This window comes from Homarus americanus, unplaced genomic scaffold (assembly GCF_018991925.1).
Source record: "Homarus americanus isolate GMGI-L3 unplaced genomic scaffold, GMGI_Hamer_2.0 scaffold8995, whole genome shotgun sequence".
Classification (NCBI taxonomy): Eukaryota; Metazoa; Arthropoda; class Malacostraca; order Decapoda; family Nephropidae; genus Homarus; species Homarus americanus.
In genome coordinates this window covers 58812-202990 of record NW_024736506.1, presented here as the reverse complement: position 1 = coordinate 202990, position 144179 = coordinate 58812, and the positions used below count along the sequence as shown (strand labels likewise).

The window sequence follows — 144179 nt, the reverse complement described above, 5'->3', positions numbered from 1 at the left end:
ACCACCACCACTGTTGACATTACTCTCCAGACTTCACGCCACTGCAGTTTTTTAATTTAATCGTATTCAAATTGAGTTCATTTTCAATTGGATCATTTTCAGTCCACTAACTCCCAAAATGTTTCTAATTTGGCCACTTCATATCTCCTTCCCCTCCCTCCCTCCCTCCTCCTCCCTCCCTCTTTCCTTCCCCTCCCTCCCTCCTTTCCTCCCTTTCTCCTTTCCTCCCTCCATCCCTCTTCCATTCTCACAAAATCGTATATTAATTACTCTTTCTCCCTTAATTTGAGTCTAAGCACAACTTTGACGCCATTTGTGTTCCTGTGGTTGTGACGTGGTCCTGTTAGAGAGGTTCAGAGGTATTAAGGTGAGGTAAATATTCTCTATATATTAAAACTTTTACCATCCGGGTTAATATGTGTAATGGTAAAGCTTGAGAAACAATAATAATAAAAATGATAATAATAATAATAATAATAATAATAATAATAATAATAATAATAATAATAATAATAATAATAATAATAATAATAATAATAATAATAATAATAATAATAATAATAATAATAATAATAATAATAATAATGTAAATAATAATAATAACAACAACAACAATGATAATAATAAATAACGATTTAGTTCCTTACAGTTTATAAAATCGTTGAATATAACAAATAAATACAATTACTAATTATATCAACATTATAACCTGAATATAACATTTATGTGAAACACTCCAATGTAATTCTCGACAATAATGACGGAGTATAATAACTGGAGTATAATAGTACAAGTGCGTAATAATTGAGTATAATAGTCGACAATAAGAGTCGGCTATAATAGTTGAGTATAATAGGAGGTATAATTGATGGGGATAATAGCGAGGAGCTGAGGCGTTCTCGACGTGTAGTGTTGTGCTGGGTAGATCAAAGCTCACGATCGATCAGATAATTGCTGGCGTCCACTTTTAGCTATTTATCTCAACACTTAGCATAATAGAGCCTTATTAGAGACCACTTTTAGCTCTCTCTCTCTCTCTCTCTCTCTGGAAAGCTAGAAGGGCACGGAATTTCATAAACGGTTAATGTAATGATGTGAATGCTAGTGAACTCCAACTTAGGGCAAAAGAGAATAACATGTAATAGTACCTGTAGTAGTATAATAGAGCAGAATGCAGCAAGTCAGGTGGATACCAACGAATTAAACAAGATTCGACGGTCCATTAAGACAGAGCGGCAGCACACCCTAAGTGATAAACTGCAACAACTGTTGCAACAAGTGCCAGAGAACGTGAAAAGAAAAGTAGCTATAGCACAAGAGGTGGGCGCCTCAAACTGGTTAACAACATTACCGATTAGGGCAAAAGGCTTCATCCTTAATAAACAAGAATTCACAGGTGCCATTACTTTACGGTGCGGTTGGCCAGTAGAAGGTTTGCCCTCCCAATGCGTGTGTGGCTCTTCCTACAACATTGACCACGCCATGGTGTGTAAGAAAGGGGGCTTCGTATGCATGAGGCATGACGAAGTAAGGGATCTAACAGCAAATCTACTGAAGGAAATCTGCCACGACGTCAAGGTGGAGCCGCCCCTCCTTCCATTGGACGGTGAGAACCTCCGTCACAGGACTTCAAACACACCCAACGAAGCCCGTGTGGACGTCAGTGGTCGAGAATTCTGGACGCGGGGACAGCGAGCCTCTTTTGACATAAGGATTTTTGATCCCATGGCCGCATGTCACCGCAACCGAGCTCTCGATGCTGCACACAGGAGAAACAAGAACGACAAGATCAGGGCATATGGGGAGAGAATTCAGAACGTTGATCAAGGCAGCTTCACTCATCTGGTGTTCACAACCTCTGGTGGGATGGGATGAATGCAAGATGCTTCTACGCCAGACTCGCGGAGGTGTTATCTGAACTGAAGCAGCAGCCCAGAAGTTATGTTACAGTCTGGTTGAGATGTCGACTGTCCTTCTCTCTGCTTAGGTCTGCATTGCTTTGCCTCAGGGGAACGAGAGCATCTGCCCCAAAGCCGACAACAGTCGCAGATATCGACTTTGAGGCAACAGTCACTGAATGCCGCATAGATCTGCGGCTCAACGAACTCAACACAACCAGGGAAGCTACTTATGTATGAGGATAGTTAATTTTAAGGTAATAAATGGAGGCGAAGGTATGGCTATTGGGGGAGGCTAGAGGCAAAGGTTTAAAAAAGCAGTAGTAGTAGTAGTAGTAGTAGTAGTAGTAGTAGTAGTAGTAGTACAAGAGAGAAAGTGAACAGATAGATCGCCCGTCATGAAGGGGAAGTTACTGTAGGTTATGTTAGCTTAATTTATCTTAAGTTTGAATAATTTTGGTTTAGTTACGTTAGGTTTAGTTAAGTTGAATTCCCTAAGGTTAGGTTAGGTTAGGTTAGGTTAGGTTAAGAGTGACTGTTGAAATTTCGTAGTATGATGTTGTGTAGAAGGAGAGTGTAAACGAGATGCACTTGGTCATATTCTGAAAGTTACCTGGACTCTTTATGCTGCCTGGACCTGGACATGTTACCTGGACTTATCATATAACCTGGACTCTTTCTAGCTTGACATCATCACTTGAGCTGGACTTGACCATTTTAGCTGGACATCATCGCTTTATCTAAACTTCACCATGCATCTGTTTGTTTGTTTATCTTTTTTTCCGCCGTATATGAGAGGAAGGTTGGGGGAGGAGGGGCAGATAAAAGCGACCACGACACAGGAACGACAACAATAACAGCGGCAGCAATTAAACTCAGCACTACCGCCTCTGACAGTGTGAAAACGTTTGAGCTTCACACCCTCCCCCATATTGCATGCCGAAGCCTCCCTCCACCCCGCCACATATTGCAACGTAGGTGGTGGTAGGGGATCCGGCTTTTGCAACAGCGGTATGGAGGGAGTCGGCGTGGGGAATGTTAGAGGTTGAATATTGCAGACTGGGACTGTTTGCGGTAGGGAGGAGGGGAGGAGGAGTGAGAATGGGAAAATGAGGGGTATATTTTTTCATGGGTTATTGATTAAGTAAGGGGATATGCTTGAAAGAGAGATGATATTGCAGACTGGCTTGTGTTGAGGTTAGATATAGCAACAGAAAATATAAGGTGAGAGTGACTTAGATTACCAAATTTCTTGGTGTTTCATAAGTTGTGTTTCCTGCATGAGCGTCACCTTGTCTCCTCTACAGGTGACGGCAGGTGATTTCCATAGCCTGTCTGTAATGTTGCAGGTGTGTAGCCCCTAATACTGCAAATGGTAATGTTTACACCTTTACACTGTTTTTTAACTCCGAAGAATTCTGTCATAAACATTGAAAAATTATCTCATAAATATTGAAAAATTCTCTCATAATGCTGAATAATTATCATAAATACAGAAAAAATGCCGCAAACATTGGAGAATTTTGTCTTAAACTCCAAGGCACTTTGTCATAAACACTTTAAGCCGCTGAGCATCACAGGTGTGAGAAGAGGACGATCTAACCCTCTTTATGGTCGGATCTGAGGCGGTGAATCTCACACGTCTTGCGGCCGATCCTCCATTGTGTGGCTCCTAGCGTGAGGCCACCAGACGCCACAGGTAACCAGATCAATCAAGAACAATACCGAGGAAGGAGGTAGTGTTGACGGTGGTAGCGAGGTACCGTGGGTGATGGTGGTGGTACAAGTAGCGGTTCTGTGGTACGCGCGCCACCCCGCTGGTAGCCCGTTGTACCACACTACCCAGCACGGAGTTTATCAGTAGTAGGGGTGAAGAATGGTCGGTTGTGGTCAGGGATTGTGGCCGTGTTTGTGTGGGAGTCTCTGTGTTGTCTCTCGCCGTCGTTCGTTTTGTTTTTAAGGGGAATATGAGTCAGAGACCCTAAATTGAATCCTTCTTCGGAACACCTGAAAATTCGCCCCTAACCTAACCTAACGAAGCTAACCTAACCTAACCTGAAAATTAGCCCCTTAGCTTATTTCATCTGATGATTAAACAGCTTTACCTAACCTAACCTAATCTAAGTCTCCAGGTAGCTCAAGGGTGTTTAATCATCAGGTGAAATAAGCTGGGGTGTCTAATCTTCAGGTATTCCAAATAAACTAAGTAAATTTAATTTCTAAACAATTTTTAAACTTCCTAAAGAATTGCACATAAGCAAAGACTCAATGTCGTCCTCTAATTCACGTTTATATAATGTTCTTAAGATTTGGCCAGAATAAAACACCTAAGAGATACTTTGGCCTCTAAACCATTAAATAATATTGGGTTTCATTTTTGTTAATGTTGGTAGATTAGGTTGGGATAGGTTGGGTTGGTCTAGGTTTGGTTAGGTTTGGTTTAGTTTGTTTTGGTTTAGTTTGTTTTGGTTTGGTTTAGGTTAGGTGAAGTTAGGTTGGTCTAGGTTGGATTAAATTAGGTTGAATTGGTTTAGACTGAGTTAGATTAGGTTTTGGCTGATGGTTTGGGTTAACTCGCCTTTGGGATTGAGATTACGTCATCAGCCAATAATAGACATCCAATACGTTTAAATGTCATTAATTTTATATTCAGTATTAACTTACTAGTAAAGAACAAGATGAGGAGTTGGTATCTATTATAGTTGATGTTATGTATGTAGAGTACCTATAGCACAGGGGGTGGTGAGTGGGCGGGGACGGGGTAACCATCAACACGGGGGGACGGAGAGAGTGGCAGCCTACAGCCTCCTTCACCCACTACCACAACCCTCGGCCTCCACTCTTAAACATACACAGCATATCTATTCTCTCTCTCTCTCTCTCTCTCTCTCTCTCTCTCTCTCTCTCTCTCTCTCTCTGGAGGTGTGAGAATATGGTGACTGCATCTCTTAAATTGTGACGATAAGTTGGTGGGCAAAATGGTTCGTTTAAAGTGTACTGAAATTCACCCTGAGAGGTACTGGGCCGTTTAAGGGATATGCCTGGACCTTCGAAATGTTAAAACTCTGGTCCTGTTTTGCCACTTACATGAGAACTATTGTACCGTAAATGCTGATAATCTATTTTTGTTTCTTAGGATCACTTGAAGATTAGTACCTACAGCTTATTTCACCTGATGATTAAACACCTTAGCGCTACCTGGGTGAATTAATTAGATTGGGTTAAGTAATATTAGGTTAGATTAGGTTAGGTTAGGTTAGAGTGTTTGGTCATCAATTGATATAAACTTGGGTGTCTAATCTTCACATGATCCAGAAAAAATGATCAGGTTAATCTGAGTGAGAAACACACGAGAGCCGCCATTGTGTGTGTGATCGAGCAGCCATGTTTACCTCTGCGATAGTACACCATACACTACTGACAAAAGATCGACAAACAGATGGTCCTCAGACACCAACCAGGCTGCTGTGGGCATCAAGGTCACAACCGACCCCAGAATACAATAGAGGCAGAGATCCCGACACTTAGCGAGGCCGTAAAGTAAACACAGTGAGAGGAAGGTGTGACATCCAACACCAGTGAGGACACAATCGGATTCCCCATTTGAAGGATTAACCCTTTTACCCCAATGGCCTGCTTCCTGTTGCCGCCACCACCGTGCTGCCACCTAGTGTTCCTGACCAGATACTGTACGTTTGTCCTGCTGCTACTACTCGATCATTTATTGAAAGTCAACAAGAATTTGATAATCTAAGGTATACCTCATCTTCAGGTGATCTTGAAAATGATATATCGTTCTTAAGTTATCCAAATGTTCTTAGCCAATTCACCATCTTTTATCTAACCTTTTGAGTCGTGATGCTCAAGTGACGTTTAAGTTGATAAGTGACACGTAACTCCCACGTTTCAGAAGGTGAGTTAAGAAATATTTCGTGAGAGAATTGCTCACTCCTGTAGCTCTTGCGGGAAACACTGGCGTTAAAACAAGACGTCGTCTCTCTCTCTCTCTCTCTCTCTCTCTCTCTCTCTCTCTCTCTCCTTCTCTCTCCTGACACGGGATGACCTAAAAGACATCACCAGACATAACCCTTAATTCCCCCGACTTGCATGAATTGAGTTTAATCTGCTAGAGACATTACGGTGAATCTCAACAGCTAAGCTACCAGGCATTTGACACTAAACTTTTCTTCCCGGACTTTAAGATGTGAATGTAAATTTTCCCCGACAAGAACATAATTACTGTAATCTATTTGGACTCTTGAAAATTGTGAGTGGAATTCCCTGGCAAGTCGCGTGTCCTCCCATCTCGTGCGCTTTTTTTTTTGGGGCATACGTTATACCTTGTGTGTGTGTGTGTGTGTTTGTGTGTGTGTGTGTGTGTTTGTGTGTGTGTGTGTGTGTGTGTGTGTGTGTGTTTTGTGTGTGTGTGTGTGTGTGTGTGTGTGTGTGTGTGTGTGTGTGTATGTTCTGTACAACCCGTTCATTATCATATTATTTACCCATAAACTTATATAAAACTTTCGTCACACAACTCCCGTCCCTCTTCCGCCCGTCTCCACATATCCACCCCTCCCCCTTCCATCCTTTCTAGCCTTCCCTCTTCATCCCTCTCCATGTATCCATCCCTTCCGCTCCACCTCTCCCATGTATCCTTCCCCTCCACTCCTCTCCATGTATCCTTCCTCTCCACCCCTCTCCATGTATCTATTCCCCCTCCACCCTTATCCATATATCTCACCCCCTCCCTTCTCCACCTCTCTTTATGTATCCGATCTCTCCTCTCCTCAACATCCGCCCGCCCGCGCCCCTCACCCGTCTGTCTCCTTGTATCCGACCCTCCCCCCTCCGCCCCCCGCCGCGACACAAACCGACCCCTCCGCCATTATCAACATATCAAACGTTTTCCAAATATTTTGCTCGGTCTTTGAACCCATTGTTTCGTCTTCAATTGGCTTAGGATCCCAGTCTTTATCAGGCAGGCAATGTAAGGTAAGGGTTGGGGATGAGGATAGGTGTAGTGTTGCCAAGGTAGAGTGGAGACCAAGGCAGTTTATCCTCTGTGTGTGCATTATGTTTTAAGAATTTAGTATTTTTTATTTAAGTTTTCTATAAATACAACGACGGAATGTGTAACAATTCAACCATTCTGAATCCTGACTCAGAAAGGTTAGGTTGGGTTAGGTTAGGTTAGGGTGACAAACGCAAAGATATCATCATCAAAGTTTAACTGAGATTTTGCCTTAGCTTAGTACCAAGTTAAGGGACAAATTTAACGTCATTTAGCTGCACATGTGGGAATACATAGCTCTAGCTACAGTATGTACGGTAGTATTATGTAGTTGTAAACATTAAATTGAGATATGTCAACACCTGGACACAATGTTGGCAGTAAACATGTCACTTGTCGTAAAGTCTCACGCATTACAATAGTTCTGAACAGAGACAATAGTTAAATTTCAATTTTCGCAGTTTATTCCAAATTATAGGAAAATGGGTCTTAGTGTTGTCACTAGGTACCCCTGATAAGAGTCCCAAGTACATAAAAATTAAATAATATAAAAGTATTTACTAAAGCCTTAGGGAGGGAGGACATTCCTTCAAAATAACATCAATATTATTTATGAAATATCTGGACAGCATGCAGGTGATTAGCACCGTGCCTCCGTCAGGAGGTCGCTGAGTGATGATCCAGCAGGCGTCACGGAAGTGTTGTGTGTGGGGACATCTCAGGATGTAGTTAACTCTCTCCTCCTTCTTCTCCTCCCCTTACCTCTCCCTGCCCCCTCCTCCTCTTCCTTCTCCAGGTGTATAAGCAGGTGACGGGGTGAGACAGGTCTCCTCCAGGTGTCGAGTACAAATACTGTATATATGAAAATGATGTATCAAAATCTCCAAAACGGAAATAAGTTTTAATATATATGATGAACAAATGCTTTATATTATTCTCTTAGAAAAATAAACAAAAGAAACCATTACTGATTTAAATATTCCTTCGTCTTAAGCGCAGTTGCCTCACCCTATTGGACGGAACAGCTAACCAGTAGTTGTTGTCATGGTAATCCCTTGTTAAATTTTCAACAACACACTGCGACGCCAGAGTTACGACTACGAGGTTCGCCAGTCAGTGTTTATTTGTTTCTGTGAGTGGACGGAGGGTCGTGCGTGTTCCTCAAGACAGCTCGGTGATAGAATGAGTGAGTCACCTGTGTGTTGTGACCCCAAGTAGCCCAGACTTTACGGTATCATCCCACACCGACCATGTTCTTATCTGGACGATCATCTGCTTTATGCTATTTTTACCATCCCACTTGAGACGATTCCTGATAAGATGATTCTCATATAAACGATTATAAGTTAAAATTCGTCCGTATTCGATATTTTGAAATCTTGTTGTGTCGACAATAAAAATTTTATGTACTGACAATATGACTTGACAATATGTGAACAGTGAACTAGGTACTGCTGAGCTGCCTGGAACATCAACACTTTGCTAACATTGATGATTGGGAGGAATGGAATGACTCTCAGCACTGTGAATCAGTTTCTGCACAACATGTACAGTATATAATGAGCCACACAACACGTCATCGTCTCTTATAACACGGTAAGACTTCCTCCTCGCGTCTTTACTATCGTACTGGTGGTGATTCTTGTTTAAGACAGGATATGGAACCTAATTTGAGAAAATGAACGAATCACTTGGAGATTATCCCCTAAACTTATTTCACTTTACGATGAACCACTTTAACGCTATAACCTAACCTAATCAAACTTAACAACCTAATCAAATCTAGCCTCACCTAATCTAACGTAGCCTAACCTAACCTTACCTGTCCTAACCTAGTGTAACCTAATGTAACCTGGGTTAATTTATGATAGTAGCCAGGTTTCGTTGTTTCCATAAAAATACGTTTTTCCTGTGGTTCTTGTTGTAATTAGAACAACTCTGACCTTCCTTTCTGGTGCTAACTGCCCGTTTACGAGTTAAGCCCCCTTCCCCATGACAGGGATGAGGAAAGAACCTAACCTAAGCGAACCATACAAACCACGAAAAACCTGGCCTTGGGGCCCCCCCCCCTCAGTGTTGATCGCGTTCTTACCTTCGAGGCTGGCGTCCCTCTCGCCTTATTACCGAGAACAGAGCTCGGCAAAGTTTAAGTTTCGGCCAATATGCCCTCTTAGTTTAGAAATTAGTTTATCCTGTGTATGTTGGTGTGATTTATTCGAATTTGACCTTTGTTTCCAGGAGAAGTACCCATTTTAGATTTATCTCCCTAAAAAAGTAGGAAAAACTTTAAAATTCATTTCTCACGTGAATATTCTTTGCCCCTGGTTGAAATGAGGTTAGAAATACTTCAAATAGGGAGATCTAAAGGTTGGGGATAGTTAAAACAGTCGGCCGGGTATTGGCCGAAACTGTAATAATACCCATAGCTCTTCAAGGGGAAGTTGTGGTTTTTTTAGCTAGCTATATATCCGTTATTTCTCGTCAGCGCAGAAAGTGTCATAGAAGAAATTCGTCTTGTTTTTGTGAGGTAATGTGGTTGCAAACAATAAAATAACCGAATTCAAAACCTGGTTACTATTCTAAGTTAACCCTAACCTAACCTTGTCTAATATAACCGGTAAAATTATCGTTTCGGTCATCCACCCATTTGGAAGTTGAAATTGTTTTTATGGAGGTTTTTGGTGTGTTTTGAACGATTCTGACCTTCAATTCTACAGCAAATCACCAATCTTTCAGCTAGCCCCCCCCCCCATTACCCAACTTTTTAATGGGGGACCCCTAGTGGGAACTAAAGGTTTTAGGTTGGGGAAAATCACAAATAATTTGTGTTAGAAATGGTCAGAATCGTCCAAAACACATCAAAAACCACCAGAAAAATATAATTTCAACCCAACCTAACCCAACCCAACCTAGCCCAACCCAACCTAGCCCAACCCAACCTAGCCCAACCCAACCTAACCCAACCCAACCTAACCCCAACCCAACCCAACCCAACCTAACCCCAACCCAACCCAACCTAACCCAACCCAACCTAACCCAACCCAACCTAACCCAACCCAACCTAGCCTACAAACGAACACACAGTAGCTCTCTCGGAAGGTGGTAACTTAAAATCCTAAAATTCGCTGGATGACCGAAGCGATAATAATACCATCTAACCAAACCTAAGCCCTCAAAATGGTATTAGAAATTTGGGGGAAAATAAATATAAAGGTCTGAGCATGACATCATAAAAAAAAGGCTCACTGTGTGCAAGTTTTCCAATATTTTTATTTACTGGCAACTCCTCCATTCAACATCAGCAATACTGCGTGTTTATAAATGACAGAACTTTGGGACGCACTTATGAATATCTCTTGCCCTGCAATAATATGCTAATTTATTACACTGTTGTTATAGTATATCAACAGGTGTGGATACATTAGTTTCTCAATATTGATTAGACTTCCTTAATTTTAGATGTATAGTCAGGAATTACCTTTGAATAAACTCCAGTGCTGCTGTAGTTTCAATAGGATATTTGATGTTGAAGATGTAATATGCAGTAAACAGCATAGCTAAACCAGAATCAAAGGTGCTGGCGTGGTCGTTGACAATTATCCCGTCGATGGCAAGCACAAATCTGTAATCTATTGTAAGCTTTACCATTAATCTAGTTAAAATGCTAGGGCATATATCCTTAGAATATACTTCAGAGAAAAAACACTGACCTTAAGCTGCCTTCCGTTTCAACGGGCCATGCGATGATGTGGCGCTCTTTGAAATAATGTAAACAAACACTGACATGACTTACGACGAACAAGAAGCACAAGCAACCGCGAACCGCACATTCAGTAATTCCATAAAAGAATAACAGCATTAACATGCAATTTTAAATGTTCTTTGTGTCATGAAGTGTATATAGTATTTTAAAATGTCAGTTTATATTGATAATCTAGCAAATTAAAAGAGAGGAAGAGACAGTATGAAATAGTTTACAGAAAAATACTGTAATTTAAATTACTACGTTTTCCCTGTTGGCAAACACAGAATTTTCTAACACTGTAGGATACATTAGGTTAAATTACATTAAATTAGGTTAGGTGAACTTAGGTTACGTTAGATTAGCTTAGCTTAGGTTAGGTTAGGTTATTAAGCTATACTATGTAAACTCCAAGCTTGCAACTGGGCCAATTCAAAAGCTTCTTGTGATTGGTGGAGTCACGCCGGGTGAATATACTTGAGGTGGTGGGTACAGTAGCTGGGCGTCACTGATCATTCTTAGCTTTTTCTTCTTCACTTCAAGGTATCTACGTCATCAATATGTTTCTCAGGCTATATTTTGCTTCCTCGGCTTCAGGTAATCATTCTTGATCAATATTTATTTGCTAATATTACTTGTCCTTGTAGAATATAAATAAATTAAATTAAATAATGAAGAATTCTATAGTAACCTAACGTACCTTCTTCTGTCACCCAAATAGGTTAGGTTAGGTTAGGTTAGGTTGCTAAGTTAAATCTGAGAAGGGAAACTTATGAAAGTCATGGTGTTAAGGACCTATCAGAATATACCATGCCCCTGTATGCGCGGATTTCACTAATTGGCTTCCTGTCATTGTGTATAAAGACTTTCAACCCAACCTGGTCTCCTGGTTTCTTGTACAGCTCATAGACAACAGTTATTAACTAAGGGAATTACGGCCTCTCATTGGCTGATCCGCTGTTATATACAAAGACAACTGGTTATCCGATTAGCTGTTTCACGAACCAACGAGAGACGATTTATAATAAAAACTGCATCCTAACTAGACGTTTTGAGGTTAAATAACATAACGTATATTGTTTCTACCACAAATCATAATATATCCTCCCTCTCACTCTACAGTATATTCATTTCACATTGGTTAAGTGAAGCAGCTAATCTCAGCGAGATAGTAATGACTAGTAACTATGTTAGTAAATAAGTTGACAAAATAAAACCCAATAAGTCGCCAGGTCCTGACGAGATATTTGCCAGAGTATTAAAGAAATGTAAGGAAGAACTTAGTATGCCCTTAGCAAACTTGTTTAACATGTCATTAAAAACCGGTGTAGTACCAGAATCCTGGAGGATAGCAAATGTGATACCGATTTTCAAGAAGGGAGATAAGTCACTACTCTCTAAATACTGTTCAATTAGCTTAACATCAGTTGTCGATAAATTACAAGAAGCAATAATTTCTACATCAATTCGAAATCACCCCCAGAAACACAAATTGATCAATGTTCTCAGCGTGGCTTCACAAGTGGGCGTTCATGTCTGACAAATCTATTATCATTCTTTTCGAATAGGGGGATGACGGACACGATTATGATGTGGTTTACCTCGACTTTAGCAAAGCCTTCGGCAGGGTCCCCCACGAAAGGTGAATAGGTAAAGCAAAGGCACATGGAATTAGAGGAGATATTCTAAAATGGATTAGGGCGTGGTTACAGGAGAGGAAACAGCTATAGTAAGCATTAATGGCACTAAATCCGATTGGGGTGACGTTACTTGTGAATACCCCAAGGCTTAGTACTTGGACCATTACTATTTATTATATACTCTCGTGCACAAAAGTCGTGTCCACTACCCAGCCACAGTGAGGTTTCGAATAGCCTTGAGTCTGAAGTTTCGAAACAGCTGGGGGAAATGCTATGGTCGGCCAACAGATGTCGCCCACTGTAGTGTGTGGAGGGGAGGGGGTGGGGGGGGTGGGGGCTGGATGAGAGGCAGGTTTATTTATTATTTATACCACCATAATTTCAAGCTGCCTTTTTAACTACGTTTTGTCTTACAGTTGTTTCTTTATGGTTACGAATTCATGGAATAGGTGCAGTGCCCTGGGTGCTTATTGCCGCTCAGGTCACAATGATACTTTAAAGAATGGAATATATTAAGGATAAAAGTGAAATATGCAAGGATCAGGGTGAAGGGCCTTGGTCAGCTAGTTTTACTCAGCGACCACGTCACAATTTTGTTGTTATTCCGACAAAGAGATTATGGTAATATTTATTTATATTCCACCCATCCTTTGCTTAATAAATATTTGTGATAATATGCAATATTATATAATTATATACGTATGTTAAAAAGAGTGGAGTGAAAAAGTTATCAGTATTGTAAAATAGTATTCAGACTTAATCTAGGTGACTGCCCCAATTCTTCCAAGTTCCAGTGTTTAAACACCCCACCATAATATGCAAGCTTCATATATTTTGGAGTGTGCTCAGTTACCGTTAATATTGTGTGCTGAACATCATGAGCATTTCAATGATGGTAGCAATTGTAACTATATAATTATATTGTGTTATAAGACAACACATTCCACGACGTGTCATACAGATCATTGTATACCACACAATACATAATTTGTGGCTGTTAAGTTCCTTTGTTATGAATTTTCATACGATATAGTTTAAGACATCATTAAGGACATGGATTTAAGATAACACTGTTGGGGAGTTAATATATATTAATTGTATTTACAAACAATACTAAAATCCAACCAATACACACATCTTAGTATTTGGTCCAGCCACCCATTGCATTCCAGACTTCATCAAGGCGATTAGGGATGGAGTCGACCAGCTTCAGGCACACCCCTGGTTGTCGACGTATACTCTCCCACACGTCGTAAGCTTTGGCCTCTATTGCTGCACAGGTTCGCTGCTCCCCAATATCCCAATCGCGTTTCATCATGGCCCAAATATGTTCAATCGGATTAATATCACATCCTAGTGTTGGCCAGTCGATGACCTCATTTTCAGGGTGATCCTGGAGGTAGTCCTTCACTATGTTACTCGTATGAATGGGACTGTTGTCATGGACCAGCCTGATAGTGTGGGGGGCTGGAACTGCCATAGCCCGGACTGTAGGAATTAGCACTTGCTCCAGGATGTCTACATACTGCTCACCAGTGAAACGGCCATTGATCTTGACCAGTTCACCTGGCCCATGTGCTCACATCCACCCCCAGAATGACACTGACACCCTACCACTCATTGTGGATGTTGAATGTGTTTCTCATGGTAGTGTGTGTTGGGGGGCAGCCAGCACTGCCTTGCTTTGGCTCCCACTGACCTGAACACCGTTTCATCGGTAAATATAATGGTTCTCCAGTATTCTTCTCTATGTGGAAGGTGTTCCAATGTAAAGCCGAGTCGACACTCCTTGTGAGTAGGTGTTAGCCACCCTTTGTGAGCTGGAATATGGCAGTCGTTCCCGGCTTCATGAAGTGGGCGTCTCGTCGTCATGTGATGGCAGTTGATGTCCAGATTTCTTGTATGCTCCACTGATGTTCGCATTGGATATGCCGTTGCAGTTGCCATGATCATGGCGTCCATTCTTGCCGACGTTACTCGTGGCCTCCCACTTCGAGGTTTCGTCTCCACTGAGCCCTCTTCCTCCCACCGGCGGATCCACTTCCTAATCGTCTTGGTGCTCCTCCCCACTTCGAGAGCAATGTTCGGCACAGTTGCCCCGGCTCTCCACATCCCGATGATTTGGCCTCGCTCAGCAATCACTGCCGACGAATTTGCTCGTCCTGCAGGCATATCTGAAATGGCAGAGTAATATTGTGTTGTAACTGATGCAGGCTTTTATATACTAGAGTAAATTAATGGTAATAGTAACACCTAGGTTAAGTATTATTACTCTGACATAACGTTTTGGTAAATCTTTTTGGATCAACTGCCCAAGAAACCCTTCCTATTTCATGTATTCATAGTGAACTAGTGAACTGTAAGTGGATCCCCCCCCCCAAGCCTCCACCACCACCCCTGCGACTGTAGAGTGAACATTCGCCGATAATCATCATCATCAAGATTTAGTTTAACCAGACCACTGACACCCATTTGAGTCTCTCCTAGGGCTGGCAAGAGGGATTAGTTAACAAATATTTGTGTTTTATAATTTAGTGTTATATTGTTTGGAGGAGATTACAGTATTTCAAAAAGGTCAAAACTGAACTTAGGGAAAATTTTGGGGTCTCTGCTAAAATATCTTACATTGTAGGGTTAGTGAAGGACATTGTTCGATACCGATTACAAATAGGGCATTCAATGAGAATATGTTGGACTGTTATTTGTGTTCGGCAGTTGGAGCATATAGGTGGGGCTCTATTAGGGGAAGACATGAGTTGGCCATGAGTCAATCGCTATGCCCAATTCTTAGACGATTCAGAATAGTTTCGTGATGTCAAGAGGATTGTTTTGATGGTGACCAAGGATAAACTGATGATTTGATCATTTTTAGCTTATGACTTGTTGGTTCATTTTCCCAGGACTTTTACCAACCGAAAAAATGCTTATGTGTATAGAAGATTTCAACTCAATATCACATATTCTTTCACCTCTACAAATATCTGCTGTCACTCATGGGACACCCTGCAATAGTATAAGGACGACATGGGCTATGATGACAAATTAATGTGACTTACCTGTTGGTGACGACGATGGTAGGAATGAGACCTTGGCATGTTTCAGTGTTCGACATCACCTCCTTCCCCTGGTGTGGGTGACGCCAACCTTGGTAACAACTTATGTATTCTCCGTGACTACCATTACTGGTAGTCACGGAGAGTTACTTACTGGTGTGCCCATCATTCGCACCATCGTAGCCATGAACGGCAGAGATATGGTCGTTGTAGTGCTTTTATTTACCCGTTACACATCTCTCACCATGCTTAATAATATTAACTATCTTCATGACATTCTTATTGTTATCAGTGATTGCGGAATTCACGATGTTATGCTCCACCTACACACAGCCTGTTACTAGACTAAACCCCTACCTCCTCTATCCCCCCCCTGCACACACAACAGTGGGCGACATCTGTTGGCAGACCATAGCATTTCCCCCAGCTATTTCGAAACTTCAGACTCAAGGCTATTCGAAACCTCACTGTGGCTGGGTAGTGGACACGATTTTTGTGCACGATGGTACATAACCTACATAGATCTAGAAAAAAAATTTGCATGGTCTGAAAAATGGCAGACGAAATTTAATGTGGACAAATGTAAAGTACTTAGCCAGGGAGATGTAAACAGAGAAGCCAGATATCAGATGAACAAGGAGCGAACTCGTAGCAATGGTTTTAAATTAGACAAATTTAGATTTAGGCGCGAAATAGGTAAACATTGGTTTGGAAATAGAGTAGTGGATGAGTGGAACAAGTTACCAAACATCATCATAAACTCGAATACGCTGGATAACTTCAAACATAGGTTTGATGGAAATAAGAGCGATAGGGGTTAGGTGTAAACGGGACTGCCTAGTGCCCAGTATGGGCCAATGGGCCCGCTGCAGTTTCCTCCATTCTTATGTTCTTATGTCCGTCTCCCAATGAATACCTGTTATCTATGTACAGTACCAGACAACAGAGGTTCAGCTGAGCCCTAGTACCCCTCCCCTCAGCCCTTTCCCGTCCACCCTCCCCTCCTGACTGTAAACCTCACCTCACACTGTCATACCTAGGCTGAGCGTCAGTCGCACCTTCGGTCACCTCTTAGAAATCTTGGAGAAATTTTTGCTGAAAAATAAGAAAAATTATCGTAATATATGTTAAGAAATTTTTGTTTTAGAGGTATTTGCAAAGGACAAAATGGAATTACCTGAAAATTAGCCCTACTGTTTAATTCACCATAAAATTAGCTTAACTCTAACCTAACCGAACCTAAGGCTAACCTAACCTAACACCAACTTAAACCTAACCTAACGCAACCTAACCTGGTACTACTATAGTATGCGGTCTACCGAGTTGGAGTCGGTCTACCGGGATATTTACACTGTAACGTCTATTAACATAACCTAAGCTAACCTAATTAATCCATCTTAACCTAACATAACCTAACTTAACCTACCTAATCTACGTTAGGTTAGGTTCGTTTAGGTTAGGTTACTGGATGCTACAGTGTAAATATCCAGGTTTACACAACCTAACAGTAACCCCAGGTAACATTAGGGTGCTTAATCATCATATAATCTTCAGGTGATCCAGAAAAAATAAACTTACGATACTTTAAGAAGTTTACGCTTTAATGGTACACTTACAGTTGACCTCAAATCACCAATTGCTAAAAAAATTATCGTACAAATTTGCGAGAATTTTGTCCCCAGATGGTTAGTGTGTGTGTGTGTGTGTGTGTGTGTGTGTGTGTGTGTGTGTGTGTGTGTGTGTAGTCTTAATCTGTCGCTATAATTATCGGATTATTCTGTCTTATCGCATTTCTCTCTGCAAATTATTATCTTTTAATCTCCTCGACGTCTCCACCCCTCTATGGTGTGTGTGTGTGTGTGTGTGTGTGTGTGTGTGTGTGTGTGTGTGTGTAAAACAGTCTTTCTCACTGGCTGGATAATTTAACTGTATATTATCTTTATTGACTGTCATTGACTGTTTGTTAGTTACAATCTGAATGTCTGTTTTTTCGTCTGTCTACTCTGTTTATAGTCTGCTTTCCTGTCTGCCCGTCATTGTCTTCCTGTCTCTGTCTGTCTGTCTTCCACACTTCTTCCTCCTCCTCTTCCCCTTTCTTGCCCATTCTTACCTTTCCTTCTCTTCCTCCCCTTCCTTCTTCTCCTCCCCTTCCTTCATCTCATCTTCTTTCTTCTCTTTCTCCTCCCTTTTCTTCCTTCCACCCTTTCTTTCTTTTCTTTTTCTTCATCTTCTTCCCCTTCCTCCTCCTTCCCGTTCTCCTCCTCTTCATTTTCTATTTTTCCATTCCTCTTCCCTTTCCTTCTCTTTCTACTCCTCTTTTACCACCACTTTTACTTAAACCAACCACCACAATAATTACTTGACACACGTTATACAAACACTATTTGACAAATGTGTGTGTGTGTGTGTGTGTGTGTGTGTGTGTGTGTGTATGAGCGCCGCCCCTTGTACCGTCTGCCCACCCTCCCGCCCACTTTAACCAGATAATCCCACGTCAGGTCAGAGGGCAGGTGAGAGCCGTGGTAATTACAGGTAAAGATGATCAGGTGTTATTAGTGGCAAGTCCTCAGTTAGACTCAGTTTATCCCACCTGTTTTAAGACTGAGTGCGGCTGCTGCTGCTGCTGCTGCTGTTGCTGCTGCTGCTGCTGTTGCTGCTGCTGCTGCTGCTGCTGCTGTTGCTGTTGCTGCTGCTGCTGCTGCCATAATCCTCAGAGTCTGACAGGGTGGGAGGTGCTCATGTGTGTAATTACAGTGTGGGGGATTGTCAGCGTGTTTGAGAAATCTTTAATAAAATAATGAGTTGCCCCTCCCAGCCACCACTGACCGTGACACTGCCCTCCTGGGACTGACCTTTGACCTCTTCATGCACGCGCTGGAAAGAACACTTCCATTTACTGCTCAACCGAAACACCGATGTGGATGTCCTGAATACCCAGCAGGTCCCCCAGCATCCAGAGCTGGCCCACCTCAGCTATCTTCCATCCCTGTATGAGGTAGTTACTGCCATCAAACAGATGAAAAATAACAAAGCCACAGGGCCTGATGGAATCCCAGCCGAGGTGTATAAAACAGGAGGACCTCTGCTTACCAGCCGTTTCCATTCTCTCCTGGAGAATATATGGGAGAAGTAGGAAATATTTCTAAGATCAAGGGAGATTAGTCAGACTGTATCAACTACCGCGGGATCTCGCTGTTGTCCGTAGCTGGCAAAATTATCACACCAGAAAGATGCTCCCCCCTCCTCCACGCTGTACCCTCCACACGTGCAACATCTGTGGACGACCCTGTCGGTCCCGTATTCGTCTCTCTAGTCACCTCAGAGCTCACCAACGAAGTTGACATCAGTAATGACTCATACCATTCTGTCATCGCTGGATGATCGTCATACTCGATTCCGTATGACACTAAAGTTATAGTATGTGTGTGTCTGTGGGGGTGCGTGTTAGATTGACCCTCTAAATATACTTAGCACATTATCTCGCACGCATCATGAAGAATTTTATACTTATTTTAGTATATCTGTTCTGTGCAATAATTGGATCACCTAAATATTAGCCCCCATCTTATGCCACCTGATGATTAAACACACTAATGCTTCATGGGGTTAGGTTAGGTTAATCGTCTTCTGATATTTTAAAACTTTTCACTTTTGTTCTTGTTTATTCCCTTGAATAAATTTGCGTTCCAAACTTATTGCTTCTCTTAGTTACCGAAGTTCCTGGATATATTTTCCTTCCTTGTGAATTTAACTCGACTTCCTGCAGAATTCCTACACTTAACCCGCCTCATACACCCTCCAGCCAAGACCAGGCCGTGTTCCAGCCCATCACAGTGCGTTAATGTTTAAAATAAGGCAAACAGAGTATTAGGTTTTATATCTAGAAGTGTAAATAATAAGAGTGCGGAGGTCATATTGCGGTGGCCGGTAATAAAGTCACAGGAAAAAAAGTCACAGAAAAAAGTCACAATTTTGGCTAGGAAAAAAAGTCACAGGAAAAAAAGTCACAATTAATTTATGGTGGCCGGTAATAAAGGCACAAGAAAAAAGTCACAAAAAAAAGTCACAATTTTGGTTAAGAAAGAAAGTCAGGTAATATTTAAGCGAAACTCATTAATTTACCATCAGTTCTGCATATTCCTTTACTGAAACTGATTGACATATTAACCTTAAAAAATGTGAGAATTCGATAGTTAACTTTTCTTTTTTTCCTGTGACTTTTTTACCTGTTACTTTTTTACCTGGATTCCACATTGCAACTATATCTTGCGCTAGTCAGGCCGCACCTCGATTATGCTGTTCAGTTCTGGTGCCCTAATCATTGAATGGATATCAATTCACTGGAGTCGGTGCAGCGAAGAATGGCGAAAATTATTCCGGGACTTAGAAACCTTCCTTATCAAGATAGATTAAAGAAACTAAACTTGCATTCCCTGGAAAGATGAAGAGTGTGGGGAGATATGATAGAAGTATTTAAGTGGGTGAAAGGAATCAATAAAGGAGATATAGATAAAGTTCTTATAATATCCGAGCAGGATAGGACTCGTAGCAACGGATTTAAGTTGAATAAGTTTAGGTTTAGGAGGGAAATAGGAAGAAACTGGTTCACAAATAGGGTGGTAGACGAGTGGAACAAGCTTAACAACTTTGTAGTAAGTGCTGGAACGCTGGAAAGTTTTTAAGGGAGGCTAGAGAGATTCATGGACGATAGAGTGTGGTAGTAACTCTCGACAGGAGCTGCCATGCACAGGCCAACCGGTCTTTTACAGACTCCTTATTTTCTTATGTTCTTATCACTCAATCACCCGTGTCATCAGTCAAGGTTCACTCTGGTGGAGGGTCAGCTCAGGTCAGTAAGGTAGGGAGAGGTGATGACCCATATACCCTGAGGTCACACAATATATTACACCACCTTCACCTACATTGTCACCTTCACCTTGTTGGTCTGCTCACCCACTGTGTACCCTTGTGTAGAGCGGCATGAAGGTACACAAGTTACATGTTGCTCTACACTCGGGTACACCTGTATATTGATTGTGTATTTCAGTGTTATGGCTACACCTGGTTCAGCGCCTCATTAAGTACACCTGTGTATTATTGTGTGTTTTAGTGTCGTGGCGTATTGTCTGATGATTACCCCCTTAGCTTATTCTACCTGGTTATTACACATCCCAACACTACCTGGGAGATAATTATGTTTGATTAGGCTTTGTTTGCCTAGGTTGGGTTAGGGTGTTTAATTATCAGGTAAAATAAGACGAGGGGCTAAACCTTGAGGTGATCCGCTGTGGCTATTTCTAGTAGACCGAGATGAACGTCTTGTCTGAATGATGTTAGTAGGATCACTCCCTTTGTCCTTAACTCCTCACGAAATCCTTTAGGAGTTACACCACGACGTTAGTCTAGTCAGCCACGTCAGCCTCATCAAATTAGACTCGTCCGGCTCGTCAGTTTAGTCAGCCTAGTCAACTTAGTCAGGCTCGTCAGCCTCGTCAGCTCGGCATCGTATACCAGAAGGTTTACCAGTTACTTAAACCCTAATAAACCAGCGTTATGGCACCTGTTCATCGTTACACTTAACTAGACCAGTGTTGTGATAATACATTTCTTTGCCAAACTATAAACCACTTTGGTTTTAACTGGACTTGTCTAAATCTCCCCTGCAAACCAAAACACGGACATCCATACCCCTATAAACCAACAGTAGGACACCAATACCCTTATAAACCAGGCCTAAGGCCACCCTCCCCTCAAATAAACCACCTTTCTCTTTAATAATCTTCAATGCCCAATAAACTGCAGGGGTGGTCTGAAAAATGGCAAATGAAATTCAACACCAGCAAGTGCAGCGCACTTAATATTGGAAGAACAAATACTTATAATGTATACAGCCTTAACAACATCAACCTAGAGAAGTCGACTTGTGAAAGAAACCAAGGGGTACTTGTAAGCCCGGACCTACGGCCTAGAAAACAGTGCGTTAATGTTCGAAATAAGACAAACAGAGTATTAGGTTTTATATCTAGAAGTGCAGAAGTCTTATTGCAACTATATCTTGCGCTAGTCAGGCCGCACCTCGATTATGCGGTTCAGTTCTGGTGCCCTTATTATAGAATGGATATCAATTCACTGGAGTCGGTGCAGTGAAGAATGACGAAAATGATTCCGGGACTTAGAAACCTTCCTTATCAAGATAGATTAAAGAAACTAAACTTGCATTCCCTGGAAAGATGAAGAGTGTGGGGAGATATGATAGAAGTGTTTAAGTGGGTGAAAGGAATCAATAAAGGGGATATAGATAAAGTTCTTATAATATCCGAGCAGGATAGGACTCGGAGCAACGGATTTAAGTTGGATAAGTTTAGGTTTAGGAGGGAGATAGGAAGGAACTGGTTCACAAATAGGTTGGTGGACGAGTGGAACAAGCTTACTAACTTTGTAGCAAGTGCGGGAACTCTGGATGATAGAGAGTGGTAGTAACTCTCGGCAGGAGCTGTCATGCACAGGCCAACCGGCCTATTGCAGACTCCTTATTTTCTTATGTTCTTATGTTATGTTCTTAATTAGCTTCCTTTCTAAATGATAAACCTTCCTTTCCTCCCTCAAAATATTTCCCTTCCTCCCTCAAAATATCTCCCTTTCCACCCTCAATAAACCTCCTCCCTCAATATACTTCCCTCTCCTTCAATATAAGCCACGCAGGGAGGACCAACTTCTTCCCCCTCCCAAGGGCCTCCTAGGCGTGAATTTGTTTAAGGTGTAGAAGCTGTCACCAACACAACAACTACACCCTGAGTTAACGAGTTGCATGACCCAGTGTCAAGGAATAGTCCGAGAAGACCGGACAACTCGCCATCTGCATTGGCTAACCATTACCCCGGAACATGATCCGCAAATCGCTTAACATCCAGGTTCCCAATTACTGCTGGGTAGACGGAGGCAAATGGCGTAAATAAACTTGCCCATAGTTCCACCCTCCCCGGAGATCGAACCCGTGTCCGCTCTTTTGCGATAGGAGCATGCTGAAAATTACACCACAGGTCGTCGCCCCGACATAAACCACACAGGGGGACCAACTTCTCCCCCCTCCCCGACATAAACCACACAGGGGGACCAACTTCTCCCCCCTCCCCGACATAAACCACCCAGGGGGACCAACTTCTCCCCCCTCCCCGACATAAACCACCCAGGGGGACCAACTTCTCCCCTTCCCCGACATAAACCACCCTCTTCCCCCACCTATTAAAACAGTCAAAAACCTGCCCTGATCCCTGAACGGCCCACAATGGCTCCCCTACAACGCTGCAAACTGATTCGATTGTTGGTGGAGCCCAGAAACAAGACTATGGACGACTTTTTACCCTGTACAAGCGATCTGTTGGGGCTGACCTCAGTAATCCTGGCGAGAGGGAGTGAGTGAGAGAGGGAGAGAGAGGGAGGGGGAGTGGGAGGGAGAGGCAGAGTGAGGGGAGAGTGGAGATAAAGAGACTAGGAGAGAGTGAGGGGGAGAGGGAGTGGGAGGTAAAGAGACGGAGAGAGGGAGAAGATAACAAGCGATCTACTGGAGTTGGCGTCTGTAATTCTGGTAAGAGGGAGTGAAAAGGAGTGAGAGGGAGGGAGAGAGGGTGGGGTAGGATGAGAAGGAGAGAGAGAGAGAGAGGGGGGAAGGATAAGATAAAGAGAAGGAGAGGGAAGGATAGGAAGAGCTGAAGGGAAAGAGAAAGGAGGGTTGAAAGGATAGAATGAGGAAAGGCGAAAGGGAATTGGAAGGAAAAGGAGAGAGGAAGGGTGAAGGATGAGAGGGAGGGAGAAGGATGAGGAGAAGAGAATGGGGTGAAGCATGAAAGGGAGGGAGGGTAGGTGGAGCCAGGAAAGGGAGAAAGAGAGAGAGAGGGGATGCTAAGAATAGGGATATAAAGAAGATTGAGAGGAAGGAAAAGAGAGGGAAGAGTATGGGAAATGCATAGAAGGAAGAAATGAATGGGAAGGAGATATAATAGGAGAGAGGGGAAGATGGGAGAGAGAGAGAGAGAGAGCAACAAAGCACTTCACGTGAGGGTTATCACTTCGCCATTAAAGTATACAGAGCGGATGCTAGAAAGAGTGAAGGAGGGAGAGGAGGGAGGTAGGGAGAGGGAGGTGAGGGTAGGGAGGAGGGTGGGGAAGGAGGGTAGGAGGAGGTATGTGGGGGGTGGGGGAGGAGGGGAAGGAGGGTGGGGATGGTAGGGAGGAGGGGGAGGAGGAGGAGGAGTAGGGGGAGGAGGGAGGGAGGGAAGGAGGGGGGAGGGAGGAGGTGGGGGATGGTAGGGGAGGGGGAGGTAAGAGGAGGGAGGAGGGGGGAGGAGGAGGGAGGGGAAGGAGGGTAGGAGGAGGTGGGAGGGGGAGGAGGTAGGGAGGGATAGAGGGTAGGGAGGAGGGGGGAGGTAGGGGAGGAGGGTAGGAGGTAGGAGGAGGCAAGGGGAGGGAAGGGGGGAGGAGGGTGGGGGATGGTAGAAGGGAGGAGGTAGGATGGCAAGGAGGAAGGGAAGGAGGGTAGGGAGGAAGATGGGGATGAGGGGAGGGGGAGGGAGGAGGAAGGGATGGGAGGAGGAGGAGAGGAAGAGAGATGGAGAGAAACAGAAATGGAGAGAGGGAAGAATAGGAGGAAGAGAGGGAAGGGATTTAGGATGGAGGGAGGAAAGTTAGAGAAACAGAAAGAAAGGGGGGAGAAGAAGGGGGAGGGGGGGATTGTAGGAAGCATGGGTAGGTAGGGGAAGGGAGGGGAAGGAGGGAAGGAGGGAGGAGGGAGGGATGGAGAGAGAAGCATGTTGGGAGGGAAGAGGAGGGAGGCCACAGCAGGTTACGTTTGTTCATGAGGGTTAGTGTACAGTGGACCGTCGGCCAAGGATCATCGTCTTGTTTCCTTATTTTGTGGGAGGGGGAGAGGGTAGGGGGGGAGTGTCTAGGGCTGTGTGGGGGAGGGGTGTCTGGGAGGGCTGTGTGGGGGGAGAGGCTCAAGGCTGTGTGGGGGCGGGAGAGGTGTGAGGCTGTGTGGTGGGGGAGAAGGGGCAGGGGAGAGGTGTCTAGGGCTGTGTGGGGGGGAGAGGTGGGCTGTGTGGGGGAGGTGTCTAGGGCTGTGTGTGGGGGGAGAGGGGTGGGGAGAGGTGTCTAGGGGCTGTGTGGGGGAGGGGGAGGGGGGGCTGTGTAGGGGGGGGAGAGGGGGTGGGGGAGAGGTGTCTAGGGCTGTGTGGGAAGTGTGAGAGGTGTGTGTCTAGGGCTGTGTGGGGGAGGGGGGGGAGAGGTGGGGGGTGAGGGGGAGGGGGGGGGGAGAGGTGTCTGGGCTGTGTGGGGGGAGAGGGGGGCAAGAGGTGTCTGGGGCTGTGTGGGGGGGAGGTGTCTGGGGCTGTGTGGGGTAGGGGTGTCTGGGGCTGTGTGGGGGGGAGAGGGGTAGGGGTTTGGGTGTCTAGGGCTGTGTGGGGGGGAGATTGTGTCTAGAGGTGTGGGGGCTGGGAGGGGGTGTCCTAAGGGTGTGTGGGGGGCAGGGTGTCTTATTATTATTATTATTATTATTATTATTATTAGAATAGTTTGTTTGATTGTTTGTTTGTTTGTTTGTTTGTTTGTTTGTTTGTACTTCCTGTTTTGGACAAACAATAAACAGGGAAGCCAGATGAATAATGCCCTTACCACCGGGTCCAGCTTATGCTAATGTGGGTCACTTTCCGGAGGTCATACAAGGGTCACACTCTGGGGTCATTCACGGGGCCAGTCACTCTGGGATTTTATAGATCAGTCAGTCTAGGGTTCACAGGGGAGTCCAGGGGTCAGTCAGTCTGGGGTGACACACGGGGTCAGTCAGTCTGGGGTGACACACGGGGTCAGTCCAGTCTGGGGGTGACACGAGGGTCAGTCTGGGGTGACACGGGGTCAGCTACGCAGGGTCACATGGGGTCAGTCAGTCTGACACACGGGGTCAGTCACGGGGTCAGTCAGTCTGGGTGACACACAGGGGTCCTCACACAGTCAGTCAGTCTAGGGTTACACTCCAGTCAGTCTGGGGTGACACACGGGGTCAGTCAGCTCTGGGGTGGCCCAGGGCCAGTCACCCAGGGTCACACATGGGGTCAGTCAGTCTAGGGTTACACAGGGTCAGTCAGTCTGGGGGTGACACACGGGGTCAGTCAATCTGGGGGTGACACAGGGTCAGTCAGTCTAGGGTTACACGGGCCAGTCATCAGGGTCACACATGGGGGTCAGTCAGTCTAGGGTTACACACGGGGTCAGTCAGTCTGGGGTGACACACGGGGTCCAGTCAGTTTGGGGTGACACACGGGGTCAGTCAGTTTGGGGTGACACACTGGGTCAGTCAGTCTAGGGTTACACACGGGTCAGTCAGTCTGGGGTGACACCTGGGGTCAGTCAGTCCGGTTACACACGGGGTCAGTCAACAGGGTCAGTCAATCTGGGGTACACGCAGGTCAGTTTTGGGGGTCACATACAGGGTCAGTCACCAGGGGTCACCATACGGGTCCATGTAATATGTGGTCACACACGGGGTCAGTCAGTCATTCTGGGGTCCACATGGGGTCAGTCTGTCTGGGGTCACACACGGGTCATCAGTCTGGGGTTACACACGGGTCAGTCAGTCCTGGGTTACACAGGGGTCAGTCAATGGGGGGTCCATACAGGGTCAATCAATTGTGGTCACACGGAGTCCCAGTCAGTCTGGGGTCACATGCAGGGTCAATCAATATGTGGTCACACACGGGGTCCAGTCAATCTGGGGATGGGGTCATATACGGGGTCAATCAATATGTGGTCACACACGGGGTCAGTCAGGGCACAGGGTCAATCAATATGTGGTCACACACGGGGTCGTCTGGGGTCACATACGGGGTCAATCAATATGTGGTCACACACGGGCTATGGGGGTCACATACGGGGGTCAATATGTGGTCACACACGGGGTCAGTCAGTCTGGGGTCACATATGGGGTCAATCAATATGTGGTCACACACGGGGTCAGTCAGTCTGGGGTCACATGCGGAGTCAGTCATTTTGGGGTCATAAACAGGCTCTGTCAGACTAGGGTCACACACGGGGTCAGTCTGGGGTCAAATACGAGATTCATATCCCAGAAAAAAAAATCATTAACTTTCGCCAGCACAAGCAATCAATTAACCTCTTGTTTTGCTGACGAACGTTCGCCGCCGACCATCTGCCAGTCTGTATTTTTTTTTTTTTAATGTTTCCTGTATTTGTATTCCTTTTGTTTTGGTCAACCATTCTTTTTATCTTCCTATTCTTCTCTTTCCGTCTTTCTCTCTCCCCATTCATCCCCCCCACCCCCCTAATCGGTACTGCACTTCCCGATTCGATTCAGGGACACTTCTACACAGTCTATAATCGGCTAATCCTAATCTTTACTAATCCTAGACATACAATAATTATATTTAGTTTTTCCTTCATGTAAACAAAGTGGACGAAATTAAATCTCTCTGTGTGTGATAATTGCTGTGTGTGTCTGTGAATGTGTCTGTTTGTGTGTGTGATAATTGCTGTGTGTGTCTGTGAATGTGTCTGTTTGTGTGTGTGATAATTGTCTTCGTTCAATTATCTAACTTAATGATAATTCCCCGAGTGAGAGTTTCCTTTCACTACCAACGAGGCGATGAGCTAAATGACCCAGTCCTCCTCCTCCTACTTCTCCTCCTCCTTCTCCTACCTGTTCTTCCACTCCTACTCCCTCCTCCCCTCCCTCCTCCTCCTCCTCCTCCTCCTCCTCCCCTCCCCTCCCCTCCCCTCCTCCTCCCCTCCTCCCCTCCCCCCCCCTCCCCTCCTCCTCCTCCCCTCCTCCTCCTCCTCCCTCCTCACTCCTCCTCCCTCCCCTCCTCCTCCCCCCTCCTCCTCCTCCCTCCCTCCTCCCCCTCCTCCTCCCTACATCTGGTGGAAACGATAGCTGTTAGGGATTACATCACGCTCGTCTGTTACCTCGAGGTGGAGAGTCTTGTATCGACGTAGTAACAACACCTGTATGGTAATTATTCACTTACCTGTATAATGTATTGATGTTTCTTAATTAACTTCTTCAACTTTCAATGTTCACCTTGATTATTAGAAGCTGGGTTATAAAATTGTATCGGAAATCGGTCGTGTCTCTTGCCTGAAATCGGTCTTGTGTGTGAAAATCGGTCTTGTCTTGTCTATGGAAATCGATCTTGTCCCGTGTCTGAAATAGGTATTGTCTCTTGTCTGAAATCGGTCTTGTCTCTTGCCTGAAATCGGTCTTGTTTGTGAAAATCGGTCTTGCGTGTGTGTGTGTGTGTGTGTGTGTGTGTGTGTGTGTGTGTGTGTGTGTGTGTATGAGAATCGGTGTTGGCACAGTATGTTCCTATATAAGGTAATAGTGGGGCTGGCTGAAGATGGTATATGTCTGCTATGTGAAGATTACAAGGTGTCAGGGGCTGTAATGGTGGCCACATATTATGGCTGTGAGACTTCAATCTTACTGTGTCACTGAGGAGGAAGGGAGAGGGAGGGAGGGGAGGAGGAGGAGAGGGAAAGAGGAGGGGGAGAAAGGGAGAAGAGGAGTGGAGGGAGGGCGGGAGGGAGAAGAGGAGGGACGAGATGGGTGAAAAGGAAAGGTAAAGGAGAACAGTGGGGATGGAAGGGAGGAATGGAAAGGAGGGGGGAGAACAGGAGGGACGGAATGGGTAATAATGAGGGTGATGGAGAACAATGGAGATCGAAGAGAGGATTGGAAGGGGAGGGAGAACAAGGGAATGGGTGAAGGGAGAAGCGGAGGGATGGTGGATGAGTGGAGGGAGAAGAGGGGAGATGGAAAAGAGGAAGGGAAGGAGAGAGAGCGAGAGGGGAGAGAGAGGAAGGAACGGAAGGAAAAGGAAAGAGAGAGGGACGGGAACTGGGAGAGGAAGGAACGAGAGGGAGGGAGGAAGGGAAGGGTAGGGAGAAGAGAAGGGATAGTATGGATGGAAAGAGAGAAGGAGATGGAAGGGAGAAAGGGACGACGAGGGAAAGAAAGAGAAAGGGAATGGGAGGGAAAAAGTGAAGAGAGGGAGAGGGAGGTGACCAACCACTCATCTAAGCCAGCTACGAGATTAACACACTAACAGCCATTACTGTCATTACTGTGTCTCTTTACAATCGGGAGGCCATTGACACTCTTCTTCGGAGCTGAGAAAGGCAGACAGACAGACAGACAGACAGACAGACAGACACAGACAGACAGACAGACACAGACAGACAGACAGACAGATACAGACACAGACAGACACAGACAGACAGACACAGACAGCGACATAAATATCCTCTGATATAACGAGGAAAAGAATAAGAAAACAGAGATGAAGGAGAGGAAGAAGATGGAAGGAAGTCAATGGTTGACTCCCCTTAAGTGGAATCCCTGTTCATCTCCCGTCCTGCTAAACCTCTCTACTTCTCCTTTCCTTCCAGCATACACAAATACACTCAGACGACGGCAGAAAGAGGACAGGAGAGTTGTATCTCTCTCTCTCTCTCCTCTCTCTCTAGTCATCCCCCCTTCCTCTGGCTGGCAGACTTATGGTGGTGACATGGTAATACTTCCTTATGGGGGGGTTCAGCCGTCTGAATGACTTACCACCCCCTCTACACTCTCCCCCATCCCCCGCTGACTTATCGTTAACACCCTGAACCTTAGAAGAAGCCAATTGCGGTGGTGGTTGCTGCTGCGGCAGTTTGACCAGACGGTGGCTGTTCTGGTCAGTTTGCCGACCTGACGGTGGCTGTTCTTGGTTGTGTTAGCTGACGACGGTGGCTGTTCTGGTTGTGTTTATTGATTCTGACGGTGGTTGTTCTTGGTTGTGTTAGTCGACGGATGGTGGTTGTTCTGGTTGTGTTTATTGGACGGATGGTGGTTGTTCTTGCCGTGTTGGTTGACGGATGGTGGTTGTTCTTGGTTGTGTTAGTTGACGGATGGTGGTTGTTCTTGGTTGTGTTTATTGACGGATGGTGGTTGTTCTTGGTTGTGTTTATTGACGGATGGTGGTTGTTCTTGGTTGTGTTAGTTGACGGATGGTGGTTGTTCTTGGTTGTGTTTATTGACGGATGGTGGTTGTTCTTTTAGTTGTGGTGGTTGACAGATGGTGGTTGTTCTTGGTTGTGTTAGTTGACGGAAGGTGGTTATTTATAATAATAGTTGTGGTTTAAAAATAAATAATTAAAACCAGCGTGAAATAAAATCAAAGGAGGTTCTTGTTTAATTCGGCAAATAATATAAATTATATACATTTAACTTTCATAAACATTTATATATTTATCGAAGTCATTTGTTTAGTTTCAATCAAATCTTCGAACATTCACCAGAAAATATTTACATATAATTTAAACTGATCGAACCAATAACTCCTGAGGACTTTACGGGTTAGGTTAGGTTAGGTTAGGTTAGGTTAGGTGACATACACACCTGGGAACTTTCTTAATGGAAACAATTAAGAAAAATGAACCTGCCTCCTGTGTTTTATCATCCGGTAATGGCATACATTAAGACCAGTAAAACACCCAGCTCAAACACACGGTCACTTAGCCGGGAAAAATGGTGAGGGGTGTTACTTAAGATGGTGAGGGGGTGATACTTAAGATGGTGAGGGGGGTGAGTCACTTAAGGTGGTGAGGGGTGAGTCATTTAAGAGGTAAGAGGGTGAGTCACTTAAGGTGGGGGAGGTGTTACTTAAGATGGTGAGGGGGTGAGTCATTAAGAGGAGGGGTGAGTCACTTAAGGTGGGTGAGGGGTGTTACTTAAGATGTGCGAGGGGTGAGTCATTTAAGATGGTGAGGGGGGTGTTACTAAGATGGTGAGGGGAGTGAGTCACTTAAGATGGGTGGGAGAGGGGTGAGTCACTTAAGATGGTGAGGGGTGAGTCACTTAAGATGGTGAGGGGGTGTTACTTAAGATGGTGAGGGGTGAGTTACTTAAGGTGGTGAGGGGGTGTTACTTAAGATGGTGAGGGGGTGAGTCATTTAAGATGGTGAGGGGTGAGTCACTTAAGATGGTGAGGGGCGAGTCATTAGACGCCCCGAGCTTACAACATTTCACCTGACGATTAAACACCCTAACCTAACCTAACCTAACTTAAATCCCTCAATCAGTGTTAGGTTAAGTTAGGCTAGGTTAGGTTAGCGTTAAATTATGTAAGGTTAAGTTAGATTAAATTTGATTAGATAAGGGTTAAGTTAGGTTAGGTTAACTTTAGTGTAGTTAATCATCGAGTGAAATAAACTAGGAATGTCTAATCTTCAGGTGATCGCCATCTTTAAACCTCACACGACAATGCCTACACGAGTGAGGGGGGAGGGGAGGGAGGGGAGATGGGGGGGTGAGAAAGGGAGGGGGAGGGAGGGAGGGAGGGAGGGGGCGACCACATACTGCCTGGCCTGACGTGACTTGGTAAACACGAGGGTAAAAGTGTTGCTTATTGTGGCGTCTTGTTGTACGACCTGCCCTAAATTATATTGGATGACCTCTCTCTCCTCCTCCCCCTTCTTCTTCACCTCTTCCTCCTCCTCCACTACATCTTCATCCTTTTCTTTCTTTTTTTTAGCTTTTCCTCTTCCTCCTTATGTTTCTTCCTTCTCGTCATCTTTTCGTCCTCCTCCTCTTCCTCCTCCAACTCTATCCCCGCCATCTCCACTCTTCCTCCTTTCGTCTTCCTCCGTCATCTCTCTTATTCTTCCTCCTCCTCCTCTCTTCATTTTTTGTTTCCTTCCTCCTCCCCATCCTTTCTATCACCCCCCCTTCCTCATCTTGTTGTACGACATGTCTAAACTACAGTATATTGGTTGACCTCTCCTCCTCTTCCTCCACCTCTTCTTTCATCGCTAGTCTTCCTCCTCCTCCTCTTCCTCCTCCTCTTCTATCGTCTTTCTGTACCCTCTCTATTCCTCTTTCTTTCATCCCTTTCCCACCTTCTCTTCCCTCCCGCCTCCCCTACTCCCTCCTCCTCTTATCCTGCCTCCTCTCCCCCTCCCCCCCCACACCTCTCCTTCCTCTCTTCCTCCTCTCCTCCCCTCCCCCATCCACTCGACACCATAAAACTCAGCTCAACAATCTCCAGCTTTTTGTCACCGGAAATGTGATGGAGGTAAAATGCTGGGGTCGCTAATCGTGCGTCTGGCAGTGTGGCCCGATTGTCACCCTACTGCCACATCTCCCAGCCAGAGTATCACACTGGTGCCTCCTGGCCACAGTATCTTTTTGTCAAGTCTCCTGGCCACAGTGTTACCTTGGTATCATCGCTCCTGGCCACAGTGTTACCTTGGTACCATGGCCCCTGGCCTCAGTGTTACCTTGGTGTCATGCCTCCTGGCCAGGAAGAGGATGAGAGTGAGAGAATGAGAATTAGAGAGAGAATGAGAATTAGAGTGAGAGAATTAGAGTGAGAGATTGAGTGCGAGAATGAGAATTAGAGTAAGAGAATGAGAGTAGTTAAAGAAGAATGGACAATAACTTAAGAATATGAGAATACTAAGCTTAGGAATAATGATAATAACAACAATACTTTACAAATGGGAATAACAAAGATAACAACACTACCTAAAGGTGTCAATAACTTAAGAGTAATACTTTCTTATTGGTGGTAATATCTCGGGAGTAATAACTTTTAACGGATGAGAGTTCGGAATAATGTTAGCGTAAGACATGGGAATACTTGACGCTTTGGAACAATTGGAATGTTGCAGGGGCAGGAATAGGAATATCTTAGATGTATTAATGGCAATGTCTTAGTGTAGGAATGGCAATATATTGTGTGGGAATGGGAATACCTTGGTGTGGGAATGGGAATACCTTGGTGTGGGAATGGGAATACCTTAGTGGGGGAATGGGAATACCTTAATGTGGGAATGGGAATACCTTAGTGTGAGAATGGGAATACCTTAGTGTTGGAATGGGAATACCTTAGTGTGGGAATGGGAATACCTTAGTGTGGGAATGGGAATACCTTGGTGTGGGAATGGGAATACTTTAGTGTGGGAATGGGAATACCTTAGTGTGGGAATGGGAATACCTTAGTGTGGGAATGGGAATACCTTAGTGTGGGGTATCTTTAGTGTGGGAATGGGAATACCTTGTGGGAATGGAATACCTTGTGGGAATGGGGAATACCTTAGCGTGGAATGGGAATACTGTAATGGGAATGGGAATACCTTTAGTGTGGAAATGAATACTCTTGGTAGGAATGGGAATACCTTAGTGTGAACAAATACCTTAGTGTGGGAATGGGAATACCTTGGTGTGGAAACGAGAATACTTTTAGTGTGGAATGGGAATAATTTGGCAGTGTGGGAATGGGGAATAATTTTTAGCGTGGAATGGGAATACCTTAGTGTGGGAATGGGAATACCTTAGTGTGGGAATGGGAATACCTTGGTGTAGGAATGGGAATACCATAGTGTGGGAATGGGAATACCTTAGTGTGGGAATGGGAATACCTTAAATGTGTGTCAGAGAGAGAGATTATTTATGACGTCACCACCTCTCACTCCCCTTAGTTTATCTCCTCTCATCATTCTATTCCTCTCTCCTTTCTCACCCTTCCTCTCCTTCACCCACTCCCTACTCCTATTCGCTCATGCTTCCTTGTCCTCTCTCTCTCTCTCTCTCTCTCTCTATTTTTTCTCTCTGTTTGTCTTTTTCCTTCTCGCTCTATATCTGTGTTTCTCTCTCTCAACTCTCTCAATTCGAACGAATAAGTGCTCAAGGGAAGGAAGGGGGGGAGAGGGAAGGAGGGGAGAGAGGGAAGGAAGAGAGAGGAGGGGAGGGAAGGAAAATAGGAGGGGTGTAGAAGGCATGGAAGGAAGGAAGGGAAGTGAAGGGAGGTATAGGAGGAAACCAGATCGGTGGAGGAAGGTGGAGCGGAGGAGGTAAGAGGGGAAGGAGGAAGGAAGGAAGAAGGGGATCTAAGGGAGGAGGAGAGATGGAAGGGGGTAAGAAGGAGAGGGGAAGGGGGGGTATGGAGGAGAAGGAGAGGCAGGGAAGGGTGGAGATAAGAAGGAGTTGGAAGAATGGGGGACTAGGGAAGAGTAGTGGAAGGAAGAGGGGATAGAGGTAAGAAGGGGAGGGCAAGAGAAGGGAGGTGGGAAAGAAGGGAGGGAGTGAAGGGAGGTAAGGAGGTGGGGGAGAGAAGGACAAAAAGGGGGGAAGGGAGCAGGGGAGAAGGAGAATGAGCAGGGATGACGGGAGGGGGGAGGAGGTATAGGAGGGGGGGGGAAGAAGGACAAAGGAGGGGGAGGGGGAGAAGTGATGAAGATAGGGGAGGGGAAAGGGAACGAGGGGAGGGAGATAAGGAGGAAAGAGAAAGAGGGCGAAGAGACCAGAGGAGAGGGGAGGGAGGGGGGAGAAGAGGTGGAAGGGGAGAAGAAGGAGGGCTGAAGGAAGAGGGGAGGGGAGAAGGAGAGGAAGGGAGGAGGTGGGAGGGGGAGAAGAAGGAGGGCTGGAGGGGGGGACGGAGGGAGGGGAGAGGAGGAGGAGGGAGGGTAAAATCTGTGGCAGCTCAAAATTCATCATTCGCCATTTTCGCTGAGTTGTGATCGACAAATAACACTCAACAATCCTTTGCTCTTCACTTTATATCGTGATCACGTCTCTCAATAGAGCAGCACGTCGAGCCCTTAACAGCGGCCCTAACCCCTGGCAGCCCTGGCCCTCAACCGCCCTTACTGACGAGGGCTTCCAAGGGTCAGATTGTCTCCAGGCTGTGGGTGGCGGAATAGACCGGACTAGCACCCAAGCGGGAAACTTTATTAGCGCGGAATACACACAGACTTGACTCCCCTCCCCTCCCATCACCATCCCCCTCCTCCTCCTCCTCCTGAGCCAGAACTGGGACAGAAAAACATCGAGTACTCAATTTAAGGTCTTCTGACAACCTACCGGGTCTCTCCTATCACTGCTCTCTTCCTTGGCCGAGTCTCCAGTTATTAATAAATTCTTTCACAACATCCGTAATTTTTTTCTCTCTCTCTTTCGTTCTCTCACTTCTTCTCCAGGTCGTGCCATCTTCTTGTTTCACTGGTGTTCTTGTAGGTGGTTGGTATAGGTGGTGATTACTGTTGATTATGTATTAATTTAGGGTGAGGAGGCGGGTGCGGAGGGCCACAATGGGGAGAGATAGTCATTATTAGTGAGACAAGCATCCATTAGTGGCTGGGATTTGGCCAACCTTCCGTGTATTCTCCGCTAACCAATCAGAGTCCCCAGATTCTCTGCTCGGCCGCCCAGTGCTCAATTACTGATTTTTACTACAATTAAATCTAAAACTTACAAAGATATTACGTTAGTTTGATACTTGTATGTATCCTCCCGTAATCATACATGACACACGGCAAAGTTGAAATTGAGAAAAATACGAATTAACAACATGGTTACGTTTGACAACACTCGCGCATCTGCCACCCGTCGGGAGTCGCTATTATCCAACCGCGAATTATCCCAATACCACAGGCTGTCCTGCGCGCTGATTGGCCCGTGTCGCTTCGACCCGCTCTCTCATTGGTCAACACCACGGGGGGATTAGGTGTGTATGCATTGTTCGTGTAAATAGTGTTGAAATGATTAGGGGGTTCCCGGGTGGCGGTATAAACGAAATAAGCACATGAGCGGGCGGGCCAGTCACTGGACGTCACCCGTCGCTTGCGGAGGTGCGGCAGTGTAGTGTTGTTGTTGTTGTTGTTGTGGTGGTGTAGTGAGGCACCCCTCCTAGTGTACCCGCCAGCCGCCGCCGCCATGATGGAACGCTCTCTCAAGTCTGCCACGCCGCCGCCGTCACAGCCGCAGCTACCGCAGGAGCCGCAGCGCAGTATCTCTCCGCCGCCCTCCCTGCAGCAGATGGACACACAACTATCGCCGACGATGACGGGGCCGCCGCCGCCGTGCCGCGCCTCTCGTGTCTACACCATCGAGGACATCTTGGGGCGGCCGCAGTCGCAGGAGGTGTCGGTGCAGCAGGTCAACCCCTCGGATACCCATCCTGCAGGTGAGACCCGCACCCGCACCTTAATTTAGCAATCATTCTCTTCATGTGACAATTAACTTATTACTACAATGTTAATTTTAACTTATTATTATTTTGTTAAAGTATCATTTGTGTTAAAGTTCTATGTTAACCACCTGACCTCATTTGTTAGTTAACGACAGCGTGTGTTAACTATAACCAGTTTATTAATGTTAATCTTAACTACAGTATGGAAGGATTATGGGACAAAATCTCACTTAATCTCATCCAATTTAGTCTGATTAAGCTTAATCTGACCTAATTTGACCTAATTACCTAGGGTAACCTAACCTAATGTGACCTGACCTGACCTAATAATTACTCGGTCATTCTAATTTGACCTGGTCTGGTTTAACCCGACATTATCCTAATCTGGCTTCTAACATGACCAAAGTCTAGCATAAGAACACAAGAATGGAGGAAACTGCAGCGGGCCTATTGGCCCATACTGGGCAGTCCCATTTACACCCAACCCCTATTGCTCATATATCCATCCAACCAATGTTTGAAGCTATCCAGCGTATTCGAGTTAATGATGATATTTGGTAACTTATTCCAGTCATCCACTACTCTATTTCCAAACCAATGTTTACCTATTTCGCACCTAAATCTAAATTTGTCTAATTTAAAACCATTGTTACGAGTTCGCTCCTGGTTGGATAGTTTGAGTACCTTTGTGGTGTCCCCTTTGTTCAACTTTGACTTCCATTTATACACCTCGATCATGTCGCCCCTCACTCTACGTCTCTCGAGGGAGTGCAAATTAAGATGCTTTGACCTGTCTCTGTACTCTGTACTGTAACCTAACAGTAACTTAACTTGGTCTTGCTTAACCTAATATTTGCCTAATTGGGTTTAACTTAACCTAACCTGGTCTTATTTAACCTAGCATTAACCTAATTTATTCTTACTTAACCTAACATTAACTAACTCTAACATTAACCCAACCTGACATAACTTAATTTAACCTGGTCTAACTTAACCTATCCCGGTCTAACTTAATATAATTTGGTCTTAATAACCTAACATTAACCAGCTTCGGTTAACGGGATTTTGTCTCATTATTACCATGATGGCAAAGTTTTGTCCAGCTGATTTTGATGAAGCAGGCAAGTGAATAGTGCACACCCCACAAGCTGTCATCCTCACTGCTCTATGTATCATGGACACTGTCATATCCTGTCATGAATGCTACCATGGACACTGTCATATCCTGTCATGAATGCTACCATGGACACTGTCATATCCTGTCATGAATGCTACCATGGACACTGTCATATCCTGTCATGAATGCTACCATGGACACTGTCATATCCTGTCATGAATGCTACCATGGACACTGTCATATCCTGTCATGAATGCTACCATGGATACTGTCATATCTTGCCATGAACACTACCATAAACAGTACAGTACCATACACCCTGCCATAGACACTACCACACCGCCTCTACCATAACCATCTAGTTCTTTATGGTAGAATATAAATATTATCCCTGCACTGTGTCACATCCTCAGTGGGTTGGTGTACAGATCAATCTTCTTAAATCGTGTGTGTCTGTTTAATTCAACCAAATCCCTTCATCCAGGTGGTTAAAAGGCATCCATTAATTCATCCAAACTCATCCCCATCACTTCAGTTGGACAGTTCAAGGGGTCAAATTGGTACTATCTTTACTATTATTATGATTTCAGGAATTTGCGTCATACTGTTGCATACTTCAGACTCACCGATTCCCGATGTCTACTGTAATCGGAATTCTGGAAGGTTTTTTTCTCATGGGTGACATAGTGAGAGGGAGGAGGAGAGATGGGTTATTTGTAGAGGTGTGTGTGTGTGTGGGTGGGTGGGTGGGTGGGTGGGTGTGGGTGGGTGTGTGTGTGGGTGTCTCCTGGTTAATCTTTATCCATTGTATTCAGTCTATCCTTATCCGTACCTTTTATCCATTATTCTTACTCATCTGCCATGTGTTCTATTCTTTCCTCTTTTCCCGATACCCATTTCATTTGCTTATGCGTTATTCATATACGCATGCGTTGCCAATATGCGTCGTCTATTTACACACGCGATGTTAATATGCGTCATCCATGGGCTATACACATGCGTTGCCAATATGCGCCATCCATGCGCATGCGTTGCCAATATGCATCATCTATATGCGCACGCTTTGCCCATATGTGTCATCAATATACGCACGGCTTGCCCATATGCGTCATCCATATACACTTGCGTTGCCCATATGCGTCATCCTTTTACGCGTGCGTTGCCCATATGTGTCATCGGATTTTATTCTGTGCGTCATCTACAGGCTTTTTTCTCATGCCTTAGACTATGCGTTTGAGTAATGCGTTGATCGGCCTTCCATCCGTGCGTTCAGTTCCCTTGTTGACACTTGATAGCCCAGGCTAAAAGTGCTTTAATTAATGGATGGCTCACCAGCCTCTCTTTGTCATTGAATACTGGAGAGAGAGAGAGAGACTATTGTTAATTCTGCTGAGAGAAACATTTGAACATTAAGAGAGAGAGAATGGGAGAGAAGGAAAGAAAGAGAGACACTATTTGCTAGTTCTGCCCAGAGAAGCATTAGACATTAAAGAGAGAGAAAGAGAGAATATGATAGTCTATTTAAATTTCAGAGAGAGACAGACAGGTAGATAGAAAGATAAATAAATATTATTTTAGTGTTGGAAATGAGAGAGAGAGAGAGACATTTGGACAAGAGAGAGAGAACACAAAACACCTTTCCAGTGACTGTTTGGGCTGAGCTAAACTATTGAGATTTTTCATAATTTATCGAGAAAAAAATTAGTCAGTCCCATTTATCTGACGTAAGTTGAAGAGAATTGGTCGCCTCTTTTCCTGCGATTTTTTTTCTTTCGTTTAGTTGCGGTGAGAAAAAAATACATTTGTCATTTAACACTAATGAAAGAGGGAAATTTCCGTTCCAGCGGGGGAGAATTTCCGCTCAGGTAGGGAAGTTAGCGGTCAGATGGGGGGATTTTATCGTTCAAACAGGGAAATTATCGGACACACAAGGGATTCTATTGCTTTGTCAGGGAAATTAGCGGCCAGACTGAGAAATTATTGTTTTGTCTGGTAAATTCTGCTCTGACACGGAAATTTCTTATCCCTGACATGCTAATTTTGTGTTTAAACGGGGAAATTATCGATTGCGTATCGGAGATTCATCGTTCATATAGGGACATAATCTCTCATACGGGGGAAATATCCTCTCGGACAGGAGGATCATGGTACAGACAGATAAAATGCGCCCAGAAAATTGTATTTCCGTTCAGACAAGAAAAATAATGTTCATACAGGGAAATGTCTCCTTTACAGGGACACATTATCGACCACAAGAAAATTATCTATAAGATAAGGGAAAAATTATCGCTCAGATAGGGAAATTTTCCGACACAAGGGAAATAATATCGACCACACAGGGAAATTATTTCTCAGACGTGGTAAATAATATCGATCATAATTTCTCTCGATCAATGATTTGTGTGTACTAGGATACGAACGCACGGACTCTCGAAAACAATTACGTACGCACACCAGCCAACAAGTCGAGCAAATAGGGCCCGGCAGTGTCCGTATTAGCTCAGTGATGTTGGATAATTTTGGCATATCGGCTGTAGAAGGCACATCTGTTGCTTAATTAACTATCTATTATTGTTATTACTATACCTGTTGTTGTTGTTTATCATTAGTATTAGTTAACTCACTTTATCATCTTAATTAATTAACTTACCAGTAAACACTATATTAATGTTTAATATACAACGAGATAATCTATGCAGTAAATATTTTCTACTTCAAATTTGTTTTATAGAGAATATCTTCAACAGTTAAAGTATCGTCCTCAAAGGTTTAAAATATCATTAGGAAAGGGTTACGATATCGTCATCAAAGAATTAAGCTATCGTCATCAAAGGGTTAAATTATCGCCCTCAAAGGATTAAGCAATCGTCTTCTAGGGGTTAAACTATCGTACACAGACCACACAAACCATATATATATATATGTAATCCAGTTGCCTCTGACGATGTCTTGAATAAAGACGAAAGCTAAGGTGCTCCGTTGTTTCCCTTTCCCCGTGTGATTTTATCAAGATATACTGTATATATATATATATATATATATATATATATATATATATATATATATATATATATATATATATATATATATATATATATATATATATATATATATGTGTGTGTGTGTATGTATATGTATAAACCATAAAATCTCCAGAAATAATCTCGGGAAATAATCACCATAAAGAACTTCCAATAATTTCCAACTAATGTCATGTCTACCACAACAGGACCCAAACCTTCAACCTAAACAATAAAATCTTTAGAAATTATCTCTCAGAAATAATCTCCGTCGGGTGATGGTGGGGGAAGGGGGTGATTTGTGGGGGAGAGAGGGGGTGAAGGGCGAGGGTGACGTTGGGGTGGGTGAGGGGTGACGATGGGGGAGGAAGGGTAAGGGATGGGGGTTTCGGTGCGGGTAGGGGAGGGAGGCAATACGGGGGGTGGAGAGAGGGTGGTACTCCAACACATCCGTTCTACGCATTTTCTTCTCCAATTTCCATAGCCAACAAATCTCCTTCCTCAGCCATCTCCTCCCCCTCTCTCTCCTCATTTCCCAACTCATTATCGCCTTCATTATTACGTCATTCGCTGTAAATAACGATATAGCGAGACAATTAACGGATAAAATTGGCAGTAGAAGCGGCGCTGAACTGTCTCCTGGGTCTGTTTATATATACGCCGTGTGGGGATGCGTAATAGGAAGAGGGAGAGAGAGAATTACACGCCATTCTTTTTTAGGGAGGAGGGTGGGTTTGTATTGCATAAATGGGGATCTGTTTACCTATTTTGATAAACTTTTTGGTGTGTGTAATTGGGCAACATTTACTTATGTTGTTAATAATTTTCAGGGGTAAATAGGGATTTTTATTCTATATAATATTGTACTGTTTAACAGAGTAAAACTAGGAACTCGTTTACCTATTTTATTAGGAATGTGGGTAAATTGTTACGTCTATGCCTATTTTATATAAAGAAACTAAACTTGCATTCCCTAGAAAGACGAAGAGTGCGGGGAGATATGATAGAAGTATATAAGTGGGTGAAAGGAATCAATAAAGGGGATATCGATAAAGTTCTTATAATATCCGAGCAGGATAGGACTCGGAGCAACGGATTTAAGTTGGATAAGTTTAGGTTTAGGAGGGAGATAGGAAGGAACTGGTTCACAAATAGGGTGGTAGACGAGTGGAACAAGCTTAGCAACTTTGTAGTAAGTGCTGGAACGCTGGAAAGTTTTAAAAGGAGGCTAGATAGATTCATGGATGATAGAGAGTGGTAGTAACTCTCGACAGGAGCTGCCATGCACAGGCCAACCGGCCTATTGCAGACTCCTTTTCTTATGTTCTTATGTTATATCGTTTCGTCGTGGTGAAATGGGTCTTTATTTTTCATATTATTATTATTGTTGTTGTCCTATTTTAGATTTTTTTCGTCTGGTTATGATCCAAATATCATCACTTTTTAACACACATACACACACACACACATTATAGATTATGTAATCTATAATTTAAAATAATTGTTAACATTATGTTTAATTTGTTTATTTATTGAAAATTAGTAATATTTTCTTCCTCATAAATTTCAATATAGTTTATCATTTACTAAATAAAGTAACTATTTTCTCAATAAACAATGAATTACAAATTCAATAAATTGTAGTTAATTGTTTTTATTATCGTTTGTCATGTTTACTAGTATTACTGAAGTGTAATTAATAACTATTTAATCAATTAAATAAATAAAAACTCATTATGATTAATTTTATATTTTCTTTAATCAATAAAGCATAATAAATCACCTCATTTAGCATAGGATAATGAAACAATAATACCCTCATTAAGTCATTATTTTCCTCCGCTAAAGCATAATTAATCTCAACGCTCAGACAATAACTTAATCACATAACAAGCATTAACACCCGTCCTTAATTATATATAACCAGCTATAATTAAATAAAAATTATATACCTGCATTCTCCCAGACCGATTATCAATTATTATTAATGTTCTCTGCCAAGTAATATTATTTGGGAAGGGTCGACGGACGTATAATTTCTAGTAATGGGAATAAATTGGATTATACGCGTGATAATGACCTATTAGGAGGACTAATTGGGTTGGAGGAATATTTGTATTACTTAATTTAGTGACCAGAATGTGTGTGTGTAGTGTGAGACTTTTGTTATTGTTGTTATTATTATTATTGTTTTATGTTATTGTTATTAATATTGTTTTTTATTGTTATTATTGTTGTTGTTATTGTTGTTTTTGTTGTTATTATTGTTATTAATTATGGCCTTTATTATGCAAATCTAGTCATGTAGTTTTGTATTATATAACTAATCTGTTTCTGTATATAACTGTATCATGTAACACTGTAACCCGTTAATATAGCTGTGGTGTTGGTGTTTACCGAGAGATGTGGTAATTGTTGTATTTCTAAGACATAGTTGTAGCTTCACCCTTTGAGGTCGATGGCTTAAACCTTGTATCATCTTCCTCAAAGGTTATGACTTAAAACACTGTCTTTAAGGAGTTGTAACTTAACCATAGTCCTTAAAGGGTTATTAGTGGATGGATGGGTAGTTGGATGGAGGAATGAACGAGGATTGGATGGGGGGGGGGGGTAGAGACGCGGCAGCTGACGATCAATCAACAACCAGTGTTCTCTCCGGTTGACTGACGCTCTCGATCTAAACGTCAGCCAAGCGAAGATTAATTGTGGCTGACAGTACCCTCCTGACGACCAGTACTGACAGTAGAGATGAGCTGACAAATTTGACTAACTTGAAATTGACCTGTCAACTATTTATGTGTACGATTTTAATGACTTAAACAATGTATATTAATTTTTCTTAATTACATTTTGATGACTAATTAAACTATATATATTGTTAATTAAGACACTGATGACTTTATCTAATTAAATGATAAGTTTTTCTTTTTTGTAAGTATGATTTTAATTATCAAATTTAATTACTATTTATAATCCAGGCATATACCGTATGCCAATTAATGCTTTATTTCGCCAATCAGGAAAATAATTCATTGTTTTATTTCGCCAATCAGGAAACAAGAAATCGATATTGATGGCTGTAAACGGCTATGAAAGGAAATAATGTTAAGCCTGGTGGAATGCGTTCGTAGGTGTGAGAGGCATATTTATACAACCGAAGGAATGCGATACTGAGTGTTCTCTACGCAATATACCCGAAGGAATACGATACTAAATGTTTTATACGCAATGTACTCGAAGTCATGCGTATATAATATAATATTTTAGACTGCAAATTCATTTTTCTGATCTTGAAAGAGAATCTGTCACGGTATCTATGTCTAAACTCGTGATTTATACCTGCAACATTGTCCTTCTCACGTTATTTTTTTCTCCTCTTCATTCTCCTTCTCTTCCTCACAGTGCAGGAAGCAAGAGACGCCATGTTTGAGATCTCTTATACGGTTTCTTTAGTTTCATCTCATGGCGGAGAGATTTCCCGAGTTTTGTTTCCCTTGTTCATAAATTTTCTGTAAGTGTTTTCCAGATCATGGGGGGGGGGGGATTTTCATGATATTCATCTGTAATTAGGGAAATATCTTAGATTAATATTATCTTGGGGGAATTTACAGGAGTTTCTTATTTTTGAAGGGAATTTTTGATGAACTGTTTTTTGGAGATATAACTTTTTCATTAATTTCTATCACATTTTCAAGAATTTTAGGGAATTTTAATGGACTTAAGATACAACAATCATCTTACTTCACGTTAGGTTCATTGTTTAATTAATTCTCAATAGTTACTTCTTCAAGGAGTTTGTTAAGAATTCCCTACATCTTGAGGAAGTTCAAGTGACTTCTTAAGTTGTCTTACCACTTAACCATTGAAACCTTAACTAGATAAATATTTGCATGTTCTATAATGTTAAGAGTACTATAGAGAGTTTCGCCTTTTGCTGTATATATTAGATCTGAGTGAGATTCAATCACCAATAACTTAATCCCTAGCAGAGGTTTACCAGCTAACTAATCCGTCTATATGCTGTATCTATATACACCTGGGTGCTTAATATATACTGTACATAAGTTTACTTGTTTAGTTTACAATATTCTGCATAAGTTTATTGTACTCTACAGAAGTTTACCTGCTTGGTTTAATATAATCTCCATAATTTTACCTGCTTAGTTTACAATACATAGTTTTAGCTGCTTAGTTTACAATAAATAGGTTTAACTGCTTATTTTACAATACTGTAAATACGTTAACCTATTGAGTTTACAAAATTTACACAATTTTATCTATTTAATGTACAAAATTTCCCAAAAATTGTCTATTTAGTTTATTATACTCTACAAAAGTTAGCCTGCTTACCAGCGATTGTTTTGGCTTGGTTTAGTTAACTAGGCATCTGCTGCTACTGACGCTGCCGGCAAGCTTGTCTCGTCTCAGTTGTTTGTTTTTGTACGGCTTGACGCACGCTGTAATAGTGTACCTTGTTAGCTGTAGAGATGGTGGTGATGGTGGTAATGGTGGTAGTTGTGGTATAGCCAAAGAGTGGAATGACAGTGACACCAACACTTCGGAATGTTCTCACGCACTCATACACGCACCCAGGTCGTATCCATGTTGGCAGCGGCGTTGTCAGCGTTGGCCACCGTCGGGGGTATATTAACCAATAATCCTTCGTTAATCCGCGTTGAGTGGGCAGTAAGAAGGGGGGGGGGTCGAGAGTGAGCTGAAGGGGTTGGTGGATTGTCAAGTCTCAGGGTCCGGCTGATTCGTCCGCGTGGTGGTGTCGCGTTGTGAGTGCGGCGTTCATAATGCAGTGAGCGTTGGTGGTTAGTGGCGTTGATAATGTAGTGAGCGTTGTAGGTGAGGCGTTGATAATGTAGATTGTAGACGCTGAAAATCGAGCACGTTGAAAATACGATTGCTATAGAAGCTCTAGAACGTTGTAGATGAAACATTCACGTCGCGTTGAAAAAAATAGGAAATCGGACGCGTTGAATTAGCTGTAACTATATACATTGAGAATCGGTCACAAGCGTTGAAATTCTGAACGATGGAATATAACGATTAAAATGGTGTTGAAATAAAGCTAGGATTCCACGCCAGATATTTGGTCAATTTCTCGTCTTAAAAAAATCAGTTGTAACAAAAATGTGAAAATTTTTGTACAGTGAAGAAAGAAATTATTCACAACTTTGAAAAAAAATAGTTGATTTATTTGACGTGATTAAAATTATATCGATGAAGATTTTTTTGTGTGCGTTGAAATTCGAACCATAAAAAAATCTAGCGTGGAAAAAAAAATATCAGCGTTCAATAATTGTTACGAAGCGTTGAAAGTTACAAGACTAGAGTTGTACTGTATACTACTGAAAATGATTATAACTACAATACTTTCACCTCTACTGAACTATCGTCTCAATCCAATTACCTACGATACCTCACACGTCGATACATCCCGTCAAGAAATTCAGAAATAAAATAAAGAAAAATTACATTCATAGGTCTTACAAATAATCACAAAACTTGATCTTTACGAATAAATTCATTTTTGTGACTAATTTACATAACGTTTTACTTAATAGTTAAAAGAAGCAGGTGTGATCAGGTGTCTTTTTTTTCATTTACAATACAAGATTTATTTTAATCCTGGAGCACATGTTAAAAATTCGATTTCACAAGTTCAATATTCTGCTTCGATACCCGATAAAATTTACATTAAAAAAAATATCAAAATTCCTTTCCCATGGCGCTTGAAGTTCACGTTACAAAGGGGATACACATAACTTCCGCTGAGTGGTTTAGAGGGTAAGTGAATAGAGTGGGTTAGGTTAGGTGTAGGTAAGTGTACTTGTGTGGTAGCTGGGTCGTGTCTCGGTACTGTTGTGGTCGTACATATGGCGGGTGTGACGACGACCTGTGTTGTAGTGATGGTGGTGGTGTGGGGTTGGGGTTGTTATTATTATTATTATTATTATTGTTGTTTTTATTGTTATTTATTATTTTTATTATTATTAGTGTTCTTATAATCATTGTGATTTTGATCATTATTATCAGAAGAAGTAATTTCATTATCATCAATGTTACTAAAAATTTAACTTTCTTATAATCAGTAATACTGCATTTATTAATATTGTTATTACCATTATTATTAATATTATTACCATTATTACTACCATGTTACTAGTATTAATATTATTACTACCAATACCATTATCGTTAATATTATCATCGCTGCAATACTTGCCATCATCACTTAATCAACGGCACTAAACTCAGGAACAACCCCACTAAAGGTAGTTCACTGCCTCTCTCATCTTTAATGACCCACTTGATGGTTCGTCCAGCGTCTAATGGCCAGATTACCACCTATTGATTGACTATAACTGGCCCCGCAATCCCCCTACCCTGATCTAATTATCGAGGACTGTAGCCAGGTGGAGGGCGCGGGGAAACACACCTTCTGTAGGAGTGTGTTAAGGTGTGTTATGGCAGGCATGTGTTGTAGTTATATAATTGTTGGTATATAATCCTAAATCTGAGTGTGTCGTATGTCGTTTTTCTTGTTGTTGGAGAATGTCTTTGTAAAAAAATGTGTATGTAATGTATGTATGTATGTATGTATGTATGTATGTATGTTATGTATGTATGTTATGTAGGTGTGTGTTGAGTCTTACCTCACTGGCTACACGTTAGTCAGGTGTAAGAGTTGTATATATTTTTGTATACGTGAACTGAATGAATGAATGATGGTCACTTTTAGACAATATAACCACAACATTACCTCAGTATATTACAGCTACAACATCACCTCACTATACTAAGACCACATTGTTCCCTTTACCACACTATAACTACATTAACTCACCACGTTGTCACCATAACTATACACTATACAACACAGCACAAATTGACATCTTCAACCCAACAGCTTCACCAACCACCACAAGAACAACCACTGCACCATCACAACCACCATATCACCACAACAACCACTAAAACTGACCTTAATCACCATAAACAACCTCCTAGGATTAGCGACGAACACTTTCTTACCGCGAATTACCAGTACATACAAATAAGACAATTAGCAATCATTAATACCCTTTACCGAGCCATAGGAGCTGGATTACCGCCCTGTTTACTGTTGAGGTCGAGTAGGGAAACCCGGGCCAGCCATTGTTGCCTCCTCCCTCCTCTTAACGGCTAAATGGGGTAGTTCACCAGATGTCAAAACACCCATGATGGTTGATGGGAGGGAGAGGATGAGGGGTGGAGGAGAGGAGGTGGGGAGGGAGAGGATGAGGGTGTGGGAGGGAGAGGATGAGGGTGAGGAGGGAGAGGATGAGGTTGTGGGAGGGAGAGGATGAGGGTGGGAGGGAGAGGATGAGGGGGAGAGGATGAGGGTGTGGGAGGGAGAGGATGAGGTTGTGGGAGGGAGAGGATGAGGTTGTGGGAGGGAGAGGAGAAGGGTGTGGGAGTGAGAGAGGGAACATAAGGACATTAAAATGGAAGAAACTGCAGCGGGCCTATTGGCCCATACGAGGCAGTCCTGTTTACACCAACCCCTATTGCTCATATATCCATCCAACCTATGTTTGAAGCTACCCAGCGTATTCGGGTTAATGATGATATTTGGTAACCTGTTCCACTCATCCAATACTCTATTTCCAAACCAGTGTTTACCTATCTCGCGCCTAAATCTAAATTAGTCTTAATTTAAAACCATTGTTACGAGTTCATTCCTGGTTGGATAGTTTAAGTACCCTTGTTATATCATTGTTGCTTAGCCCGGACTTCCATTTATACACCTCAATCATATCACCCCTCACTCTACGTCTCTCGAGGGAGTGCAAATTCCGATGTCTTTAATCTGTCTCTATACTCTGTATGTTTTCTAGAGATTTGATATCCACTCTGTAGTACGGTGACCAGAACTGAACTGAATAATCCAAGTGAGGTCTCACAAGCGCAAGATATAGTTTTAGGATAACCTCGCTAGTCTTGTAACTCTCTTTTGTATGAACCTTAAGTACTTTGTTAGCCTTGTTTCGAGCAAATACACATTGTTGACTTGGTTTAAGATTCGTACTTATCATTATCCCTAATTCTTTCTCACAGTCGGATTTCTCTATATCAACATTGTTCATCTGGTTTCTCTGTTTACATCTCCTAGACTTAAGTATTTTACATTGTCCACATTAAATTTCATCTGCCATTTTTCAGACCATGCTAAAAATTTGTTTAGATCTTCCTGTAGTTTTTCGGAGTCTTCCTCAGATTTAATTACACGCTTTATTTTAATGTCGTCAGCAAATTTACTTATGTTACTGTCTACGCCTATATCTATGTCGTTTATGTATTTAATAAACAGTAATGGTCTAAAATTCTAAAATGGGTATGCTAGGCTTCACCATTTCCTCTAATATGTCACGGAAGCCACACATCGACGGGGAAGGGGTAAGAGCAGGTCGTGGAAACTATTAATGTGAAGGTGTTTCATGTCCATATTAAAAATACAAGGAACACATACAGGGTGGAAGTGCAAGAAATCAACACAAGCAAAAAGAATGAACATAATTTCTCTTGCCCATTCTTATGTATTTTCTGAATATCGCTGTACTTATAAGACATATAATACTTTATATATCGCTGTACTTATAAAAGAATGTTCAGTATTCCCCTGAGACGTGGTAAGGTCTGACGAGCCATTAGTTACCTGGAAAGCAAACTAAGATTTACCTGTACTTCAAAAGAGTAAACAAAGTTGCCATTGTTCATTGGTTGGCCGGATGAAAGCTGGCAGTTAGCCTCGATTAAATTGGGCAGTATCAATTAGTGGTTTGGGCCGAGAGAACGAGGTAACAATCGAGGCCGGATAATCACCTAGTTAGCCGCAGCTATTGTCCAAGGCTGGTCTGCCTCGCAGTTAATGGCTGGAGGTGGTGAGGGAGGATATGAGGGAGGGTGTGAGGGGTAGTCTTCAGCAGTCATAAGGTGAATTCTAGTGGAGCATGTGAGGGGGATGAAGGAGCATGTGAGGGGGATGAAGGAGCATGTGAGACAGGATGTGAGGGGGATTGTACCGCCATCATAAGGTAGAATCAGGTGTAGGATTAGTAAGAGGCGAAGCAGGATGGACACCTCCTTACACTTACTAAGGAACCTTGTTAATCCTTCCATCCTCCTGGTGGCGCTGTTTCCCACGCTGGAGGTCAGGTTCTCGTGCTGGAGGTCAGGTTTTCATACTGGAGGTTGGGTTCTCATGCTGGAGGTCAGGTTCTCATATTGGAGGTTGGGTTCTCATGCTGGAGGTCAGGTTCTTATGTTGGAGGTCAGGTTCTCATGTTGGAGGTCAGGTTCAAATTCTCATGGGTTGGATTCTATGCTGGAGGTCAGGTTCTTATGTTGGAGGTCAGGTTCTCATGTTGGAGGTTAAATTCTCATGATATAAATAATGTTAATACTACTACTGATAAAATAATAATAATAAATTTCTATTATTAGTCATCTGACAGGTACAGTACAGTCATATGACCAGTACTTTGTCACTCTCACTCAACAACTATGATACACCTCCCGTTGTAGTGTTGCAGTTTCACTTATTATTTAGATCATATAAGTTCAGTGTCCACACAGGCAGTGGTGCCAACGTTGGTCCCGGTAGTAAATTGACACACAATAGTGGTCGCCTTGGTAACACTTAATGGTTTACCTTTGTTTATGTTTTGTGTTTGTATTTATTTATTATAAAGTTTTATTTGTTTACTTGTTTATTGATTTATGGTAATTAAAAACACATGAGTATTAGTTTAGAAATGTAATAACGTGTCATGACAATAATTTCGTCTTGACGTTGTAATGTGATGTTGTTGGGTCTTTACGTGTCTAAGTATAAGCAGGTAAATTGATTATGTAGTGTTATAGATATATATCACCGTTAATACCTACGGTAATACATAATACAGTACAGAGAACCAGATAAATACTTGTACCGATACATTACAAATACACCTTCCAGTTTTTGCTTTTTTTTTTTAATATCCGAATTTCGAGCAGTATTTTGAGGATATTATTTCCTCCCAAACTCTGAGTGAAACAAAAGCGCAGCGGGTCGGTTGATGCCCGACTCTTTCATCCGACCCGAAGTGTAATCCGATTGTGAATTTGATTAAATTTGGAAATATAAAACTTTTTGGGATTTGTTATGACACAGCAATAGTGGAGCCGATAATGAGTGGGAGCAACGATGAGCTTACCGTCAACAATCCCAGCTAACAATGGCCGCCCGGGGAAGCCCTAATTAATTGAATTGAACCGTACACACAGACCAATTAGTTGCATGCATTGTTGCAGCCCTGCATAGCGCGTCATTTTACAAATATAAAGCCGCTGTCGACAGAGGCCGAATTTGCCTCCGACTATTGTTAAAACAAAACGAGGCAAATTATTACGGCCGCTTATTTACGTCCGCGGTAAAAGAACTGATTAAAAACCCACGTGACGAGCCCTGATTGGCTGACAATGCCCACGGTCATTTGCAATCCCGCCGTTCCTATTGGTTAGCGCGGATTCCAAATGTTTGATTGTCATTTTTTTCTATCCTTATTCTTCTCTTCTCCCGCATTAACCAATTTTCCATTTCCAATTACAATTAAATACCGCGTTGAAAAAATGGCTGTGCTCGACCCTCTCACTGAATTCAATTACAAATCTAAATTGTTATTCAAATTTGATCACGTTGCTTGCGGCCATCAAAATGTATAGATTGTTTTTTCGGGTTTTATTATTTGTGCTAACTGCTTTAAAAGGTCAAAAATGAATATTCACCCTTTATTGAATTATAGAGGTTCAATAAATCTCACCGGCAGCAGCTATGACGCTATTTCCACTCTTGTTTTTGTAATCTGGATATAACGTTATTTCCACTCTTGTTTTTGTAATCTGGATATAACGTTATTTCCACTCTTATTTTTTGTAATCTGGATATAACGTTATTTCCACTCTTATTTTTTTGTAATCTGGATATAACATTAAAACAACATCCATGGCCTCTTAACGTCATCAATTTATTTCCCTCTTACATAAATAGTTTTTTCTTCAAATATAAATGTATAATTTATTTCCTGTAATAATGTATAAGTATATATATTATTTATATGTTCGTGTAGTTGTCACATTATTTTGTATATTTTATCACTTCTTGTTTGTATTGAGTGTAAATTCGACTTTGCATTATCTTATACAATTTATAGATAGACCTTGTGATTTTTTATTATTATTTTTTTTTTCTAGAAATTTTTATTATTTCATTAATTAATATTATTATTACTGTTATTGTTATTATTTATTATTTTATTATTATTATTATTATTATTATTATTTTTAGTATTATTATTATTATCCTTCAATACATTTATCCATTTTCCCTCCATTACCTTTCCATCGTCAACTCCTCAACCGCGTTAAAATGGTCAACTTGTCGTCCCTGAATTATCGAACTGTTGTCGTTTCTCGTATTGATTTTTCTTTCAATTTCAAATTTATTCCATTTTTTCTCTCGATACCTTTTTTTCTTTCGTCTGGTCGTGGCCCCTCCCCTCCCACCTTCAACACCGCGGCCAAATTAACTCTAAATTGTCATAAATTGACTCAAAGTGACTCAATTTCACGCGACCTCTTCAAGTCTTCATCTCGCTCCTCCAATTTGGATGCCAATTCAAGCTAACAGAAGTGTGAAATGGCCTTAAAATTGTAATGAGCGTAATAGGGCGAGAATAGAATCAACCAATTTGTCATTTTTATTGTCGCGCCTTTGTGCTGGGATTTAAATTAGAAGGGTAAGTTGGTGGGTTTATCCGTTTTCTACAGAATGTGTCTCGAATTGGGTGTACTTCTTTAGGTAAATTGGACCCTATTCACACCGAGGCTTAATCTCTGCCAGCCATCATCTTGGGGCCCACGAGGTATTTACATTTAATTGTTCATTGTGCAGTCGGCCAGCGTCTGAATTCGTGTCATTTACTCGCCATTGAGGAATTTACGTGAGGATGTTTGGTCGAGATTAGAAAGTTGTCGATGTGGGGGTCGGCGCCTTGTAATTTATACTTTACTGTGGGCAAGAGCCTCAGACAGATACACTCACACGGAAAGACAGACATATATTCAGCCAGACAGACAAACAAACAGATACATTCAGTCAGACAGGCAAACACAACCAAATTCACACACACACATTCAGACAGAAAGGTAAACTGGCAGACAGACACACAGGCAGAAAGGCAGACTGACAGACAGATAGACCAACTGACAGATAATAAGACACACAAAGACAGACTCATACAGCCACACACTCAGACAGACCGTCTCACACAGGTAAACAGACAGACAGACAATCAGAGGGAGAACAACTAAGAGTTGGCTGTGTTGAGGTGAACTTTTTCGTGATGGTGAGGCGCTGGTGATGGTGAGGTGATAATGAGATGTCGTTGAGGTGATAATGAGGTGTCGCTGAGGTGGTGATAATGAGGTGACGGTGAGGCAGTGAGAGGTGAGTTAAGAGGAGGGAGGGAGGGAGGGCGGGCATGTCCCTGGGTGTACTTACTGAGCTCATCGTTCAGGCAGGCCATTGGTCATATCCCATTCCCATGCGCCTGACTTGTTCTATTCAGCCGACACCGGGCGTTGTTGTGTGTACGTGTACGTGTATGTGCGGCTTACATCATGGCAATCATGTGCTTGGAATCGATACAGCCACACAGGTCCACCTCCATGGTACGTCCTCCTGTACCAAGAGGTAAGGAATAGCGATAGCAGAAGGTGTATTAAACCACTTGGTGAAGGTCAACCTCTACGGCCCCGCCCGGAGGTTGACGGGTCGTGTTAAGGACTCCACTGAGGTCCTCACCACACTCAGCCCACCCCCTATGTTAACCCACCACGCTGGGGCTCACTGCTGTGGGCTGTGTTTGGGTTCTGTGAGGTGGTGTGTGCACGACCATCACACTTGCAGGTGTGGGAACAGTCCTGCAGGTGTGGGGACAGTCCTACAGATATGGGGAGAGTTCTGCAGGTGTAGGGAAGTCCTGAAGGTGTGGGGGAGTCCCGCAGGTGTGGTAATCGTGCACACACCATCCCACACCTACAATGACATTTCCCACACCTGTAGGACTGTCCCCACTGTAGGACTCTCCCCACACCTGTAGGTCTCTCCCCACAACTGCAGAGCTCTCCCCATACCTGTAAAAATCTCCCCAAGTCTGCAGAAATCTCCCCTCGCCTGCAGGACTCTCCCCACATCTGCCAAATCTCTCCACACCTAACAGGACTCTCCCCACACCCGCAGGACTCTCCCCACACCTGCAGGACTGTTCCCACACCTGCAAGTCTCTCCCCACACCTGCAAGTCTCTCCCCACACCTACAGAACTCCCCCCCCCCCACACCACCTACCGTACAATCATGACGAATATGACCCGATAAGAACAGAATAATAATCATGATCACCAATAAACTATAAGTAAGCGGAAAGTAACGACACCAAAATCACTTTCAATAGAAGGTGATAGTGAATCCGTCACCTTCAGTTTCACCTTCAGCTCGTGTGATCATGCAGGAAAATAACAAAACGTTTATGTACCACGACTAATGACCAAGTTCAGTAATCTTTGTGCGCGTCTTAACATACATCTGTGTTAAGTCACTACCTCTGTCATGCTTGTGCTTCTATACGTTACACCTGAAGTAATATACACCTGAAGTAATATACACCTGAAGTAATATACACCTGAAGTAATATACACCTGCAACTCGTACTACCTGTGGCTCTGTTTTTGAAAGTCATATTTGAGAATAATGTTCAGTTGGTCTTGGATTGATTCAGAAATGAGTCGTAATTTATCGTTGGTGGTTATAATTATAGAGGTGACGTCAGTATAGTAAATAACGTCAATAACGTCAGTACAATGGTGACGTCAGTACAGTATCTCGCTGACGATCAGTGACAATGTTTTGTATCGTCAGCCATACCTGCACGTCGCTACCTGGTGTCGTTGTATAATATAATCACCATTGAACAACACTATCATGTATCCTCCTGTTTGTCATAAGTTAAGGCTATCACGTTATAACTACATCATGATACAACAAGGTGTCACAAGGTATTCAAATGGTGTCTTATGACTAATGGAATGTGTCATAATACTGATGAACTGTGTCAAGAGAAGCTCCAGACGGTATCACGGTCCACATTCCCGAAGATTATAACAAACATGAAATATTTCCCTTTACTGAGAACCTTAGTACTTGATCGTTCACTCCCTCAACAGAACAAGGCAACAGGGCGTCGAAACTACTGTAAGACTATACTTTAACTAGTTATATTCTCACAGCCTTAGTTACGGAGAGAGACATAAAAGAGGCATTTAACGTAAGAGAGAGTTGGGGGGGGGGAGGATTCTGGAGGGCTATAGGATGAGTGGAATTCCTAGTGTGGCCAACCATATAATCAGTTCTCGCCCGATGTGGTATTTACACCTCTTACGTCCCAACCTAACCTAACCTAACCTACTGCTCTTGTACATGGTGTGGTGTGTACAAGGTGTGACGTGTACAGGGTATGGGTTGTACAGGGTGTGGCATGGTATGGGTTGTACAGGGTGTGGCATGGTGTGCGTTGTACAGGGTGTGGCGAATATTGGGTATGGGTCGTACAGGGTGTGGCGAGTACAGCTTATCAGTTGTCTGGTGCATGTTCGATGAGGTGAAGTCGAAGGCATAGAGAAGGAAAAAGATGCCGATGAAGGAGGGGAAAGCGAATGTAGGAGGAGGAGGAGAAGTAGGAGGCCAATGGAGAAGTAGGAGGCCAATGGAGGAGAAGTAGGAGGCCAATGGAGGAGAAGTAGGAGGCCAATGGAGGAGAAGTAGGAGGCCGATGGAGAAGTAGGAGGCCAATGGAGGAGAAGTAGGAGGCCGATGGAGGAGAAATAATAATACTCTAAAAGTATTATATTTCCACAATAATTCTTCCACTAGTAATAGTTGTTATTATTCAGTTATAGAGTCAGTGAAAATCACCCGAGACTTTTATGATTTTTGTTTTTGAAAAAGATTTTAACTGGATAGCTGTCGTGTTTGATGGCGAAATAGATTTTTGAAATGTTTACCGATTTTTAATTTATTTTTTTTTCGCTATCACTAAAGATTTCAGTATTTGATATAGAAAAATATCATGAAATAAATCATGAAATAGATTTTAAAACAATACAGGGTTGGAGTTTGAGTCTGATATAGATTTTCAACTAGAAATTTATAATGTTTATTTTTTACCTCTAAAATAATTATAGATCTGTGATAATTTAATGCAATTTATCTCTCATAACTGAAGATTTATTGGATATCTGAGTACAAGATAATAGAACAATTAGGACGTTTAATCTAGGTTTAAATAGATGTATATATCTGAATTGAGAGGAGGAGAGCCAAGCGTCTTGATTCCTGGTGACTGACTATTATTCACCAGGTAATCTCCACTCGTATGCAAATGAGGGAAGCACTCAGGTGGAGAATGAGGGTCCACTCATGAATGGGTGATGAGGTTTATGAGGTGAACACGAGAACAGCACCGTTGAATAGCGAGACGTAATGAGGGAAATGAGATGATTTTCAGGTGAGGTGCTTGAGATTGACTGTGGGAGGTGAGGTGACTGTGGGAGGTGAGGTGCACGGAATTGACTGTAGAAGGGTGACTGTGAGAGGTGAAGTGACTGAGGAGTTGGCTATGGGAGATGAAGTAAGTGTGGTAGGTGAGGTGAGTGTGGGTGGTGACTGGGAGGTGAGAGTAACTGGATTGTGACTGTAGGAGGCGGGAGGGTGACTGGGACAGAAAAGAGGTTAAGCTTCGCATCATAAAGCCAGAAGTCTTACTTGGGTCGTGCACTGGTCGTATTGTAGCCGTGTAGGTGATGATACAAAGGTCGTATAGAGGTCGTGCTGTGGTCGCCTTGTGGTGATATGGGGGTCGTGAGAGAGAGAGAGAGAGAGAGAGAGAGAGATAAAAAGAGAGAGAGAAGTGGAGAGAGATAGAGATGTTGAACCCGGGTTAAGAACGTCATTAACAGCACATAGGAGAGATACAGTTATTATCGCGCCCAAGGTTGTAGAGACGATGGTGTTATACTCTCTTAAGAACGCCTTTCCTCATCCTCCCTCCCCCCCCCCATACACTGTGATTCCGGGTATGTATTGACAAGGTGGTGAAAGTTCTTATTCGGATCTCTCTCTCTCTCTCTCTCTCCATCTAAATAACAACCATTCTTCAGTGGGTTAAATTATCTGGTCACAGTTGGAGGAGAGAGGCCGAGGGTTTGACCAGCTGCAGCCATAGCCAAGGTGTATGAGCCACCCAGGTGGTCCAACAGTGAGGGCAGGTGCGCCTCTAAGTACGCTTTGGAAATCTTTAAAAAGTGGTTAATAACTTTATTAGTAGCGAGATGTGTCTAGTGGTGTACACATGTGCTAGGAAGCCCTTAGAGGTGTACACCTTGGCTAGGAAGCATGGTTTCTTGGTGGTGGTGTTATGGGTGGCAGTGTGATGGTGGCGGCGGCGGCAGTGTGATGGTGGCGGCGGCAGTGTGGTGGCGGCGGCGGCAGTGTGGTGGTGGAGGCGGCACTGTGGTGGTGGCGGCGGCGGCGGCAGCAGGGTAATGGCAGCGCTGTGGTGCTCACCTCGCCAACACCTCTGGGCGGCTTAGCGTCACCCACCATCAATTTACGCTACGCTGGCCGCGAAATGAAGGATTACCAACGTCCAGGGTGTGTAACCGCTCGACCACCACGCTCCGCCCCGCCCTGCCCCGCTCCGCCCCATCCCCTCCAGCCCCGCCCAGCCTTGCCCCACGCACCCAGCCCTACCCCTAACCCTGCTCCTACCCACCAGCCCCGTCTCTTACCCCGAAACTGCACCTCCCCGCCCCTTACCCCGCAACTACACATCCCCGCCCCTTACCTCTCAACTACACCTCTCCTTCCTGCCCTGCAACTTCCTCACCCGCCTCTTAGCTTCACCTCCCGCCCTGTCAGCCAGCTACCTGACCCCACCCCTCCCCACAGCTACCTCCCCGTCCCCCCCTCCCCTTACCCTATAACTACACATCCCCATCCCTCCGCGCCCCTTACCCCACAACTACACCTCCACCACAACTGCACCTCCCCACCTTTCCCCGCAACTCCCCCATCCCGTCTCGAAAACCTGCCCCACTCCATCCCATATCGTTAGGTAATGTTGCAGAGTTTGTTCTCATCAAACTGCCTTGTTGTTGTTGTTGTTAGTGTTGCAGTGTCTTCCTCCCCTCACCTGACCAATGTGTTGTGTTTGTGTTGCAGAGTCCGGAGTGGGTGTAGGGAGCCCCGAGGTGTCCCCGCGGGGTGAGGGGGACCCGACCACGTCCCCGGAGTGTCCTGACCAACACACCGATCCCTTCGACCCCGACAAACCTCGTAAGGTAAGAGAGATACTGACACACCTCTCCTGACCACCTGTCCTGACCACCTGCCTGTCCTGTAGTGACCTGTACTGGTGACCTTGTTCCGTCTCTCAGTATGACCAGATAGATCAGCTGAAGATTAATTCCCAACCTCTTTCACCATAAGATTAACCATCCTAACACTAATCTAACCTAACCTACCACAAACACCAACCTAACCTACCACAAACACCAACCTAACCTACCACTACACCAACCTAACCTACCACAAACACCAACCTAACCTACCACAAACACCAACCTAACCTACCACAAACACCAACCTAACCCACCACAAACACCAACCTAACCTACCACAAACCAACCTAACCTACCACTAACACCAACCCAACCACCACAGAACACCAACCTAACCTACCACTAACACCAACCTAACCTACCACAAACACCAACCTAACCTACCACAAACACCAACCTAACCTACCACAAACACCAACCCAATCCCACCACAAACAACCAACCCAACCTACCACTAACACCAAACTAACCTACCACTAACACCACCTAACCTACCACTAACACCAACCTAACCTACCACAAACACCAACCTAACCTACCACCAACACCAACCCAACCTACCACTAACACCAACCTAACCACCACAAACACCAACCTAATCTACCACTAACACCAACCTAACCTACCACTAACACCAACCCAACCTACCACAAACACCAACCTAACTCCACCACTAACACCAACCTAACCTACCACTAACACCAACCTAACCTACCACAAACACCAACCTAACCTACCACAAACAACCTAACCTACCACAAACACCAACCTAACCTACCACTAACACCAACCTAACCTACCACAAACACCAACCCAACTTCACCACCAACACCAACCCAACCTACCACAAACACCAACCCAACCTACCACTAACACCAACCTAACCTACCACAAACACCAACCTAACCTACCACAAACACCAACCTAACCTACCACAAACACCAACCTAACCTACCACTAACCCAAACCAACCTACCACTCTACACCAACCTAACCTACCACTCAACACCAACCTAAACCCACCACAAACACCAACCTAACCTACCACAAACACCAACCTAACCTACCACAAACACCAACCTAACCTACCACAAACACCAACCTAACCTACCACAACACCAACCTAACCTACCACAAACACCAACCTAACCTACCACAAACACCAACCTAACCTACCACAAACACCAACCTAACCAACACAATCACCAACCTAACCTACCACAAACACCAACCTAACCTACCACTAACACCAACCCAACCTACCACAAACACCAACCTAACCTACCACAAACACCAACCTAACCTACCACAAACACCAACCTAACCTACCACTAACACCAACCTAACCTACCACAAACACCAACCCAACCACCACAAACACCAACCTAACCTACCACAAACACCAACCTAACCTACCACTCAACACCAACCTAAAACACACCATCCTAACCTACCACAAAACACCAACCTAACCTACCACAAACACCAACCTAACCTACCACTAACACCAACCTAACCTACCACTAACACCAACCCAAACACAAACACCAACCTAACCTACCACAAACACCAACCTAACCTACCACTAACACCAACCTAACCCACCAAACACCAACCCAACCTACCACAAACACCAACCTAACCTACCACAAACACCAACCCAACCTACCACAAACACCAACCTAACCTACCACAAACACCAACCTAACCTACCACAAACACCAACCTAACCTACCACAAACACCAACCTAACCTACCACAAACACCAACCTAACCTACCACTAACACCAACCTAACCTACCACAAACACCAACCTAACCTACCACAAACACCAACCTAACCTACCACAAACACCAACCTAACCTACCACTAACACCAACCTAACCTACCACTAACACCAACCTAACCTACCACAAACACCAACCTAACCTACCACTAACACCAACCTAACCTACCACAAACACCAACCTAAAACACAAACACCCAACCTACCACAAACACCAACCTAACCTACCACAAACACCAACCTAACCTACCACAAACACCAACCTAACCTACCACAAACACCAACCTAACCTACCACAAACACCAACCTAACCTACCACAAACACCAACCTAATCCTACCACAAACACCAACCTAAACCTACCACTAACACCAACCTAACCTACCACAAACACCAACCTAACCTACCACTAACACCAACCTAACCTACCACTAACACCAACCTAAAACACAAACACCATCCTAACCTCACACAACACATAAGGTGCGTCCACACGTGAGTACATTTTGTCGTCAACATGTAATTGACAAGACGAAATGAGGCAGAGGGTTCCGACTCTGGTAGGGTATGCGGCCGCGTGCACTAGATCGGTGTTTCCTCTTGTTGATCACATGTTTATGACATAATGTACAGTAGCTAAAACAACTATCTGTGTAGGTGGGGGTCGATATGCTCGGAAATTTTACGTGTGATTAGTGACAGCCCTCATATACCAATATTCATCGCCCATGGTCTCATATTGTTTCCCCACGAAGTATGCACAGATAGTTGTTTTAGCTACTGTATACGCATGTGTGGACGCATCTTAACACGACCACCCCAGGAAGCGTTGTTGGGGTAATCTTCAGTGGCCCTTTAGGATAATGTTTTACACCTGTCGTAACTGGAGGAGGTTCAGAGGTCTACAGGTGACATAATAACAGTGATTTTCTTTATGTACAGAGAGAGACAGAGAGACAGACAGACAGATAGAAAGACAGACAGAGAAAGAGAAGTAGAAAGAGAGCCAGACAGCCAGACACAAGCAGAAGGAGATAGACAGAGAGTGATAGACAGAAACAAACAGACAGTCAAAATTAGAGATAGATAGATATAGAGAGAGAGCCAGACAGAGAGACTGCCAGACAGAAACACAGAGACAGTTTGAGAGAGACAGACAGGAAAAATAGAGACAGATAGCAGACGCGCGCACACACACACACACACACATACAGTCTCGTGTCATCTAGAAGCCCCAGTGATATATAACCATTGGAAATATATCAAATAAAATAGTAAACAAACATATATAAAGAATGTATCATGTTATATGTATTAAGTTAATCAAGGAATATTTGTGTATCACGTTAATCTAGCATGATATTAGGTATAGGTATTATGCATCATGTCTCATTATCAGATCAAATTTTGGCCCGGATGGTTAGGTTAGGCTAGGTCCTGAGAGTAAACGTGTCCTTACGACCTGTAATAATATTAAAGGTTTTCGTCGTAATTTTCACTTCAATGTTTGTTTTAAAATTTAGAGAATAAAGTCCAATTTACGAGCTAGAAAAAAAACAAATTTCTTAATTAGTTACAGGTAGCTCGTGGCTGAAACGCTGGATATGAATTTCAATATAAATCCTCAGTAAATTATTTCACAGACCACTGAGCGATATATACACTTAATTTAATCTGATTCACCTAAGTACCGATGTCGCTGAGAACACAAACTACTTATTCCTTTAGTAAGTTCAAAGTCTTTTTTCTCTCACTCCTTCACCTGATTAATACACGTTTTATACATTCAACCAAATCTTTTCTTAAAAATCACTGTGAAAAAATCGCAAGAAATTGGACACAAGACACTTTTAAATTGGCACCCTTATGAATTAGTTTACCTGAGATTAGTCAGGATCCCTAGTTCAACCTTAGGGTATTACTGATGATGATTTAATTATTTTAATAGTTCATAGAGCACTGCCCGTCACCACACGGTCTTGGCGAGTGCGTGTGTGTGTGTGTGTGTAGTAACATGCATAAGAGACGTGTGTGGAACGCTTTAAAGAGACGAATGTGTACAGATGTGTAGAGACTGGAGACACGAAGGCGTGTAGGCGTGGGTGGACAGGTATAGGCGTGTGCCCTCCCCCACCCTCCCCCCCACTAGCCAACACTACAAGTCCTCCTCTTGTATCTCCCTGAAGCTGACGTGTACAGGTGCCCCTCGCCCGCAGGTCCGTCGCTCACGCACCACCTTCACCACCTACCAGCTGCACCAGCTTGAGCGAGCCTTCGAGAAGACTCAGTACCCGGACGTCTTCACCAGGGAGGAGCTCGCCATGAGGCTTGATCTGTCTGAAGCTCGCGTCCAGGTGAGTCTATCCTCTAACTTCTCTTTTTGGGGGACTATAAGCGTCCATGTGCATGAGTCTGTCTGTATCTATATAAAACTGTCATTATCGAGAGCGTAAAGAAAATTATATGACCGTGACACGTATAAGAACATAAGAAAGTAAGGAGTCTGCAATAGGCCGGTTGGCCTGTGCATGGCAGCTCCTGTCGAGAGTTACTACCACTCTCTATCATCCATGAATCTATCCAGCCTCTTTTTGAAACTTTCCAGCGTTCCCGCACTTACTACAAAGTTGCTAAGCTTGTTCCACTCGTCCACCACCCTATTAGTGAACCAGTTCCTTCCTATCTCCCTCCTAAACCTAAACTTATCCAACTTAAATCCGTTGCTTCGAGTCCTATCCTGCTCGGATATTATAAGAACTTTATCTATATCCCCTTTATTGATTCCTTTCACCCACTTAAATACTTCTATCATGTCTCCCCACACTCTTCGTCTTTCTAGGGAATGCAAGTTTAGTTTCTTTAACCTATCCTGATATGGAAGGTTTCTAAGTCCCGGAATCATTTTCGTCATTCCAAAGCTATGGCGCTCTTAACACAACCTCTCATGACTGCCCTTTAGTGACATCGACATGTACAGTAATTTAGAAGTTAAGGACTTTAAAGAATCTGTTGCCGACATCTGTTATATTAAGATTTAAAACAATAATATATCAATATCCATAAGTTCGCAGCATGTGAACAGAACTAACACCAAAACCTTCCGTGTTTTCGAGCGCAGTGTGGCAGGTGGGTAACAAGGCCAAGTACTGTCCCTGTGAGTGTGTGTGTGTGTGCGTGCGTGGTGCGTATGGGTGTGTGTATGCGTATGCTTGTGTGTGTTACCTCCGGCATTGTCCCTCTCTCGTATCAGTTGATGATTGCATTGTCGACCACACACACAACACGAGCGTCACCATACAGACTGAACAAGGGGTGACTGTCCTGTGAGTGGCTGGAGGACACCTAACTACTGTCCTCCTAGGCTGAAGAATAAGCCATCTTATTGTTAATTCGTCCTCCACCACCACTCAACGAAACAACGCCCCCTCCTCTCCTCCCTCTCTCCTCCCACTCCCCCCTCCTCTCCTCCCTCTCCACTACGCTCCTTCTTTATCCAGCAGTAGGTCGAGTACCAGCTGTAGGACCATCGGTAGCCATCAGGAACAACAATGACACTCGACTGTCTAACCACCATCATCACTGTTGAGTAATTAAAGGATTTAATGACCAGTTTAGAGGACACTCGCGTTGCTGGTTAGTACAAGAAGGCAGGGTGGTGGTGGTGGTGGTGGTGGTGGGTGGGTGGTGGGGTGTGGTGTTGCTGCGGTGGGTGGTGGTGGGTGGTGTCTGTGGTTGGCTGTGGTGGGTGGGTGGTGGTGGGTGGGTGGTGTGGTGGGTGGTGTCTGTGGTTGGTGGTGGGTTATTGAGTGTATGGGGTAGTGGTGTGTTGTGGTGGGTGTGTAAGTGGTAGTTGTGTGGGTAGTGATGTTGTGGTAGATGGGTGTGTGAGTAGTGGTATGGTGTTGTGGTGGGTGGGAGAGTTAGTATGCGAATAGTGTGTGTGAGTCTCATGGGGTGATTGTGCGGGTGTGAAGGACTTAGTGTGAGTGTAACAGTATGAGAGACTTAGAACGTGACCCGCTGAGGTTCATAATGTGAGAGCACTAATGTGAGCTGTTAGTGTGAGACCGAACTGTGGTAAGCTGATCCCCTTCCTCTCCCCTTCACCTTCCTTCCCTCCCCTTCACCCTCCTACCCTCCCGTTTATCCTCCCTCACTCCTTTCCCCTTCCCTTCTCTACCTTCCTCCCTTTCTTTTTCCTTCCTTTCGCCATCCTTCCCTCCTTTCCCCTTCTTTCCCTCCATCCCCCTTCCCTTCATCCTCTTTCCCTCCCTGGTTTGGAAATAGAATAGTGGATGAGTGGAACAAGTTACCAAACATCATCATTAACTCAAATACGCTGGATAACTTCAAACATAGGTTGGATGGCAATATGAGCGATAGGGGTTGGGTGTAAGCGGGACTGCCCAGTATGGGCCAGTAGGCCCGCTGCAGTTTCCTCCATTCTTATGTTCTTTCCCCTTCCCTTCGCCCTCTTTCCCTCCCTCCCCCTTTATCTTCCTTTCTCCTCCTCCTCCTCCTTTCCTTCCCTTCCCTTCCCCCACTTTCCTGTCCTCATCCTACCACCTGCAGCTCGTGCCCATGTCAGTGCCACCCATCCCCCGCATTCCCCATAACTTCCTCCTGGTGGGGACCTGCTCATGACAGGTCACGTGACGGCTCTTGAGGGAGTCTGGAGGCGGGACAATACAGGTCACCCCCTCCCACACTCACCAAGCGAGGATATAATCGTGTGTGTATAGAGGTGTATAAATGGAAGTCAGAGCTGAACAAATGGGACATTACAAACGTACTCAAACTATCCAACCAAGAGCAAACTCGTAACAGTGGTTTTAAATTAGACAAATTTAGCTTTAGGTGCGAAATAGGTAAACATTGGTTTGGGAATAGAGTAGTGGAACAAGTTACCAAGCATCATCATTAACTCGAATACGCTGGATAACTTCAAACATAGGTTGGATGGCTATATGTGCGATAGGATTTGGGTGTAAACAGGACTGCCCAGTATGGGCCAATAGGCCCGCTGCAGTTTCCTCCATTCTTATGTACTTTACACTATATATATATATATATATATATATATATATATATATATATATATATATATATATATATATATATATATATATATATATATATATACACACACACACACAATATTTTTGTGTATTTTGTTGTATAACAAATCGTGTTGGCTAACATATCCTTCGTCACTTCCCTGATGCCATAATCCCTGACATACCCCGACAATAAGTCTAAGGGCGTAATATAGGGAGACCGTGAGGGCCAGGAGACGGTCCCATCCATCTTCCCGGAAATTTTCGTTTTGGAAAATGACAAATGATTATAAGAGAAGAGTGACGAAGGCAATGTTGCCAGCAGGTGGGCTGTACACCCCCATCGTCCTCACCTCATCTGTAGACAGTGTGAGTAGCTGCGCCGGCAACACTGTGTGTCTCATGGGTTAGTTACCGGAGACGTCGTGTACAGTGCCGTCGTGAACGAGTGTGGAATAGATACGTCATGCTGGTTGGTAGGTGGACGTACCGACAGACAGACAGATATTGAGAGCCCTGTTTGAAGCATTTTGATTTAATTTCTTGTATGTATACGTTGATGATAGTGACAATGGACTCAGGATTTTTAATTCATGATGGGGAAATTATGTTCGTTGAAGAACTAGAATTGTGTTGAATGACAAGAATTTTTTGTACTCTTCTTTTATGAACTAGAATGAAAGAATTTAAAATCTTGTTAAATTAAACACAAATGACTTAAACTAATCTCACCTAACCTCACTAACTTTAACCTGACCTGACCTAACTTAACCTAACCTCACCTAATTATGAACTAAAAGAACATGATGATGTTACTTGTTCTGTAAGTTATATTATAAACGCCAAATTACGAATAAACTCGTTAAACAAGAGTGAACTCAAACTTGATTTCAAGAATAAAAAAAATGGTTTGGTGTATCGCTTGTTTACTGTGAAGACAAAAGACTGCAGAACAAAGCGAGGCAGCAGGTCAGGGCGGCTGTCAGGAGCAGGCTGACGGCAGGGCACCACCACCACCAGCAACACCATCAGCAACACCATCATCACTAATATTACCACCACCACCACCACCATCACCAGCAACACCATCATCACCATTACCACCACCACCACCACACAGTGAGGTGAGGAGGAGGGAACAGTGACAACACCGCCTCAGAAACTCGATAGTGGTGTTGAAGGAAGCTTTCAAGTTGTCCCCTTGTGGTGGTGAAGGTGTAGATAACAATGGCGCCATCTTGAGTCCTCCTCGAGTTGTTGATAACCCCGTAATATCTCCATTAATACCGACATAATAAGAAATACGGATTACCTGAAGATTAATCACCCCAGCTTATTTCATATTGAGCTTAATCACGCTAGCCTACCCTAACCTACCCTAACCTAATCTAACGTGACCTAATGTAACCTAACCTAACCTCACCTCACCTAACTAGATATTATTGACCCCAAGTTTAGGTGACAGCGGCTGCCATGTTTATAATTATGATGACTATAACGGCGAACACCAACATCAGCGAATATACATACACTCACATTCACACACTCACATTCGCATACACAGTAACATTCGCACACACACTCACATTCGCACACACACTTACATTCGCACACACTCTCAACTTCGCACACACACTCACTCATCATCACACAAACACTCCCACCACACACACACACACACACACTCACTCACTCATCACACACACACACTCATCTCACACACTCACACACTTACACACACCACATTCGCGCATACACTTACATTTCTAGCACCCACACTCACATACATCTCACACACCCCAATTCGCACACACTCCTCATCATCACACAAACCTCCCACCACACACACGCACACACACACACACACTCACTCATCACACACACACACACACACTCATCTCACACACTCATCACACACACACACACTCATCACACACACACACACACACACACACACACACACACACACACTCAGTATGCACCACCAATCTCACCCACCAAACCAAATTGGCTACAATCCGAGTTTGGAGACTGCCAGTCACCCCCCCACCTGATTGATCCTCTCACTGTGGGAGGGAGGGTCTGTACAGAATGTGGGTGGAGGGAAGGAGGGAGGGGCTGTGGTGGGTGGAGTGAGAGGAGGAGGCGTGGTGAGGGGAGGGGTTGTGGGTGGAGAGGGAAGGAGGGAGGGTTGTGTGGGTGGAGGGAAGGAGGGAGGTTGTGGGTGGAGGGTAGGAGGGAGGGGCTGTGTGGGTGGAGGGAGGGAAGGGCTGTGTGGGTGGAGGGGGAGGGGCTGTGTGGGTGGAGGGAAGGAGGGAAGGGCTGTGTGGGTGGAGGGAAGGAGGGAGGGAGGGAAGGACTCAACTGCATGTGAAAGGGAGGGATTGTATTATTATTATTATTATTATTATTGTTATTGTTGTTGTTGATTCATTTTTCATTGCGTATATTTATTTTTGAAAGTACGATAGACATTTTTTAAGTGAATGGAAAGAAAGGAAGAAGGTGGTAATGAACGAGACGTGTGCGTGCGTGTGCGTGCGTGCGGAGTTGTTATCTTTGGAAAGAGGAAGAAAAGATAGAATTAAAAGCAGCCGCCAGCAACAGCAACAGCGTGTCATAGCCGCCATCACAGCTACCACCAACAACATCAGTCACCACCAACAACCACAGCCACTACCAGCCACCACAGCCGCCACCAGCAACCACAGCCGCCACCAGTCGCCACTGCCCGCAACAACCACCACCAGCCATCACAGCCGCCACCAGCTACCACAGCCATCACAGCCGCCACCGCCCGCCACCGCCACCAGGAACATCAGAAGCAGCGTGTCACAGACGAGGATGAATCGAGCTCAAATTAGTACGAATTATCCCAATTGAAAGCCTTTCATCACGGGTCGTTTTACCGTGAGTTCCTCTCTCCCTCTCACTCCCTCTCACCTCACTCATCTCTCTCACTCCCTCTCACTCCTTTTAATTCCCCCTCATCCCCATCTCACTCACCTCTCTCTCCTTCTCACTCCTTTTAATTCCCTCTCACCGCATCTCGCCCTTTCTTACCCCTCTCACTCCTAATCCCCTCTCACTCCTAACCCCCCCGCACCCCTCTCAATACCTTTCTTTGACCCCTTTCGTCCCCTCTCGCCCATCTTTCTCTCATGCCCTATCATTTGCTCTTATACTTTTTCTCACTCCCCTCTCCCACTCCCCTCTCACTTGTTTTCGTCACCTTCCATTCCCTCTCATCCTCAACTCCCAGTCCCTCTCATTTCTCACTCTCCCACGCTTCCCAGGTATGCTTAGTAGGGAGAGTGAGAGAGGAAAGAGGGGGAAAAATAATGAAAAGAATGGAGGTAGATAAGGGAAAGGAAGAGAAAGGAGGAGGAAGAAGAGAGAGAGGTAGGATGATGTAAGGGGGAAGAAGAAACAAAGGAAGAGGAAGAGAGAGAGAGAGAGAGAGATAAGGAAGAGAAATGGAATAGTGTGCTGGTCATTACCCCTCCTCTTCATTCTACTCTTTCTCCTCATCTTCCTCCTCCTCCTCTTCCTCCTCTTCCTCCTCCTCTGTCTCCTCCTCCTCCTCATCTTTTTCTTTCCCTTTCTCTTCTCCTCCTCCTGCTTCTCCTTCTTCTCCTCCTCTTCCTCCTCCTTTCTCTCTCACCCTCCTCCTCTTTCTCCCCGTCCTCACCCTCCTCCTTTCCATTCCTCTTCTGTTTTCTGCTCCCCATCCTCTTTCTCCTCTTCCTTCTCCTCCTTCTGCCCCCAGCCCCCCAACACTCCGGGGACGGGACGGAAACAGGTCTAAATGGCTCTATTCCGATACACTGCAATTTGCCGTCGGGAAGGAGCGGGGAAATCGGTGAAAATATTAGGAGAGTGTGGTAGGCAGGGCTCGAGGGTCCCTGCCAGCCCCTTGACGAAAACCACCCTTACTGACCTCTAAGCATAGTGGCTAGAGTCCCCTGGTGAGTCGGGGTGGTACATAGGTCCTTTTAACAACTCAGCCAGATTCACAGAAAGAATCCGAATCACTGAGCGAATACTAAGGTGAAAATTACCTCCTCCCTCTCCTCTTCTACCCCCCCCCCACCTCCTCCTCCTCCTGTACCTCTACCTCCTCCTCCTCCTCCTCTCCCAGTGCTTTTGACTCTGGCTACGGCCAAAAGGGGGAACCCCACCAAATTACGTCCATTAATTACTGCCTATTTATAGATTAATCGTGCCCTATTTATTGCCATTGAGTCGCGGACAATATGATGTAATTATGGGAGGCGTCACGGATACTAGGCGGGGGAGGTTGGGGAGGAGGTGTTAGATGGGGGTAGGGTGGTGGGGAGGAGGTGTTAGATGGGGTTAGGGTGGTGGGGAGGAGGTGTTAGATGGGGGTAGGGTAGGGGGAGGAGGTGTTAGATGTAGGGTGGAGGTGGAGGTGGGAGGGGTGTTAGATGGGGGGTAGGGTGAGGTGGGGAGGAGGTATTGATGGGGGTAGGGTGAGGTGGGGAGGAGGTGTTAGATGGGGGGAGGGTGGTGGGGAGAGGTGCAGATGGGGGTAGAGGTGGTGGGAGGGTGTTAGAGGGGGGGTGTGGGGAGGCTGTTAGATGGGGGTAGGGTGGTGGGGAGGAGGTGTTAAATAGCGGAGGTTGGGGAGGGGATGTTAGATGGTGGAACAGATGGAGGTGGTGGCGGAGGAGGAGGAGGTACAGATGGAAGAGGAGGAGTAGGAAGAACAGGAACAGGAAAAAGAGAAGGAAGATGAAAAGGAGATGGAGGAGAAACAGGAGTAGGGGCTGCAGGAATAAGAAGAGGAGATAATTACTTATTCAAGGATAATAACTCTTTCATAGTCACCTTCACCACCTTTTCAATAACCTCTAAGTTATTCTGAAGTGTTAAGTGATCACCAGTACACCATAAGTATAAGTTGTAAGTGTGCAGTATATGGTGTATGAATCACACACACACACCCACTTTATGTAAAGATGTATTATTGCAGCGAAGTGTTGATGAATGTTGTAAGAAATAACTTTGTTGGTTCAATAAACTTGTGGTCATAACAGGTGTCTTACTGTATAGATAGGAAAGTGAAAGCTGTGGACTACAGTACCGGTGTTGTTATATGAAAAAAAATCCATATAGAACATTATTTCGTTTTATTAGCGATCAAGAGACTCGTGTACAACGCCCTAGCGACAGACGTCAGCACCTCAAAGTGACCATCGACCCTCCGCTTGTTGTCGTTGACGTCACGGGTTGAATCTCATTTTACTAATCGATATAAAATTGGAACGGGGCATTCAGAGTCGGTGAGCCGCGCCTGCACAAGGACTCGTAATGAACTTCTAAATTTGACATAATTATATTTATCAATTCTTTGTGCGAGCGGACGACCAGGTTCTCGAGGACGCTCGACTTGATCGCCATCGGGAGGGAAACTAGCGCCTCGAGGAGTGTGTTTCAGGGCCTCGTCTTTGGGGCAGGGGGAGAGGGCCACGGTGAGCCTTACGCCGGGGGTGGTGTAAGGCTCACACTCCCCCTCGCACTGTAGGTGGTTATGAGCCTTATGAGCCCGCAGCATCGAGTTCCATAATCGGTGATCCTGTCACATCTGTCCCGCATCTCATTTCGGCTGCATTGTTTCGGGGCTGCGACTTGAAGTGGTTAATTGCAAAGGTTTTTTGTGAAAATAAAGAACACATTGAAAAGAGGCGCTAATGGGCGAGTAATGAAAGAGCCGAGGCCGTATCAAAGGGGACGCATTATTCTCTTAAGTGGAGGAGAAGAATGAAGAAATAAGACTTGGGGACTCGTTATGAATGTTTTCTGGGGGGATAAAAGACGAGGAAGAGGCGTTATCACACGGCGGCGACGCGGCTGGGGGAGGAGGGCCATCAAAGTCGTGGCTGTGGTGGCCCGTGTGCTACCTTCAGGTCTTCTTGACACTCGCTCACGCCTTTTGTTGTCCAGCCTCGACCTATTGTCCTCCAGCCTCATGTACTGCCCGAGGGCTTCTTATAGGCTGTCGACCTGTTAGTGTCCTCCTCCTCCTCCTCCCCTCTTCCCTTATGTATCCTCTTCTTCCTTCTCGTACACGCTGCTTCTTCCTCTTCCTGTTGTTTCACACTGTTGCCTGTGCCTTCTTCCTGTTGTTTCACACTGTTGCCTGTGCATTCTTCCTGTTGGTTCACTCTGTTGCTTGCACCTTCTTCCTGTTGGTTCACACTGTTGCTTGCACCTTATTCCTGTTACCTCACACTGTTGCTTGCACCTTCTTTCCGTTGGTTCACACTGTTGCCTGCACCTTCTTCCTGTTGGTTCACACTGTTACCTGCACCTTCCTGTTGGTTCAGTGTTGCCTGCACGACCCTCCTGTTGGTTCACACTGTTGCCTGTAGCCTCTCCCTGTTGGATCATACTGTTGCCTTCACACTCCTGTTGGTTCGTACTGTGGCCAAAATATATTATATTATTGAAAATACCCAAATACCATCTCTGAGGCACGGTGGTAAAGAATTAGGTCATAAGAGTGTGTGTTCTTTCCAAGCGGATACAGGACCAGCCGGCCGTGGCCAGATATATTCCTCTTGACAAGTCCCAGTTTTCTTTAACACTGACCACAACTAATTTAACCAACTGATGTATTAATTCCTGCCGGGGACTATCACTACTGCCGGGGACTATTACTACTGCCGGGGACTTCTACTACTGCCAGGGACTATCACTACTGCCGGGGACTATCACTACTGCCAGGGACTATCACTACTGCCAGGGACTTCTACTACTGCCAGGGACTATCACTACTATAGGGACTATCACTACTGCCAGGGACTACTACTGCCAGGAACTATCACTACTGCAGGGACTATCACTACTGCCAGGGACTTCTACTACTGTAGAACTATCACTACCTTGGGGACTTCTACTGGCTTGAGTTCTACTACTGCCAGGGACTTTACTACTGCCGGGACTAGTAATACTGTCGGGACTTCTACTACTGCCGGAACTGCCGGCGACTATTACAACTGCCGGGTACTTCTACTACTGCCAGGGACTACCACTACTGCCGGGGACTTCCACTACTGCCAGGGACTTCTATTACTGCCAGGGACTATCACTACTGCCGGGGACTTCCACTACTGCCTGGATCTTCATCACTTAGTAATTCATAAACATTACACAAAAATAGAGAATTATTTTTTGAATTCGTTTAATTTCTTGTATATTCAAATTTTTCTGTATTTTATGTCACTTTTGGGGGGGGGGGTACAAAAACCCTGATTTTCAAAAAAAATAGACTTTAAGAAATTTTATTTTTATTTATTTATTTTTTTTTTTTTTAGAATTCGTGATATACATAGTGTAGCGACAGTTGGTGTTATTATATCTATTATAATATAATACAATCGATGAAAATAACTACTATGCGCCAGACGGACCATTTTGGGACAGGCGTCCCATGTTGCACTTACCGCCTTTATTTCTTCTCCTCATTTTCCCTCTTCCTCCCTCTCCCACACACTCTTTCTCCTCCCTACGCCTCTCTCCCTCCTTCCCCCTCCCTCACCCCTTAATATACTCTCCTCTCCCTCTCTCCACACACTCTCTCTCCCCTCCCTCCGCCTCCCTCTCTCCCTCACCCTATCTTATTCTCCTTCCAAATCAGAATTAACAAATCCAGCCAATTAGAGGAAGAATGTTAGTTTCACCATTACCACTATCATCACCATCACTAACACCGCCATTATCACCATCACTAAGACCATCACCACCATCACCACCACATCCATCACCATGACCTCCACCACCACCATCATTACCACCACCATCACCACCACCACCACCATTACCACCATCATTACCACCACCACCATCACCACCATCATCATCATCACCACCACCATTACTAATTATCATTACCACCACCACCATCACCACCACCACCACCACCGCCACCACCACCACCACCACCATCACCACCACCATCGCCACCACCATCACCAGACGTAGAGACGAACGGAGAGCAACAACCGGTCCATCATAAAAGCACTTTTGTATAACATAGGTCGGATATTGTGTTTTAGAGAGATAATGGGAACTCGACAGTCACAATCACTTTCTAATAACTGGTAACTGTATTAGCTGACAGTCAGTGGTCTAATTGTATTGCAGACGACCCCTCCAGCCATCTGTCTCCGTGCTCTCTCTCTCTCGCACTACATCATTCATCCCTAGTGCATAAACACATGAATAAAATCACTCATTTTATCAATAAACTGAAGACTTAAGACGAAGAACATATGGACCACCCCAGGTTAGTTCACCTTTACCTAACGTGACCTAACCTAACCTAACGCTAATGGTAACCTAACCTAACCTAACCTTATCTGAACCCAGGTAGTGTTAGGGCATTTAATCATTAAGTGAAATAAGCTGGGGCTAATCTTCAGGTGATAAACAGAAGAACTGCAGCGTAATAGTGATTGTTTACACGAAGTACATCAGGGAGAGGGGAGGGAGGGGGGGAGCAGCGGCGGCGGCCATTATTAGACGAGGGAAAAAAAAGAGACTTTGAATCACTCCTCAGCGGCCCTTTTGAATTTTGACACCTGGCTTTGTGAGCTCCAAACCCATGAAGTCCTCACTGCCCCCCACCCTGTACCACCTCCCTCTCCTGCCCTAGTTAACCCCCCCCTCCCCCATACCCTCTACCCAACCAGGACCCTAACCATCCCTTGTGTAGAATGAGGTGATCCAGCCCTTGGGACATGAAAGAAAAGGGGCTAGTTCTCTTGACCCGTCAGCCAGGTGGAGAGGCCGGGGGTGAGCTGGGGATTGATTCTTGGTGTGAAGTTCATGCCGCAACGCCTGTACTGAATACCCGCGACCAGATTACCCTGTTACATGGCGGAGGGGCGGACCTGGATGAGCACGGGGGAGGGAAGGAGGGAGGGGAGGTTAGGGAGGACTGGTGGAGGGTGAAGATGAGGAGGAGGTAGGTAGGGGTGGGGGAAAGTGGAGGAGATGGGCGAGGGGAGGCATAGGGGGAAGTTAGGGAGGGATGGTAGAGGGTAGGGGAAGGTGAGGAGGGGGCAGGATTTGGGGGGAAGGGGGCAAGGAGATAAGGGAGGTTAGGGAGGAAGGTAGAGGAAGGAAAGGGAGATAGTAAATTGGGAGGAGGGAGAGGGGAAAGGTTTGGTGGGGGGGAGGTGGAGGAAATATGAGGGCAATGATAGGGGAGGTAGGGGGGGATTGGAGGAGGAGGGGGATGGTAAAAAAAATAAGAGTTGACATCGAGGGAGAGAGAGGAGTGGGGGATATAACTGAGTCTCCCCCTCCCATGGTACAGATATGATTCTCCATGGTTATTATTTCCCATCTGCCCTTAGTTACCTTTTACCCCCCCACCCTCTATACATCCCCTCCATCACCACCTGCCCCCCCCACCCGCCTCCCCTTCCCCTCTTGCTCATTGTCACCAGTCATGCCCTCCCTCTTTCCTTCTTCGTTCCTCCCCCCCTCTTCCTTTCCTTCCCCTATTCCCCCCACCTCCTTCCCTTCCTCCTTCCTCCCTCTCCTCCTCCCCCTGCTCTCCTCTCTTCTTCCCCTTCCCTGTATTCCTTCCTCCCCCTCCCCCCCTCCAAACACGAAGTCTCCTATTGTCGTGTCCATTTTATTTTATCCAGTGGCCAGCACATGTGTCCGCACTCCCCAACGCCTGGTACAGCACTAGTACTGTAGGCCTGGTACAGCACCAGTACTCTGTAGGCCAGGCACAGCACCAGTACTTGTAGGCCAGGTACAGCACCAGTACTCTGGAGGCCTGGTACAGCACCAGTATTCTGAGGCCTGGCACAGCACCAGCACTCTGAGGCCTGGTACAGCACCAGTACTCTGAGGCCTGGTACAGCATCAGTACTCTGAGGCCTGGTACAGCATAAGTACTCTGAGGCCTGGGTGGCAGCATTCAGTGAGCCCTTGAGCCTGGCACAGCACCAGTACCTTGATAAGCCTGGCACAGCACCTGCACTCTGAGGCCTGGCACAGCATCAGCATTCTGAGGCCCGCACAGCATCAGCACTCTGGAGGCCTGGCACAGCATAAGTACTCTGGAGGCCTGGCACAGCACCAGCATTCTGAGGTTCGGCACACCAGCACCTGAGGCCTGGCACAGCACCAGCACTCTGAGGCCTGGTACAGCTCCAGCATTCTGAGGCCTGCAGCACCAAAGAGTTTTGAGGCTCAGTACAGCACCAGTACCTTAGAGGCCTGGTACAGCACTGCACTTGAGGCCTGCACAGCACCAGCACTCTGAGGCCTGGCACAGACCAGTACTCTGAGGCCTGGTACAGCACCAGGCCTGGAGGCCTGGTACAGCATAAGAGCTCTGAGGCTGGTACAGCACCAGGAGCTTGAGGCCTGGTACAGCACAGTACTCTTGAGGCCTGCACAGCACCAGTACTCTGGAGGCCTGGCACAGCACCAGCATTTCTGGAGTGTCTGGCACAGCACCAGCATTCTGGAGGCCTGGCACAGCACCAGTACCTGGAGGCCTGCACAGCACCAGTATTTCTGATGCCTGGTACAGCACCAGTACTCTGAGGCCTGCACAGCACCAGAGAGTTTTGGAGGCCTGGTACAGCACCAGCAGCTTCTCTGAGGCCTGGTACAGCACTAGCACTTGAGGCCTGGTACAGCACTCAGTACTCTGAGGTTTGGCACAGCACCAGCATTTGGAGGCTCTGGTACAGCACTGGTACTCTGAGGCCTGGTACAGCACCAGTATTCTGAGAGGCCTGCATAGCATAAGTACTTCTGAGGTTTGGTACAGCACTAGTGCACTCTGAGGCCTGGCACAGCACCAGCACTCTGGAGGCCCAGTACAGCACCAGCATTCTGGAGGCCTGGCACAGCATGGGCATTTGAGGCCTGCACAGCACCAGTAGCCTGAGGCCTGGTACAGCACCAGCACTCTGAGGCCTGGCACAGCACCAGCATTCTGAGGCCTGCACAGCACCAGCATTCTGAGGCCTGCAGCAGCACCAGTACTTGGAGGCCTGGTACAGCATAAGTACTCTGGAGGCCTGGTACAGCCCAGCATTCTGAGGCCTGCACAGCACCAGTACCTGGAGGCCTGGTACAGCACCAGGCCCCAGCCTGGTACAGCACCAGTACTCTGAGGCCTGGTACAGCTCCAGTATTCTGAGGCCTGGTACAGCACCAGTACTCTAAGAGGCCTGGTACAGCACCAGTGTAGTTTTGGAGGTTTGGTACAGCACTAGCACTCTGAGGCCTGGCAGTACAGCACCAGTACTTGAGGCCTGGTACAGCACCAGTACTCTGAGGCTCCAGCACCAGTACTCTGAGGCCTGGTACAGCACCAGTATTCTGAGGCCTGGTACAGCATAAGTACTCTGAGGCCTGGTACAGCACCAGTACTCTGAGCTGGTACAACATCAGTACAGCACCAGTACTCTGAGGCCTGGTACAGCATAGTACTCTGAGGCCTGGTACAGCACCAGTATTCTGAGGCCTGGTACAGCATGGTACAGACCCAGTATTCTGAGGCCTGGTACAGCTCCAGTATTCTGAGGCCTGGTACAGCACCAGTATTCTGAGGCCTGGTACAGCACCAGTATTCTGAGGCCTGGTACAGCACCAGTATTCTGAGGCCTGGTACAGCACCAGTACTCTGAGGCCAGGTACAGCACCAGTACTCTGAGGCCTGGTACAGCACCGAGGCCTGGTACAGCACCAGTACTCGAAGGCCCGATAGAGCGCCAGCACGAGCAATGTACAGTGCCTGGCTTTCCTTCTTTCCCGCGTTGCCACGTTTGTGAGCCGAGTCAGCTTAACGTTTGCCCGTCCTGTGCCTATTATTATTATAATTATTATTATTATTAGTAGTAGTAGTAGTAGTAGTAGTAGTATTAGTTGTTGTATGTTTCTTCACGAAGCTTTGAACAAGAATTATTAGAGATTAAAGAATTATCTCTGATATGTGTAAAGTGCGTCATCTCTCATAGCAGGATCAGTGCGGTGAAGCCTCGAATAGGAGGTAGTGAAGTCTCGTGGTGGTGGTGAAGCCTTGTGGTCATGGTGACGAAGCCTCGTGGCGGTGAACCCCTATGTAGGAGGGGGTGGTGATGAAGCCTCGTGTAGATGGTGGTGATGAAGCCCCGTGTAAGTGGTGGTGAAGCCTCGTGTAAGTCGTGGTGAAGCCTCGTGTAAGTGGTGGTGGTGAAGCCTCGTGTAGGTGATAGCGGTGAAGCCTCGTGAAGGTGGTGGTGGTGAAGCGTTGTGTAGGTGGTGAAGACTCGAATAGGAGGTGGTGAAGCCTCGTAGGTGGTGATGGTGATGAAACCTCGTAGGTGGTGATGAAGCCTCTGTGTGGGTGGTGGTGGTGAAGCCTCGTGTAGGTGGTGGTGGTGAAGCCTCGTGTAGGTGGTGGTGGTGAAGCCTCGTGTAGGGTGTGATGGTGAAGCCTCGTGTAGGTGGTGGTGGTGAAGCCTCGTGTAGGTGGTGATGGTGGTGAAGCCTCGTGTAGGTGGTGATGGTGGTGAAGCCTCGTGTAGGTGGTGGTGGTGAGCCTCGTGTAGGTGGTGATGGTGGTGAAGCCTCGTGTAGGTGGTGATGGTGGTGGAAGCCTCGTGTAGGTGGTGGTGGTGAAGCCTCGTGTAGGTGGTGGTGGTGAAGCCTCGTGTAGGTGGTGGTGGTGGTGAAGCCTCGTGTAGGTGGTGGTGGTGAAGCCTCGTGTAGGTGGTGATGGTGGTGAAGCCTTGTGTGAGTGGTGAAGCCTCGTAGGTGGTGATGGTGGTGAATCCTCGTGTTGGTGGTGAAGCCTCGAATAGGTAGAGGTGCTAGTGGTAGTAGCTATAGTGGTAATAACCAGTGGTTGTACTGGTGGTAGTGACCAGTGGTGGTGGTCATCATCCCCGGAGATAATCTGTTAAGAGAGGGTCGCAGGGATTAAGTGTTGTGGCGGGCATTAATTAGTGAGTTACCTGCGACTTACCTGCTCAAGGTTCGTCTCTGGCTGGATTTTTCTCATTATTTGGCTTTAAAGTACCGAACATACCGAACCTGTCCACACACACTCCACGCTAATTGTCCATGTTTGTATTGAGGCAACACACACACGTCTCGAATAAAAACTAAACCTTATGTATATATATATATATATATACTGGTTTAACTTTCAACTACACTGACACAACATAACGGAGCAAATGGCTCCTCTGTGGCAGCCACCCCACACTACCACGAATCATTTTTTCTTAGAAATATCTGAGGAAGGAGAGTTGGAGCTAGTAGTTTCGGCTTTTCGCCCAGACTCTAGAATAATTGGCACCTGGAAGTGTCGACGTCTTGACTTACAGCTGTCTTGACGTACACCTGTCTTGACGTACACCTGTCTTGACGTAAACCTGTCTTGACGTACACCTGTCTTGACGTAAACCTGTCTTGACGTACACCCCGTCTTGACGTCTTGACGTACACCCGTCTTGACGTACACCCGTCTTGACGCACCCGTCTTGACGTACCCGTCTTGACGTACACCCGTCTTGACGTACACCCGTCTTGACGTACAGCCGTCTTGACGTACAGCCGTCTTGACGTACACCCGTCTTGACGTACCCCGTCTTGACGTACACCCGTCTTGACGTACACCCGTCTTGACGTACACCCGTCTTGACGTACACCCGTCTTGACGTACACCGTTTTGACGCACACCCGTCTTGACGTACACCCGTCTTGACGTACACCCGTCTTGACGTACACCCGTCTTGACGTACGCTCTGACGTACCCGCACCGTCTTGACGTACACCGTCTTGACGTACCCCGTCTTGACGTACACCCGTCTTGACGTACACCCGTCTTGACGTACACCCGTCTTGACGTACACCCGTCTTGACGTACACCCGTCTTGACGTACACCCGTTTGACGTACCCCGTCTTGACGTACACCCGTCTTGACGTACACCCGTCTTGACGTACAGCCGTCTTGACGTACACCCGTCTTGACGTACACCCGTCTTGACGTACACCCGTCTTGACGTACACCCGTCTTGACGTACAGCCGTCTTGACGTACACCCGTCTTGACGTACAGCCGTCTTGACGTACACCCGTCTTGACGTACACCCGTCTTGACGTACAGCCGTCTTGACGTACACCTGTCTTGACGTACAGCCGTCTTGACGTACAGCCGTCTTGACACATCTGTCTTATAGGTACACATCTCTTGACGTACACATATGTTAACGCAAAACTCCTATGTCTTCCTCCTCCAAACCTCACCCTTCTCTTCTGCCTCCTCCATACCTCCCCCTTCTCTTCTGCCTCCTCCATACCTCCCCTTCTCTTCTGCCTCCTCCATACCTCCCCTTCTCTTCTACCTCCTCCATACCTCCCCCTTCTCTTCTACCTCCTCCATACCTCCCCTTCTCTTCTACCTCCTCCATACCTCCCTTCTCTTCTACCTCCTCCTTACTTCCCCTTCTCATCTACCTCCTCCATACCTCCCTTTCTCTTCTACCTCCTCCACTACCTCCCCCTTCTTCTACCTCCTCCATACCTCCCCTTCTCTTCTACCTCCTCCATACCTCCCCTTTTCTACTACCTCCTCCATACCTTCCCTTCTCATCTACCTCCTCCATACCTCCCCTCTCTCTTCTACCTCCTCCATACCTCACCCTTCTTTTCTACCTCCTCCCTATACCTCCCTTCTCTTCTACCTCCTCCATACCTCCCTTCTCTTCTACCTCTCCATACCTCCCCTTTCTCTTCTACCTCCTCCATACCTCACCCTTCTTTTCTACCTCCTCCATACCTCCCCTTTCTCTTCTACCTCCTCCATACCTCCCTTCTCTTCTACCTCCTCCATACCTCCCTTTCTCTTCTACCTCCTCCATACCTCACCCTTCTTTTCTACCTCCTCCATACCTCCCTTTCTCTTCTACCTCCTCCATACCTCACCCTTCTTTTCTACCTCCTCCTTACCTCCCCTTCTCTTCTACCTCCTCAACCTCCCTTTCTCTTCTACCTCCTCCATACCTCCCCTTCTCTTCACCTCCCCCAAACATTCCTATCCTCTTGCACCCCCCTCACCAAGGCGCTGCCGTGATGGCAGTTTAACGAGTCGCCTCCTTGCGAACTGTGGTGGCGTCTTGCTCGTTTCGTCCTCACGCCCTGTAAAACATGAACGTGAAGACTTGTCACCAGAGCTACCCTGTGCCCCTCCGCTTCAGGCCTGACACGGCCCTCTCTCTCTCTCTCTCTCTTCCACCCGTTATTTACGGCTATTATGATCACCTGAAGATTAGACTTAGGTAGGTTAGTGTTAAGGTGATTGATCTTAAGGTGTACTAAGCCTTGGGGGAGGTTAATTTTCAGGTGATCCATAAAAAAAAGTAATGAATATATTCTTACTCGTGTTTCTTATATTGACGTGGAAAGCTAACCTAACCTAACCTAATCTAACCTAACCTAATCTAACCAAACTTAATAAAAACTTTAATTCCCTATACTGTGTCCGATAACTACATTAAATAGATAAATTTGGTGAGCTTTGATGCGGCGTGGGTGTGGCGTGGGTGTAGCATGGTGTGGTGTGGCGTGGTGTGGCGTTAGTGGCCATATGTGCAGCTGGCGTTGGCGGTGCTGAGCCACATGTGCGCCACTAAGACAACAAGGACCTCTGCTGGCGGCAATTATAAAGTCGTTAGCTCAATTAATGGCGGATTAATGTGTTTCTACAAGTTGTTTTCATCTCTTCTGTGTGACGTCACGGGACATGGGGTGGGGTATGGAGGGGATGGTAGGAGGATGGGTGACAGAGGATGAAGGACAGAAGGATATAGGGAGGAAAGGACGGAAGGAAGGAGGAGGGGCGATAAACGGAAGGGAGAGAGGAGGGAGGGCGTAGACAGAGGGAGAGCGGTTAGGGAGAGAGGCAATAGACGGAAGGAGAAGGGAAGGAGGGGCAGAACAGAGGGAGAAGAGAAGAGAGGGCGATAGACAGAGGGGAGGGGGAAGAGAGGTTTTATGGACGGAGGGGAGAGGTTTTGTGGAGAAGGGGGAGGGCGGTAGACGGAAGGAGAAGAGGGAGGGGGTGATAGACCGGTGATGGATACAAACATAAACAGAGTGACAAAAGGAAGGAGATGGAGACAAGGGATGACAGTTGACAGACGGGAACAGGTCCAGTTACTGTCATCAGTCAGACGCTCCCCACACTTCCCGACTCTCTCCAACACTCCCAGACACTCCCAGACTCTCCCCAACCTCCCAGACTCTCCCCAACACTCCCCAACACTCCCAGACACTCCCAGACTCTCCCCAACACTCCCAGACTCTCCCCAACACTCCCAGACACTCCCAGACTCTTCCCAATACTCCCAGACTCTCCCCCAACACTCCCAGACACTCCTAGACTCTCCCCAACACTCCCAGACACTCCCAGACTCTTCCCAACACTCCCAGACTCTCCCCAACCTCCCAGACACTCCCAAACTCTTCCCAACACTTCCAGACTCTCCCCAACACTCCCAGACACTCCCAACACTCCCAGACACTCCCATCCCAGCCTCCCCAACACTCTCAGGCACTTCAAACACCTCCAGACACTCCCCAACCTCCCAGGTACTCCCCAACACTCCCAGAAACTTCCAACGCTCTCCAACACTCCCAGACACTTCTCGACGCTCCCAGACACTCCCCCGACGCCCCTTGATGCTTCCCAATGATCCCCGACGTTCCTCAAGGCTCCCCGAGGCTCTGACACTCCTCGAGGCTCCCCGACCTCCCAAGTCTTACCGATACTCCCCGAGGCTCCGCTACGTTTCCCGAGAGTTTCCGAAGCTCACCAAGACTCCCCGACGCTCCGTCTTTGTCACTAATTTGGTGCTTCTGGCCTTACTGCCTCTGTTTGTAGTGACCCCCCCACCGCCACCTTACCTTGTTACATGGTGGCTGTTTTGTCTTCTCCCCTCCTCCCTCCCTCCCTCCCTCCTCTACTCCCCTTCACCCCCCACCCTTCCATCCCACCCCTTCCTTCCTCCTTCCTTTCCCCTCCTCCCTCTCCAATGAATATGATGTATTTCTTTGTGTATGAACCTCTGTCCTGCGTGGCAGTGAGAAGTGATACCACCCTCAGTGTCAAGACCTGACTGAATTACTCAGAATAGGCAAACTGTACTACAAGCTTTGCCAATAAATTTGTTACACTAACTAAACTCCATCCCTCTCTTTCCTATTAATTTTCCCCTTCCTTTCGCCCTATCCCCTCCTCCCCTTCGTACCTCTCTTTCCAACTCCGTCTCCCCTTTTCCACCTCCCTCCTCCTTCCCTCCCTCTACCTCTCCCTTCCCCCATCCTCCATCCCTCCCTCCTTCCCTTTCCCTCCTCCCTCTCTCCATCCCTCTCTTTCCCATTCCTTTCGCCCTATCCCCTCCTCCCCTTCGTTCCTCTCTTTCCACCTCCCTCTCCATTTTTCCATCTCCTTCCTCCTCCCTCTCTCCCTCCCTCACTTGTCCTTGTAGAGTTCACCGCCTGACGTAAACTTAAGAATCATCATCAGCTTGTGTGACAAGCGCTTGTAACAACCATTGGGTCGTGATGGCCAGATCTGTTAAAGAGCAGAGGGCCAGTTAGTCAGTGTGGACTAATGACCTGTTCCCCTGAGCTGTGATAAGACTCACTACTAGACACAGTTACTCCTGGGTTATATTAAGTACGAGTTTACATTTCTATCTGAGATTACTGTTAGATGTCTTTGTCTATCTATATTACTTCTGTATCTGTCTGTACTTTATCTATTTTCATTATGTACATATATATATCTATCTAGTATACAGTAGATCTGTCTTTTTTTTACACGATTAGCCCACAGGTCAATGAACCGTATCAAGACCTTGGGGCGAAAATATAATAATGATAATAATAGCAATAAAGGATCACAAATAAATTCAAGAAAAGGTCAATAGTGAGAAATGATATATGTGTGTTGTGTTGTCAGAGTAAGAGAAACAATTGAGACCCTGCTATTGTGTGTAACTGAGGCAGAGAGACAAATCAGCAACCTGGGCAGTAGTACCTCCTAGTTTGATAGCTGCCTCGTAATACTAGTTAACGGAGACAGACAAACTAAGAGAGAGAGAGAGAGAGAGAGAGAGACAGAGATCAAGGACTGGTCAAGGGTTTACCGAAGCAAACTTGTTCTAGTGACCAGCTGCGAGAAAACCTGACGGGGATGAAACTCATTACAGGGTCTCTCTCTCTCTCTCTCTTGTCATTGATTTTAACTTTAACCTTATCAATGATTACTTTCACAACCCAATTTCTAACAACAGCGTCTAATAACTTTGCTGACTTGGTTTAATTGTTGTTTTTTATATCCTGACAGTATTGTTATGACCTGAGTATCGTGTTAAGCCTTCACTCGAGTAAATTATTATTATTATTATTATTGTTATTATTATTATTTTTTTTATTATTTTATTATTATTATGTGTGTTGGCGTACCGTTAAGGAAAAATAATTACACTAATTCCAAGATATCGTGTGGATCATGATAGTGACCTGTGTGTTCGTGTGGATCATGTTAGTGACCTGTTTCTTGTGGATCATGATAGTAACCTGTGTGTTCTTGTGGATCATGATAGTAACCTGTGTGTTCTTGTGGTCATGATAGTGACCTGTGTGTTCTTGTGGATCATGATAGTGACCTGTGTTCTTGTGGATCATGATAGTGAGCTGTGTGTTCTTGTGGATCATGATAGTGAGCTGTGTGTTCTTGTGGATCATGATAGTGAGCTGTGTGTTCTTGTGGATCATTATAGTGGCCTGTGTGTTCTTGTGGATCATGATAGTGACCTGTGTGTTCTTGTGGATCATGATAGTGACCTGTGTGTTCTTGTGGATCATGTTAGTGACCTGTGTGTTCTTGTGGATCATGATAGTGAGCTGTGTGTGTGGATCATGATAGTGACCTGTGTGTTCTTGTGGATCATGATAGTGACCTGTGTGTTCTTGTGGATCATGTTAGTGAGCTGTGTGTTCTTGTGGATCATGATAGTGACCTGTGTGTTCTTGTGGATCATGATAGTGACCTGTGTGTTCTTGTGGATCATGATAGTGAGCTGTGTTCTTGTGGATCATGATAGTGACCTGTGTGTTCTTGTGGATCATGATAGTGACCTGTGTGTTCTTGTGGATCATGATAGTGACCTGTGTGTTCTTGTGGATCATGATAGTGACCTGTGTGTTCTTGTGGATCATGATAGTGACCTGTGTGTTCTTGTGGATCATGATAGTGAGCTGTGTGTTCTTGTGGATCATGATAGTGACCTGTGTGTTCTTGTGGATCATGATAGTGACCTGTGTGTTCTTGTGGATCATGATAGTGACCTGTGTGTTCTTGTGGATCATGATAGTGACCTGTGTGTTCTTGTGGATCATGATAGTGAGCTGTGTGTTCTTGTGGATCATGTTAGTGAGCTGTGTTCTTGTGGATCATGATAGTGACCTGTGTGTTCTTGTGGATCATGATAGTGACCTGTGTGTTCTTGTGGATCATGATAGTGACCTGTGTGTTCTTGTGGATCATGATAGTGACCTGTGTGTTCTTGTGGATCATGATGGTGAGCTGTGTGTTCTTGTGGATCATGTTAGTGAGCTGTGTGTTCTTGTGGATCATGATAGTGACCTGTGTGTTCTTGTGGATCATGATAGTGACCTGTGTGTTCTTGTGGATCATGATAGTGACCTGTGTGTTCTTGTGGATCATGATAGTGACCTGTGTGTTCTTGTGGATCATTATAGTAACTTGAGTGGTTTTATCGTCCTGCAGGTGTGGTTCCAGAACCGTCGTGCCAAATGGAGGAAGAGGGAGAAGGCGCTGGGTCGAGAGAGTCCCTCCTTCATGGGGGTCGACCACCCTCTGGGAGGCATGGGAGAGCTGCCCTCCCCTGGCACCACCTCCACATTCCGTCGCCGCCTCTGCTGCCGACCTCCTCCACCTCCACGCCCTCCACGCCCTGCATCTCCACCCGTTCCTCCACCCATCGCACGCCCCCGCCCTCCACCACAAGACTGCAGGGCCTCCTCCCCCGCCTCTTCACGCCCTCCTACATCACTACATGTTGCCGCCAGGCCTCCCGCTCCTGCCCCGCCACCAGCATTGCTCAGGGCATCCACCTTCCCATGATGGCCTCCAACACCGCCGCCTCCACCAGCCCCGACGCCTCCCCGCCCCACTCCCCGCCCATTACAACTCACGCGCCCACCACCACCACGGCTGCCACCACGCCCACTGGAGCCCCGGCCTCCCCGCCCACCGGCCTGCCACTAGACTGCCGCGGCGCCTCCGTCGACCTTCTACGGCTGAAGGCACGCCAACACCAGGCACTCCTGGAGCGCCTCTCTCCCCCAGTGTCCGGTGTCCACGCCTCTTCCTGAACACCCATGCCACTGCACGCCCTCTAGACCACACCACTGCAGTAGTTAGTCCTGAAGTGTATGTTTCATTACGAGGAAAGTGAAGTGTATTAGTATGTTAGCCCCAGTACACCCACTCTGCGTCCATCACTGAACTAAGTTATTGGTGAGGTGTTGTGCTCGGAGGTTCTCTGTACCAGCAGCAGCCTGTGGTGTAGGACAACACCACCCAGGTCCCGTGAGGCGAGGCGCAGCAATCCCTGGGTCCTGCTGTGAGACGAGGCGTTGTGTACTCCGGGAGACCTGCAATGTATCACAGTGTACATCCAGTACCCGCAAGCTGCGGTGGTGACGAAGAGTTGAATGTTAGGACAGTCCCAGAGTCATGCCGGCGGGATTCTCATTCACTTGGATGGTATGACCTTATCTAGTACCAGAGTTGAACATTAGTGAAGGTTCAGATGTTCAAAAGATCTGTCATGTAGCCGTCAGTGCGAGGGACTACAGGGCGTGAGATGTCCAAGGGAGACAAGGACACACCAGAGACATTCCTCTCCTGACGTAGAGGAACTTCCTCCTGACCCAACTCCGTGTTATGACCTTACTTAGTAGCAAGACCTTAACAACCAGAAGGTCAGAAGGACTCTGTAAACGTGACAAAAGACAAGGTCGTGTGGGTGTGGAGGACAACCCAGGAACAATGCGGTTTCCCTCACAGAAGGGCCTCACAGTGGCTCCCTCAAGCCGTCTCGAGTGTATCTTCCGGACTTCTGGACGATGGCAGCGGGAAGCTCTTTAATTACCTCTTTATCAACCTATCATTTAGTCAGATCAGTGGCAGCCTCACCAGCCTAACCCTGTGTTGTGTTTACAAGCGTTGTATGATACTCTTGTTCCCCTTGAATAAGGATCACTTCCCTCTGCTCTCTTAAATGTTGGTTTGGATCTCTCTCCCCCCAAAGTCGGGATTCTTTATTGACAACTATTCAGCCAATCTGGCCAATTTGTCAATAGATTAACGATTTTGAGCCTTAGAGGAGAGCAGCACGGAGACCAAATTTGTTTTTAGCGTCATGTCATTTTTGTCTTTATTGCCTCACGACCCAGAGCTCAAATTGGCCATTTAAACAACGTTTATTGACACTAGCCAGCAAACCCAGCTAATTTATGAGGCTCACGGGACATTGATGCTAATTAATTAAGGCGGTAAGGTCGTAATTGACGTGGCAGGAGTGGCGGAGAATATTAGGCCCGGTTTATTTGCCCGCTCTCAACAATACACTCACAGCCAGACCAAGTTTCCACCCCTCACCATTTTCTGGGGGATGTGTGTGTGTGTATGTATGTATGTATGTATGTATGTATGTACGTGGATCAGAGAGTCTGTATGTCTATTTCTCCGTGTCTGTTATACACATAATAATCAAGTATTATTATGATTTAGAACGAAAAAAAGACAATGAACATCCGTGATTATGTAAGAACGTTAATGGGTGAACAGGACCTCCTCCCCCCCTCCACCACCACCACCAGTTGACGCTCCAAAATGAAACTTCTTTAACTTTTCTGGTTAAAGTGAAATGAGTAATAGTGGCTCTGGGGGAGGTAGCCTGTTCAAGTTGGCGGTAAGCGGCCAATTGACCGACCCTCCGTCAACACCCGCAATGTTTGGCTTCCTGCTGGACCCGTCCCCTCCTTCCGGCCCTCCTGCTGCCTCCTGTGCTGCTGCTGTCTCCTACTCCTGCTGCTACCTACCCACTCCTGCTTGACTCCTCCTCCTCCTCCTCTTCCCCCTGCTTTCTACTGCAGGAGGACCTTACCGTTGACCTGCTATTCCGCCTCCTGCACACACTTACGCCCACTCACACATACACTCACATCCACCACCGCTACCACCAATCACCACCACCAATCACCACCACCCATCACCACCACCTATCACCACCAGTCATCACCACCACCACCCATTACCCACCACCACCCATCACCCACCACCCATCACCCACCATCACACTCCCACCACCACCGTCACCACCTCACCACTCACCATCACCCTCACCACCACCACCCCTCACCATCACCACCCTCACCCACCATCACCACCCTCACCCACCCTCACTGCCACCACCACCACCCCCATCACCCCCCACCCCACCATCACCACCACCATCACCACCACCACCACCCCCCACCATCACCACAACACCACCACCACCACCTCACCCTCACCATCACCACAACACTCACCACCACCACCCCTCATCACTACCACCCTCACCATCACTCACCACCATCACCACCACCTCACCATCACCACAACACTCACCACCACCACCCTCATCACTACCACCTCATCACCATCACCACCACCTCACCACCATCACCACCACCTCACCACCATCACCACCACCCTCACCACCACCTCACCACCACTCCCTACCACACCTCATCACTACCACCTCACCACCATCACCACCTCACCACCACCACCTCCTCACCACACCATCACACACCACCACCCTCACCACAACCACCTTCACCCACTCAATTCTCACCTCACCATCACCACCACCCTCACCACCCTCACCACCACCCTCACCACAACCACCATCACCACCACCCTCACCATCACACTCACTGCCACTGTTTAAACCTTTGAGAACAATGATTTAACCCTTTGAGGATGATGGGGTTACCCTTTAATGCCGATCGTACAACCTTTGAGGAGGAGGAGGAGGATTTAACCCTTTGATGACGATGTTTTAACCCTTCAAGTACGCTTGTTTAACCCTTTCGTCTTCAGTGTTCAAAATCGTATAGCATTATCTACCGCAGACTGTACGCAGGAGAGCCACAGAGAGAAGTTGACGCCATTAAGGTCGTCGCTGGTAGGAGAGAAAGAGTACCAGGCGATGTTGATTGCTCGCACTGGCGTTGTTTTTCCATCAAAGCAGAGAACGCCATGTGTGTGTAGGGGGGGGGGACGACTAATGAGTTGCCACACAATTTAATTTATCTCTTTTACACTAATTATGTCTGTTAATAGTAGTGTGTTGTGGTAACTGTGGTGGGTTGTGGTGACTGGTGGGTTGTGGTAACTGTGGTGGGTTGTGGTGACTGGTGGGTTGTGGTGACTGGTGGGTTGTGGTAACTGTGGTGGGTTGTGGTGACTGGTGGGTTGTGGTGACTGATGGGTTGTGGTGACTGGTGGTTTGTGGTGACTGGTAGGTTGTGGTGGATCTTGATGAGACAATTGTAAATATTTATTTTTATTACGCAAAACTTGAAGGTTCAAATCAGTGGTTCAATAGTTACGATATTTTGGAGGGTAATCTGTGTGCGTGTGTATGAGAAGAAAACGTTGCTAAAATACCGGGATTTTTACACATACACTACAAACGTCTTCTTACACACACACACACACACACACACACACACACACACACACACGTATACGTACGTTTCAAAAGCCGTATCGTGTCAACACTGAACTCCTGATGTAAACCCTCAAGGTGTACCTCCCTAGTCCACATAGTTCTCGCCTGATCACATCTTTCCTGAACCTTTTTCTTTGACCCTCCTCTTCCTCCTCTCCTTCCTTATCCTGTCCTCTAACCCTTCCCTCCTCTCTCCACTCCTCCTCCTCCCTTCCCTTCTCCCTTTCTCCCTTCTCCCTTCTCCTCCTCCCTTCTCCCTCTCTCTTCTCCCTCTCCCTCCCTCACTCTTCCCGTTGAAAAAGAGCGCAACAGGAAGCGGGCGAATGTTCGTTTGGGGTAGTTTCCCGAAAGCGATTCACGATAGGAACGCCAAGCGATTTTGGCTGCTCATACTGGCGTTGGTTTTCCAGGGGGAGTGGTTCTTAGTGTTGTGCTGTGAGAGGTGTCTTACCTGCTCTCCGGTCGATGTTAATTAACCTCACCTGTGTCAAGGTCTTGGTGCAACAACCTAGTGCTTATCATCTGTACTATGTAAACTGGTGATCAGCTGTAACTTGTAAACAACTGATCAACTATACCTTGTAAACAAACAACCAGCTGTACCATGTAAACAAACAAGTAGCTGTACCAAGTAACAAACAGATGTACCGTGTAAACAAACTTCCTCTCAGCGTCATCATTCTCAGTAACTCGTAAGGTAAATTTTTCCCCTTTCCCTGGTGATAAGTGATCGCATCTCACTACATCGAGTCTTGGTGCGATTTCGGCGCCTTTTTTGTGTTGTAGTTGATTAGATGGGTTCTCATATCTGCACTTGAGGGGAAAAATTCATACTACGGAACCTTTCAGACTCTCGACCTGAACATCAGATCTTTAATTGGGGGGAAAACATCACAGGCTTCAGAACTCTTGAAAATCATTTGAGGAAAAAAATTATTACTAGAGAATCCGTAAGGGGAATTTTTTTACTTACGGACATTTGAGAATCTGGCGAGTGAGTTACGAATTCCTTGTGGTTGTTGCAGCAATATGGCGACACAACATGACATAGAGACATACAGAGTTAATTAAGATACTTGATGTAGCAGAACGCAGCCGCCAACCTTACACCCTCGTTATGCTAATGGTGTTCTTTGTAACATACACTTAACGATATAATTCATGTTGTTTTACCATTCACAAATCTAATCCTGCTATTTACATGTCTATAGTCGTGTTACAGTACTAAAACAAATTGTAAATATAAATAGTATTAGTGATGAAATAAAATGTCTGTTACATAATGTGGTTTCAGTGACCTGATGGTGATGTTATGAAAGTGTCGACACTTTCCCATAGTCTGGTCTTGTTAAGTCCGGGATGATTCAAGCTCCGCCTATCATATCCCAGGATGACTACTCGAGATATTATCATTGGCTAGAAATGTTGTAATCATGTATATAGGGGTTATAACAGGTGGTACTTGACTTGCCCCATTTTATCTATAGGGTAACGGTGGTGTGGTATTATCTAGGTTCACTAATACATACTCACTTCATATACGGGATCACTTGAGGATTAGACACCCCAGCATAGTTCACCTTAAGATTTACCACCCTAACCTAACCTAACCCCTGTAACGTTGGCCTTTAAGCTTAAGGTGAAATAAGATGGCGTCTAATCTTCGCGTGATAACATAAAAATACACGTAGTATAATTGGAAATAATTTAACATTATATAACTGTTAATATTGACAAATGGAAGTTAACATTAGCTTTAACAATATACAGTATATGACAGTGGAATGTTACAAGGCGGTAGACAGAACACTCACCCCCTGTCCTATTGATAGTTGGTTTGCACCAAGGATGATGTACACACGAGTGAGGAAGATGTACACACGAGTGGGGAAGATGTACACATGAGAAGGAAAAAAATACACATGAGTGTGGAAAAGTACAAATGCGTGAGGTAGGTGTACACACAAATGAGGAAGATGCACACACAAGTGAGGAAGATGTACACACACAAGTGAGGAAGATGCACACACAAGTGAGAGAGATGTACACAAGAGTGAGGAAGATGCACACACAAGTGAGGAAGATGTACGCACACGTGAGAGAGATGTACACAAGAGTGAGGAAGGGAACATTCATATCACTTTAATGAATAAGTAATTAGGAGAATATCATCACACTATATAAGAATATCGTCACACTATATAAGAATATCGTCACACTATGTAAGGAGAAAATCGTCACTATATATAAGGAGAATATCGTCACACAATATAAAGAATATCGCTACACTATATAAATAGAATATCGTTACATTATATAAGGAGAATATCGTTATGCTATATAAGGAGAATATCGTCACAATATATATGGAGAATATCGTCACACTATATAAGGATAATATCGTCACACTATGTAAGAATATCGTCACACTATATAAGAATATCATCACACTATATAAGAATATCGCCATACTATGTAAGGAGAAAATCGTCACTATATATAAGGAGAATATCGTCACACTATATAAAGAATATCGCTACACTATATAAATAGAATATCGTTACACTATATAAGGAGAATATCGTTATGCTATATAAGGAGAATATCGTCACAATTTATATGGAGAATATCGTCACACTATATAAGGATAATATCGTCACACCATATAAGAGTATCGTCACACTATATAAGGAGAATGTCACAATATATATGGAGAATATCATCACACTATATAAGGAGAATATCGTCACTATATAAGGAAAATATCGTCACACTATATAAAGAGACTATCGTCACACTATATAAGGAGAATATCGTCACGCTATATAAGTAGAATATCGTCACACTATATAAAGAGAATATCGTCACACTATATAAGGAGAATATCGTCACACTATGTGAGAATATCGTCACACTATATAAAGAGACTATCGTCACACTATATAAGGAGACTATCGTCACAGTACATAAGGAGAATATCGTCACACTATGTAAGAATATCATCACACTATATAAGGAGAATATCGTCACACTATATAAGGAGAATATCGTCACACTATATTAGGAGAATATCGTCACTCTTTATAAGAATATCGTCACACTTTATAAGAATATCGTCACACTATATAAGAATATCGTCACACTATATAAGAATATCGTCACACTATATAAGAATATCGTCACACTATATAATAATCTCGTTACGCTATATAAGAATATCGTTACACTATATAAGAATATCGTCACACTATATAAGAATATCGTCACACTATATAAGAATATCGTCACACTATATAAGAATATCGTTACACTATAGAGGGGGATGACAGTCTTCCCGCGTAAGTCTGAGAACCAGTGTTGTCTTGGTAACTTAAGTCTGAAGGGCGATGGGATATTCCTGTGTAATAAGCCTGAAAAAAATTGGGATTACTTAACTTGATGAGACAGACAGAACAAATAATCCTAGAAGACTGGGTTTTAATGATAATTAATCCTAAAAGATTGGATTTTCATGTCAAGTTATCCTGGATGACTGGATTTGCATGACAGGTAATCCTGTAAGACTGGATTTTCATGATAAGTAATCCTGAATGACCGGATTTTCATGGCAAGTAATCCTGGAAGATTGGATTTTCATGTCAAGTAATCCTGGAGGACTGGATTTTCTTAACAAAAAAGTCTTAAGGCGAAAGTCTTAATATTTGTCTGCAAGATGGACAATATTTTCTTGACGTGAAGACCAAAACAAGGATTTTCTTACCCCTCAGCTCCTTACCTTTTTCCCTCACTCTCCACACACCTCCACTTACCCTCCACACACCTCCACTTACCCTCCACACCCCTCCCCTCACCCTCCACATCCCTCCCTTCACCTTCCACACCCCTCCCTTCACCTTCCACACCCCTCCCCTCTCACCCTCTACACCCCCTTCACCTTACCTTCCACACCTCCCCCCTCCACACCCCATCTCCCATCTACTCCCCCCCCACCCTACCTCCTCTCCCCTCACCTAGTTAGTAAGTATCAAGAGGCCACCAATATTAGAGTAGCCCTCATGTCGCCACTCATAAAGGTGTATAATGACGCAAGCTTGTTTGGTCGTCCTCCTCACCTGCCAAGCTCCCCTCATTACCATAATCAAATGTGACTCATTATTAACTCTTACCTGTGATAACCACCTGATAGAGCTGAGGGGGGGGGAGGTGGGTGGGTGGCTGGGTGGTTGGACCTGGGAGTAGTGAGGTAAAGTAGGTGGGAGGACGGATGGGTAAATAGGTGGGAGAAAAAAGGAAGAGAGGAGGATAAGGAGGGGGAAAGAAAGGTAAAAGGGTGTAGTTGGAGGGAAGTTAGGATGGAGGGAGGGAAGGAAGGAAGGAGGGAGGGAGGGAACGAAGGAGGGAGGGAGGGAAGGAAGGAGAGAGGGAGGGTACAGCTTTATGATGTAAACACGGCTGGTAGTGATAATGAACAAGGGATCAACAGCGCCACTCTAGCCAGGCCACACTCCCTCCACCACACAATAACTACTCCTCCTCCCCCTCCCCCTCCCCTCCTCCTATCACCTTCCCTTCTCTCTCCCCCCCTTCCCCGTTCCCTTCTCCTTCCTTCCTCCACTCAGTCCCTACCCTCCTCTGTTCCCTGCTCCCCTTCCCTCCTCCTCCTTCCCTTCCCCTCCCTCCCCCTTCCCTCCCGTCCCCTTCCCCTCCCGTCCCCTTCCCCTCCCCTTCCTTCCTTGCCTACCCCCTTTCCCTCCTCCCCTTCTTTCTCCCCCTCCCTCCAGTCTCTCCAGGTTATGAGAGGGGGGAGGGGTGCATGGTTATTGGTCGTCGTTATTACTCCGCCACGCAATTACTCTATTGGCTGTTAAGCACGTTGTTATGACGCCTCCTCAGTGTGTGTGTGTGGTGTACACTGCGTTACTCTTATCTACTACATCAGCCAGGGATTAACACCAGGCTTGGGACCTCAACCTTATTAAGGAACAATCACTTACGCCCATGTGTGTGTGTGTGTGTGTGTTAATCAAGAAGCAGAATAACTGGATTTGTATCGCATAATACAAATCAAAATGTACCTCATTACTAAGTAAACCCAACAATGATTAGAAATAGTTGTGAATTTATATTTATCACTGCAGTTGTAAGACCTTGTCAATACTTGATAAACGTAGATTTTTTGTCATTAATCTTGTTAAAACTTCACAAAAGGATTCAATTGTGAGACATAAGGCTGAGCTGTTTGGGTCTATCACAATAAATGGTTCTGATCCTAAGTATTATGACCCAAAAAATGACTGGGTAAGAATATTCCTCCGAGCCCCGACGACTCCGTGTTGCTCCTTATGGCCGACACAAGTGACGTTGTCCAAGTACCAATAATAACATAAACATCTGACAGTATTACAGTCATGTTTAGACAAAAATGATGTTTATCAGTCACAGGCAAAATGATGTTTATTCTTTACAAACAATGGCTGCCATATTAACCAAACATTAGTAGTTCAAGAAGTACGCAATTCCTAATAAAACCCAGAAAATTATAATCATGTGAGTGGTGGTCAGATCAGAGATGGTTTACATATAAATATCAAGTCCCTGATGAACTGGAAGCCTTAGTTGCTATAATGTAACGTATGTCGGCCACACTAACAATAACTGAGGGTTAGAATTGTCGTACACTAGGGTCGCTCGTTCAAAACAAGCTAACTTTTGTTTGAACCACCTCATTCAGCAACCACCCCATAAATAAGGCAGAGTTCACCCTCCTCACCGCTTGCCCCACAACATAACGCGGGTCACAGCAGCACCAGCCAGGCACCACAACTCCTCTACTCCTCCTTCTGTGTCAAACTGCCATGTGATGTTCTTGGTGGCTGTAACATACTTGTTATATTTGTGTAGTCATCTTTGGTATGAGGTTCTTAGCTTCTCTTACTCTTAAGAGTTTTCGTCTCTGTTGTTAAATGCAGTAAATTATTTTTTTAATGTTTAGTGTTAAGTAAAATTGTAAGGCACCTAATGTATTCAATACTGAATTTAATTTTATTTGTTATAATTAGATTTTTATGGTATTGTATGTTATTTAATGTTTTAGATCTGATGAAGAACGTCAAATAACCTATAATATATATATATATATATATATATATATATATATATATATATATATATATATATATATATATATATATATATATATATATATATATATATATATATATATATATATGGGATAATGACTTGAAATTTCTGGCTTTCCTAAGATGTTATATTTTAAAAGTTAAAGATCAAAGATAATAAAAAAAGTGTTGACTGTATATTGAGTTTAGAGATTAGAGCGTGAGCACAGCAGGTGAAATTAACGACCGTGCCCGCCCTGCCAGACTAAAATCCGAAAATTTGATATTACAATAGTCTTCGAGATCAGCCAGCTATCTAGTGAGCTTACCGTCTGAGATCGTGTGTATTAAACTCTGAGATTAATTCTTAAGTCTAAGACCGTGAGACTAAGATCAATACTATGATAACTCTTTGATGTCCAACGTCTTTTGCCGAGGGGGAAGGGGTAGGGGGTAATGGGGAGGGGAGGGGGGAGAGGCATAGAGGGGTTACGGAGCCATTTAGAACAATAGCAACTGACAATATTACAGAAAGACGTAACTCGAGAAAACAATAGTAAACACTTTGATGTCGAGGCGGAGATGACAAGAGAGATTCTTAACGGGCAACTGGTTGAGAAAATTATAGTTCTCTTTTTTGTGAGAGAAGAACATAATATAAGGATTTCTCTAATGAATTCCTTGAGGGGCACAATGTATAAGAAATGGGTAATGGGATAGAGAAAACTATCATAACTAATATGAACCAGTCTCAATGGGCCCCAGTTTTAATGGGTCCAGTCCAAATAGACCCCAGTCCTAACAGGCCTTGGCTATATATCAGAGTATCGTACTATGTCTGCCCTGAGCCACACGATGCTGAATCACTCTCAGTAATCAATTAAATCGATACTTTGCTTCATACCGATTATACGAAGAGGATTATATGGCTTAAACTATAATCGATCATACGAATTATATTATCATGCAATAGAGACATACCCTTTAGCCTGTATGATTTTGATTTAGACACCATTACGACTGGGGCCTATTAGAATTGGGGCCCATTTGATCAGTTAGCCACACACACACACACAAGGCCCCAGTGGTATAGTATTCTTGAAAATCATGATCGTATGTTAACACTCGTAGTAGAAGTTAAGGACAAGTGATGGCGAATACTGAGTGTTGACGACAGTAGTTCCTATGGCTTTTAGGGGCGACTGCGTACCTCCTCCTCCTCCTCTAGCATACAGTCATATGTTGCTACGTCCAGCCTCTGATTTAGGGAAGTGAAGAGGGGAAAGGGGAGGTGAACGGGGCTACAGGGAAGTGATGGATGGTAGGGGAAGTGATGGAGGGGTGGATAGAGAGGGAGGGATGAAGGGGAGGATATAGTACGGTTGGGTGGATAGAGAGAGAGGGGATGGAGGGAGGGTAGAGTATGGAGGGGAGGGTAGAATAGGAAGGGTAGAGTATGGAGGGAGGGTAGAATATGGAGGGAGGGTAGGTATGGAGGGGAGGGTAGTAGATGGAGGGGAGGGTATAGTATGGAGGGGTGGTGAGCGGAGGAGGGAAGGCAAAGCACCAATAGGTTCCTACGGTAGCTTAATTGATCCCGCAGGAGGAGTAGCGATGTTCCCTAATAGACAATACGGCCCGAGGGACGCCCTAGGGAAAGGGTGGCAGGGAGGGAGGGAAGGGAGAGAGAGAGATGCTGAAGAAGGGAGAAAGAGGGGGATGCTGAAGAGGCAGGTAGGGAGAGGGTGGGGGTGCTGAAGGAGAGTGGGAGATGGGGGTAAGAAAGGAAGGGGAGGCGATGTGGAAGGAAGGAAGGGATAGGGAAGGTTGCTGAAGGAGGGAGGGACGGAATGGGTAAGGGGGGGTGGAGTAGAGAACCTAGGTGAGGGATGCTGAGGGAGAGAGAGGAGGGGAGGACGTGAAAAGCTGACTGTCTGACTTGTTATCCCTCTCACACACACACACACACACACACGGGGATGTTCCCAAGATCACGCCCAATTGAATTAAAATTAGTAAGTGACGCGTCATGACCCAGGAGAGGGCGGCGGCAGCTGGCCAGGGGATGATCCACTCCCCTTGTTATCTGTTCCCCTCACTGGTCCACTCGTTAACCAGGTGACGCGCTAATGATTTACTTACCTGTCGTAAACCAAGGTAAAAAAAATTGTCTCAGTCAATTTAGTAATCAATAACAATAATGATAATAATAATAATAATACCGAAGGATATGGGTTAATGGACACGACTAAGAAGTTGTGAAAGACTTGGACACGTAGGTTAAAAATGACAAGTTGATGGGCACGACTGAGTAGGACACGTCACGGCTCACACAGACATACCCGGTGGCAGCAGGAGGAGGGCGAGGGTGCACGTTGCCGGGGGAGACGTGCCCAACAAAATCAGATGCCACGCCTTACTGAATCATGACTATGGGCGCGGGAGTCAGTCACCAGGCACGGGGCGGTGAGGCGAAGGCGTGGCAGCAGATGTGTCCACTCCACTACACGCCCACTCGACTCACGCCCACCTCACCACGCCAATAAATCCTGGCGTAATTCGCGTAATTGGTGTAAGTGACGGGTGACGGGTGTTAGTGGTGTCGCTCTTCACTGTGGGGGAACTATTGATCCATCTTGTCTATGGTGGTGGTGGCGGTGGCGGTGGTGGTGGTGGTGATGTGGTGGTGATCGTGGTTAGTGTGATGATACTGGTGGTGATAATGGATACTGGTAGTGGATGTTGTCTAGTGGTAGTAGTGGGTACTAATGGTAGGTAACGGTATAGTAGTTACGGTAGTACTGGGTGTGGTAGTGAAGAACAGTGGTAGTAAAGTATAGCGCCGTGGCCCTTGCAGTATCGACCATAAGGGCTGGTTACTGAGGGTATGACCTAATAATATAGCCAGGGCCCAGGGGTGACTCAAGCGGCCCTCAGGGTGGAGCTCCAACAATAAGGTCCCTCTGCTGGCCATCACGGGGCGCTGTTATGTTAATTGTAATGCTAAATGTTGAATAATTATATTGTATGCCAGTTTATGGGTCTTACAGTTATAACATTCTTGTTTAGGTTAGGTTAGGTTAGGTTAGGTTAGGTTAGGTTAGCGATAGAGTGTATATATAATCATCAATTGAAATAAGTTAGGGAGTTAATCTTCACGTGAGCCACTGAATCACTATGCTTTAACTCCTACGACTACTTGAAGTAGTTACACCCCAGCCTGACGCTAACGAGGCGGTAGTTAGCCTGTTAACCAATTACCTAGACCGGCGTTCCTCAACTTGGAATAAGTCATTAGCCTAAATTGATTAATCTTGTGTCATGTGCCGTGAATGTTAAGTTGGGAGGTGAGTTTGGCCTTGTCTGTACCATCCTGCTCCTCCTAACCTAACCTAACCTAACATGAACAACCTGTGTGTGTACAAATTAGGTTAGGTTGGGTTAGGTTAGGTTAGGTTATTATATTAACGTGAAATAAACTGGGGGCTTAATCTTCAGGTGATTCGGTGTGTCTCTTTAATGGTTCACCTAATAAACAAGAGAGAGAGAGAGAGACTGTGTGTGTGTGTGTGTGTGTAAAAGGGGTGATAGGGCAAGAAATAAGAGAGAGAGAGAGAGAGAGAGAGAGAGAGAGAGAGAGAGAGAGAGAGAGAGAGAGAGAGAGAGTGTAACAAGGGAGAGAGAGACAGAGAGAGAAATTTACCAAGTTAATATCCTCTGCATATTCACCATGTTTATAGGAATTGAAATATATAAAACACTCACTCAAAAAACAAAACAAAACTCATAGCGACATAATATTTAATACTTATGTGTTTAATTAAAAGAAAAATACTAATATTCCCTTTACTACAACAAATTTAATAATGATATTTTTTCTGTCTCGTTATAAAAGATTATTAATATATTCTCTCTATGACAATATTAAGAGTGATAATATATTTTAAAATTTACGGTTATTTCGTTTATAAAAAAATAAATAAATTCCTTTCATTACAATGGTCAGATACTGGGTGAATAATGAATGAATAAAAGTGTGAATGACAGAAGCAACAGATGATTAGGGTTACGTAACGGACGCACGGATGCATGGAAGGTCGGTCGGACAGACGCATGGATGGACGGAAGGACGCACAAACGGACGCATGGAAGGACGGTCGGACGGACGCATGGAAGAACGGACAGGACGGATGGATGGACGGAAGGACGCACAAACGGACGCATGGAAGGACGGTCGGACGGACGCATGGAAGAACGGACAGACGGATGCAAGGAAGGACAAACAAACGGACGCACGGAAGGACGAACAAACGGACGCATGGAAAGACGGTCGGGCAGACGCATGGATGGATGGAAGGAATCACAGACAGACGCATGTAAGAACGAACACACGGACGTAAGGAAGGACGAACAGACGGACGCATGAAAAAATCGGATGAGGACTCCGAAAAATTACAAAAACACCTGAACAAACCTTTACTATAGATTGATAAAGGTAAGATTTATGGGTAAGGATAAGTAGGAAGAGTAACACCTAGTGAGCAATGTGTTTATATACTAAATAAGGCTAACAAAGTACGTGGGTACATCTGTTAGTGACAGGACAGGCGATGTTACTGTATCTGTGAGACACACTTAGATTATAAGGTTCAGTTTTGGTCACCGTACTATAGAATGGTTATTGATTCCCGAGAAAACATTCAGAAAAAGATGACAAACTTAATCCTGGTCATTAGGAACCTTCAGTATGGAGACAGATTAAGAAAACTGAACTTACATTCTCTTGAGAGACGTAGAGTGAGGGGCGATATGATCCAAGTGTATAAGTGGAAGATGGAGTTAAATAAAGGTAATATAACTAATTTATTTATATTATAAGATTAAGATCGAACACTTAACAATGGTTTCAAAATTGATTTAGGCATGAAATAGGTAAACATTGGCTTGGAAATAGAGTTGTAGATGAGTGGAACAAGTTACCGAACATCTCATTAACTCGAACTCGCTGGGAAGGTTTAGGTATAGGTTGGACAGATAATGTAAGTAATAAGGGTTAAGTGTTAACAAGGTTGCCTATAGTATGGGTCAACAAGCCTACTGCAGTGTGCTTCATTATTTGTTCTTATATAATCAGAGGTTGCAGGTACAGTAACTCCCGTCTGGTGACTGCGTCGTGAAGGTCTTTAAATAGGTGTGAAATATTCCAAGACTACCTTAATCTCTATCTCTCCACCACACACACACACACACACACACACAAACACACACACACACAAACACACACACACACACAAACACACACACACACAGAAAACCAAGCACACTTACAATAAATTTCCTTTCCGCCTCCTCTTTGCTCAGGACGCAGACACACCCTCACGTTTCAGACCCTGAGCCTCTCTCACACACTCCCACACCACTAGCACACCACCCAGGGCCGCCAAGACCCCGAGATCTTATATAATTCCTTCAATATTTGTGAGGTTATCATGCGGTGTGGCTGGCTGCTGCTCGACCACCATCACCACTCACCCTCTCACACATGGCGGCGTCTGGCAACATCCTCCCAAGATGTCATACACTAATATTGCCAAGAATTTATACATGATTGGTTGTTGTACAGGTTGAATTATTAAATACGAACGCAATCTAAGATGAAAGGTATTAACGGCGAATTACTCCAGATTTGAGCCATTAATTTCTCATTCTGCGACGTCATATTAATTAAAACCAATGAGGCGACGGTCTCAAGTAACGATAACCTAATTCTTGACTAAGCTGGTGTAGTTATAAAGAGAGTGGAGTAGCATAGTGAGGTGGTGGTGTGGCAGGAGGGTGGCGAACGAGGCACAGTGGTCCCCAGCCACTAATCTGGTGTGTGCTAAGGAGTCACTGATTCTGTCCTACGAATTAATTTATACGGTGTGTCAATATTTGCTCTCCTCCGCTGAATAGTCTCACAAACTAATATTCTGCAGCGCGGAGGTGGCGGGCGTACGACGCGTCCTGCCGCTCCTGGTGATCATAGCTTCCTATTTACCTCCCCGCTGGGCGCTGGGGCAATACCACTGGCTTCTTTTATTTGTCAAGAAGCAGTTTTCACCCTGATGTAGATTAACTGAAGCTTAGGGTGAGCGAGAAGAGGCAACAGAAGTGAGAGGGAGGGTGAGGGAGGGAGAGAGTGTCGGGCGGCAACTAATAAGCGCTGCCGAAACTGCCGACGCCGCCCAACTGCAAATCCTCTTGTGAAACTGTTCGCTCTTAATAAAAAGAACTCCTAATGAAAGTTGCTGAACAAGGGACAATAATGAAAGAAGCTAAGGGACAAAGTGGCTGACTTTTTCATTTGTGAAGGAGAGGAGTTACCCGCGTATTTGATATTTATTAAATGCTCCCGCAAGAAAAGTTAGGGGGAGAGGGAGAGGATGAAGGTGGTACTCTCGCTCCCCCCTCACTTCCCCTTCCTCCATATTCCCTCCACCCCCTTCCCCTCCATGTGTCAATAATGAGTTATTAAGTTTATTATATCAGAGACCAGCAACACCACGTTATTACTCCCCCACCATAGTATTGGAAAACTGTGTGTGTGTGTAAGTGTGTCTGTTCGTATTGCCTCTGGATATTTGCTTGCGTTCTTGTTTGTGTTTTTGTTTATTTAGCCTGCGTGTGATTGTGTACTTTTGCTTGTGAATTTGAATATGTTTTATTCTCATATCAGAATAGACCTGAGTATTCAGTTTTCCTATGTATTGTGTATCGAATTGAGTTTGTATGTATGGATGTGTATTTGTATGTGTTTCTGTGTCGGAATATTTCAATGTGTGTGTGTGTGTGTGTGCTCATCATTATATTAGAGCGAAATAGATGATAACTTTCATTCAATTAGTCTTACCAAATCAACAAAAACGTCTTTATTACTCACACACACACACACACACACATCCTATATTGTATACAAGTGAGCACTGAAGGCAGTAAACTCACCATCTCTGTACATTAAAGGGAATTTGTGTAATTAAGGATTTCACGTAATCCCTTCAATATTCAGAAGCTTCGCGTAATCCCTAAAATATTCAGGACTTTCACGTAACCCCTAAAATATTCGGGAGTCACGTAATCCTTTAAATATTCAGGACTTTCACTTTATCCCTAAAATGTTCAGGAATTTTTATAATTGCTACGACCGTCAGCTGACCTAGCCATTATCCATGTTAATTTAGGTTAGTTGACGTTCGTAGGGATGACGTGAAACTCCTGAACGTTTTAAGGATTACGTGAAACTTCTGAACATTTTAGGGATTACGTGAAACTTCTGAACATTTTAGGGATTACGTGAAACTTCTGAACATTTTAGGGATTATGTGAAACTTCTGAACATTTTAGGGATTATGTGAAACTTCTGAACATTTTAGGGATTGCGTGAAACTTCTGAACATTTTAGGGATTACGTGAAACCTCTGAACATTTTAGGGATTACGTGAAATTTCTGAACAGTTTAGGGATTATGTGAAACTTCTGAACATTTTAGGGATTACGTGAAACTTCTGAACATTTTAGGGATTACGTGAAACTTCTGAACATGTTAGGGATTATGTGAAATCTCTAATTAGACAGATCCCATGTAATATATCTAACACAAGCCAGCATTATCTCGCCTGACTTTCAACTCCCTGAACTTCACTCTAAAACTGTACCGAGTTAATTGCCTCAAAACTCTCATTAAAAGTCCATTAAACTATTTGAGCTTTGTATCTAAACTGTAAACAGAAAATGGCATTACAACTGATTAAATCCATATATAATTTATAATGAAGTTACAAGAGTATTTGGTATAGGCGTTGGAATTTTATATTATACGAAATAAACAAACACACGTCTGAGCTGCCACAGGGAAGTAAAACATCATATAATACATATATTTATCATTAAAATTTCTATATATTGGTTGGAATTTTTCCCTTCAAAAGAATTTAAAGATATCAAAATATTGGGTTGACTTCTCACTAAAAAAAAATATTAGAAAAATTCTTCATATTAGACAGAATTTCATCAAGACACTTAAAATTTTATGTACTGTATATAATTTATTACATGGAATTCTCACAGATAATCCAGATTTCAACATATTATATACACCCTTGTGTACGGGGGGGCGTCTCAGTGCTGAATAAAATCATCTGTCGCTAGCCCCTCCCAAAAAAGGCGCCCCGTAGTGAAGATGTTAAGTGAAATATTCGTAAATACATGAAAATTTATACGAACTGGTGACCCCCCTCCAATAAAATAATAATAATCCCTTTCGATTCACCAAGTTAGGTAATTACATCCTGACTTGATATTCCGATAGCAGGAAATAGACTTGCAACTTCCATCCTAAACTTTGCTACAAGTGGATCACCCAGCTAGGTGCCACGACTCCCAGTCACACACACACACACACACACACACACACACACACACACACACACACACACACACACACACACTTCGATCACTTTTCCTCGTAAACTGAGATGTAAGAAGGGGGTCTAACACGTACAAAATGGCTGCTTGTTTACACTGAGACTCAATATGGCATCTCGAGATATTCTTCATGAAGCACTTGACACTCCATGAAACACTCGACACTCCATGAAGCACTAAACACTCCCTGAAGCACTAGACATTCCCTGAAACACTCGACACTCCATGAAGCACTAGACATTCCCTGAAACACTCGACACTCCATGAAGCACTAGACATTCCCTGAAGCACTCGACACTCCATGAAGTACTTGACACTCCATGAAGCACTTGACACTCCATGAAACACTCGACACTCCATGAAGCACTCGACACTCCATGAAGCACTTGACACTCCATGAAGCACTTGACACTCCATGAAACACTCGACACTCCATGAAGCACTAGACATTCCCTGAAGCACTCGACACTCCATGAAGTACTTGACACTCCATGAAGTACTTGACACTCCATGAAGCACTTGACACTCCATGAAGTACTTGACACTCCATGAAGCACTTGACACTCCATGAAGCACTTGACACTCCATGAAGCACTTGACACTCCATGAAGCACTTGACACTCCATGAAGCACTTGACACTCCATGAAGCACTTGACACTCCATGAAACACTCGACACTCCATGAAGCACTAGACATTCCCTGAAGCACTCGACACTCCATGAAGTACTTGACACTCCATGAAGCACACTCCATGAAGCACTCACTCCATGAAGCACTTGAAGCACTCACTCCATGAAGTACTTGACACTCCATGAAGTACTTGACACTCCATGAAGCACTTGACACTCCATGAAGCACTTGACACTCCATGAAGCACTTGACACTCCATGAAGCACTCGATTCCTCATAAAAAATGCTATAGTATTTCAACTTCTCAATAATTCCCAAAATATATAATTAACTTTCATAACTTACATACCCCTATAATTTAAACCTATTGACGAGTTTCCCTAATATAATTTTGGCCACTATAATTCTACTGTATTATAATATGGCATCACCAGGCAGAGAAACATATTATAATTTCTTAACTGTAATTGAAACATTCATATACTATTCTTAGCTTATTTTTTAGTATCTGTATATCGCTATTAAGCTTAAATATATACGAGGTCTATATCGTTAAATGATATATAAAGTCTCAGCTGGTATATATCATTAGAAACTACAATAATTATATAGGAATACAAATTTAATTCTGATACGGCTGTTTAACTATACTTCAGATACTTTTTATTTATTTTTTTCAATTTAAAAAAAAATTCAAACACATTCATTATTGGAATCGGGTCAATCGATCGGGAAATGGGAACACCAATAACGCCTGAAGATTAAATAATATTAATTCATATATCTAATTATTATCGGTCTGGTGTTTTGTTTTTCGTATTGAAGAAAAAATAAATAAAAATCCAGTTTTCAAATTTTCCTGGACGATTGAGCCGATATTTTTACCACAAACCCTCCTTATTCCTTCTCCCCCCCCTCTCCCTTTTCTTCTTTTCTTTCTTCTCCAATTACTTCCCTTCCTTTTTTCTTCTTCTTTTCCAGCTCCTCCTACTTTTCCTTTTATCTCCTCCTCCTCCTCCTCCTCTTTATATATATACTTTATATATGTAGGCTATACTAACTGGACTTACCCGGTGTTGCCCAAGTTTATTTTTCAGTTCTACGTTAAAGCTATAGTCGTGCACCGGGAGCTAACTAAGATCGACCCACCAATTCAGGCACTCGTGAGCATTATCTGGTTTACTGACAAGATCATACTAATGTTCAGCTCCCTGTCATTAAAACTGGAGGTGTGCAAAGCGAGCCCCCCCACACACAAACAAACACTGTGATTTATATATTAGATGGGGGATTATATCTAGTTATAAGTGTTTTATATATATACACAAGTTCATACATAGTCTCATATATATACAACCTCAGGGTCGACAGTTCCCAGAAGGTTATGGGTTGTTTACTAGCCACAAATAAACAGTATGACGTAGCACAAAATTCCCGCCTCCACAACAAATCTGAATTGTGGGTAATTCCAGGAGTGGTGATTAGCGCGGCTCTTCCAACAACTGTCTTAATTACTCCCCCGTCAAAATAGTTTTGGCACGCGACCACGGCAACATAAAGGTCAATTACACCAATATAACCCCCAACCACGGCCACTTATCTCTTACAAAATCAGTTGTAACATCGCCCTTATCACCCTCATGTGTAAGGGCGATACATGTAATCAAAGAGGGGTAGTGGGCTGCGTTCCTCTTGTCTGGGAAGAGCCGCATGAAAGACCAAAGGTAGAATACAGTTGGAAGTTGTCATGGACGACACACACACACACACACACACACACACACACACACACAGCTTGCCTCCTGCCCCCCTCAACACCACCTTTTTTGGGTAGGGGGAGGCGGGAGGTGAGGGAAGAGGGGAGGAGTTGTTGTGAACGAGGAGGTAGGGGAAGACGGGTTGTTAGTGGGGAAGGGAGAGAGGTGATACGAGAGGAGTAGTTGTGAGAGGGGGAGGAGAGGGTAAGAAGCGGTTGTTAGGAGAGAGAAAGGAAGGAGTGGAGCAGCAGAGTGGGGAAGGTGAAGGGGAGGAGCATTAGTGTGGGGGGGAGGAAGGTGGGCGGGGTTAATTTAGGGGCACTGTGGGGAGGGGGGCGAGAAGCAGCTGCTGCCTTAGGTAAGAATGTCGCTTTGTGATCCGTATCTGTCATCCAATCAGGCAATTTGATGACCCCCTACATGTATATATAAACTGTTGCTTTTGTTAATTAGAAAACTCACCAGAGACCACTACTGGGTCTATGAAAACGTTGCAACATTAATAAAAGGTAAACCAGACATGAGTCTCTAATAGTCGTACTTTGTGTGAAGGCTTGGTAGGACCTTATAATCTATCGCTAAGAATATCCTTGATAACGATGTCGTCGCTCCCTCCGCCACCACCACACGTTGTCAACAGGACCAGGATCTTCCTCCTTCATCGCCTCTGTCGTGAACTCATTGATCAGAACCGATTAAGCCTTTAGCTTTAACACTTTGCAAAATCCGAGTCGAGCGAGAAATTGCACTGGAGTTTACGCGAGCATTACGGTGCTGGGGGCCCCTGGGGGCCATTCAGGGGCTGGGTGTCCCTACAGTAATAACAGGCAGGGAGGAGACACTGCTGGGAATCTGCCTGGCCGGTATTCAGGACACATTCAGACCACACCCGGGTTGATCATTATCACCTAATTGTAGGGCGCTCGGCTATTCAACCGCAGTAACCACGTGTGTAACATACTGAAACCGGGTCGAAACATTTCTCCAACGCCGTTCAATCTTATTTCAATAATGACAAAACGACTCTCTTGATCCAACGCCATTCCACAAGGAGACCGAAAAAGTAAGGTAGAGATATGATAATCCCCACAAATTGAGTAAAATTTTCAAAAGACGCGGGCAATATGGTGGACAAACCTCAAAAGAGTATCAAATGGGGATCAGACCCTAATAAAGCGATCTGATCCGCCGGCTATGGAAGAGCATCACATCAAAGCCCCAGTGATTCCCCTTTTCAAACTAGTTTATATTTAAGAATTTATCCCCTCGAGCAAATATATCCGTACCTCCCGGTTCTCAGGAAGAGATATTAAGGCCTCGGGATTGGAGGATATGTTTAGAAAATTGATGAAGAGGATGTGGAGTGTGGACTATGGCGGTATAAGGGAAGGAACCCCTCGCGCGGTGGCAGCAGCGGACGGTTCATATTACCTATAGAGGCGCGGCATTCATCGTCACCCCACAGTTTGTACACACCGGCCTAACTTACACGATGAAAAGACGATCACATGCGTCCGACCAGTCCTGCCAACACCATCACCACCGCACGCTTGTTTGTTTGTGTTTGTGATGCGTCCCATTCCTGCCACCATAATTTCTGATGCGTCCCACGCCTGCCACCACAACCTATGGTGCGTCCCAGGCTTCCAACATAACCTTTATTGCGTCCCACGCCTGCCACCACAACCTATGATAGTGCGTCCCAGGCTTCCAACATAACCTTTATTGCGTCCCACGCCTGCCACCACAACCATTGATGCGTCTTAGGCCTGCCAACACAACCATTGATACACTTTCTAGGCCAGATGCCATAAGCCAATTGCTGTTCATTAAATTTTTTGGTTTTAGCACGTAGATTATATACGTCCCGGAGCAGCAGCGTTGTCAACACGAACTTATCTAATATCATTAAGTTCCTTCACAACATTGTCAACGCAGAAACGTCACACCCTTCAGAGCCGCCAACACAACAACCAAATACTTTCTCATTTTCTTTTAAATCCGCCCAAGAGCTGCCAACAGAATAAAGTTAGTCCCTCTGATTGGTCGATTCAACAAACCAGCAAGAGAAGAGTTGCAACCCAAAGATGGCGCGCCAGAGTGAAATGTAATATTTTCCACCACAAAATGAAAGTTTCCGCTCTTGTGCGCATGTTTGTGTTGACTGTGGCTCTCCTCTCACGGCTTAGCGAATTAGACACAGTTGATCCGCTGATGGATACCCGTTGTCTGTGTCCGGGAAAAACAGTGTACAGTACAATACCTCCTCCACAGTGTTATTTTCTGCTATTCGGTGAAATTATGTATGTCTTTATTGGGAACACCTGAAGATTAGTCACCCCAGCTTATTTCACCCGATGATTAGATACCTTAACTCTACTCGTGGGATTAGGTTACGTTACGATAGGATAGGTTAGGTTAGGATAGGTTAGGTTATGATAGGTTAGGTTTGGTTAGGTTAGGTTAGATTATGTTACGACAGGTGAAATAAGCCGGGGTGTCTAATGTTCAGGTGATCCGTTTAATGAATGCCAATACAGACAAAATCAGGATAAATTTGTATCAAGTGACAACACACCTGCCTAGTCCTGGTGACAGTTACCTGGTTTGTACAAGAACCTGTTGTCTGGTAACTTGAAAATAGATCAACGAGGAGTAATTCTCCTTTAGTAACTCTTACATGAAGCTATCTGGGGAGGTGGCAGGTCGCAATCATGCAAAAAGATTTGCACTTGTTCAAATGTTAGCGAGACCGGATACAACCTTAATCACAACTATTATGTTAATATTATTTTCCTGGATCCTGTTAACAAGGAAAAAGATCTAGGCGTTATGATAGATAAGTCACTGAAGGCCACGCAACGAGTGGAGGGAGCAGTGAAAATATCTAACCGAACTTTAGTGAAAATATTCCTTCATCTTTATAAGTCTCTCCTGCGTCCCCATCTGGGTGACTGCATACAGACATGGAAACTTTGCCTCTAGAAAGACTTAACATCCCTAGAAAAGGTTCAACGCAGAGAGACTAAAATGATTCTGTCTCGATTATCCAAATTGAGCGAGGACCTGAAGACTAACAACTATTGAGGCAAGACACGAGAGGGCGGATCTGACGTAGACATTCAAAATCTTGCTCAAACTCGCCAAGATTTCATGCAGGACAAATATTAGGAAATAATTTCTTCATACAGAGGGTGGTAGACCCTATGGAACAGTCTACCAGTTCAAGCTGTGGAAGCGAGAACATCACTTGAATTCCAAATAGACCCTTGATAAGACTACCAAGGGATCGTCCACTGGCCTTCTTCCCTCGGCGTGGCCACCTCCAGCTGGGGCGGCCGTCAGGTAAGATAAATAGGGTAGATGAACTTAACCGTGGTACACCAGTAGATGTGCCATGGTTAATGTATACCTATCAATGCATTACTACAGATGTAATACTTATTAATGAACTACTCCTGATGTGCTTTTATTAATACACTACCATTAATATACTTACATTGATGGACTACTATTGGTTTACATTTAATGATTTACTACTACTATTAATGTACTACTACCGTGCTAGTATACAGATGCCAACAGTAACATTCATATCACAGTTGGCGATCTGTGACGCCAGTAACAAGAAATACAGACACTAGTGACAAGACACAAGCCAATAACGAGACACAGACGCCAATAACGAGAGACAGACGCCAATAACGAGAGACAGACGCCAATAACAAGAAACAGACGCCAATAACGAGACACAGACGCCAATAACCAGATAGATGTATGTATCATAGAGGCGCGGGTGAACATAGTGGCGGGATCACACCTTAATAATGTTACCAGGTCTCTCGTTCATATATATGGAAATGATCAACACTGCAAACATGGCGCAGGGGGGGGGAGACGGGGGGCGTGGGGAGGGTGGGGAGGTGGGGAAAGGAGGACGAGGGGTGTGGGGAAGGGGAATGGGGAGGGGAGAGGTGTTGGGAAAAGGGGACATAGGAAGGGGAGGAATGAAGAGGAGGGAAGGGAGGTAATTGTGAGGGGTGATGGTGAAGAGTGATGATGTGATGGTGAGGAGAAATGGTGATGGGGAGTGATGGTGGTGAGGAGTGATGATGGTGAGTAGTGATGTTGGTGAGGAGTGATGGTGGTGAGTAGTGATGGTGGTGAGGAGTGATGGTGGTGAAGAGTGATGATGGTGAGTAGTGATGGTGGTGAGGAGTGATGATGGTGAAAAATGAGTAGTGAGACGATGACGACGATGATGATGATGATGATGATGGTGATGTTAACGCATAAAACCAAACAAAAACAACAGTTACACATTTTATCTAGCAAATGCGACCATCAACTACAGACGTAAAGCATAGAAGAAATACTGTACTTAATCATCGAATAGTCAATTTATATAACAAGTCCTTAGTTGATGGTGCAAACAACGTGTAGAAGAAATTCAGAACTACATAGTAATTATTAATATTCTTCTACAGAGAAATTCAAACTCAAAGATTCGAAAACGGATTCAACACCTTAATATGACGTCACTTTTCCCATGATTCTCTTGTGTACGGGTGACTGACAGGTGACATGACAGTGACTTAGGAGTCAAGCCTGTGAACAGTTGAGTGACACTGACATAAACAACACGGAAAACTTATATAGTGTTTTAGAGACACTGAAACCTGACGGGAAGTTTAGCAGACACTTGTAAGAAATGACTCGTGGTGGTGCAGGATGTCTGGTGGCGGCCGGTTACACATCACGTTAATTATGGAGGAAGACAGTAGTTTTCAGCGTGATAGCTCGTGTGTACAGCATGGTCCAAGGTCAGTTATGTTGATTTTTCTTTCTATAGTCACTGAAATGAAACTGTTATTTAGTCTCTTGTTATAAATGTGGTGATGTTCGGGAACTTTATATTGATAGCGGAAGTTTTAGCAGGATTAATGTATTTTCTGAAGTTTAGGCATCCCACCATATTTCACCTTGGGAGAGTTAGGGTGTTTAATCTTGGGGGTGAAATAAACTGGGGTGTCTAATCTTCAGGTAATCCCATATAAGCTCCCCAGATAGAAATATAGAGTTTACTGTACACTGAGATAGAAGTACCAACTGCACACTTGTTGTATTATGTCAGATACGTCGCCAGTGTTGCCAACAATACCGAAACGCTATTATTTACATCTCTTGTTGTACGAGTATTTCCCAGTGCTACCAATATTACGAATCTATAAATGTTGTATCAAATAAGCATCAAAGGTTGTCAACATTACCAACATACGTATATATATTAGTGATAAATATACCTCGGTGCTGCCAATATTAACATTGCATTTGTATTTACATGTCATAAATGAGTTCCAGTGCTACCAACATTATTGACGTATCCATTAAGTGGGTGTCAGTGCTGCCAATATTACACCCAGTCTACATAGTTGTTGTTATTATGGGTATGTATACCTGCACCTTAACAACTCTGTATTGACGTTTGTCCTGTTATCGGCGTCTGAGTCTCTTGTTAATGGCATTTGAGTGTCTTGTTATTGGCTTCACTCTTGTTATTGGCACGTGTCTGTCTTACTATTGGCGTCCGTGTTTCATGTTCTTAGCGTGTCTTTATTCTTATAGGCATGGGTGTGAAGCAACATCGACCCCAAATGAGAATAAAACAGACTTCTTCACACTTAACTTTTGACCCCGACTGTACAATACATCCCTAGTAGTACAATATGACACGGGTGCCGAATAATTTTTTAATAGGTGTACATCAGTGTCTAGGATTGTACCAAATTCAATAAGCCACGTATAATATACCTAGTAAGTGATGTATTAAAAATATATTGAATTGTTTGACCCCTCAGATTAAACAGCAAGAACACCCCGAGCTAAGCGTTGCCACATCCCGTACCCGAGGCCCCACACACTCCCAGGTTGAGGTGCAGTGCGTTCATGAGGAGACAACTACATTCACTTGACACTTGTTAGGTGACCAAGTTGACACGTTATAGACGCTTTCCTACAGTGAATGTGTGTTAGTTTAGTGCTTGTGTTTGTTAAATGCTTTTGTTAGTTAAGTGTTTGTGTTAGTTAAGTGTTTGTGTCAGTTAAGTGTTTGTGTTAGTTAAATGCTTGTGTTTGTTAAATGCTTTTGTTAGTTAAGTGTTTGTGTTAGTTAAGTGTTTGTGTCAGTTAAGTGTTTGTGTTAGTTAAATGCTTGTGTTTGTTAAGTGCTTTTGTTAGTTAAGTGTTTGTGTCAGTTAAGTGTTTGTGTTAGTTAAGTGTTTGTGGTAAGTGTTTGTGTCAGTTAAGTGTTTGTGTTAGTTTAGTGCTTGTGTTTGTTAAATGCTTTTGTTAGTTAAGTGTTTGTGCTAGTTAAGTGTTTGTGACAGTTAAGTGTTTGTGTTAGTTAAATGCTTGTGTTTGTTAAGTGCTTTTGTTAGTTAAGTGTTTGTGTCAGTTAAGTGTTTGTGTTAGTTAAGTGCTTGTGTTAAGTGTTTGATTTAGTTAAGTGTTTGTTTTAGTTAAGTGTTTGTGTTAGTTACGTGTTTGTTTTAGTTAAGTATTTGCGTTTGTTAAGTGTTTGTATCAGTTAAGTGTTTGTATAAGTTAAGTGTTTGTGTTAGTTAAGTGTTTGTGTTAGTTAGTGTTTGTGTTAGTTATGTGTTTGTGTTAAAGTGTTTATGTAAGTTGAGTGTTTGTATAAGTTAAGTGCTTGTGTTAGTTAAGTGTGTGTGTGTGTGTGTGTGTGTGTGTGTGTCAAGAGTAAAGTCAGGGTTCAGCTTCACTGGTGGCCGGTTAAAACGGAAACGACACTGAGTCTTAGAGAGGAGTTCTTATTCTTGATTGTGTTTTGAGTAAAGTTATTGACGACATATACCATAACGTTGGGAGATGATCGAGATGAGAGTTATAGGAGAGTAGTTAAGTCGGGGGAGGCTGGACCACCTCTATTAGGAATAGGTTAGACATTGGTTAGCTTCTAAGATGAGGCAACAGTATTAGAGGAAACAGAATATTTTAACAGTTTAGAAGGAGGTGGGGGTAGTGAGATCAGGATGAAGGTATGGAGGCGATAATGAAATTGTTGTAAAAGAACTAAGCTGATGTTTAAAAAGATCTGCTATTGGTGGGTTCATATAGACTGTGTTTTGATTGGCTTAAAGCTTTGTTTGTGTGTGATGATTCCACTCAGTAGTGAAAGTGTTGTATATTTCTTAGGGTTTTTTTTTTCCAGGGTGTGTAGGAGGTTTGTCAGAGATTATTTGTTGTGATGGCAGGGAAGGTTGACTCAGGGTGGAGGGGATGGGATCTTGGTTTCTTTGTTACTTATTGACTATTAATTCTTTATAGTCTGTACAGTACTATAATTATCTACGTGATCTATAAACAGTTAGTTAGTATGGTTACTAAAAAGAGTAACTTTGACGCCTTTAACTTTGTCGTCGTCGTCCTCTTCTCGTCGTCTTCCCTCTTTTCGTCGTCGTCTTCTTGTCGTCGTCGTCCCCTTCTTGTCGTCGTCGTCGTCTTTTTTTTGTCGTCGTCCCCTTCTTCGCGTCGTCTTGTCGTCGTCGTCTTCTTTGTCGTCGTCGTCCCCTTCTTGTCGTCGTCTTGTCGTCGTCGTCGTCGTCTTCTTGTCGTCGTCGTCCCCTTCTTGTCGTCGTCTTGTCGTCGTCGTCTCTTTGTCGTCGTCGTCCCTTCTTGTCGTCGTCGTCGTCGTCTTCTTTGTCGTCGTCGTCGTCGTCTTCTTGCTGTCGTCGTCCCCTTCTTGTCGTCGTCTTGTCGTCGTCGTCCCTCTTGTCGTCGTCTTGTCGTCGTCGTCGTCGTCTTCTTTGTCGTCGTCGTCGTCCCCTTCTTTGTCGTCTTGTCGTCGTCGTCTTTGTCGTCGTCGTCCTTCTTGTCGTCGTCGTCGTCGTCGTCCCCTCTCTTTGTCGTCGTCGTTCTTGTCGTCGTCGTCCCTTCTTGTCGTCGTCTTGTCGTCGTCGTCGTCGTCTTCTTGTCGTCGTCGTCCCCTTCTTGTCGTCGTTCCTGTCGTCGTCGTCGTCGTCGTCTTGTCGTCGTCGTCGTCTTCTTGTCGTCGTCTTGCCGTCGTCGTCCTCTTGCCGTCGTCGTCGTCCTCTTCTCGCTGTTGTCAGAAGACATAGAGAAACGTACACACAGAAATATACACAGAAACATACACACATAGAAACACACATACATAGAAACATACACACATAGAAACATACATACATAGAAACATACACACATAGAAACATACATACATAGAAACATACACACATAGAAACATACATACATAGAAACATACACACATAGAAACATACATATAGAGAAACATACACACAGAGAAACATACACACAGAGAAACATACACACATAGAAACATACACACATAGAAACATACACATAGAGAAACACACACACAGAAACATACACAGAAACATATACACATTATTATTATATATTTATTATACACAGAAACATACACACAGAAATATACATACATAGAAACATACATATAGAAACATACACATAGAGAAATATACACACATAGAAACATACACACATAGAAACATACATATAGAAACATACACACATAGAAACATACACACATAGAAACATACACATAGAGAAGTATACACACATAGAAACATACACATAGGGAAATATACACACATAGAAATATAGACATAGAGAAACATACACACATAGAAACACACACACACATACACACACCACCGCCGGGCACTCACTTGAACTGGGCACCTCTGAAGGAGAGAGGATAACAGTCCCGTCTGGCCACCAAGATAGGAACAAGTAATGGTAAACTAGTTGTATTTATGTTTTATATTTGTATATTTACGTATATATGAGGAAGAGTGTCACCGGGGCTGTGTTGACAATGATAACACCCAGCCAACCACTGCCAGCAAAGCCATAGTTTATTTTCCGTAGCCCTATAGCTGTGTCCTCAAAAGAAATGGCCGTCGCTGTAATGTGACTTATGTCAGCCACACTAACAATAAGTTAGGGTTAGAATTGGCGAACACCGATAACTATTGTCCAAACAGTCCTGTTGAACAATTAGTCTCTCGTGCTCATCAGAGTTCACCCTCCTCACCCCTTGCCCCACAACATAACGCGGGTCACAGCAGCACCAGCCAGGCACCACAACTCTACTTCTGTACTTTGTGTCAAACTGCCATGTGATGTTCTTGGTGGCTGTAACATACTTGTTATATTTGTGTAGTCATCTTTGGTATGAGGTACAGTTGTCGACCAAAATATTCGGCAAGCAAGGAGGGAGGGAGGTGGTGTATGGGATGGTAGGGGTAGGTGGATTATGGTTAACAAATTTATTGACAAAGCTTGGAGTACAGTTTGCCTATCCTGAGTAATTCATTCAGGTCTTGACACTGAGGGTGCTATCACTTCTTACTGTCACGCAGGACAGTGGTTCATTTACAGTAGAAGTCATTTTCTATTTGAGGACTCATCAGTGTGGACTAGCAGCAAATTTTGGATAGACCGCAAGAATGTCCTCAAGCACTCCTGATTCAATGTAGTAATTATGTAGTTCATGATACAATAAGCCAAGTGGCCTGAAGTCTTTGATAGTGTCACATTTAATAATATAGTGTTCAAGTGTATGCTTTAAACGTTTATCACAAAGTTTACATGATGAGTGTTCCGGTATGGGCACCACCTATTTATTTTTTAACATTAACTATGAGGCAGACGCAGCTTACACTCCCTTCCTGCCGAATTATTTTCGCCCACAACTGTACAAGCTACTGTTACGTTTTGCACTTTTGTTCTGCATTGTTAAATGTATTACACATCGGCAATTAATTATTTAATGTTTTAATGGGGGTTTTTTCTCGTAAGGCCTGTGATGTACAGTAGCGGAAATGTGTTCCTACACCCCCTGTGGTAACCCGTGTCTCCAAGCAGCCAACCTATATGACCTATCGCAAACCTATCCACCAATCACCTCCGTCGTTACAAGACCAATACGCATTCATTTATAAATAGTAATACTACTACTGTGACGGTGCCGTTTGGTGACACGGGTTACCACAGCGGGAGTAGGATCACATTTCCGCTACTGTACCTCATGGTGTATTTATCTTTATTTGCCATACTGAGTTTTATGTGAGCTGTTGTATGTGGTGTTATTCTTCCTACGTATTTATTTATTCATTTATTTATTTATTTATCTCCCTAAAAATAATCATCATTCTCATAACAAGAAAGTGAGGATCGTCACCAGTGTAACTCGTCTCTCTCCTGGACCACATCCTTCCACCCACCTGCCCACCCATTTCTCCCACCTCCCACCCCTCCCCCACCCCCCTCCCCACCCCCCACAACAAACACTAATCACTCTCTCCCATTTTACACATAGTTGGCTGGACCTCCGCACCTCAATTTTGTTTTACGTTGATATTCATTAAACAACAATCGAATTTCGGGCGGAAATCGTCCTACTCCCGACTAACCTTTTTGCGGCACGATAATTCGGCTTTATATACATACTATAGAGCGAGGTTGAAGGCTTTCATTGGCTGGCTGAAATTGTGCTGAAGCCGAGGTAATACACCAATCACCTGGGAGGGGAGGGGGGGGTGAGGAGTAGGAGGTGGGGTTAGGGGGGGTAATTAGGGGTGATTGGAAAGTAATTTACATGATGATTAGTCGTGCGATGCCAAATGATTCTGGGAACGTAAAGGATGTTTATATTTTTAATTATTCATTTTTTTTCCTCTTATTCATATATCCATTTACGTTTTTTTTTATTCTCGATTTTTTTTTAATTCTGGTTTAATCTGAAGATTGTACGTCGAGGGTTTTATTTTGTTTTAGTATGAGGGAATGTGTGTGTGTGTGTGTGTGTGTGTGTGTGTGTGTGTGTGTGTGTGTGTGTGTGTGTGTGTGTGTGTTTGTCTGTTTTGTTTTGTTTTATTTCGTTGTTCTGTCTGTCTGTCTGTCTGCCTGTCTAATTTCCCTCGTATGACCACTAGTATTTCCCATTTTCACAACCTACCCCCCACCTCTCTCTCTCTCTCTCTCTCAGAATTATTCCCTCACTTATACTCTCCGTTAAATTAGGTTAGGTTAGGTGAGGTGAGAGGTTAGGTGAGCAGCTAGGATTAATAATACAGGTAAGAACGTCCGACCTCTCGTACCATCAATCATCTGTCTGTCAATCTCAACTCCCAGGCTCAAGGCAGTTACGTCTCCTAAGATCGATCTCAAGATTATCTCAAGTCTCGGATTAAGACATTTCCCTGTATGGTAATCTTTATCTCTTATCGTGTTTGAGGTGAGAACGGAAGTAAGGGAGAGGAGTGGAAGGTGTGGGGAGGGAGGGAAGGGATGGGGGAGGGGTTAGGGTGGGGGAGCAGGGCAAGGGAGGGCAGGGTGGGAAAGGCGGGGAAGGAAGTGGTTGGGAGAGAGGGAAGTATGAGAAGTGGGGAGGGGAAAGCGAAGTGAGAAGTGAGGGTCGAGAAGGGATGGGAGTGAGAGGGAATGAGGGAGAATAGGGAGACGAGGAGAAGAATGAAGAGATAGGGAGGTGAGAAAGAGAGGAATAAATTGGAAGAAAGAAAGACCAGAGATATAAGGAGAAGAGAAACTGGTAAGGGAAGAAAATAGAAAGAATGATATGATAGATAGGAGGAAGAGCAGGAGAAGGAGAATGAAAGAAGAGACAGGGAGGAGACGAGGCGCAAAAGAGAAAGGAGCAGAAAGAATAGACAGACTATAAAATAACGACGAAAAATATAAGAATGTGGAAAGAGCCGAACAGGAAGGAGAGAGAGAGAGAGAGAGAGAGAGAGAGAGATGGAAGAAACCAAGAAGCAAAACAAGAAAGAAATACCAATAGGAAAAGTCACAGAGACGATAAAAACGAGAACAAGCAAAGAAAGAAGACAAGAATAACGAAGAAAAAACAACAACAAAGGGAAAAATAAACTGAAGAATTATCAAAGAACGGAAGAAAGAAAAAAGAGACGAAGAAGGAAGAAATCCCGACATAGATAAGGAAAGAAAGAAGGAAGAAGCAGCAAGGAGTCAAGAAAAGGAGGAATTAAGGAAGAAGGAAGTACAGTATAGTATTGAAAACGTGGGAACAACTGACTATTGTGAGAGAGGCGCTGGACAGACTGACCCGGAAGTGAGGGAGGTGAGAGGTGAGGGATACGGTGAGAGAAAAGTAGAGAGAGAGAGTGAGAGAGGGGGGAGGGGAGGAGAGGTAAGGAAGAAGAAAGAGATGAGGTAAAGGACAACAGGGAAATGATGACAGACAGACAAACAGATAGACAGACAGACAGGCAGGCAGACAGGCAGACAGATGGAGGAAAGAAGGAAGGGGGGGAGTGAGAGGTTAAGGAGACAATGCGGGAGAGAAATATAGAAAAAGAAAGAGAGGGAGAGAATGGAAGGAGACAAGGAAGGAGAGAGAGGGAGAGATTATATTTGGAAGGACTTTAAGATATATAGACAGATAGATAGATGGATAGATAGATAGATAGGTGGTTGTGGATGGTAGTTGTGTTGGGTGTGGATGGTAGTTGTGTTGGGTGTGGAGGGTAGTTGTGTTGGGTGTGGATGGTAGTTGTGTTGGGTGTGGATGGTAGTTGTGTTGGGTGTGGATGGTAGTTGTGTTGGGTGTGGATGGTAGTTGTGTTGGGTGTGGATGGTAGTTGTGTTGGGTGTGGATGGTAGTTGGTGGGGAAGTGGATGGTAGTTGTTGTGGGTGTGGATGGTAGTTGTGTTGAGTGTGGATGGTAGTTGTGTTGGGTGTGGATGGTAGTTGTGGTGGAAGTGGATGGTGGTTGTTGTGGGTGTGGATGGTAGTTGTGTTGGGTGTGGATGGTAGTTGTGTTGGAGTTATTGGATAGTAGTTGTGTTGGGTGTGGATGGTAGTTGTGCTGGGTGTGGATGGTAGTTGTGTTGGGTGTGGATGGTGGTTGTGTTGGGTGTGGATGGTGGTTGTGCTGGGTGTGGATGGTAGTTGTTGTGGGTGTGGATGGTAGTTGTGCTTGGTGTGGATGGTAGTTGTTGTGGGTGTGGATGGTAGTTGTGTTGGGTGTGGATGGTAGTTGTACTGCGTGTGGATGGTAGTTGTAATGGGTGTGGATGGTAGTTGTGCTGGGTGTGGATGGTAGTTGTGCTGGGTGTGGATGGCAGTTGTGCTTGGTGTGGATGGTAGTTGTAATGGGTGTGGATGGTAGTTGTGGTCTTTCAGCGATCTTTCAGCGATCTTTATACACCTTAAGTTCCTCTTCAATTCGTGTGTCTGCAGATTTCGCCGCCCGCCTCTGCACACCTCCGACAGCCTTCCTTGTGTGAGAGACAGACTGAGTGAGAGAGAGGGCAAGAGTGTGAGCGAGAGAGAGAGCTAAAGTGAGAGCAAGAGTAAGAGAGAGAGTCAAAGCGAAAGGAAGAGAGTGATAACATTAACTTTGGAGAGAGAGAGAGAGAGAGAGAGAGAGAGAGAGAGAGAGCTGCTCAGCCATCTTCTTAATAGTATTCGATTAATTCTTAACACTTGTTCCTTTATAACACCTGTTCGAGTCATAAGCTTACCCACCTGTTGAGACGTCGGTGTGTCGTGTTCATTATTACCTTCAGTTAGGTTAGGTTAGGCTAGATTAATTTAGGTTAGGTTAGGTTAGGCTAGATTAATTTAGGTTAGGTTAGGTTAGATTAATTTAGGTTAGGTTAGGCTAGATTAATTTAGGTTAGGTTAGGTTAGATTAATTTAGGTTAGGTTAGATTAATTTAGGTTAGGTTAGGTTAGATTAATTTAGGTTAGGTTAGGCTAGATTAATTTAGGTTAGGTTAGGTTAGATTAATTTAGGTTAGGTTAGCGTTAGATTAATTTAGGTTAGGTTTGATTAATTTAGGTTAGGTTAGCGTTAGGGTGGTTAATCTTAAGGTGAGGTGAGCCTAATCTTCAGGTGACCCCCCAGTATATAATAGAGATACAGTAATTACCCCTTATGACCCAAATCCAACTGTTTACTTCTTCCTACGTCGGTCTCCTTTTATTTTATCCTCTCTTTGTCTGCCTGTACATCATCCTTGTGTTGTTTCCTTCTTCCTTCCTTCCTTCTTGCTATCTTTTTCTCTTCATACCTCTCTTCTTCCTTTTCCCTTGCTTCTAATCCTCCTTCTTCTGTCCCTCAGTCCCACCCTCCTTTCTTCCTCCTTTTTCTTCCTTCCCTACCTCCTTCCCACTTTTTTCTTCCAGCCCTTCCTATCTCTTTCCCTCTCTCTCCCTATCTTTTTCATCCCTTTTCCTCTTCCTTCTTCATTTCTTCCCTTCCTCCCCTTACTTCCATTCCTCACCTCCCCTCCTTCATCCCTCCCCCTCCCCCCCCTCCTCCTCTCTCCCCTCCCTCTCTCCCCTCCCTCCCCCTCCCTCTCCTCCCCTCCCCCTCCCTCCTCTCCCTCCCTTCCTCCCCTCCCCTCGTGTCTCTCCCCTGTTAGGTGTAGTGTGGAGGCAGTGGTCAGACACACCTTCATCAGTGGGTTCAGTGTCTGTCCTCTCTTGTAAATCCTTGGCTTTGTGGTGACCTGCCCTTGTCTGCCCTCACCTCCAGCCCCTCCCTTACCTGCCCCTCCACCGCCTCCTCCTCCTCCTGCTCCTCCTCCTCTTCCTCTTCCTATTTCTCCTCCTCCTCCTTCTGCTTCTCTTCCAGCCCCTCCACCCTTCCCTCACCTGCCCCTCCACCGCCTCCTCCTCCTCCTGCTCCTCCTCCTCTTCCTCTTCCTATTTCTCCTCCTCCTCCTTCTGCTTCTCTTCCAGCCCCTCCACCTCTCCTTCACCTGCCCCTCCTCCTACAGTCCTCATCTGCCCTTACATCCACCCTGCCTCGGCCCTCCTCCAGCCCTTATCTCCCTGCCTCTTCTCACCTCCTGAGGACTAAAGCACGTGTTAATTAAGAGCCCAGCCACTCCCGCCTCACCTGGCCTCACCCACCTCACCCTCCCTCATCCCTTACCTCATTCTCCTCACCACCTTCTCACCCTCCCTCACCTCTTACCTCATTCTCCTCACCACCCTCACCTCCTCCCTCACTACCACCCCTCACCTTCCTCATCTTCTCTCAACTCCTCCCTCGCCCTCCTCACCTCCTCTCTCTCACTCTCTCCTCCAAGTTTATTATTTTGGTGGTTAGGATTTTGTCCAATGGAAAATCGTCGATTGGAATTTTGTCCAATGGGAATTATTTCCTTGGTATTTTATCCTGTAAGGTTAACAATCTGACGCCCCTCGCCACCACCTGCAGGCCCCGGGGGTTCCTCTAATAAAGACGCTGTAAGTATGAGTGTTTTATTTATAATTTCAAGTTATGTTTAAATAGGAAATAATTTTTTCTATTTCATAGGGTGTTACGTGACTCACACTGTTATAACGCCACTTGTACTGTGTAGAAATCACTCAATTATCGACCAAAACTAACCACTAATAGGTAGTATTTTGTAAACAGCGTTCCTTAAGGTCAGCCCCAACCCTTCAACAGAGGCAGGCTGTACTTGTAAACAGTGTTCCCTAAGGTCAACCTCGACGTTCCACATTCACCGAAAACTTTTGTCGCACTCGTCAAAACCTTTCTGTGGTTTTTTAAAGTTTGGAATGGTGAGAAGTAGGAATGGAGTGATGGATGGATGGAGATGGACGGATGAATGGTGATGGAGGATGGAAGGATTGATGAAACAGGATGTAAAACATAAAGACTGATTACGTAAATAGAGGATAGAATCTCTAGGCCCTGTGTAAGACGCAAGGATTATTACTTGTGACGCACCTTCACAATTACCTCGATTTGAGAAGAAAAAAGTTATAACTTTTTGTAAGTTTCCTCCTTATCTCTTCGTCTAATATCGTTCCCTTTATTTCATTTCAAGTTTGTTATGCCATTTCCTCGACTTCCTTCGCCTCGTCTCCGTCTGACGAAAGTGGCAGGTCAGGCGAAACAAGATGATCTTCCCAGGACATTACCTGCGTCCGTCTGGCGGAACTTCCTGCAGCCTCCACCACCTCCCCGCCCTCCTCCCTCAATCTCTCCCTCCACCCTCATCCCTCATCCCTCCCACTCTCTCTCCCTTCGTTACTCCCTCCCTTCTTCCTTCCCACTTTCCATCCATCCTTCCCTCCCTTACTACCCCCATCTGATCCTCCCTCCTCCTCTCCCCCACCCCTTTTACAAAACTTTCTATACAAGTTAATTTTTATAACATCATCAGTTGTGGCAGTAACAAGGCGACCGTTGGGCAGGGAGGAGGTGTTCTTCCTATACTAACTTGATAATGACAAGGTATCGTTTTATCCCGCGGCCTTGACATGACAGTGAAAAGCTCTGTATGACTCCACCATGCCACACCTCACACCTGCCTGACACACTTCACAGGTAGGAATAAACAGATGATCATTTTCAGAAAGACAACAGTAGTAGCAGAGAAACAGGTACAACAGGAAAAGTCAGAGTTAACAGAACAGACAACAGCTTATTTCACCTAATGATTCACCACCCGAGCAGTACATGGTGGGTGGGGGGGGGTGGTGGTTAAGTTAAGTTAGGTTATGTTAGTTTAGGTTAGGTTAGCATTAGAGTGGTTAATCTTCAGGGGAAATAATCTGAGGAGCCCAGTGTTCAGGTAATCCAAGATAGTCAACACTTTTAGTCTGGTTTTGTACAGTAAACGATCTTCATAATAACAGGTTGAGGGTCTAAGATTCGAACCGGTGTCCTCTTGAGTTAAGTGTCTAGGGGTTAGATGATAAAAGGGGTTGCTTATAAAGGATGGCGGTGTGAAGAGTTGATGAATCAGGATTGAGAATGGAAGAATTTACAAGACAATCAGATAGAAAGGTTGACGAGGCCAAGGATTAGGCAACGCTGCAATAAGTGTTGAAAAAAGGGTGTCCTTCATGCGCCATAAGCTTATCACAATAATTAAATGCCTTGTAAGATGAGGCATATTCGGTTTCTCGGCGCAGAATTGAGAAGGACCCCAGGAGAACGAGTCCCTCTAGCTTCAACCTGGAGAACCAATGTCTACGGAATATTGACTCTTATTAACCTATGGCCATTAGGGTGTATCCAATCCGGGAGTGGAGGTTGAGGGATAGCCTGTTCTTGCCCCTAAATGCCGGCCAGTTAAAAGGCATAAATAATCCTGGTGTTAAAGGCTATTACTAGTTAAGACATCAGGTTGGACTCAGTGGTCACGGTGCCGGACTCTATAAAGTTCGTATATTTTTAAGGGTTTTTTTTTTTTTATTATTCTTTTCAAGTAACTGGGTGATGTTAGAGTCCAGCTTATCTCTGTCAGGGAGGTTATGGTGAGTGTCAGGATGGTGAAGATGGTGCCTCTGTTACACTGAGACTCTATAGTGTTGTGTTGTATTATACCGTCTATTGTCTTCTTCTTTTTCGGCTCGTAAGGGAGTGGCGAAGGTGTTGGAGAGTAGGGGGGAGGGGAGACACCTGCCACACACCTGTCACACACACACACCTACCACACACCTGCCCCCCCCACACACACACCTGCCACACACACACACACACACACGCCTGCCACACACACACGCCTGCCACACACACACACACACACATCCTTGACCACCGAAGGGTCAAGACGTACCTGGCGCTCCTCTCAGAGCAGCCAGGTCAACTGTTATGTTGGCCCATACCAACTCCCTCCCCTGAACCCTCCTCCCCACCGGAATATCAACAAGTTCACGCCAGAAGTTACTATTTCATTTAGGAAAGAAATGGAACCAGTGTTAAACAGAGGTGAACAGTGGTGAACAGTGCTTAAGTCAGTGAGAACAACTCAACAGTAACAGTGGTACCCAAGTTGACCTTTCACACAGTGAGGTCCCAGGTACCCAGTGATAACGGCCCGTGAGACCCAACTACCAGCGATGTGTTAATCCGTCTACGATAGGAAGGCCTGGAACCACACCTCACTCATATAACACCATCTGTGAGGGAATTACTACACCACGTGAGGCCCCTCATAACACCATCTGTGAGGGGCCCCTTACCATAATTACTACACCACGTGAGACCCCTTATAACACCATATGTGAAGGAGTTACTACATCACGTGAGGCCCCTCATAACACCATCTGTGAGGGAATTACTACACCACGTGAGGCCCCTCATAACACCATCTGTGAGGGAAGTACTACACCACGTGAGGCCCCTCATAACACCATCTGTGAGGGAATTACTACACCACGTGAGGCCCCTCATAACACCATCTGTGAGGGAATTACTAAACCACGTGAGGCCCCTCATAACACCGTCTGTGAGGGAACTACTTCACCACATGAGGTCCCTCCTAACACCATCTGGGAGGGAGTTACTACACTACGTTTTTGCTGTTCAACACCTACATTAATCTGTATGTTCACTGTATGTTCCTTTACCTTTCTCTAACGAAGGCTTTTGTTAAACCACCAATGTATGTAATAAGTCATTTGTGTCAAATGTATATTTTCAGCCTTCGGGCTGCAGAACTTTTTCAATAAACCGTCAATTATTATTATTATTATTATTATTATTATTATTATTATTATTATTATTATTATCTACCACACACTTGATACATATTCTACACAAGCACCACACATTTACTAAACACCTATACCACACCTGAGATGAAGTGTTTCAGCAAGGAGGACCACCACCACTACTACTACAGCTCTCCCCAACACCACCTCCCTCCAACACCACCTTCCTCCAGCACCTCCCCTCCTGCACCACCTCCTTCCTGTACCACCTGCCTCCTGCACCCCTCCCTCCTGCACCACCTGCCTCCAGCACCACCTTCCTCCAGCACCACCTCCTCCTGCACCACCTCCCTCCTGCACCACCTCCTACCACCTCCAGCACCACCTCCTCCTGCACCACCTCCCTCCTGCACCACCTCCCTCCCACTCCTCCTCCCGCACCACCTCCCTCCCTGCACCACACCCTTCTACCACCTCCTCCTGCACCTCCTCCACACCACCTCCTCCTGCACCTCTCCCTCCTGCACTGCCTCCTTCCAGCACCACCTCCTCCTGCACCACCACCTCCCTCCTCACCACCTACCTCAGCACCACCTCCCTCCTGCACCACCTCCCCTCCTCCACCTCCTCCCACCCCACCACCTCCTCCCACCTCCCTCCACTCCCCCATCCCTCCAGCACCACCTCCCTCCTGCACCACCTGCCTCCTGCACACTGTCCTCCTGCCCACCTCCCTCCTGCACCACCTCCTCCTGCACCACCTCCACCTGCACCACCTGCCTCCTGCACATGCCTCCTGCACCACCTCCTCCTGCACCACTGCTCCTGCACCTCCCTCCTGTGTTCCTCCTGCACCACCTCCCTCCAGCACCACCTCCTCCTGCACCACCTGCCTCCTGCACACTGTTCCTCTGCACCACCTCCCCTCCTGCACCACCTCCCTGCTGCACATGCCTCCTGCACCACCTCCCTTCCACTTCCTCCTCCTGCACCACTCCTGCACCACCTCCCTCCTGCACACATGTTCCTCCTGCCACCTCCCTCCTGCACAATGTTCCTCCTGCACCTCCTCCAGCACACCACCTGCCTCCTGCACACTGTTCCTCCTGCACCACCTCCCTCCTACACAATGTTCCTCCTGCCCACCTCCCACCTGCACAATGTTCCTCCTGCACCACCTCCCTCCTGCACAATGTTCCCTCCAGCACCACCTCCCTCCTGCACCACCTGCCTCCTGCACACTGTTCCTCCTGCACCACCTCCCTCCTGCACAATGTTCCTCCTGCCTTAATATAAACAATTACGCTGTTTATTAATAATATGGTACGTCAGTGTACAATATTGAAGTTATCTTTTTTCTCGTTTTCTTTTGGTAATATAGATGCAGGTTACCAGCTCAGGTAATACTGCTGTAGTTTATGTCTTACTGTTTACACCTGAACGAGGCAGCCGACCAAGTGTAAGTTAGAAATATATTAACATTGATAGAATAGATTGTTGGTGATGATTCTGATGACAAATTTCTTCACCACTTCAGCCAGCAGGAGGCGGTCGAAGGTTCGTCGGGCTTTGATGATTGCAGTTGTGTTTGTTTTGTGTTTTTGTGTTGGGTAGGTAGGGGGGGGGGTAGAGCAAAGATTAGTACTCAAGATTATTTCACTTAATGATTAAACACCCTAACTCTAGTTGGGACTTGGTTAGGTTAGGTTTGGATAGATTAGCTTAGCATTATTTTAATCATCAGATGAAATATGCTGGGGTTCCTAATCTTAACTTAATCGATCTTTCCTTATGTGTTATGACTGTATAAGACGAGACAGGGACAGTGCAGGCGTGTAGCCAGGCAGTGACCCTCATATTGAACATCGGTACACTGGCTGTCACAAACCTCTTTATCTCTCTTCGCCCCCCGGAGGCCCGCATTAGTATTCGGCGTTACCGGCAACAACATCCAATTGCAGTTTCAATATCCGGGGCTAATATCCAATTTATGCGTCGGTGGAATGCAAAATAGCTAATAGATAGTTGCATTGATTAAATCCATGGCGGCCATTTAGCTTGTATCGCGGTGTTGTTGTTACCGCTGGTGACAATGGCCGCTCTCTCTCTTTCTCTCTCTGCGTAAAAACAATGAACCATTTTATGCGTCACTGCTCCTGCCTCGTACGGTTCCTTACATACAATCTTCTTGACCATCTTTCAAGGTAGAAGAAAACATAAGACAAACGATTAATACGTAGAGGTAAATACATTAACGTGGCATATGTATCGTTTTACTGTAATGGAGACTACGGCGTTTATATATGTATTAATTTACTGTAATGAGGACTACAGCGTTTACCCCAAGACTCCTCAATAATGAAAGACGAAGAAAAATAGTTAGAAATAAATGAACGAAGGTAGATTATTATTATTATTATTATTATTATTATTATTATTATTATTATTATTATTATTATTATTATTATTATTATTATTATTATTATTATTCAATATAAATATGGTGTGTGAAGTAAAATTAGAGAGGACACGAAATACAGAATAAGGAATAAACACGGTGCAAAGAAACAGAGGAGGAAGAGAAACGATGGATAACTGGGGAGATAGGACAGAGAAGGGATGAGAGGAGAGAGCGTAAAGAATAGGGAGGTGAGAGTGGGAGGGAGAGAGGATGGTGAGAGGGGATGTTGAGGAAAAAAGAGAGAGGGATTGGGCACGGAGGGTGTTAGATGGAAGGAGGGAGAGAGGGGAAAAAGAAAAAGTGAGAGGAGAGAGAGAGATGGAGAGGTAGGAGGTGTGATAGAAGAGGAAGAGGAGAGAAAGAGGGAAAAGAAGGGAGAGAAAAAAGAGGAAAAGGGAAGGAAAGGAGAGAGATTGAGTTTGAAGGAAAGGAGGGGAGAGGAACCAGACGGAGGGAGAGGCGAGAGAAAAGGAGAGGTGAGAGGGAACGGTAGTTGGGAGGAGAAGGGAAGGGGAGAGGTGAGGGAGAGGAAAGGAGAGGTGAGCGGATATGGACAGAAGAGGGAAGAGAGGGGAGTGAGATATTGATATATTAATACTGATATTGAAACAGTTTATTTAGCCAGAAAAATACAGAGTCGATAATAATAACAATATTAACATGGCTGAGTCAGTTGAGAGCCTGAGTTCTCTTGAAGGCACCTCATATATACTGTACATTTATCTCAAGGAAGTATTATGTAACATTTAGTATCGTCTGGAATAGTACACTTAACATGGTGTTATTGAGAACATATCACAATGTTACCACAGTTATCACTTCGTTATTTATTTATTTTATTTATTTTATTTATTTATTTCTTACATTTATATTATAACCATATACATATTTTACAGTGGAGTTGATATATATTAATAAGATAAGGGGGTACAGTAAAGGCAGGATTATAAAGTAGGTATTACAAAAATATTAATACTTAGACAATAGATATTTTTTAAGAGATGGTTGGGGGGTAAGTTGTTCCACAGCTTCACACCATGATATTATATGGAGGTCTGGGACTGAGAGGAGCGAGCGAGGGATGAGTGGTGAGAGAGTGAGAGGAGTGAGAGAGAGGGAGGGAGAGGTGAGAGGAGTGGTCACGGATAAAGGGTGAGGGCAAGCCAATTTACTCTTCAACATCTAAAGATTACATGAAAATTCTCTCTCTCCTTCCTCTCCACTCCTCACCTCATCCTCCCCCCCTATCCTCCTCCTCACCCCCAAACAGCGTGCCCAAGCAGAAACCTCAACACAAAACCTGTTGGTTTCAAAAGATGCTGACTGTCTTTGTGTGTGTGTGTGTGTGTGTGTGTGTGTGTGTGTGTGTGGTGTGTGTGTGTGTGTGTGTGTGTGTGTGTGTAGGGGTGTAAGAGTTGGAGTGCGATGGATAGTGTGTTGGCCCTTCTCAACCTTACACCCCACCACACCACCACCCCACCCTCTCCTCACCTCTCTCCTCACCCCTCCCACCCCCACCACCCCCACCCACCCTCTCCCTACCCCCCACCCCCACCCCGACCTTCCACCTCACCCCTCACCTCACCCCTTCCATAACCCCTCCATCCCCCCAACCTCACCACCCCACCCTCCCTCACCCTCACCCCCCCCACCCCTCCACCACAACCCCCACCCCTCACCCCAGCCCCCACCCCTCTTACACCCCCACCTCACACACCCCACCCCTCACCCCCACCCTCACCCCCACCCCACCCCCCCACCCCTCCACCACACCTCCTCACCCCCCACATACCATCGTCACCTCACACCATCAACAGAGGGCCGACTAACAGGTAAACACAGGGAGAAAATGTAGTCAGAATTAAACCAGGTGTGAGGGGCATTGTAGGAGGTCGGTGTGGCGTGAGGTGTGGGGGCTGGAGGTGAACCACAGGTGGACCAGGGGTGCAGTGGACCAGGTGTACCAGAGGTGTGCAGGGGTATCAGACCAGAATGTAACAGGGTGGACCAGGTGTGTCAGGGTGGACCAGGGGTGCCAGGGTGACCAGAGGTGGGGTGGACCAGAGGGAGGACCAGAGTGTATCAGGGTGACCAGAGTGTGCAGGGTGGACCAGTGTGTGTATCAGGGAGGGACCAGGAGTGTATCAGGGTGGACCCAGGAGTGTCATAGGGTGGACCAGACTGTATCAAGCTGGACCAGAGTGTAGCAGGGTGGACCAGAGTGTACCAGAGTGTAACAGGGTGGGACCAGAGTGTAGCAGGGTGAACCAGACTGTACCAAGCTGACCAGGTGGTGTACTGGACCAGGCTGGACCAGGTGTAGCAGGGTGGACAGGGTACAGGGTGGACCAGAGTGTAACAGGACCAGAGTGTGACCAGAGTGTAACAGGGTGGACCAGAGTGTAGCAGGGTGGACCAGAGTGTACCAGAGTGTAACAAGGTTGGAGTGAACCAGAGTGTAGCAGGGTGGACAGAGTGTAGCAGGGTGGACCAGAGTAACTGGACCAGATCCAAAGCCCTGGACCAGAGTGTAGCAGGGGTGACCAGAGTGTAAAGGGGTGAACCAGAGTGTGTAACAGGGTGGACCAGAGTGTAGCAAGGGTGGACCAGAGCAGAGGTGGCAGACCAGAGTGTAACATGCAGGGTGGACCAGAGTGTACCAGGGTGGACCAGTGTAGCAGGGTGGACCAGAGTGTAACAGGGTGGACCAGAGTGTAGTAGGGTGGACCAGAGTGTAGCAGAGTGGACCAGAGTGTACCAGGGTGAACCACAGTGTACCAGTGTGTACCGAGAGTGCTCTATGATAAACCAGAGTGTAAATAGGGTGTAGGAGAGTGTATCAAAAAGCTGTCCCAGAGGAGGTGTTGGGACCTATTGTTCATGGCTAGTGAGGCGTTGAGGTGTACAGAAAGGGGAGGAGTGGGTGATGGTAATGTCCCTATTGAAGATGACCTAAGGGTGTCCCACGTAGGGTGTCCCATGTAGGATGTCCCACGTAGAAGGTTCCACGTATGTCCCATGTCACTTAGGATGTCCCATGTAGGGTGTACCCCATTGAGGGAGGTGTCCTAAAGTAAAGTGTCCCACGAAAAGTATCCCACAGAGAGATGTCCCAAAGTAAGATGTCCCACGAAAGATGTCCCACGAAAGATGTCCCACGGAGGGTGTCCCATGGAGGGTGTCCCCCGCCATGGGTATAATCCCAACGGTCGCGCCTGCTAATAAACTTCCCATTTACACTTGTTTACAAAGGTTGTCTGAGCCAGTATAGCTGATAGGGTGTGAATGGTAGGTGTTGTATGGTAGTAATGGTAGGTGTTGTATGGTAGTAATGGTAGGTGTTGTATGGTAGTAATGGTAGGTGTTGTATGGTAGTAATGGTAGGTGTTGTGATGGTAGTAATGGTTGGTGTTGTATGGTGGTAATGGTAGGTGTTGTGATGGTAGTAATGGTAGGTGTTGTGATGGTAGTAATGGTAGGTGTTGTATGGTAGTAATGGTAGGTGTTGTATGATATTAATGGTAGGTGTTGTGATGGTAGTAATGGTAGGTGTTGTATGGTAGTAATGGTAGGTGTTATATGGTAGTAATGGTAGGTGTTGTATGGTAGTAATGGTAGGTGTTGTATGTTAGTAATGGTAGGTGTTGTATGGTTGTAATGGTAAGTGTTGTATGGTACTGATGGTAGGTGTTGTGATGGTGGTAATGGTAGGTGTTGTATGGTAATAATGGTTGGTGTTGTATGGTAGTAATGGTAGGTGTTGTGATGGTAGTAATGGTAGGTGTTGTATGGTAATAATGGTTGGTGTTGTATGGTAGTAATGGTAGGTGTTGTGATCGTAGGTGTTGTATGGTGGTAATGGTAGGTGTTGTATGGTAGTAATGGTAGGTGTTGTATGGTAATATTGGTAGGTGTTGTATGGTAGTAATGGTAGGTGTTGTATGGTAGTAATGGTAGGTGTTGTATGGTAGTAATGGTAGGTGTTGTGATGGTAGTAATAGTGGTGTTGTATGAAGTGGTAATGGTAGGTGTTGTGATGGTAGTAATGGTAGGTGTTGTGATGGTAGTAATGGTTGGTGTTGTATGGTGGTAATGGTAGGTGTTGTATGGTAGTAATGGTAGGTGTTGTATGGTAGTAATGGTAGGTGTTGTATGGTAGTAATGATAGGTGTTGTGATGGTAGTAATGGTAGGTGTTGCATGATATTAATGGTAGGTGTTGTATGGTAGTAATGGATGTTGTATGGTAGTAATGGTAGGTGTTGTGATGGTAAGTAATGGTAGGTGTTGTGATGGTAGTAATGGTAGGTGTTATGATGGTAGTAATGGTAGGTATTGTGATGGTAGTAATGGTTGGTGTTGTATAGGTAGTAATGGTAGGTGTTGTATGGTAGTAATGGTTGGTGTTGTATGCTAGTAATGGTAGGTGTTGTATGGTAGTAATGGTAGGTGTTGTATGGTAATAATGGTAGGTGTTATGGTAGTAATGATAGGTGTTGTGATGGTAGTAATGGTGGTGTTGTATGGTAGTAATGGTAGGTGTTGTGATGGTAGTAATGGTAGGTGTTGTATGGTAGTAATGGTAGGTGTTGTATGGTAGTAATAGTAGGTGTTGTATGGTGGTAATGGTAGGTGTTGTGATGGTAGTAATGGTAGGTGTTGTATGGTAGTAATGGTTGGTGTTGTATGGTAGTAATAGTAGGTGTTGTATAATGGTAATGGTAGGTGTTGTATGGTAGTAATGGTAGGTGTTGTATGGTAGGTGTTGTATGGTAGTAATGGTAGGTGTTGTATGGTAGGTGTTGTATGGTAGTAATGGTAGGTGTTGTATGGTGGTAAAGTAGATGGATAATTAGAAAAACATAACAATGAACAAGGGAGACGGACAGACAGACAGACAGACAGACAGACAGACAGACAGACAGACAGACAGACAGACAGATAGATAGATAGACAGACAGACAGACAGACAGACAGACAGGCAGACAGACAGACAGATAGACAGACAGACAGACCGACAGATTATATACGTCTAATGACAAGATATTATTAAGAGCGGTAAAAAAAAAGTAAAAAGAATTACGTTAACGAGGTCATCAAGTAGTTCGTAATGACCCAACTAAGCTCTCTTGAACAAGGTCATTAAATACTTGAAAGCAAACCAGTTACAGAGTTTAATTATAAGTTTTTCTTCATTATCTTCTAAGAAAGGAAATTGACTCAGGATAATGCCAATAACATGAGGTAATTGTAAATATATAATTAATCAATCAATGTAAACTAACCACTGCTAATTACGGTCATTAAGGTCGTTAGATAAAAATGATCTTTAATTACACATAACTAGTCCTTAACAGCTACTTTTATTCCCTTTTTTTTCACAAACTAATTAGCTCCATCTCACCCCCCCTTCCCCCCACCCACCTTCCTCTCACCCACCTTCCTCCTAACCCCTCCCTCCCCCCTCTCCCCATCTACTCCAACAGCCAACTGGGTTTAGGATTGGTAATACTAATCCGGCTTCAGGAGATGTGATTAGGATTAGTCTTTGAGGAATCTTAATCCTTCAAGCATTACATGTTGTTGAAGTGGTGTGTTAGGTTAGGTTAGGTTAGGTTAACTTGGGTTAGGTTAGGTTAGGTTAGGTTAGGTTAGGTTGGGTTAGGTTAGGTTAGGTTAGGTTAGGTTAGGTTAACTTGGGTTAGGTTAGGTTAGGTTAGGTTAGGTTAGAATATAATGTGAGCAGGTTTCAGTTCAGACCACGTCATTGTAGGTTGTGTATGGTAGTAATGGTAGGTGTTGTATGGTAGTAATGGTAGGTGTTGTTATGGTGACAATGGTAGGTGTTGTATGAGTAGTAATGGTAGGTGTTGTGGCGGTTGTAATGGTAAGTGTTGTATGGTGCTGATGGTAGGTGTTGTGATGGGTGGTAATGGTGGGTGTTGGATATGGTATTAATGGTAGGTGTTGTATGGTAGTAATGGTAGGTGTTGTATGGTGGTAATGGTAGGTGTTGTATGGTAGTAATGGTAGGTGTTGTATGGTAGTAATGGTAGGTGATGTGATGGTAGGTGTTGTATGGTAATAATGGTTGGTGTTGTATGGTAGTAATGGTAGATGTTGTGATGGTAGTAATGGTAGGTGTTGTATGGTAATAATGGTTGGTGTTGTATGGTAGTAATGGTAGGTGTTGTGATCGTAGGTGTTGTATGGTGGTAATGGTAGGTGTTGTATGGTAGTAATGGTAGGTGTTGTATGGTAATATTGGTAGGTGTTGTATGGTAGTAATGGTAGGTGTTGCATGGTAGTAATGGTAGGTGTTGTATGGTAGTAATGGTGGATATTATCTTCCTCCCTGTCAGTTTAGCTTTTACCATGTTGAACTATGTTAAAGCTATAGTGAATTGTAGTGAAGCTGTGATGACTGTAGTGAGGTATGGTGAGGCTGTGGTGACTACGGTGAGGTATGGTGAGGCTGTGGTGACTATATGGCGAGGTATGGTGAGGCTGTGGTGACTATGGCGAGGTATGGTGAACTATGGTCAGGTATGGTGAGGCTATGGCAGGCTATGGTGAGGCTATGGCAGGCTATGGTGAGGCTGTGGTGACTATGGCGAGGTATGGTGAACTATGGTAAATTACGGATAAACTATGGTAAATTGCATCAAGGTGTGGTAGTATACAGAATAGTGAAATACAGTGAATTAAACTCAATGGTCATAATCACCTGTAGTTCAGATTACAGGTGGACAGGAAGAGACTCTTGAGAGATAGCCAGGAGACTCTGAGAGATAGATGAAGGCAAAGAAACAGGATGAAGAGATGAAACAGGAAATTGAAGGGGAGAAGTGATAATGATGATGATGACGATGACGCACATACCGTAATACAGTAATACATTAGAGCAATTATACAGTAATACAATAAAACAACAATACAATCATGTAAAATAATACAGTAATGCAATAAAACAACAATACAATCATGTAAAATAATACAGTAATGCAATAAAACAACAATACAATCATGTAAAATAATACAGTAATGCAATAAAACAACAATACAATCATGTAAAATAATACGAGACGATATTACAGTAATTCATAACACAAGATTATAACAGTTAAGAGAGGGAGAGAGAGAGAGAGAGAGAGAGAGAGAGAGAGAGAGGTTTTCTGTCAACAGCGGGGTTAGTTAACGTCTTGCAAATTGCTATTGAAGAATCTGCATATGCAAGAACTGGTGAGTGATATCCCCACAGGTCGACGCTAGATGGGGTGGCGAGCCATTTTTGCCCGGTTGCGATTCAATAAAAGGACTGTTAACTGGTGATTTGCAGCGAATATTGGCCATTGGTGGAGGGATGAGTAAATTGCTTAAAATTGCTTGGGATTGCCTGGAATTGCTTGGAAATTCAAGTCTGGCGGTCAACACTCCTTGCTGTCTTTTATCGCAGGTAACGCGGTGATGTTTTTATTGGCAGCTCCGACCGCCGCCACGATATTGCCTTCAAGAATGTCTGCTTTGGACGAAGTCGGGGTAACCATGTATGCTGCCGTACTGAAAGACAGACAGACAAACAGAGAGAGAAGAGCTCACATTTGACTCTACCATAACAAAAAGCTGGAGTACCTCAGGGCTATAATCTGCTTCCTATACTCTATTTCCCCCTCTGATCTTGAAGGCTCTTGACAATATACACCAGATGGAGACTTTCTCTCTATGTGTTACAGTATTTCTCACCTGTATCGTTCCACTGTAAATACTGAGCAACTGTAACACTGGAATACTGGTTGTATAAATATGTCACTCTATTGCTGTATTCCGGTATCATTGTGTATCTCTGTATTGGTGCTTCGCTGTAATCTATTAGTCTATTTATACTACATAATTGCATTGAAGCACCACTGTATTAATGTAACACTTTATCAATATATAGCTGTATTACTGTAACAATATATAGCTGTATCGGTATATGTATTTCAGTGATTACCTTTCTTAACGTTCAGAGATTAATGTCATGACCTTTGATATTTAACACGACACCCAGCCAGTTACACTCACACCCTACACCCAGGCATATCATCACCCCCTGTGTCGTGTGTTGAGGGTACTGGAGATGCCTAATCTGAACCCTTGTTGCTTGTATAAGTGTATCTTGTGCGCGTGTATCCAGGTGTACAATGGTGTAGGTGTACCCTGGTGTGGGTGTACTCTGGTGCTGTACTCCAACACAACACCGGGAGCTGGACACATAACTCAATAGTGAGGTGACAGTCAACAATAATTGTATTAAAGGCTGATAGTTAGTTCTCAGGTATTCTATTGTGCTATGATGTCCTCCCTGTATGCTGCTGACATTGCTGACATTCTAAGACACTCTGCTGACACTGTTGACACTTTTCTGACACTGACATTCTGATGACACTGTGACACCCTTATAATACAATGACACTCATGACACTGTAACATTCTTCTAAACATTGTATGACACTCCTGACACTGTGACACTATCCTGACACTTTGTAACATTCTCATGAAACTTTGTTAGACACTCCTGACACTCCTGACACTGTGATACTAGATGGGTCAGAAGCAGTGTTGTGATATGAGTGTCAGGGAGCAGACACCTGAAGATAAGAAACCCAATGTATTTAACCTGGTGATTAAACAGAATGATGTTACCTGGAGGTTAGGTTAGGTCTCGGCTCGTCTTGGCATGTTAGGTTAGGTTAGATTAGGAGTTAGAGTCTCTCGGCTCGTCTTGGCATGTAGGTTAGGTTAAAGATTGCTTAATCATCAGGTGAAATACTCTCGAGTACTTCAAGTGATCCAAAGAGTTTTTAACTAACACAGAGCGGATGAGTTGCTGAACTTCTCGTGGGATAAACAGGGTGTCCACCATGTGTCCTGTAGGTATAACAAGGTATATAACAATGGAGGTATAACAAGGTATATAACAATGGAGGTATAACAAGGTATATAACAATGGAGGTATAACAAGGTATATAACAATGGAGGTATAACAAGGTATATAACAATGGAGGTATAACAAGGTATATATAAAACAGGTATAACAATGGAGGTATAACAAATTATATAACAATGGAGTATAACAAGGTATATAACAATGGAGGTATAACAAAGGTATATAACAATGGAAGTATAACGTGTATATATAACAATGGAGTATAACAAGGTATATAACAATGGAGGTATAACAATGTAGGTATAACAAAAGGTATATAACAATGGAAGGTATAACAAGGTATATAACAATATAAGATATAACAAGGTATATAACAATAGAGGTATAACAATTAGGTATAACAGGTATATAACAATGGAGGTATAACAAGGTATATAATAGTATAACAATGAAGGTATAACAAGGTATATAACAATGGAAGTATAACAAGGTATATAACAATGGAGGTATAACAAGGTATATAACAATGTATATAACAATGTAGGTATAACAAGAATATATAACAATGGAGGTATAACAAGGTATATAACAATGGAGGTATAACAAGGTATATAACAATGGAGGTATAACAATGTAGGTATAACAAGGTATATAACAATGGAGGTATAAATAATGTATAACAGAGGTAACAAAAAGAGTATAACAATGGAGGTATAACAAATACAATATAAATAATGATATAACAAGGTATATAACAATGGAGGTATAACAGTATAACAATGAGTATAACAAGGTATATAACAATGGAGGTATAACAAGGTAAAAATATAACAATGGAGTATAACAAGGTATAACAAATAATTAAAATAACAATGATATATAACAAATATAACGGATAAAATGGAGTATAACAATGTATATAACAATGGAGGTATAAAAGGTATATAACAATGGAGTATAAAATAAGGTATATAACAATGGAGGTATAACAAGGTATATAACAATGGAGGTATAATAACAATGAGATATAAATATAAAATATAACAATGGAGTATAACAAGGTATATAACAAATGGAGGTATAACAAGGTATATAACAATGGAGGTATAACAAGGTATATAACAATGAAAATATAACAATATATATAACAATGAAAGGGAAGATATAACAATGATAAAAAAAAAATAAACAAGGTATATAACAATGGAGGTATAACACGTATATAACAATGGAGGTATAACAAGTATATAACAATGGAGGTATAACAATAATGGACATAACAGTATATAACAATGGAGGTATAACAAAGTATATAACAATATAATGTATACAAATATAACAAGGTATATAACAATGGAGGTATAACAAGGTATATAACAAGATATAACAATGAGTATAACAAGTATATAAATAAATGATATAGACAAGGTATATAACAATGGAGGTATAAATGAAGAGGTATAAGTATATAACAAATGGATAAACGATAAACAATGGAGGTATAACAAGGTATATAAATAAATAGTATAACAAGACATAACAATGGGATATAACAATTAAGGTATAACAAAGTATATAAAAATGAAATAATATAACATATATAAATAAACAATAGTATATAACAATGGAGGTATAACAAGGTATATAACAATGGAGGTATAACAAGGTATATAACAATGAGGTATAACAAGGTATATAACAATGGAGGTATAACAATGATATAAGGAGGTATAAAAATGTATATAACAATGGAGGTATAACAAGGTATATAACAATGGAGGTATAACAAGAGGTATAACAAGTATATAACAATGGAGGTATAACAAAGTATAACAGTATATAACAATGGAGGTATAAACAGTATATAACAATGGAGGTATAACAAGGTATATAACAATGTATATAACAATGGAGGTATAACAAGGTATATAACAATGGAGGTATAACAAAAATAACAAAGAATAGTATAACAAGGTATATAACAATGGAGGTATAACAAGTATATAACAAATATAACAAAGGTATAACAAGGTATATAACAATGGAGGTATAACAAAGAAAAAAAAATATAACAAAACAATATAAACAATGGAGAATAAAAAGTATATAACAATGGAGGAAAAATGGAGGTATAACAAGGTATATAACAATGAGGTATAAATAAGAATATAACAATGGAGAGTATAACAAGGTATAACAATGGATTACAATAGGATAAAAAGGTATATAACAGATATAATGTATAACAAAAATAACAATGGAGGTATAAAATATAACAATGGAAGTATAACAAGGTATATAACAATGGAGGTATAACAAGGATATAACAATGTAGGTATAACAAGTATATAACAAGGAGGTATAACAAGGTATATAACAATAACAAGTAGGTATAACAATGTATATAACAATGGGGCATAACTATAACAATGTATATAACAATGTAGGTATAACAAGGTATATAACAATGGAGGTATAACAGTATATAACAATGGAGGTATAAACAATGTAGGTATAAACAAATGTTATAACAATGGAGGTATAACAAGGTATATAACAATGATATAACAATGGAGGTATAACAAGTATATAACAATGGAGGTATAACAATGTATATAACAATGTATATAACAATGTAGTATAACAAGGTATATAACAATGGAGGTATAAATAATATATAACAATGAGGTATAAATAAGTATATAACAATGGAGTATAACAAGGTATATAACAATGGAGGTATAACAAGGTATATAAAAATGTAGGTATAACAATGGAGGTATAACAAGGTATATAACAATGGAGGTATAACAATGGAGGTATAATAAGGTATATAAAAATGATATAACAATGAGGTATAACAAGGTATAAATGGTATAACAAGGTATATAACAATGTAGGTATAACAAGGTATATACAATGGAAGTATAACAAGGTATATAACAATGGAGGTATAATAAGGTATATAACAATGGAGGTATAACAAGGTATATAAAAATGTATATAACAATGTAGGTATAACAAGTGTATAACAATGGAGTATACAAGGTATATAACAATGGAGTAATAAAGGTATATAAACAATGGAGGTATAACAATGGAGGTATAACAAGGTATATAACAATGGAGTAAAAATGTATATAACAATGGAAGTATAACAAGGTATATAACAATGTATATAAAAATGTAGGTATAAGTTATAACAATGAGTATAACAAGGTATATAACAATGGAGATATAACAAGGTATATAACAATGGAGGTATAACAAGGTATATAACAATGGAGGTTAAAACAGTATATAACAAGGAGTGTATAACAAGGTATATAACAATGGAGGTATAACAATGAGGTATAAAGGATATAACAATGAGGCATAACAAGGTTATAACAATGGAGGTATATAACAAGGTATATAACAATGGAGGTATAACAATGGAGATATAATAATATATAACAAGGAGGTATAAACAAGGTATATAACAATGGAGGTATAACAAGGTATATAACAATGGAGGTATAACAAGGTATATAAACAATGGAGGTATAACAAGGTATATAACAATGGAGGTATAACAAGGTATAACAATGTATAACAATGTAGGTATAAACAAGTGTATAAAAATGGAGGTATAACAAGGTATATAACAATGAGGTATAACAAGTATATAACAATGGAGGTATAACAAGGTATATAACAATGGAGGTATAACAAGAGTATATAACAATGGAGGTATAACAAGGTATATAACAATGAGGTATAACAAGGTATATAAACAATGGAAGTATAACAAGGTATATAACAATGGAGGTATAAATATAACAATGAAAATATGGAATAAAAAGTATAAATGGTAAAACAGAATATACAATGGAGATATAACAGTATATAACAATGAAGATATAACAATAGAGGTATAACAAGGTATATAACAATGGAGTATAACAAGTATATAACAAATGGTATAAATACAGTATATAACAATGGAGATTATAACAAAATAAACAATGTATATAACAATGTAGGTATAACATGTATAACAATGGAGGTATAACAAGGTATATAACAATGGAGAATAAAACAGTATATAACAATGGAGTATAACAAAGTATATAAACAATGGAGGTATAACAAATATATAACAATGTATATAACAATGTATATAACAAGGTATATAACAATGTATATAACAATGGAGGTATAAATTGGTATATAACAATGGAGGTATAACAAGGTATATAACAATGTATATAACAATGAGAGTATAACAAGGTATATAACAATGGAGGTATAATAGGTATAACAAATGGAGATATAAAAAGTATATAACAATGAAAGTATAAAACAGTATATAACAATGGAGGTATAATATAAACAACAATGGGAGTATAACAAGGTATATAACAATGGATATAACAAGGTATATAACAATGAAGGTATAACAAGGTATATAAAAAATGGAGTATAAATGAATGTAGGTATAACAGTGAATTAAACAAATGGAATAAAGTACATAACAAATGGTATAACAAGGTATATAACAAGGTTATAACAATGGAGTATAACAGTATAACAATGGAGTATAACAAGGTATATAACAATGGAGGTATAACAAGGTATATAACAATGGGTATACAAGTATATAAATATAAAATGTATATAACAATGTAGGTATAACAATGTAGGTATAACAAGTATATAACAATGGAGGTATAACAAGGTATATAACAATGGAGGTATAACAGATGGAGGTATAACAAAGGTAGTATAACAATGGAGGTATAACAAGGTATTATAACAATGGAAGTATAACAAGGTATATAACAATGGAGTATAAGGTATATAACAATGAATATAACAAGGTATATAACAATGGAGATATAACAAGGTGTATATCAATGGAAGTATAACAAGGAGGTCTTGTGGTGATGACTGGTGTTGTGGTGATCAGGTGTTGTGGTGAAGGCAGGTGTAGTGGTGAAGGAAGGTGTTGTGATGAAAGCAGGTTTGTGGTGAATGCAGGTGTTGTAGACAGGTGTTGTTGTGAAATAAACTTTACAACAATGAATAAAGAAATATAAATTATAAAATAAAAAACAGTAAAAAGATTAAAAAACAAATTATATACAGTAACGTTGAGTAAATAATGGACAATACAAAACACACAACAAAGAACAAAGAAAAAAATATGCAACGAGAGAATAATAAACAGGAAATAATGATAGACGAGAATAAATTGCACTAAAATGTCAAGAAAATAAACTTTAGTTAACGAACTAAACCGTGAACCACAGAAAACGAAATAGGTTAGTCTTGGAAAACTGAATTATTTTTCCTATACTGTACTATGATTGTTGTTTTTCGTTCTATCAACCCCACAGGACATCAGTCACCATCACTGCACACTTTATCACACCCTACCACTCATATACACTCAACACTCAACACACTCAACACGCACTCAAACTCGCACTCCTCAAGCAAGGAGATAATTGGATTAAATTGTTGGCGTCCGGGATGGCAACATTGTTCCCTTCAAGGAAGAGTGTACTGAGGAGAGGAGAGAGGGAAGTGTACTGAGGGAGAGGAGAGAGAAGAATGTACTGAGGGAGAGGAGAGAGAGGAAGTGTGCTGAGGGGAGGGAGAGAGAGGAAGTGCCACTGAGGGAAGAGAGAGAGAGAGAGAGAGTGTGTAAAGGAGAGGGAGAGAGAGGGGAGAGGGAGAGAGAGAAGATCTTCTGGGGAAAGGAGAGAGGGAAAGAGTACCTGAGGGGAGAGAGAGGGTGAAGTGTACTGAAGGGAGAGGGGGAAAGGGAGAGTGAAGAAGTGTACTTTATGCGTGTGTGTGTGTGTGTGTGGCCAAGGTCAAAGATATATGGAAAACTCCAGCAAAATGCTGAGACCTTAGATTTGGACCTACAAACCACCTTTAACACTCAAAACACTGTAGCAACATTAACATATGTTGTACATAAAATAACTTCACCCAGACATCACCAAAGGTGAAAGAAGACACAAAGGCTCTGTAGCAATGACGAGAAGTCCTCTGTACTACTAGTATGCTGGCTCTTCCGTGACACTCAGAAACCCTGTAGTCTCTGTAATAGGTCATGTGAGCAATTTTGAATCCAAATGTGCATTATTTGTGAAGTGTCTCATGCAGTGATCAGGTCTGAGTCTACTCAGGTTTACTCTAATAGTGATTTAGATTTGTGTATGAAAAACCTGGAATTACACCAATATCAATGCAGCCCGTTCAAGATGGTATGGATGCAGCACTGAATGCTATATTACAGTATACTGTACAAAAGGTATTAACAGTCAGCTGTCGTTATTACTTATCTCACTCTGGAATTAAGAAGAAGTACATTATAGTCTGTATTACACTTGATGTGGTTGTGAGAAGAAGGTAGAAAGCAGCCACTGAGAAACATACAACCTCTAGGAAAATTCGTCTCAAACACTGAACCATAAAACAAATGAAAGAAGCTGTGAGTAAATAAAGGAGAAAAATAAACTACAGAGAGAGAAAAAAAGGAGGACCAAAAAGATCACCAAGAGAGTAAACGAGAGACACTATAACTTTATACAACAGTAAGAACAACGTCCTGGAGGAGGGGAGGAGGCAGGAGGTGGAGGGAGGCAGGAGGTGGGAGGGAGGCAGGAGGTGGAAGGAAGCACTAGGTGGAGGGAGGCAGGAGGTGGGAGGAAGCAGTAGGTGGAGGGAGGCAGGAGGTGGGTGGAGGCAGGAGGTGGAGGAAGCACCAGGTGGAGGGAGGCACAGGTGGAGGCCAGGCACGAGGGGAGGGAGGCAGGAGGGGTGGAGGCAGGAGGGAGGAGGCCTAGGGGGGGGAGGCAGGAGGTGGGAGGGAGGCAGGAGGTGGGGAGGCAGGAGGTCGGAGGGAGGAGGCAGGGAGGGAAGCCCAGTGGAGAGAGGCACTAGGTGGAGGAAGGCAGGAGGTGGAGGGAGGCAGGAGGTGGGAAGAGGCAGGAGGAGGAACACTAGGTGGAGGGAGGCAGGAGGGTGGAGGCAGGAGGTAGAGGAGGCAGGAGGTGTGAGGAGGCAGGAGGTAAGGGAGGCACTAGGTGGGAGGGGGCACAGGGGAGGAGGTGGGAGGGAGGCAGGAGGTGGGAATGAGGTGAAGGAGCACTCAGGTGGGAGGAAGCCTAGGTGGGAGGGAGGACAGTTGGAGGAGACGCTAGGTGGAGGGAGGCAGGAGGTGGGGAGGCAGAGGTGGAGGAAGCACAGGTGGAGGGAGGCACTGAAGGAGGGAGGCAGGAGGTGGAGGGAAGCACTAGGGAGGAGCACCAGCTGGAGGGAGGCAGGAGGTGGAGGGACAGGTAGGGAGGCAGGAGGTGGGTGGAGGCAGGAGGGGTGGAGGGAAGCACTAGGTGGAGGGGAGAGCACTTGGAGGAGGCAGGAGGTGGAAGGAGGCAGGAGGTGGGAAGGAGGCAGGAGGTGGAAGGAAGCCAGTGGAGGGTGACAGAGGTGAAGGAGGCAGGAGGTGGAAGGAGGCAGGAGGTGGAAAGGAGGCAGGAGGTGAAGGAGGCAGGAGGGTAGGAGGGAAGGGAGAGTGGGGGGAGGGAGGCAGGAGGTGGAGGAGGCAGGGGGGGAGGTGGGGGAGGCAGGAGGAGGGAGGCTGGAGGGGAAGTGAGGAGGTGGAGAGAGGCAGGTGGAGGAGGCAGGAGGGGAGGGAGGTTGGACATGGAAGGAGGGAAGAGGTGATTTGAGGCAGGAGGAATATCAGACAGATGGGAAAGAAGGAGTGGGGAGGGGAGGAGGAGGACAGAGGAGAAGGACGAAGAGGAGGGAGGAGGAGGAGGAGGAGGGAGGCATGAGGAGGGAGGATAGGAGGAGAGCGCCTGTAAGCCACCTCCAAGGCAGTATTGGGGACACTTCACCACCTCCCGCAATTCACTAAGAAGGTTTCATAATAAACTTGATACAAAGTTAACTCCTTACACAACCTTTCTCTCGCTGTATATAACTGACTTCTCTTTGTTTACAACTGACGGTAATGTCGCCAGGTGTTTACGTCTCTTGTTGTCTCTCCTTATACAGTGAAACCTGTATTTAACGGAGGGAAAATTCCGTTATATTTAAGAGGGTCCAAGTTAGATGATCTCCATCTCCTCGGATTAGTAAGTGGCGAGAGTATTGTTATATGGAGGTTTCACTGTATCTGGTTCACACAGTTATTATTAATTATACAAATGTTATTTTGATCACCTGAAGATTAGACACCCTAGTTTGTTTCTACCCTTGATGACCAATCCTTAAACACCCTAACGCTACCTGATAGCTTAGCTTTGGTTACGCGCATAAGTAGGTTAAGCAGATTAGATTAAGTTAGGTTAGGTTAGGTTAAATTAGGTTAGGTTATGTTGGGTTAGGTTAGGGAGGCTACTCCTTTAGGAACAAATAATTCGTTTTCGTTTCTTATTAGTCATTATCTCCTCTTTTCTATGCATCTTTTGCACACACACACACACACACACACACACACACACACACACACACTAAATTTCACACCTCATAGTTAATTCCATATATATTTTCCCTTCATTTCATCCTCTTCTCTCCAATAAGATATAATCGATAATTATTCTTTCCCTCTTGGTCTCATTACCTGTAAGACTAATTAAGCTTTATAGTAGATTACCTGAGTCTTATAACCTCATAATTGGTTGTTGTTGTTGTTTTATCAATGTTGTTAATTTCAGAACTTAAAGCGTATTGCACATATTTCTCTTATTTTTATGTATTATATAATGTACATTTAAAAGATTTGGCTCAGTATGTTATTTTGTGTTATTTTTCACGTTATTTTAGTGTTATTTTGATCTACCACATATATAACATTTCACTGCAATGTTGGTGGCAACTCTCATACACGCTGACACATTTTCCATTTGTTTTGTTAATTTTTTCAGCAGCCAGTCAGAAACATCGCCAATTCAGATTGCTAAATATTAAGAGAAGTCACTAGACCAAAAATTACTACAAGACGCCAATTAGACGCCAAATATCAGGAAACTCGCCAAAATTGTTAAGTATCTTTCCTGTTATTCTTTTAAGTATTGACCAACTGACTAAGATGCGCCTCGTATGTCATTCCCCATAAACACACACCCTGGCTGTCAGTCATCGTTGCATGACATAAAGAAAAATTTTGTAGAATATTCTCAATCCATTTAATAAATGAACAGCGAAAGAGAAAAACGTAAGTGTGGAGTTGACTTTCATTCCATTTGATAACTAGCGGATAAGGAAGCTGTTAAAAAGTAAATATATATAAGCATTTATCTTTAATAAACACATACATAAATTCAGTCGCACCACATAGCTTATAGATATATCTTGTATATATTATATATATGTGTGTCAAACCCTCCAGTATTACATCATCAACAAGGATTTGGTTCATGAATCATATTGATGCTTTAAATTAACTAACATGCTGACAAATTGTCCCTAGTTTTGTTGTATTTAATCCGTTTGTAAAGATATTAAATAGACGCCAATAGAA

General features: G+C 44.1%; 1 protein-coding gene across 2 annotated transcripts; it reads left to right on the top strand.

Annotated features, from left to right (window-relative positions):
- Positions 1-34841: 34841 nt before the first annotated feature.
- LOC121872179 (retinal homeobox protein Rx1-like) lies at positions 34842-85876 on the top strand. Of its 2 annotated transcripts, none has more exons than XM_042374852.1 (4): positions 34842-35350; positions 56863-56981; positions 61043-61180; positions 83733-85876. In XM_042374852.1, the coding sequence occupies exons 1-4, from the start codon at positions 35101-35103 to the stop codon at positions 84087-84089; spliced, it is 864 nt and encodes a 287-aa protein (XP_042230786.1). In that variant the 5' UTR covers positions 34842-35100; the 3' UTR covers positions 84090-85876. The 2 variants fall into 2 exon arrangements, with proteins under 2 accessions (XP_042230786.1, XP_042230785.1); XM_042374851.1 differs by having other exon boundaries at positions 61013-61180.
- The last annotated feature ends 58303 nt before the right edge of the window (positions 85877-144179 follow it).

Bases quoted from the DNA above. Each gene is read 5' to 3' on its own strand.
- LOC121872179 (XM_042374851.1), top strand. From the start codon at position 35,101: ATGATGGAACGCTCTCTCAAGTCTGCCACGCCGCCGCCGTCACAGCCG. The intron at 35,351-56,862 runs GTGAGACCCGCA...TTTGTGTTGCAG, and splicing joins CTCGGATACCCATCCTGCAG to AGTCCGGAGTGGGTGTAGGG. The intron at 61,181-83,732 runs GTGAGTCTATCC...ATCGTCCTGCAG, and splicing joins TGTCTGAAGCTCGCGTCCAG to GTGTGGTTCCAGAACCGTCG.